This window comes from Lycium barbarum, chromosome 10 (assembly GCF_019175385.1).
Source record: "Lycium barbarum isolate Lr01 chromosome 10, ASM1917538v2, whole genome shotgun sequence".
NCBI lineage: Eukaryota > Viridiplantae > Streptophyta > Magnoliopsida > Solanales > Solanaceae > Lycium > Lycium barbarum.
The window spans coordinates 4,461,720-4,577,855 of NC_083346.1; the positions used below are offsets into that span (position 1 = coordinate 4,461,720).

General features: G+C 32.8%; 8 protein-coding genes and 2 long non-coding RNA genes across 15 annotated transcripts; 7 read left to right on the forward strand and 3 right to left on the reverse strand.

Annotated features, from left to right (window-relative positions):
- Positions 1-11,256: 11,256 nt before the first annotated feature.
- On the reverse strand, positions 11,257-14,011 carry LOC132615260 (HVA22-like protein e). Of its 2 annotated transcripts, none has more exons than XM_060329827.1 (5): positions 13,865-14,011; positions 13,288-13,314; positions 13,051-13,173; positions 12,394-12,643; positions 11,257-11,518 (listed from the first exon to the last, which is right to left on the reverse strand). In XM_060329827.1, exons 1-5 carry the CDS (start codon positions 13,909-13,911, stop codon positions 11,498-11,500), a joined length of 468 nt encoding a protein of 155 aa, XP_060185810.1. In that variant the 5' UTR covers positions 13,912-14,011; the 3' UTR covers positions 11,257-11,497. The 2 variants fall into 2 exon arrangements, with proteins under 2 accessions (XP_060185810.1, XP_060185811.1); XM_060329828.1 differs by lacking the exon at positions 13,865-14,011 and adding an exon at positions 13,675-13,777.
- A 2,408-nt stretch (positions 14,012-16,419) lies between these two features.
- On the reverse strand, positions 16,420-25,001 carry LOC132615360 (kinesin-like protein KIN-14R). Its single transcript, XM_060329958.1, has 19 exons — positions 24,683-25,001; positions 22,814-23,112; positions 22,512-22,683; positions 22,339-22,409; positions 21,487-21,670; positions 20,224-20,333; positions 20,009-20,108; positions 19,846-19,932; positions 19,583-19,759; positions 19,228-19,501; positions 18,971-19,132; positions 18,649-18,864; positions 18,501-18,538; positions 18,222-18,385; positions 17,870-18,121; positions 17,678-17,743; positions 17,499-17,573; positions 17,350-17,421; positions 16,420-17,205 (listed from the first exon to the last, which is right to left on the reverse strand). Exons 1-19 carry the CDS (start codon positions 24,873-24,875, stop codon positions 16,654-16,656), a joined length of 3,264 nt encoding a protein of 1,087 aa, XP_060185941.1. The 5' UTR covers positions 24,876-25,001; the 3' UTR covers positions 16,420-16,653.
- Positions 25,002-28,153: 3,152 nt separating this feature from the next.
- On the forward strand, positions 28,154-37,784 carry LOC132614744 (protein DECREASED SIZE EXCLUSION LIMIT 1). Of its 3 annotated transcripts, XM_060329269.1 has the most exons (15): positions 28,196-28,297; positions 28,781-28,855; positions 29,476-29,587; positions 29,671-29,733; positions 30,211-30,282; positions 30,445-30,501; positions 32,108-32,277; positions 33,350-33,408; positions 33,496-33,586; positions 34,560-34,626; positions 35,630-35,712; positions 35,816-35,907; positions 36,361-36,467; positions 36,951-37,014; positions 37,167-37,784. In XM_060329269.1, exons 3-15 carry the CDS (start codon positions 29,484-29,486, stop codon positions 37,263-37,265), a joined length of 1,128 nt encoding a protein of 375 aa, XP_060185252.1. In that variant the 5' UTR covers positions 28,196-28,297; positions 28,781-28,855; positions 29,476-29,483; the 3' UTR covers positions 37,266-37,784. The 3 variants fall into 3 exon arrangements, with proteins under 3 accessions (XP_060185251.1, XP_060185252.1, XP_060185250.1); XM_060329268.1 differs by lacking the exon at positions 28,781-28,855 and having other exon boundaries at positions 28,154-28,297; XM_060329267.1 differs by lacking the exons at positions 28,196-28,297; positions 28,781-28,855 and having other exon boundaries at positions 29,469-29,587.
- A 1,208-nt stretch (positions 37,785-38,992) lies between these two features.
- Positions 38,993-44,177, forward strand: LOC132614801 (uncharacterized). The gene is made up of 4 exons (XM_060329348.1): positions 38,993-39,367; positions 42,028-42,325; positions 43,056-43,106; positions 43,511-44,177. Exons 1-4 carry the CDS (start codon positions 39,093-39,095, stop codon positions 43,919-43,921), a joined length of 1,035 nt encoding a protein of 344 aa, XP_060185331.1. The 5' UTR covers positions 38,993-39,092; the 3' UTR covers positions 43,922-44,177.
- A 984-nt stretch (positions 44,178-45,161) lies between these two features.
- Positions 45,162-48,482, reverse strand: LOC132615089 (deSI-like protein At4g17486). 2 transcript variants are annotated; one of them, XM_060329645.1, is made up of 4 exons: positions 48,239-48,482; positions 46,816-46,952; positions 46,665-46,706; positions 45,505-45,615 (listed from the first exon to the last, which is right to left on the reverse strand). In XM_060329645.1, the coding sequence occupies exons 1-3, from the start codon at positions 48,366-48,368 to the stop codon at positions 46,683-46,685; spliced, it is 291 nt and encodes a 96-aa protein (XP_060185628.1). In that variant the 5' UTR covers positions 48,369-48,482; the 3' UTR covers positions 45,505-45,615; positions 46,665-46,682. The 2 variants fall into 2 exon arrangements, with proteins under 2 accessions (XP_060185627.1, XP_060185628.1); XM_060329644.1 differs by having other exon boundaries at positions 45,162-45,615; positions 46,665-46,952; positions 48,239-48,480.
- A 4,290-nt stretch (positions 48,483-52,772) lies between these two features.
- Positions 52,773-54,287, forward strand: LOC132613626 (uncharacterized). Its single transcript, XM_060327724.1, has 3 exons — positions 52,773-52,847; positions 53,005-53,058; positions 53,760-54,287. The coding sequence occupies exons 1-3, from the start codon at positions 52,841-52,843 to the stop codon at positions 54,164-54,166; spliced, it is 468 nt and encodes a 155-aa protein (XP_060183707.1). The 5' UTR covers positions 52,773-52,840; the 3' UTR covers positions 54,167-54,287.
- Positions 54,288-62,085: 7,798 nt separating this feature from the next.
- Positions 62,086-67,479, forward strand: LOC132616001 (uncharacterized). Its single transcript, XR_009572930.1, has 2 exons — positions 62,086-62,746; positions 67,217-67,479. It is a non-coding gene; the product is annotated as an uncharacterized LOC132616001 (long non-coding RNA).
- Positions 67,480-68,831: 1,352 nt separating this feature from the next.
- LOC132615327 (uncharacterized) lies at positions 68,832-78,002 on the forward strand. The gene is made up of 5 exons (XM_060329911.1): positions 68,832-69,177; positions 69,673-69,717; positions 69,935-70,266; positions 77,781-77,879; positions 77,997-78,002. The coding sequence occupies exons 1-5, from the start codon at positions 69,171-69,173 to the stop codon at positions 78,000-78,002; spliced, it is 489 nt and encodes a 162-aa protein (XP_060185894.1). The 5' UTR covers positions 68,832-69,170.
- Positions 78,003-78,564: 562 nt separating this feature from the next.
- LOC132615441 (uncharacterized) lies at positions 78,565-81,152 on the forward strand. Its single transcript, XR_009572692.1, has 2 exons — positions 78,565-78,626; positions 80,967-81,152. It is a non-coding gene; the product is annotated as an uncharacterized LOC132615441 (long non-coding RNA).
- A 13,523-nt stretch (positions 81,153-94,675) lies between these two features.
- LOC132613728 (probable glycosyltransferase At5g03795) lies at positions 94,676-102,101 on the forward strand. 2 transcript variants are annotated; one of them, XM_060327924.1, is made up of 7 exons: positions 94,676-94,921; positions 95,744-95,800; positions 96,755-97,036; positions 97,900-98,186; positions 99,881-100,113; positions 101,234-101,391; positions 101,561-102,101. In XM_060327924.1, the coding sequence occupies exons 1-7, from the start codon at positions 94,775-94,777 to the stop codon at positions 101,660-101,662; spliced, it is 1,266 nt and encodes a 421-aa protein (XP_060183907.1). In that variant the 5' UTR covers positions 94,676-94,774; the 3' UTR covers positions 101,663-102,101. The 2 variants fall into 2 exon arrangements, with proteins under 2 accessions (XP_060183907.1, XP_060183908.1); XM_060327925.1 differs by lacking the exon at positions 95,744-95,800 and having other exon boundaries at positions 94,677-94,921.
- The last annotated feature ends 14,035 nt before the right edge of the window (positions 102,102-116,136 follow it).

Consider the following 116,136-nt stretch of genomic DNA (forward strand, 5'->3'; position numbering starts at 1 on the left):
TGTTTTCTTGTCATTTTAAGCTGTTGATCAAAAGTTTTTAGTATCGGACTTATTGTGATTACTTATGATTATGATGATGGGGATTAACTTTTCGATGTCTGTTCTCATGTTCCACTACTTAGTTTGTTTGTTTGTTTGTTTTATTTATATATGTTGCTTTTTTGTCCTAATTACATAATCTCATAGGCAAATTAATCTATTTCTTTGATTTATTTATAACATAAGATTTTGCGATGTTAATTCCACTGTCTAATTGGTATATTTTCTTACTTGAATATATTTTGGGATTGGTGATAGATTTTATGTAGAGTCAGTCAAAAGATGGGAAACTTATTGGCATATCTTTGATTTGTTGTTGTATGTTGAGTCAGTCAGGTCAGAAGTCTCTTATTGTGTCAATGTGTCTCCCTCTATCAGGTAACCTATACTCAGACTTCTTATACAAATGTGTAGTACTACTGCCCCCATCCCAATTTATGTTACAGTATTTAAGCAGGCATGAAATTCAAAAAGAATTGAAATTTATGGTCTAAAACGTACTATAAGTATTTTTGTGACCATAAAATCGTATCAATAATTAAATATGAGAAATTTAAGGCAAAATTGTTTCTAATTGTAAAAAAAGGTATTATTCTTTTAATTGGGACAGACTGACGTAGTGAAGGAGGCGTACTATACGTATACCGATTTAGCAGCTGTGAAATCTATACCAACTATATAAAACTTCAGTGATTATTGAAGTTGCCTATTCTCCATCATTCTCTCTCACACACATAGACACACATTGCATGGAGTTTTTCATAATAATTAGAGTTGCAGTGTGGTATGTGATTTGGTGGTGTCTGAAAAGTGGTGGCTTGAAAGTATAGTAAATGCTTAAGAGACTGTCAACATTTTGAGTGAAAGGGGAAGAGTGGGTGAAAAGGGTCATGAGAAGAGCTTGGGTTCTTACAAGTTTGTTTTTTACCTTAGCTTTTCATGTTCTTGGATAGAGTGCCCTCCCCCTAAGGAAAACTGTATATTTTCATGCTTGAATTTTCGGTTTATTAAGGCTAATACGTATAATCGAAGAATGTGACATATTTTAAGTAGTAATTAACTTATTTACATGATGGCTACTTAAGAATATGCTCAGAATTTTTTTCAAATTTGAGTCAGAAATATCTAATAAAAATACTTTATCATATATTTATTTCTATCGGAACATGCCGTAGTTCGAGAGCCTAAATGAAATTTATTAGCAAATCTAAGCAGTTGCTGATGTATTTAGCTTATATTATTTCATTTGATATATATTACTATACCGATTGTGTAACTTTGTCCACTCACACTTGAGTAATTTAGAAAAAAATATTAAAAGTGTTTTGCTGAAATTTGAATGTTGATCTCTCGTCTTTTCACACAGTACTTCGTTAACCGATAGGCCACATCTTTTGAGTGCAAATTGCGAGCTTGCAAAGGAACTGATCCACTAGTTTGGATTTTGTATATAAACTCCGTGTTAAATCAAATATTTATGGCGAGGTTGAATGATGAAGATCAAATTATTTTCTATATTTTATTTCAACTCATATATGGGGAAGAAAAGAAAATTAGGAAAAAAGACCACCCATTTATCGTGAACTTGAAAAGCACATTTGGAGTTTCTCTCTCTCTCTATATATATATATATATATATATATCCTATTAGTCATTACCCAAAACTCATGAATTTCTCGCAGGTTTCTAAATTTACAGTTGAAGACTTCACTATACATAGACATTTGCAGTTGCAGTTCTCTTCCAGAGTGTCTTTCACGTTATTCACACCCCACCCCTCTCCTTTTTTATTTATTTTTTATTTTTTTAAAACTATTTAGAGTAGTGGTTCTCCGTTATAAAAGTATTTACACAATTAGATAAATGATTAAGATAAGCATTAATTATAAATTGGTAAAAATAGTAATTGACATGCTATCATACTTGAAGCTACATTGATGATGTTACATTACGAATTTAAGTCTGTAGGTAAGTACTCCCCTTAAAGTAGGGGTTTTGAAATCTTAAAATTAAGATATGTCACCCCCTATTAGGCTATATGGTGTAAAAATTAGTGTCAATGTACGTATATTATTTAAACTCTTTAAATTATCGGTATACATACCTTTTTTTATTACTCTTGTTATTTTTTCTCCATAGCAAGGAAATGACAAAAGGAATCCTTTACTTTTTCGAGTCAATGGAGAAAAAAGAAAAGTTCATAGCAGCAAAAAGAGAATATATAGAAATACTAAAGTTCCAACAAAATATATACAGGTATAAAAGCTAGACTTACGTAAGTTTGTCAAGTTTTTTAAGGAGGTTAAGATTTTGTCTCAACTTGTTATATTGATAGGCGTAGGTTGGTTTGGTCGTTGATCTTACTTTTTGCGAGGTGGGAGTATAAATGTTCCATAAAGCTCAAAAAGATTTATGTCACTTTTTTTAAAAAAAAAGGTTGTAAACTCGTAATTTTAAACTCCGCGTCAAATAAAATAAAATGGAGCGGAGGGAATAAACTGCATAAAGTTATGCATGAACCACTATGATTAATTTAAGACTTCACCCAAATTAAAGCTTAGGTGTATAATAAGTAGTCTCTCTTTTGTCCTAATGCAATAGCTATAGAATGCACTAAATGAACTTAAAGTCTAGCGATCATATGTGAATTACAATATATGCATGCATTATATGTGTATTCCAAACTAGATTTCACTAATTTGTAAAGGGATAAGGCATCATTACCCCCCTCACCTAGTAGCGTTTTTGCTACGACACACCTTATCTAATTTTTGGTCCTATCACCCCCTAAACTATTTAAAACCGTAATATTTTACCCCCTTAAGGTTGACGTGGCAAGGAGAGTGTGTTTCACTCTCTTTGAGAGAGTGAGAAACATAAATAACGGAAAAACTTAATTTTTTCTTAAAAATCTGTATTTTCTTAAAATATGAATATAAATCTAGTTTTCCACATTTTAAAAAAATAATTAATTTTTTCAAAATTTTATAAAAAATCAGTTTTTTTTTTTTCAAATTTGACAAGAAAAACACTTTTTCCGGATTTTATGTGAAAAATAGAGGTGTCCTAAGAAAATGAAATCATGAAAATCAAGATCTTTTAAGACATTTTAAAGAAAATAATCAAGTTTTCCATATTTTTAACAAATCCATTTTTCCATATTTTTTTAAAAAAATCATGTTTTCAGTTTTGTTTTTTTTTTTTAAAAAACATATGGGTTTTAAAAAAAATCAAATTTTCAATTTTTTTTTTAAACGGGTTTTAAAAATAAATTTTTTAAAAGAAAAATCAGTTTTTTATTTTTTTTTATTCTTAAAAATTGACACGTAAGCTGAATTTTTTTTTTTTTTTTTTTAAAAAGAAAATAAATAAATGCACATGTGGCAATGAGGGTGTATGTCACTCTCCCATATAAGAGTGGCATCAGCGTTTAGGGGGGTAATTATTCTGTTTTTAATAAGTTTAGGGGGGTAATAGGACCCAAGGAAAGGTAAGGTGTGTCGTAGCAACTTCGAATATAGTTCAGGGGGTGATAGTGTCTTATCCCCTTTGTAAAACTTTAGACTTCATACGGTACTATCATCTGATTTCTTTGAACTCTAAATCTTGATAAATCTTGATACGAAAAGGACGAGAAAAGGACCAAAATCATCCATAATGTTTGGGTTTGGATCAAAATCATACATATTCTTTCACATGGTACACTAATAGTACATTATGTTTGCATAAGTGGTGCACTTTTAGTCACAATCCCAAATAAATTTAACGGAAAAGAACAAAAATGCCCCTGAACTTTTAGAAAAGGTATAAAAATACCCTTTATTCTTCTATTTTGCTAAAACTACCCCTCAATTCAACTTTTTGGCTCATTTATTCTCCTTGACTAACAGACAACACTAATTTTTTTTTTTTTTTTAAAATTAAATTTCACATGACATTTTATTACTGAAAAATTGATTTATTCTTTTAAAAAGAAATCTGAAACCTTGGAATTTTTTTAAATTTGGAAAACTTTTTTTTAACGAGTAAAACCTTGACTAACGGACAACACTAATTTTTTTTCTTTTCAAAATGTGAAAAATTGGATTTTTATAAAAATCTGAAAAAATTAAATTTTTTATGGAAAAACTGTGTTTAAAAAAAAAATCAGAAAACTATCTTTTTTTAAATCTAGAAGAAAATTATGGAGTATTAGTTTTGCACATTTTACTTAAAAAAACAATCAGTTTTTCAGATTTAAAAATTGAATTTTCTAAAAAAAAAAATGGGGTTTCCACCCGTTAAATTATTTTTTCCAAACTTAAAAAAATTCCACATGTTTTAATGAAAATCCAATTCTGTTATATATATATATATATATATATATATATATATATATAAGGCTTACTACATTTGTTTTTTTAAAGAAATGGATGTTGAAAAATTATTTTTCCTTATTCTACAAATAACGATTTTTCAGATTTTTTTTAAAAGAATAAATCAATTTTTCAATAATAAAATGTCATGTGCAATTTAATTTTTTTTTAAAAAAAAATAAATTAGTGTTGTCCGTTAGTCAAGGGGAATAAATGAGCCAAAAAGTTGAATTGAGGGGTAGTTTTAGCAAAATAGATGAATAAAGGGTATTTTTATACCTTTTCTAAAAGTTCAGGGGCATTTTTGTTCTTTTCCGTTAAATTTATTTGGGATTGTGACTAAAAGTGCACCACTTATGCAAACATAATGTACTATTAGTGCACCATGTGAAAGAATATGTATGATTTTGATCCAAACCCAAACATTATGGATGATTTTGGTCCTTTGAACTCTAAATCTTGATAAATCTTGATACGAAAAGGACATTGACTAACTTAACCGTTCTACGGACAAGTGATAATGATTAAATTCTTGAACATTGAAATATTACTTTAAAGGTTTTAAAATTTAAAAGACATCCATAAAAAGGGAAGGAAAAAAGGTGTCCCTATGACTGTCACTTATAATACGAGGCCTTTCTGGATGGTCAATATAATGTATTAATGTGATCCGTATTATCCGGCTATTTCCTCCCTCCATATGTCTAGTCTTTAGCAAATTCTTCTTAGAAAGAAACCTTAACATCTTAATAAAGAAACCTTAACATCTTTTTCATAATTTGATCACTAAGCTTTTCTATTATTTAACATGTTCCCTTTTCCACTATATATTTGAAGAAAAATCAATTGACACATCGGAGCATTTTTTGTTAAAGAAATTGCAGTTTCTATACATTTAACGTCCCAAACAGAACCAAAAGAAAACAAGCAGTTAAGTCTTTTTGTTTTTGTTTTTTTTTTAGGTATAGAAGAATCTTTCTGGTCTATTTGTCCATTTGCTGATGAAACTTCTGTTCAATCAAACGTTTTCTACAATATGGGTTGGTACTTGGTGCAATCATTTTATTTTGTTTCTTTTCACTTATAGCTTTTTGCTACAAAAATGATTAGTGTCTAAAACGAGAAAAATGCATTCAAGATCGTCATGTAATTTGGACACTTGTGGATTTTTTTGGTTAGTTCTGCAAAAACACAGTCAGCGAGTTTTGTGATTCTTTGGAAACCCCACACTATATATGTATATATCCCATCATTACAATATTTGGCCTTTTGCTAATTTGGAAACAAACTGAAAAAAATGTTGTTTGGATTTGGGTTGCTCCATGAAAAAGTTAATTTTTAGTATTAAAGAATGTCGTTTAGTGGTTAATAAGGTGAATTAAATGTAATATAAGAGGCTAGGGTTTAGTTTTAGGAAATAAAAAATAAGTTAATAATTTATTTATTTTCATCAGTTAAAAGTGTCCTTGATCAAAGCTGATGTCATAGCTGGAGTCCATGACACGTATTGTCTGTTTTGGCTCACATGACCTCACGAATTTATCCTTTGAGTTTTGACTATGCTATCACTAAGTCTGAAAGTGTGTGTAGTATGTGAACTTGTCTCCTGTAACTTTCTCTCATTCTGATGTAGAATTTGCTTAAGGTGTAGTATACACTTCTTTTTCGGAATCTTGCTAGCTTAAACGTCCGCTAGTACTTCTCTTCAATCGGCATGCTCTCGATCATGACCTCATGGGCGTCACAGCTAAGATAGCAGGTACCAGCTAAACTACACCTACAAGAAGAATCCATAGTTGTGACGGGATTTTCGTGACGAATTTCGTTATGAATTATCGGTTTTATTCTTCAATCAAAACTTTTTTTTATGCTTAAATTTGTGATGGATTGTGACAGAACAATTCCACACAAATACTATTTCTCTTGTAGCGATAGTCCAAGTACGTGCATACTAAGCCCAAACGTTAATATTACCAAGATTTTTTATTTTTTTTTTGTTATGTATGACAATGAGAAGAAAATAAAAAGAAAAGAAAAGAAAAAAAACTTGTCTTCGAGCCGTGGATTTTTGTCAAACGGTATTTGGATCTTTCTTCTTGTTCTCAACTAAAATTCATGATTTGTATCGTTTTGTTCTTTGCTGACCATTGACCACAGCACTATGAAGAAAGTTAACCAACTTTGTTAATTAAAATCTTCCGGTTTTTACTTTGAGTAAATTCAAGTTAATCAACCTGTTAATTAAACTATATAGGCTTAATACATATGCAGTCCCCTGAACTTATCCATTTGTTTCATTTTGGTACCTCAACTAAGTGTTGTTCCTATTGAATTCCTGAACCAGTCCTCAAGTGTGTCTATCAAACACAATTTGACTTACATAGTATTCTATCTTCAATGTAGCAACATGCTAATATATATTCTAATTTAATTATGCCATTTTTTAGCTAAGATTAACAACAATTGAGAGGGATAAAAAGAGTAAACTTTTAATTAAGCTAGTAGTAAAAGAGCAAAACCAGCAGAAACCGGCATATCCATGACCTAAATAATAGCTTACCATACGTCTAAAATATTACTTTACCTTCATTATCACAATTTATTTTTTGCTTCTAATAAAAATCAGATTTAGAGGGTTTGATAGACACACTTGAGGACGAGTTCAGGAGTTCAATAGGAACAACACTTAGTTGAGGTGCCAAAATAGAAAAAAAGGGACAAGTTTAGGAGGCTGCATATGCATTAAGCCAAATATATATATATATACACGTTTTTATCTTACCTCAATAATCTAGCTAGTCTTTATCATCATTATTATGTCTTTAATTAAATTCACTAGTTAAAATCATGCTTAGGAGGGTCTACGAGTTTGAAAAATGGAAGAGAAATGCATTCAAAAAGTGCGTCAAAATATCAAATGAAATTATACTCCCATCGCTAGCATAGTATGCAGGAAATTTACTTTTACAACTTTCAAACTCGAGCATATTGTGTTGGAACTTCACCCGTAAGAAATTTTGAATTCCAACAAATCGTGTTGATTTTTTTTTCGTGTTTTAGGCACGAATACATTTGTCAGTGCTTTTTTTTTTTTTTTTTTTTTGCATTATATAGAGTGACTAGATGATGACTAGTTTTGAGATGTCGAAATTTTGATCACCAATGTAAAAGTGATTATTTGCTCATTTTGACATTTTTCGTGTAGAAACGACACTAGATAATTTCTTGTAGCACCTCTATTTAAATCATGTCAAGTTCTAAGAATTTTTTTAAAGTTTAGTTTTAGTAAACTTAGAACCTGTTGCCACTGCTACTTATTGAAGGTTTGAAGTGGGACTCTATCAAAATCTAAGTTCATATACAATGGTTAGTCTGAAATGTTAAATACAACATAACAACATTCCTTTGGAAACATTTAAAAAAAAAAAAAAATCTATTTGAGGGGAAGATGAGAAATATTTTGTTCCACCACAGAAAATTATTTGATTCTTGTCTTTCAAAAAAATTCTACGACATATCCGAACAATCATTTATAGGATTTAATGATTCCTAACAACGGATTCATATCTTTCGCTATCTGCATTTGCTATAACCTTTCGATTTCAAACTTTTGGTTCAGAAGATTCATCTCTTTCGCTATCTGCATTTGCTATAACCTTTCAATTTCAAACTTTTGGTTTAAAAATTAGGCATTTATTAGAGCCTAAATTTATGTCTGAATTTGAACTTTCATTCAAAAGGCAGAAGTTTCGCTTTGATAGAGCCCAACTTTAGACCTGACTATTTGAATTTCTCAAACCATAATTTCAAATTTAAAACCCGAACATCTGAAGACGATTCTAGAATATTAAATTTTAAAAATATTATGAATTTTGGCTTTTCTTTAAATAGGAGTCCTAAAAATGGTTATTTGTGTAGTACAACCTTTTTTCCTTCAAGCGTTGAAGCCCAATGCTTCCTTAAAGGGGTGCTTCATCATTTTAGGCCCAACTTTTGAGCTTTTGTGGCCTTGTGTTGAACTTGAGGCCTTAAATTGGTTGGTGCGCTTGAAGTTTAACTTGTAGTCACTGAGTCACCTTGTTTACCAACCACACACTGTCTAACCAAATCCAATTCTCTCTCAATACGTTCCTCAAAAAATCCGATTCGGGCGGATAAAATAACTGTAACTGGATCTTATGTGCCTAACTTTGTAAATTATTTATTCCACATGCTTTACAAGTTGTGTTATTTATGCTATTAACTTTTTGAGAAGGGCATACCGTGTAAATCTCAAATATTATCTAAGGTCTAAGAAAAAGAAATTGTAAATCCATGAACTTAATGGTCAACTAATGTAATTTGAAAATTTTGAGGAATGGGGAAAAGGAAGGGGAATACTTATGATCGCCTTGTTGGCCCTATAGCACAATGCTCGATTTATTTAAGCTATAATGACCATCATTTTTTTTTTTGCGCGGATTGTGCTTCAAAGGCGCTGATCTTTAATATTGTCCCTCAAATTGCTGGTCTTGATTTTTTTTTTTTACTTCGCTTGAAAAAGTGGTCGAAAATATCTCAAGGTTTTGGATTCAAACCCCCACTCAGTAATAATTTCGCAAGACAAAACTTCGCGAAAAGTCTACCTTATAAGGTAGATTTTTTTACCTTATAAGGCAGATTTTTTTTATTTTTTTTGCCTCAAGGCAAAAAAAAAAATTACTCTACTGGAATTCTATAAAAGTTGGGTCTCTACCTTGCAATTTTTTTTTGACAGAGCCAAATTTCGAACCCAGAACCTCGAGGTATTTTAGGCGAAGGTAAAAAATTAAAGACCACTCCCGAATAAGGATGATTGTGCAAATTGCATGACCATTGACCTACTTTGTCCAAGATAAAGAGAAAACATTCTTTCATGAGTATAATTTAAACTTTAAGATGACATGAGTGTCATACTGTGTGTGCGATCATCTCATTTAAACATTCAAATGACAGTATATTTAGTTACTTAATTATATTGTATCTCAAAAAGTCTTTCATGTGAAGATTTGATTCTTATTCATTTGTGAAGCTCATGCGATTTAAAAAAAAAATCAGCGTGAAACTCGAATCCAAAACCTTTATTGGCTCTATTATCATGTTAAAATGTGTCTCGAGAAATGTATTCTAAAGTACAAGCTTCCAAGGCTTGTAAGGCATTTTTTTGTGCGGATTTCCCTTTAAAGGCACTGGTTTTTAATGTTTGTCCCTCAAATTGTTGGTCTTTAATTTTTGGCCTTCACCTAAAAATTCATGGGTTCCGGGGTCGAACCCCGCTCGTTCAAAAATTAAAAAAAATTCGCAAGGCAGGGTTTCGGATTCAAATTGTACCTGCCTTATACCTGAAGGCAAACTTTACCTTAAGGTAGCAAACTCTGCCTTATAAGGTAGCAAAGGTAGAGTTTTGCAGACAAATTTTGCCTTGCGAAATTCAAACTCTGTCTTGCAATTTTTTATTTATTTTTGACTAAGCGGAGGTTCAAATCTGAAATCCATAAATTTTTAGGAGAAGGGCTAAAATTAAAGACAAGCAATCTGAGGGTCAAAAATTAAAGACTACCCCCGAATAAGGGAAGTCGTGCAAATTGTCCCTTGTAAGGTAAACGGTAGAATTGCACAAATAGTCATTTTTTGGGGTGCAATTTAAGTTTTAACTAGGGTATGCAAATTTTTTAAAGTCCATCTTTATTATTATACTAGATGATGAAAGTCCGTGCTAGTACAGGCGTAACACAAAAAAATAGTATCACACTTTTCTTTTTAATCTATCTTAAAAAGAATGATATATTTTTATGTTTAAAAATCATTTAACTTGAAACTTCCCCTTTTACCTTTAATGAAATGATTTAAATCCACACAAATATCTATGACTTGTTTTAGATCACAAGTTTTGAAGGTCTTTCCTTTCTTTTTTAAACTTCATGCCTAGTCAAACTATGTCACATAAATTAGGACAGAGAGAGTACCTTTTAGTAATATAATTATGAAATTTTTATTATAGAAGTATTATAATTCAATTAATTAAAAATATCAATAAATTATTTTACTTAGTCCGCTTCTCCCATATATGACTTTCCTGGTTTGGTTCTCCAATTGAAAGATTTGAAATACACCTTCTCCTACTAACTTTCATGCCACCATCTCTTTCTACTCAACAACATTGAAAAACGTTTTCATGTGTTAGCATCTGTTGTAATCTTAAATTTTTAAGTATAGACCAACTTCATCATTTAAAAAAAATATGTGTATACGTTTCTTGACCGTTTATATTTCGTATTCTTGATGTTATTCCTCATTATTTGTGTGAGACGTATGTGTCTAAACTTCTACCTAAAGGTATAAGTTTTAAATCTTTTAATTTTGTGTGAGACTAATGTGTCTAAACTTTAATTTTATGACTTCTTTAGCAATTTTTGTGTTAATTTAGATTGTTATTTCTTTTTTCATGAATTTCTCTTCTTTAAATTTTTCTCTAAACGTACTTTTATCATTTTCTGAACTTATTATCATTATTTAAATGTCTTTTTTTTTTTTGGCAATTATCTCCTACTTCTTCAGACCCCACCTTAATTTTTTTTTCTTTAAAATTATCTCCTATTTCTTCACGTGAACCCCGCCTTAATTTTTTTTTGACAATTATCTCATACTTCTTCACGTGAACCCCACCTGATTTTTTTATTTCTATTATTATAAAAGAGTAAGCCCCGTCTTAATTTTTTATTTTAACTGTATTAGAAGAGTGGGTGGACGACGATCCAACCCACTCTTATAATATAGTAGAAATATAAGAATACCAATTCAAATTTGAACATATAGTTCAAACTTGAATTGTGGAACTCAAAACTTTAAGACACAATTTCATGTATATAAGCTGTTAAAACATTGACATCACTCACATATATCACTGATCAAAGTAGGTTTGTCTATAGTGCAAAGTTTAATTCATGTTCAAAATTACAAAGAGGGAGCAAATTAAAAATTGCACATCATACATTAAGGTAAAAGCCAACTACTTAATAATATTATCCTTGTTAATTAACATAGTTAGTTAATCCGTGTTGTGGCACTTCATGAGTCGTCACTCTTCAGTAAACTTCATGCTCTTCCTGTTCCACAAAACTATTATTAGTAAATAAACTGATCAAGGCGATTAATATAATGTGATAAATAAGAAATAATTGTTTTTGTGATTCCTATTAACGTAAAATGTTTTAATTAGTTTAGATCATACGAGTTATTATATAATAAGCAAAAAAGAGAAAAACAGGATGAATAAGGGGAGGGAAAAAATCGTGCACGTACATAAACAAATGACTATTCCGTGTTTACTTATTTGGTAATTGATCTATAGTTTAATTATAATGACAACAACATTACCTAACTTTGCTTGATGACTAACCTTCTCTAAGAATCACATGTTCCTACTATTTAACCCCCGACCTCCCTTCACAACATGATTTTATGGGTGTGTTTGGTACTGAGAGTTTTGCAAACATATATTTTGTTGGTCAAAAGTTTTAATTGTTTTTTTAATAAAAGTTCAAGAAATTCAGAAAAGTGACTTCCACAATGAAAGTAGGAAAAACGAGTTTCACAAACATTTCAAACAGATGGTCTCCAAGCACCCACACACCTACCCTACCCCCAAGTCCCTCAACTCACCCACCCTTACCTTCCACCTCTACCTTTATATTGCTCGCCGAAATTATATATAAATGCTCACGGACAATATTTTCTATTTACTAATCAAACACCAGTAAGTGAAACAATTACTTATTTTCCAGTAAAACATTTTCCTCAATAGCATTTTTTTCTTTATACCAAACAAAACCCTATTGTTTAATTTAATTTTCTGTAGCTTCACAAATCAAGTTACTTGTGAACATCAGAAGTTTTTATCCCACATATATTGCTTTGTGAATTAATATTTTTTTGGTAGTAATAGCATATATCAGAACTCAAATCACTTGCTTGGACATACCTTTTTGGGAGTGATGAAGTGCACAAACTTTGTCGTCTTGGATTTGCCTTTAGGAGACTTGTTATGGTGTTGTGATGATTCTGTCTTGGATTTGCCTTTAGGAGACTTGTTATGGTGTTGTGATGGTTCTCTATATCTCTTGATTATCCTTTCCCTTACAAAATTATCATATATAAAAGCAGCTCCTCTGAACTGAGGCAGCACTAGCCATGCCACAAATATCAACTTCACGTCATACCATATTGGTATCCTATAACATTTCCAAATTTTAAAAAATGATGAATCAGTTTTCTCAACAAAAAAATCTCCATATTTCCTATTCTTTTGGTACCAATTCATGTGACGGTGTTTGACCGTGCTTGGAGTTCAAGAAAGAAAAATGTTTTTAAAACTTGTAATCTAAAACAAGTCATAAAGAAATATATAGCTATAAATCATCTCATTAAAGTTAAATGGACAGTCTAAAATCAAATTAATACTAAATATAAAAACAATAATAACATATTTAGTGTAATCCATGGGTGGGATACTAAATATAGTAATATGACATTTTTTAGACCGATTAAAAAGGAATAATGTACATAATAAGTTGAGACGGAAAAATTAGTATTTAATTTTTTTATTTTCCAAAATAGTTAAATAAGCTCACGTACTTACCATACAAGAACATGTTGAAAGGCCATCTCCATAAGTGTAAGAAAAGAATAAAAAATCCAATAAGCAAGCCACTGTTCATCATCCAACTTGTCAGGAGTCTCAATTGCTACTACTGATGCATACCTACTCAATAAATTACCCAAAAAACACAAATGAAAAATCATCCTGAAAAATGATTATATAAGGGGAAAAAAAATAAAACCTTTTAGCATAAACAGAACAACTTAAAACACTTACAGAGGATAGAGCAACATCGTCACTGGCCTGCAATATTTAGTTCAAAATTAAAATAAATCATATCTAAAAATATACCATACTAAACCCTCTGTTCTAATCTATATATCACTGTTGACAACAATTCAACTTTAATCTTTTTCCTTTACAATTAATAAAATATTTTTAAGATCACAAATTTCGATAATTTAACGTCTAGTCAAACACAGCCGTATAACTATATAAAATAAGAATCTAAGTTATATAAGATGTCAATATAAGAAATTTTGTATACTATCAGACCATCCAAAGGGGATATTTACGGATAAACCTTCTAAAATATGAAATACGTAACCTTGAAATAAAATAGATTACATGTTACAATAGATAAAGATAAATGGATGGACTTACGCTCTAACGATGTATGTAACTTAAGTCACAATCCGTTTTATTCTCAAGATTACATATTTTTTTGAGTGAAGTGATAGTATAACTTTCTTTTTGCACTAAAACTATATATAACTTAAACTCTTAAAATGAAACGGAGAAAGCAGTAAAATAGCAAATCAAAGAAATCAAATATATAAACAGTAAAATATACCCGGCAAGAGTATGAAGATGACAAAACAAAGTCCAAAAATGACCCATAATTCCTCTTGAAACTGAATTGCTTCTGATGAAAATGAAACCTTAAGAAGAAGAAGAAAGATGAAAGACAAAATCAAGTTGACAAATACATCGTCATTTATAATTTGATTAAAGGGTCATTATATGTGTGGACAGCAGGTTATACAAGAAAATGACATAGGGACGCGTGTCACTAATGTGTGATGGTAGGTCGGCAATGGGTTAGACTCCCTCCGGAAAAAAAAAAAGTGTCTACTTAATTTTTTTTTAATTAAAAAAATATTCACTTATCAAATCAATTTTTTTTTTTAATATGTTATCCCTATTAAGTGTTATGTAATTAAATATCTATGCCTGTTTAATTAGAGACAGCTGAGTAAATACTCTTTTTTTATCTAGAGGGAGTATTACTTTAACTTAGTGTTCTTTTCTAACCGACAAAAAAAAAAAAAAAAAAACTAGTATTCTAAGTTTAGCACCGGCCAGATCGGTTAAGATTACGGAGGGACCAAAATCTAAAAAGTAAACCACATTTTAATTGATTAATCAATTAAAGCACTTATATTATTTATTCACTTCTACTTTACACATTTCTTAAGAAATAATAAATAAAGTATATAATTTATCAATATATACATATTAATTGATGCATATTTTTATTAAATTTGAAAAATAATTTGAAGTGAGTAATTAATATATGAGTAAAATAGAAAAATAATTATTTTCTCTTGATATGCTAAAAGTGACAAGTAAAAGTAAAAATTTATTTTTAGAATACTTGACAAGTAAAAGCGAACGGAGAAAGTATTTGCAAGGAGAAGGGTGAACGGATTATCAAAAATATTTGATTAGTCACAAGTGTAATAAGTTGAGAATGATAATTAAATTTAAAAAAATCATTTATAAATTAATTTAATTAGCTTATAGTAATTTTATCTCAATACTTTCTAATGTAAGCAGTTTGTAATTTTTAAAATTCTTCACTTGGTGTCTGGTTCTTTTATTAGGACCTGACTAAATTTAAATCTACGTAGAAAAATCTCATTTTTTTTTACGCGGATTGCCCTTTATTTGGGGTGGTCTTTAATTTTTGTCCTTCAAATTAGTGGTCTTTAAGTTTTGCCCTTCGCTTAATATTTCGAGATTGTGGATTCGAACCCCAGCTCAGTAAAAATAAAATAAAATCACAAGACAGATGTTTGGATTCACAACATTCTGTCTTAAGGCAGAATATGCAAATTTTGCCTTATGACCAAAACTCTACTTTAATTCTACCTTAAGGCAGAGTTTTGAACTCTATGTTGTGAATATTATTTTAAAATTTTTAACTGAATGGGATTTGAATTCAAAATCAAATTTTTTTTAACGAAGGATAAAAATTAAAGATCAGTCGGGACAAAAATTAAAGACCACCGAAGGATAGTCCTGCAAATTGCCCGAAAAATCTCACACCACATTTCACTAATGCCGTGAGACTTACGATTAATCGTGTGTGCCCTCATAATCATTGCAATTGTGCTTTACTCCAAGGTCCATACAGAACCTACACATGGTTATGATGAAGTCACATATGGGCCCAAGCCAAAAAAAAAAAGGGGCAAGTTGATAGGAGTGGTTGAATTCTAGTTTAATTCTTTTTTTTGCTTAAAGAATTCTAGTTTAATTGACATTACACTATGTGTTTTGTTTTTATTTTCTATCCAGTGTTCGGCAAATTATATTGGGGCTTCATAATCTGAGCTTATATCAAGTGTAGTATAATAGAAGAGTATCTGTTGCAATTGAATATGTAGTAGGAAGGGCTCGCCTAGGTACCCAGTAAAGAACGAGATTAGTGGTTAAAAGAGCTGGAGATCATAAAAAAAATAAAAATACGGAGATTAGCGATAGTGAAACTTCAATTTTAAAAGGCGAACTAAGTGAGAAAAGATATTATACTGATTGATTATAATTTTTATTGTCGGCTCAATTTATCAAGTAGAAGGAGAGAGAAAAAAGAATATATTCTATGAAACGATATCTTATTTAAAATCGATTGTTACTTAGTTCGATTACCTCATAAACAGAGCCATTAGGCGACCCTTAAAGGTACACTAAGTGCTCTTACATCACATTTCATAGTTGTTTAGATTTTGTAAGATTGTCAATTTAATATTATCAACTCACGATGTATCAACTTTTTCAAACTTAGTCAAGTCGAATTAAGTTATAATTCGTCTAAACTCAATTTGTTTAAATTGGTTCAAACCTAATCAGTCTCACTGTCGCGTTAGGGTGTCTATTTGGACCCATAAATAAAAAGTATAATACGCTAACCATCAAACTTTTGAGATAGAACTTTTGAGATTTCATTCATCTCTCAACACACTTTGATCAAAGAAAATTCTGAATGAGTTGAATTCTATCCCTTTACTTCCTCCAACTCTAAATTTCAACTCAATTTATTTTGACTTATATTTTGAATGAGTTGCGTTATAATTCGCTTATTTCCTCTAACTTTTTCTTTAGGAAGGAGATTATTTGCAAGAATTAGAAGAAACAACATTCATTTTGATCCATCATCATCAACTTCTTTTTTCAATCTTAAAATGAGATACAATATGTAGGTAGATTAGAACATACAGATACAGTAATCTACCAAGCTGCACTAAAATAGCATATACATAATGCACCACAAACCAATCAAACATACACTAAAATTAAGTTGAATTAGCTGTGAAGACAACAGAATGCAAGTTGGCTTCTTTAGTTTCTGTTCAAACACTATCTTGTCCACATCCTTTTCTTTGTGTCCCTCTCTTTAACTCCTTGAACGGGCTCTCTGCTCGTCTTGTTACGAATCAATGGCCTCTGAGCATTGACGGTACTTGTAGTAGGCTTCGTTACTCTTGCAAATGGTCTAGGGGGATCAGATTGCCTGGTCCTTCTATCATTAACCGATATGGCAGAAGCGTTTTTCTCTGCTTCACCGTTTTTAGACAATCGCTTCCTTCTCGCCTCTTGAAGGTAATCCTGTTCAGTCCTGTTGGGTAAAACACCATTGTTCTCTGTCTCACTATTTGTTGACAACCGCTTTCGTCTGACTTGTTGGATGGAGTCCTTTCCCTTCGGCAAATTAGACCCCACCTGACTTGCCTGGTGATTGAAAGTATTTGAGGTCTTCAAAATACGTTGCTCAATGTCTCTTGTTAAATCTTCTCTGCTAGAACTTTTGCTTTCATGTGGGCTCGATCTAAAAGACTTTGCATCAGAATCTGTAACCATGCATGCCAACTGTTGTTCGTGCTCCTTGATCTTGTCTTCAAGTTCCTTAATCTGGAAGTATAAAGAGTACATGACATTGTCATTTTCTCACGGTTTTGGTATTTATTAGGAAAAAATCAAGTCCATCAATGCACTTAAAAAATGTTATGTTTCACTCTTGAAATGTCAGTATTACAGAAGATAAAAGCAACAAACCTTCTGACGGAGTAGAATACACTCCTGTTCATTCTGTTCTTTTGCTTTCAGCTTTTCCTCAAGCTTATCAACCTGAAAAATCAGGAAATAGTCACTTTAGGTTCTTGCTAAATTCTACACGAAACTGCAAGTTGCTTGAGAATAAGAACCTTATGTTGAAGGATATCAGACTGAGACTCAAACTCCTGCTCCCGCTCTTTCAGCTTGTTCTCGAGATCCTTGACCTGTTTTTATGTGCATATAACAAATAACTTGTAATATTCAAAATGTTCAAATATCTCCTATAAAACTTCTGCAAACAAAACTTATATCAGTCAATTGAAAGAACCTTATTGTTGAGGCTTTCAGACTCAACTTGTTGGTGCTGCCTCATCTTGTTCTCTAGCTCCGAGACCTTTATCAGAAGATACAAAAGTAAAATCAGAACTATATGCAAGCATTACGGTATTAACCATAGATCATAGGACAAAGCTCAATCATCATGTGTAAGTAAGTTGAATATGATTCGATTAAAGAAAACCTTTTGTTGCAGAGTAGCACAAGTTTCTTCCCGTCCCTTCAATCTCTCTGAAAGCTGTGAAAGTTGTTTCTCTGATTGTCCATGTAATGATATCTTCAAATTGAGCTGGCTTTCCAGTTCCTTAATCTTGTCCTGTTGAGTTTTGTTAACATGTTCCTTCCCTTTAGCCTTGCTCTCTAAGTTCTGCAGGCTTTCCTCGAGTTTCTTCAAGGATTCATCTTTGGATTTAGCTTCCTGCCTTGCTTTGTCAAGCTGCCACCGAAAAAGAACAAAAACCAAAAAGGAGAGAGGATTATAATAAGTGGTTGAGTAGGCATATAAATGGACAATACTAGGAAAACATTCTACAAACCATTGTTTTCAACTTTTGGAGCTCGCCGGTATCAACTTGTTTTCTTACAGGACCCAACTCAATTCCTCTAACTCTTGTAGCAAAGTTCAATGAACTTATAGTTTCACTCAAGTCCTTATCAGAAGGACTGATCTGTACAAACATCAAGGCTTTTGAATCTCCACCTGCAGGACAGACCCAGCTCAAAGTTCAAACTTAAACATGAACTTTGAAAATCAGATATCTTACGGCTTTGAACACTATGGATATTTGGCCACCAAATTTGAACTATTTGATTACCTAATGAATCTTGGAGTAGATGTGTCAGCTTGGAGTTCCTGGTGACAAAAAATAAAATGTCAAGATGCATATTCAATGACCCAACTGTAACCTACAGACAAATTAAGAAAAAATATGTAAACTACAGACAGCAAAGATCGCGTCTTACCTGTATGGAATATGGCTGCTTCTATTTGCCAAAGCTGATATCACATCTCCTAGAGCTGAAAGTGACCTATTGATATTTTGAGCTTCCTTCAACCTATCACCTTGGACATCAGTCTTTGCAAGCCTCTCACTACCAGCTAAATCCACAAGCCAAAGCTTGCTCTTTGTGCATTCACCGTCGAGCAAGTTCTTGGCTGTTACCATAATACAAAGCATGCTGGAAAATTTTGAAAAAGATTGACCGAAAAAATAGTCATTTTTGGCTGACTAAATCAGTGAGAATTTTGCAATAACTGACCAATTAGAAACTCAATCTAATTTACCAGTGAGAACGGCTACTGTGCTCATTCACATTGTTGGATCCAACAGCCCTTGCACTACTTCCAGTCTGTAGCACATTCCAGACTTCTTCTATGTTCTCTACTTTAGCTTCCACAAGTCCTGGAATGTGATGAAGCCCTTCCGGAGCTTGTTTTATCTCCAACCTAAAATGATTCCACAAAATTAACAGTTCAATTAATTAACAAAATGTCACTCGTAGAACAGAAGCCACAGGCTCCAATATAAGACAAAACTTTACTTTTTTGATGTCGTCGGTGGAGCCAATAGGTCCCTGATCTGTTCATTGTAGACTTCAAGCACACTGACTGATATGTCGTAGGTGAATGTTTCACTCCTCTCCTTTGCAATTTTGAATAATTCTTCGAGCGTCCGATAGTTGACTCCCCTGTTCCCTTTTGTACCCTCCATGGTGAATGTTTTGCCTGTTCCCGTTTGTCCATAAGCAAAAATACACACATTGTAACCATCTAAAACTGAAATAACCATCGGTGAAGCATCGGCATAGACAACACCTGTTAAAAGACGATGAAAAGTATTAGAATGAGAACACCTTTTCTATTTTTTTTTTTTTTTAAGCTTGTATAAGGGAACACCTTGATCATCTTTTGGTGTGTAGACACGGTCAAATTTGAATGTCTTTTTCATGGAGCTTCCATTTAAGATTCCAAGTTCTCCATCCTTGGCGACATCGAAATCTACAACTGTTGAGCATCCATCTGACACTTCAGATTTGCTTAATGGACGGCAGCGGCAAAATACTCTGATATTCCCTGAAAAAGATGGCTTACCGTGAATAAGTAAACAAAAAGGAAATATTATTTGATTTAATGAAATGTTCAATAGAACAACATTGCACCTTTCGCCTCCTGAACTTCATTGAAGAGCTTTCTTCTCTTTGCTTGCTCTTCGTTGTACTTCATCTTAAGATCTTCATATTGCTCAACTGCATATTACAAATAAGATTTGTTCAGTCCACATTCAATGTCAGGTTATTTAATTCGAGAATAATCCAAACTAACCTAATGACTGAACTGCAAAGACCATTTTATTCAGATCAGGGATTGAGTCTGCACACTCATGCGCCTCATGAGAGAGCTGGGCGTGCTCCTGCTTCATAATCTGTATGGTATTTTTCCAGAATATCAGACATGCATTTATACTGTGAGAATACATCGATAACCTCAAAGAAATTACAAAGCTGTTACTGTATTTTCATGAGAAATATTGGAAGTACCTTTACTTTCATCTCGAGATCATTGATCGCCATGTGCCATTTATTCTTGTCGCACTCGTACTTGATTGAGATCTCTGTAATAGTCTTAGCTTGCTTCTCAAATTTCTGATCTGTTAAAGGTTAACGTTGTTTCAAATTGTTCTTCAGAAACTAAATGATAATTTCATAGAGATAGCAAACTCAAATCAGTAGTTTCTCCAATATTCCATCTATGGAAATTGGCATGCAAATGGCTTTCTTTTTCTTTCATCACTAGTTCATGTTGGTACAAAGAGAAGGTAGGAATTATTCTATAACACACCACATAGGAAATCTAACTAAGATGTATTAAAGAGCAGATCTATGTAAAAGTGAAAAAGAATCATAATGTAGGAATTAAAAATCGCTTGAAAAAACCACCCTTTCTGGAAGGCTATAATAGATGTTCAACTCAAGAAATTAAGATCCTACTAGTAAAATTGACATTTAGGGTGTGTTTGGTATGAAGGAAAATGTTTTCTTGGAAAATAAGTTGTTTTCTTACTTATTTTCTAGTGGTTGGTAAGTAAGCAAAAAAAATATTATCCAAGAGCATTTATATGTAATCTAGGAAAACATATGGTGGTGGGATGGGGTGTGGGGGTGTTAGGGGTGGGGAGGAGATAATGAACTTGGAATGCTACTTATGGCTAAGTTACTCGGACTCTCCTAAAATGTCATCGGGTGCGTGTCGGCAAAAGTAGTGTATTTTTGGAGGATCCGACACGGGTGCAGCAACACTTTCGAAGAGTCCGAGTAACTTAGACTTATGGAACTTGTTTTACCTACTCCCATTAGGAAAGTCATTTTCCTTATTTTTGAGGAGATTTTTTTTATATGCTTTACTTGAGCAGAGGGTCTATCGGAAACAACCTCTCTATCTTCACAAGGTAGGGGTAAGGCTGCGTACACACAACCCTCACCAGACCTCGCTTGTGGGATTACACTGGGTATGATGTTGTTATTGTTATTTTCCTAGAGAAAATGTCTTTGAAAACATTTTGACCAACCAAATAAGGAAAATTGGAAAACATTTTCTGTTTTCCTCCATACCAAACATGCCCTTAAAGAAATGTTTTTGTACAACCACTTCAAACGCCAGCATACATATTTCTGGTAATATTTTCAAGATCTACAACAGAATCCCTGAATTAGTTCTCGGAATCATATACGATCCTATTTCCCACTAAAAATATCTGAACAAAATAGAAGTTAGTATTGCTGTTTCATAGTTACAACCCTTACCAAGTGAATAGGTATGAAATGTCTTATTGTCCAGCTCCATCCTAACCTTCTCTAGTTGCTGGTTAGCTGCAGTGTAAGACATCCAAGATTGATAACATTCATCTGTCTTGCGTTCCAACAATTCACCAAGCTCCTGTATCTTTTTCTCATACTTGGCTATTGATTGCAATCGTGCCACCTTTTTCTGCATTCATCCAAGTGGTCAAGAAAAAGACATTAAATTTTCAATAGTCTTAGGGTGTGTTAGGTAAGGAGGAAAATATTTCTGGAAAATACTTTTCAGTTTCCCATGTTTGGTTAGTCAAAATATTTTGGAAAATATTTTTTCTAGGAAAGCAAATTCCTTAAGAATGAGGAAAATGACTTCCACAATGGAAGTAGGGAAAACAAGCTCAACAACTGACATTCCAAGTTCATTGGCTCCTCCCCACCCACCCAAACATCCCACCCCCCGCCACACCCCCCAGTCCCCAGTCCCCACTCCATTCAGGGGCGGATGGAGCATTATGATTTGGGGTTCAAAACTTTTGATGCGATGTACAAATTTATATGTAAAAATTTACAATAAATAGTAGATATGAACCCATAACTTTAGAAATATAATGGTTCAATGCTAAAAAATTTAAAAGGTTGAACCCCAAAAGTTTAAATCCTAGATCCGCCTCTGACCCCATTCCATCCTAACAGTGTTTTGCTAGATCATATATAAATACTTTTGGGATAATATTTTGTTGCTTACATACCAAACACTAGAAATAAGTAAGAAAACCACTTGTTTTCCGAGAAAACATTTTCCTTCATACCAAAACACACCCTTAGTGGTAAAGGATATCTGCACCTATTATGTCATACCTGTGCTGATGGAATATCTATCTCGGCTGCACAGTTTTTGCATGTAAGACGGTCATGTTCTGCTTGAGAAGCTGAAGTTCAATCAAAGATAGTTACAGAAATTAGCTCTTCGTAAACGCTTTTAATTCCATTCAACAAATTACTCAAATAGTTAGAGGCAAATAGCGAAATACCTGACGCTTTCGGAGCTTTTCTTATGCAGATCCCACTAACCACGGGACTACCAATAATTCCTTCAAATTTTATCTCAAGTATCCCATTCTCTTTGATGGAAACTCTTGAGTCAACTAATTGTAGTGGTTTATTGGCTCCAACAACAGAGAAGATGTCGAAATCAGACAAAACCTGCATATTGTTACAACTTTACAATTCAAAATTTAAGAGATAATTACAGGCGATCTAATTAACAAAATAGCCAGCAAATGTATACGTTTTGTACACATAAATATGCATATAATATACATAATCAACTTGCCTTTTCATCTTGTAGAAAGACATTGAACACTCTCATTCCTTTAGGCCCATTTACATTTATTATCTCGACAAAATGAAGATCAACAAAGTAATTTCCTGGTGTAAAATTGTCGATCCGATAACAGAAATTTCCTAATCTTGCTGTCTGGTAAACGAAAGCATGTTCGCCGCCTTCCTTTATGAACTCCTCCGTTTGAAATGGTTCTCCACCTTGGTAAAAGTTATCAGCCTGAAAGCTCAGACTGGAATCCAACTCTACTGAAGCCTCCGATCCAGCATTAACAAAAAGCACAACGTCCTCTAATTTCAACAAACAACGTACAAATGTGAGCGAATAGGTTAATGATAGTTGCCTCAAAGGACAAAAGAAAATGTGAATGACACATTGAATTATTTCATTACAATTTATAATATCTCCTTTGGTTGTTTTTTTGAAGAACAGAAGAACAATTTTTAGTAGTTAAGCTAAGTTCTGAAGGGCCAGGAAGGAAAAAGACATACGCAGGATGATCAACCTATATCGAGTCGTATTCCCAAAAGAATATACTCCCTCCGTCCCAACTTATGTGAATGTGTTCGACTGGGAACGGAGTTTAAGAAAGAAAGGAACACTTTGAAACTTGTAGTCTAAAATAAGCCATAGGTATAACTCATCTGATTAAGGGTAAAATGAGAAAATTTAGCTTCCTTCTTAAAGATAGGTTCCGTCCAACAAAAGAGCAAAAGCTATCTTTTTTCATACAAATTGTCCCGAATAATTACAGATCAAGTTCCTTTGTTTACAAATTATAGACTAAGCTGCAAGCCCAAATCATACAACTATGACTGACTAAACTCCTTTATCAATAAATTAGTTAATTGTAAGTTGTAAAAGGACGTATCCGCAGGGGCGGCTCAACCCCTAGGCCACTAAGGCCATTGCCTTAGGCCCCAAAATATATGAGGCCCCATATAGTATACTCCCCCTGTCACAAAATAAGTATCACCTTAGCAATAAGAATTCGTCCCAAAATAAGTGTCACCTTAGAAATTCAAGACAAAATTTGGCAAGTGTCTCGAACTATGCCCTTAGCATTAAAGAAGCAGTCCTCTTTAATATTGCTCAATTCTCAAAAAACATCTAATAAATAGGGTAATTTAGTAAACTCCACATTATATTTATTGATTTCTTAATTGGCATGATTTTTGCTAAGGTGACACTTATTTTGGGTCGGAGGGAGTATACATTTGAGATTCTATCTTAAATATTCTATAATTTATTAAAATCAAATTTGACTTTAATTGATGACTTAACTATGGTAAATTACTATAGTTTGGTATAAACACCATGGAAGTTTTACCCTTGAAACTATTTCATGTTTCATTAATCATATTCACTTTTCAAATTGAATTGATTTTCACTTTACATCGGATTTTATACCTGCTTTAGCTAATTAGCTCCATATTGATGTTTTAGACTCAATTTAGAATGAAAAGTTCCAGAAGATATTGTATAATTAGAAAATAATACTCTACTAAGTATATTCTATCAAATAAAAATACTATAAGAAGTTGATTATAATAAAATCTTAATTAAAATCTGTGCATCAATAAGCAGGGGCAGAGCCAGGTAGAGCCCATGGTAAAAATTATTTTTATATATATACTTTTTTATAATTTAAACCCCCGGTGAAAATCCTTGCTCCGCCACTGTCTATAAAGCTAAAAGAAAAAAAATTCAAATATATAATATTAAGGCCTCAAACTAAGATTTCGCTAATGGGCAAGTTCATTTTCAGCAAAAAAATTGAACATAAAATTAAACTGAAAATCCCCATTTTTCCCATGATAGATGTAATTTTGCATTTAGTAAGATCTCATTTTGACAAACCTGTACAGCTAGATCTAGTAAACCCACTTGGGATTAATCTTGAACCCGAGTCACAGACCATCGAATCGGCTAAAAATTGAAAATTTTCATCATCTTGATCCATGACAGATGCTGTCATTTCTTGATTTAAGGGTGTTTCCCATTCGAAATTTATGGGTAAATCTGGAAAAGGGTTTGATTGAATGCTATCCATGGAAATATGTTGTAAATGGGTGTCTGAAAATCCAAGAATCTTGAAAAAAAAAACTTAAAGAGTGTTGTTTTGGGTAATTCTGGCGGAAATGTGTTATTCAAATTTCAATGTTGTGACCGTTCAAAAAAGGAAAGGAAAATGATGATTACCGTTACTTTTGAAGTCTGGGTCAACTTTTGGGTTTAGCTAAATTGGGCTGGGAAAGTCCAATGTGATTTGAGTTTTGGGCTTGAATGTATCCTTGCTGCAGGCTTAAATTGGGCCAGGAAAGTCCTTGGCTAAATTTGGTCCGGGAAAGACCTTCGCTAAAATACCCTTGCCTGGAGAAGGTAGCAAAACTCTGTCTGACCAGGGAGAGTTTGAGGCAAATTCTGTTTTGCGATTTTTTTTTTTTAATTATTGACTAAGCAGAGGTTCGAATCCGGAACCAAGGGGTTTCTAGCGAAGGACAAAAATTAAAGACCACCAATTTGAGGGGCAAAATTAAAGACCAGTGCCTTTGAAGGGCATTCCGCACGAAAAAATGCTTATTTTTGGCTTTACATATTGGGTATTTGGTACCCGCATTAGGGCTTCGACTGATTCGAATTCAGTTTTTTGCAAGGATTGACCTTCATACGGACTGGTATTTAATTGCCTTTATATCTGTGGCCTTTAATTTTTTCCTCTGCTGCTTATTTAATGAAAATATTCAGTTATGCTTCGGTCGGCACAAGTTCTGTAGGACTTAAGTTATGCGACATAAGTTGTATCGTGTTTTTCATATTGTGTTGAGTGTTGAAATTTTCGACTTTTTCGGCATAACTTGTGTGGATGTGATGATAGATATGCTGAATCTAAACACTAACTATGTCGAACGAAATCTAAACTTATCCATTTTTTCAGATTAAAGGGAAAAGGGTCAAATGTACCCCTCTACTTTAGTTTATTGGCTAACTTTGCCTTCTGTTAGCCAAAGTAGTCAAATATACGCCTCTGTTAGCCAAAGTACACAAATATATCCCTCGATGGATGGAAAATCCCAAATCAATCAAAATTACCCATTTAACTAAAAACAAAAACCATGCCCCTCACTTAGACCCGATCCGACCCACAAAATTATTTCCACCCACCCTAGTATACCCTCGATTGTTTGGTATTTTACGGAAGAACAGTTGTATTAATTACTTAGAAACTAACTTTACGGATAAAATAAACAAGAAGTTGACTGAAGTTAATTCGCTGAAAAGGGATCAAACGGGATCATCAATTATTGGTCATCAGGGATCCTTTATAAAATACCAAACAAGTTTCTCCATTTGGATGATGAAAATGGAACCCAGGACATATAAAAGTTCCCAGCAAATGAAAACAAATTAGTGGAAAGAACCTGATCATAAATGTGATGCTCTATAAATGGGTGGAAATAATTTTGTGGGTCAGACCGAGTCTAAGTGATGGGCATGGTTTTTTTCTAGTTAAAAGGGTAATTTTGATTGATTTGGGATTTTCCATCCATTGCGGGTTATATTTGTGTACTTTGGCTAACAGAGGGGTATATTTGACTACTTTGGCTAACGGAGGGCAAAGTTAGCCAATAAAATAAAGTAGAAGGGTAGATTTGACCCTTTTCCCTATGTTAAATGTTGGAAATTTTGCGTTTTCCAGCATAACTTATGGGATATTATAATCCATATGCCAAAGATAAAAGGTAATTATGCCGGATGAAATCCAGTTTATCCCATGCCAAAAGCGCTGAAGGTCAAAAATTAAAGACCACAATGAGGAGAAAATATTAAAGACCACCCCGAAATAGAGGCATTTGTGCGAATAACCCATTGGGATTCGCTTTACGTAAGACCCAATAAGAAAAATATGTTTCCTATAAGATTTTTTCTCATTTTGAGGCTCGACCCCGAGAAATTACATCTAATGACCTTGAAAATGGATAGTCTTAAACTTTTGATCTTTGTCAAATCTTAAAGGTCAAAGGTCAAAAGTCAAAACTTATTGAGCTTGAAGTTTTATCCACAGGACAAGTGAGGTCAAAAGTCAATATCAGTCTCCTCCGAGGTCATTTTTATAAATCACTCCCTCCACAGGAAAATCTTAAAGGTCAAAAGTCTAAACTTGATGAGCTTGAAGTTTTGCCCACAGGGCAAGTGAGGTCAAAAGTTCAAGATCAGTCTCCTTCAAGGTCATTTTTATAAATCACTCGCTTGAACTAGAATTTGGTTAAGGATTTAGGAATTCTATTCATCCACCTCACCCTTTGGTGGTGGATTAAATACTTCAATCCCAAAGAATGATTTTTGTAATTCTTTCTAAGGTTTTTTCTTTTGTTAATGTTATAAGTAGGGATATGATATCAGTGCCACTAGTAAATTGGATCAAGTTGTCAATTTTATTGAGCCATAGTCATATTTCCTATTTCAAACCTCTTATGCTTGGGAACTTTAAATGAAAATATTAGGGTTGATTCAGTGTTGTAATATAGTTGGATGTAATCTAAACCAAATCACACATAGATTGTATTGGATGATTTTGTTTGACCAAGATTGAGTGTTATTTAAGATTCCAAGCAATGTTAACTAGGAAAAACTATACTCCAATTTTTATAAACACGAGACATAAATTATTTAATATTTTTAAGAAATCTTAAAAAATTATTGACAAAGGGAGTATACGTGAAGTAGAGACAATCCAACATCAATAGCAATATCATATAAGGATTTGCGAGATGAGTAAAATTATCTCTTATGAGATATTCAATAAATTTGCACGATACATAAATATAAATAACACTTTTAAAAAAAAAATTAAATAACACTAAAATAATATATAAATGATATATGAAAAAGTTGGCCATTGAAACTTTAGTAATACTCTATTTCTTGTGTAAAATCAATAATTAACTAGTGGTGAGCACGAAGTTTATAGTCCTTTAAGTATCACATGAGCAGTTTTAGTTCTTTAAATTTGTCAAAAATGAGCACTTTCAGTGTCCATTAAACATTTATCAATTTTAATTATTAAATTTAACCGAAATTATAAAAATAGAAAATATTTAATGTGAACTGGCATTTGAAAATATAATTGTTGCAGAAATTCTTGGTATCATTTAAGAGTCTGATGCAGTTTTTTGAGGTGCAATTTATATTATATTATCAGTTGTAGTTTTTGACAAAAATTTATGGTGGTTTTGGTTAAATTTTCTTTTTTCACAGCCCCGGTTAAACTTAACCATCAAAGAATGTATTATTAATATCCGATATGGACCAATCGGATTCACTTTTGGCAAAGTTAAAGGACTAAAACTGTTCAAAAAATACTTAAGGGGCCATTTTAAACCTACTATATAAAAGAGTATAATAATTCTTTAGACCATAACAGTGAAATCGCCATTCCCCAATTCCTCTGCAAACTCACTCTTCATACTTCAGGTAATTCTATAAATGAAACTATTGCCATATGTGTTTTTTTGAGTATATATATAGAATTATATATATCTATATTTTCCCTTTTTATTTTTTTATTTTTAAAGTAAGGATTTTGCTCAATTGGAGTTGAAAAGTAACCTAAATAGCCACTCACTCAACCGCTTATACTAAAAATAGTTAATGGATGTATAATATATGCACAATTCATGTATAATATGTGTATAATGGTATATAGTGAGTGACTGTATAATATATGTACTTGCTCTATTTCAATTTTTCTTGTTTTACTTTTACTTTTCAGTCCGTTTAAAAGAATGTCTTTTTCTTTTCTGGAAACTCTTTAATTTTTACTTTTCACGTAATATGTTTAAGACCACAAGATTAAAGTATATTTTAGTACATTCTATATATTTTTAGTTTAATTTAAGACCACACGATTCAAAAGTCTTTCTTTACTTTCTTAAACTCCGTGCCAAATCAAAACAGGGCAAACAAATTGAAACGGAGGGAGGTAGTATATCGGCTACGATAAGTAAACAGTGAATCCGGCTGGCTATTTGTGTAAAAATCCTTTTTTCTTTTTGCTGTTACTTGCGGCAGTTTTGCTGCTGTGTTGGTGCACTCCCTTGTTTATTGTGCAACAATGCTTGTCATGTCATGTCTTGTCTTGTCTCGTGGCATATTGTACAAGCTCTAGCATATGTGCTGATTTGAGTTGATTTCATATGTGCTGGTCATTTCTGACGATCATATAATACATTTGTTATTTTATGTTTGTGATTTATCAGTAAACATGTGCACAATATTTATTTTTATGACTTTAATACAACTTAAGCAGATCATGATGACACGTTTAAGAGAAATACATACAGTGTTATGCTCTCTTTTACTTCAATGTATTAGAAATCAGAAGGTATGATGTGAAATGATGATTTAAAAGATTAGACTTATAATGTGCATACACTAACACAACATTCAAATATGCTTAGCTCATCAAACTTCATAATAGTTACACCAAGTGATTTAAAACGTATAGGCATAGAGATGGGCGTTTTCTCTTTTCATGAAGCAAGGCTTAAGCTCCAGAACACGATATTAGTCCCACGAACTTTTAAAATGATATTTAAAATAGTTTTAAGCATTATGCCAAACTATTTTTTGACAAAATGGTTCAATGGCAGGACAAGGCATGAGTGGAAGACCAGCGCCAGACCCGGTATCAGTGCTACGAGGTCACCGCGCTTCTGTAGCTGACATTTGTTTTCATCCTTCTAACAGCATATTATTTTCGGGGTATGAAATTTTCTTGTTATTTAAGGCCTTTTACATTGATCATTAGTCAAGCTGATTAGTTACATACTTCAGTTACATTTCAGGTCTACTGATGGAGAATTGCGGATTTGGAATACGGTCCAACATCGTACAGTTTCTTCTGCTTGGTATAGTTTATAATTCCTCTATTCCATTTAATCTGACACACTTTCCTTTTCACGCAAGAATCTACGGATTGTTTTAGACCGCAATTTTCAAAAGTCTTTACTCATGCCCAGTCAAACACGGCCACATAAATTGGGACGGTGTAATGTTTTGGCTAGCTCCCGATTTTCATTATTTTTTCTGAATTTATTCTTTGCCCACTCTGATTAATTCGGATTGAGGCGTAGTAACTGTTATATTATGAATTTATGCAATCCAATTAGTTTAAGACTGTGGCCTAGTTGTTGTTGTTGTTGTTGTTGTATTGAGAACTTATTCTTAGCGGAACCCAATTAGTTGGGGATTGAGGCTTACCTGTGGAACTTGGAACTTCTTTTTAACCAACTAGTTTGGGATTGAGGTGTACTCGTAGTACTCTGTATTTATGCTTGGAATCATAACACAGTTGGAATTTAATAGTTGATTATTGTTACCTGCAGGGTGCATAGTGCAGCACATGGGGTTATATGTGTTGCTGCAAGTCCTGTTCTTGGAGATAACAAAGTTATCAGGTGTCTCTCTCTCTCTTTCTAATCGTTGTTAATTTATTTGATATTTCAGTCAGTAATATCGTCACAATGCCTTTGAGTTTGAATGGAGGATCTTTTATTCCCTCTCCTCTTCTGGGTAGGTGGGTTAATTTGATTGAACGTTTGACTTTTCTATTTCCACAGCCAGGGCAGAGATGGTACTGTCAAATGTTGGGATTTTGGAGGAGGAGGTTTGTCCAGGTATTCAGGTTTACATATTTTAAATTATACATAAATATTGGTATCTTCTGATGTTTAGTTACTACCGGATACTTTACATAGAGCGCATTAGTTTGCATCTTGATTCATTTGCTTTTTGCATAGCATGTGGTGGGGTTCTGTGGAATGGTCACACGAAACCGTTATTTGGTGTGATTATGCAAGATAGCTTATTTTGTTCCGTGGATTCTTGCTTCAAAGTTAATCACAACCTCTTTACCATCATCACTTCTAAGAAACTGAACGCATTACGCCCCCTTTTCTTTCTCTTTCTGTAAGTTAAAACATATGCATAGAAAATATTTGGAACCCCAGACTTGGTGTCAGATCCTACATCATCCGCACTATGATCGTATTGAATTTCAAGACTATGCAGAGATTGGTATATTAGTCGTATCAAGAAACTGAACCTTCCAAAAGTCAGACTTATATCTCTGATCATAGCAGAGTTGATGTAAAAACTGGAGACTCTTATGATCTAAAACATTTTCATGATACAACAAGATGTCATTGGTAGTGGAAGTCACCTTTGCTTTTTAGAGAGTTTAGACTTGTTCTCTCCCTTGGGGCTGAGCATGGGGAAGTTTTGCGGTACCACTTCCTACCAATTTCTTTTTTAAACTTTATTTACAAAACCATCTAAAAGTCTTTGCAACCTGATGGTTTTATACTAATAAATAGACTTGTAATATCTCAGTGTATCAGCAGAAAGGGTATTCCCAACCAATGCATCAGTTTTAATCAAAATCAATTTGCATGAAATGCAAGGACAAATGCCGAAATTCCAAAACTTTTGACAACTAGATCATTGTGCTTATTATGAAAAGTCGCTTCAGGAATAAGACATTTAGAGCCCGTTTGGATTGGCTTATAAGTTGCTTATAAGCTGTTTTCAGCTTTTTTGAGTGTTTGGCTGGCCAGCTTACAGTCATTTTGTGCTTAAAATAAGCTCAAAAAAAACTAATTGGGCCCGTTTGACTTAGCTTATCTAAAGCAGCTTATAAGCTGTAAAACAGCTTATAAGCTGCTTAAAATAATAAGCCCATCCAAACAGGCTCTTAGAGTTTTATATATTGTGTGAGACAAACATGTTCAACTTCTTCCTCTTCTTTGTTTTTGTCTTTGTGGGTGGGCCAGGGGGGTGGACTTCCTTCTTTTTCCATTATTTTTAGTCCACTATTTTGTTTTTAGGAAGTTATACTTAAATGTAGCTTGTGCTGCAGGGTTTCAAAGTTTCCTAGGCCTTCACATTGCACAATCACGCATCACATTTTGTGACTTAAAAATCTTTTTAGCGAAATCTGTATCAACAAAAAAAGAAAAAAAAAATCCTAATTCAATTCATGACAACGACTGTTAAATCATATTACAGTTCTGTTATAAGCAATGGATTCTAGGTGCTGCAGATCTTGCATATCAACTTTGCTGGACAAATAGTTGCAGCATTATCTTTTCAATACTCATTCCTGTACTTTCTTTTACTAGTTGTCTTACTATTTGCTGGCATGTTAGTTTGACTTTCTTTACCCTTTGATGGTGTTCAATCTCCGTTTACCTTATGATTAGGAACGTGGTTTGTTTTCAACAGGACACCATTGCTTACAATAAAGACAAACGCTTATCACTTCTGCAAACTCTCAATTGCAAAGTCACCAAGTGAGGCATTGAAGATTGATGATCCGGAGATAAACGAAATTGTTGATGACATGCAAAGAGAAGAACAAGGAGATCAACCCACTGATTCCACCAAATCCAAAGGTTTTCTATATCTTGCTTGCCTTTTCTTCACTTTTCAGTTCATCATTTTTAATTAAGCTCTGTCAGTAACTTCTGGAATTTGAATGATTTGAGTTAAATTGCACACTCACCTAGATTACTACAGATTGTGAAATTTTGGTCAACTAAATGATATATTAAAGGATTATTTGAATTGACTTCAATATGCTCTCAATATAGGTGTTAAAGGAAAAATATCAGATCCAGGTCAAGTGTTTTGGATTTTATATTTATTTTAAAGCGTCCCCATCTAATCCGAAACTGTCGGAGTTTGAATAATGAGAACAACTGAATACAACCTTAGTGAAAGTTGCAGAATTAGATCATCTTTACCCTGGCTGACTTGTCCTTCAGATTTGGGGTATGATTTACATATTATTAGTGAAAGTTCCAAGTCAGTTTTGAAAGTCTTGCCTCCTTTGCTTAAGAAATAGACTAATACTTCTGTTCTGTAAAACATGCTACTTATTACTGTCATTTCTCTAGAAAAATCAAATCCTCAAATGTTTATAATAAGTTCTCCAATTTGAAGTGTCAAATTTGGTAACATCTATAGGCAACATGGGGTGACTAGGTCTGAAGAAAGCTTCCCAAACACTTAAATCATCCAAATTTCCCTGTAATGACAGAACTTCCATCAAGAATGCTTTTAGTCAAAGGTCTTTCACGTGGAGCTTTGGCAAAGGCCTCTTGGTAGTTAGTACCTTTGCAGTCATAATACAGTACCATACTGTTAGGTCTTACGTGTTGTATATAAGATCAAGACTTAATATCAAGGAATGGAATCAATATACTCAAGAAAAACAGTTTGTTGTGGTTTTTGTTGTATATAAAGACTCGGTGATCAGTGTTTCTTACACGCGCTTATATATTGCTTGAAATCTTTGATCTACTCCTTTTCTTTATATTGATGTGGTTGTCAACTAAAGTATGCTCCTTTTTTACCTGGATTTGATTGGTTTCTGCATTGCTTTAATAATGTTTGAGTGATATAATAAGATTGTTAACATATTCTTTACCAAAAATAAGATTGTTAACATATTGAAATTTTCAGGTAAGGAGCTCAGTGAAGGACCAAAATATGTTGCTATAGCAGGGGAACAATCTTCTGTGGTTGGTTGACGGTTATTTCTGATACTTTATCTTTTCTTGAGTTTCTCTTATGGAATTTACTGAACTCTAACCAATCCATGTGCAAAGGTTGAGATTTGGGATGTCAATACTGCAGAAAGAATTGCACAGCTGCCTCATAGCTCTGGTAGCCTCTCAAATCAGACTCCGATCCAAAGAGGTCTGTCTTTTTTTTACTTTTGTAGGCTATTTTTGGAAACTAGTTTTGTACTTCTGTGAGATCTTATTGTGCTCTGGCTAACTTTGAATGATAGTTTACTTCTTAGAAGGTATGTTGAACTTTAGGATCTTATTTACTTCATTTCCATCTTGTGATATCTCTGGATGCTGGTGGATCTAAAGTAGCGGTGAGAAGGTACTAGAAAATATTAGGCCACTGGGGTGTGACACCTAATTGTGATCATAGTCAATGTAGGAGCTTGTAGAGATAGCAGTGTCAATATTAATAATTTCATTAGGAGACTTCCTAGGCTTGGCAATTAAATAATAGAAATTTAGGTGTTACTTCTTGGAAGCATACATCTAATACTAACAAATCCCAATTTGCATGATTAATGAAAATAGCCATGTAATAGTGCTTAAACAGTAAGATAAATTAAGGTGCACCTAAAACTTCTACTATTTTCTTTCAGTAGCTTTTGGAACACCTTCTATGGGTACTTTAGAATGGCACAATTTTCCAAAAGGAAATTGAATCTTCTGAAAGCTTATTTTGGGCTTGTACAAGTTAAACATACAAAATGCACAACCACGTGTGATTTTCTACAGAAAGAATGTGTTGGTACAACAAAATGTACTACTGCTTTTCCCATCTCCAAAAAAAAAAAAGTTCTAGTCCTTTCCACAAATAGGAACTTCCAAACTACCGGTTCCAAGACCTGGGAGAGGGTTGGAGGTAGAAATAATTTTAAAGACGCAATGATATACTACCTCATTGAGAGTTTACTTTAATTTGCTTATTTATATAATTTCAATTTCTCTTCCTCTAGCTTGTAGCACATACTTTGGTATCGGCTTGTAAAACTATGATATCTGCTTGGGTTTTTCTATATCTCCGTCAGGATACTCATTGTCGTTTCGCCTTTTAATTTGATTTAAAATATCTGTTTGCATCATAAAGTAAGTACTTGCAGGAATGTGCATGGCAGTTCAAGCGTTTTTACCTTCTGAATCTCAGGGGCTCCTAAGTGTTATGGCAGGGTGTGTTCTCATATCTCTAATAATAACCTAATTTACATTTTTTTTAATCTACGTGTCTTTACATTCGTATTCAACTGTGCTTCCCTGTATACTTGTATTTGCTTTTGTGTACATATAAGGAGTAGATTTTTCAACATTGTCAATACTCAAAATTCCCTGAATGCTTACTTCCTCTCGATATGACTGCAGAAAAAATTTCTAAACTACAGTGGAGCATTTAAAATGCTTGTATGGTAAAAGCTATAATCATGCTTCTTTGATCATTATGTGAAGTGATTCTGGGGCACACATGTTGATATAACTTACAATTAACAATTTAACATGTCCTGCAAGCTAAGGAATTCTCTTTCCACTTCGAGCTGACTCACTGGACTTCATTTTTTCTGGGGTTTTGTATCTAAACCCTCATAGAGCCTCTTTCTGCTCTCAGCCAAAAACAATATTGCTGTTTGACTCAGATTCCTAAACCATCAGTCTCACTTCCTCTTTTACTAGCATTCACAACTGCACTCCAGAACATTACCGAGAGAATGTATTCCATACTAGCTGTTGGATATCATGTGCATTGGAACCAAATAGCCCTTAACACTAGTAAAATTGTAAAATAGCCAGAAAGCAAACTGCTATCTCTAAATTTATTTTCACATTGAATGTTTTATATTCAATCAATTCATTATAATAAATCATGTACAGAGAGTTGTCCCTGTTGCCAAAGAATTGTGAACTGGAATGAAAAATGATACAAAAATCTTCAGTTCTTAATAGCAAGATAATTTAAATTTTCAGAGTGAGATTACTATGCAACATTTGAAAAATGATTATTCATCACATTAAAAGTGTGATCATGCTACTCTTTTCGTCTCCTGACGGAGTAGGGACGTGACATAACTGGGTTCTTTCTTCGATAGAATTTCTGTTAAAAAAATGATAGACGTGTATTTCCTCAGTTGGTGCTTGACTTACCAAACAAGATTCAAATACATATATATATATATGCCTCCAGGTACGAGGATGGATCCATTGCTTGGTGGGACTTACGTAATCCCGGAGTCCCATTGACTTCAGTGAAGTTTCATTCAGAACCAGGTACATTATTCTACCATACATAAAACGCTTCATAATGCACCTTTCCTAGTTCTATTTTCATTCTTACAACAGGCATAAAAGTCATCTTGTCTTCTCCCTACAGTTTTAAGTTTATGCATAGATGGATCATGCAAAGGTGGTCTTTCTGGAGCTGCTGATGAGAAAATTTTGATGTTTGCATTGGACCATTCTAGGGTAACTCCAACTTAATCTCTAATTGCAAGATATGCTATTGATATGCATGTATTTTTCACATAAACTCATCTTATAGCAAGATACTATTACTAGACGTCTTGGTTGATGACTGATTTGAAACTGATTTTGAAATGTGCATGCCTTAATGCCCTGAGGAAAATTTGATTCTGATGTTTGATCTTCATTATCCACATGCATTAACAAGTTGGTCATTCTTTTGAAGCTGATCATCCTTTGTGATATTGTGTTAAATCTGTAGCTGAATCAAGCCAAGGAAAAAATTGTCCACACTTAATAAATATATATCTGCAGTTTGCAGCTGTTAATAGTTATTAGTTGTGGACCTTGCAAATGGTGGCTTCATTTGTCTAAAACTTTCTTATATATTTTATTTATTTATTTGCAGGTCTATAATCCGGTGAATGTAATTTTTCTACTTTTTCTGTAAACTAGGGTTCTTGTTTGATCAGAAAAGAAATTGTTTTGGAGAGACCTGGCATAGCTGGAACCTCAATCCGCCCAGACGGGAAAATCGCCGCAACTGCTGGTTGGGATCAGCGGTAGGGATCTCAGAGACTTTCAAACTGTCAATTTTGTATATTGTGGCTGGTTAGGGTGTCCTTGCATGCCCTTCTGTCAATGAAAGAACATTCTTTTATAAGCATGTGTATCGTATTCTGTCAATGAAAGAAAACATGATGCGATCTTTGTATTAAAAGTTATATCTTCATTTAAAGCGCAAGGAAACATGAATCTAGTGTTTATGTTTATTAAGGTCAGACAGTGTTAAATGTTTAATGTACTCTCCTGGAAGCATCACACCTTTTTTGTCAAAGTAGAAAATTCACTTTTTTGATCTTGTTCGGAAGTATAGATGTTTTTTAACTAATACAGTTGGCACATTCCTTTAAGATAGCTGCTTGTGAGATATTCTACAAGTTGTTGCTTTATTTGTGTTCTTTTAGCATTGTATTTACGCATGTTGCTCATGTATTTAAATGTCACTCTTAACATTAGCTAATTCACTTATCTTCTATTGTCAGGGTGAGGATTTACAATTATCGCAAGGGAAAACCTTTGGCTATTTTGAAATATCATCACGCTACGGTATGCAGTTCCCTTTTCTTTCTGTTGACTGTTCTTTTCCCTTAAACAATTATCGAACTGAATTCATTCGATTCTTTTGCCCGTACTTTCATGAATCCTGGATATATCCACTTAATTTCTCTATGACACTCCTGCACCATATGTTTTTGCAGTGCAATGCGGTTTCATTCTCTGCTGACAATAAATTATTGGCCTCTGCATCTGAAGACACGACAGTTGCTCTTTGGGAACTTTATCCTCCTAGAACATGATGTTGTATAGTTGTTAATCTCCCCTAAATTAGTACTTTAGACAACGATGTACCTCTATACAAACAGTGCGGTCATGATGGGCAATATAAATACTGCTACGGTATTTACTTGTCTCAACCGTAGTGGAGAATTTCCAGAAAGGATAGAAGATCTAACGGGGTCAGTGTGTAAAGTTTTTGCACGAGGCATGGTTCCCAGTTGAGCAGATGGAGTTGCTGGAAATATATATTATTGATCATCAAGAAGAGAAGGTGACTAGAACTATCTCTTGGACATAATTTTTATGTGTGCTTTTAGCCTTGTAGGGGTCGTGATTGTTATGGCTCATAGATCGATATGAAAAGGTACTTATTTATAACTTTCACTCTTCTATATTCGATACATCTCTCGTGAGAGCATAATAATCTGCTCTACGAATATTTTTCAGTGGTGTATGAATGATCTTCATAATATGGTGTCGATGTAGCTGCTGTAAAATGGAGTAGATAATATTTTCAATATTATGATATCATTGTAAGATTTTGAATATCCTTTTTAACAATTCTAAGAGCAAGTTAGTCCAAGTTAGGAATACCTTAGCTAACTTTTGGTTGCAAACTGCACATAAATTACTATTATAAGGAATTGAGAACAAAGATAAATTATGTCTTGTTAAAGTTTAGTCACCTCTTTCATAAATCATCCTTACAAACAAGGTTTCATCAACCCCACTACATTGTGCAATTTCACTCTCCACTTGTGCCATTTGTTAATTTTGGAACATCAGCTAGTAATTGGAAAAAATGAAAAGGGGAAATTGCTAAACTTGTCCAGCTAAAAAAGTAACACCTTTGTAATACTCAAATCACATAATTTTCCGCATTTGTACAAAAATTGATGTTGATAACCTTTGGCTTACGTAATTCATAAGATTTGGAATGATAAAAATTTACTTGCACGGAATGTTTACGCACTTAAAATGGATTATTTACACGGTGATTTATGCCAATATCCTTTTTAGGTTCCTATTTAAATTTTATCCCTACCTCTAGAAGTTGATAAAAATATAATCCTTTAAAAATTACCCTTTCGGATAACGTTAGACTCGAGTCAATGTTTACTTATATATATTTCTCAATCTTACCATTAAAAACATCAAATTGTCGTTTAACGGTGATAATAATTTATAAAATTTTAAACTGATCTAACATATTCTCATAAAATTATCAAATTACTCAAAAGAAATTCTTAGATCTTAATCTAAACTATCCATAAGTTGCAAATAAAATAATCTTTTTTTTTTGGTTTTCTGCAACAAAAAAGGATCAACAGCAATATTAAACCTTAATATAAGGAAATCTCGGTAGCTCAGTTGTAGGCTACATGAACTTTTACTTAGTCGGTGAGGGTTCGATTCCGTGTAATCCCCCACCGCAATTTTATTTTTTATTTTTTTAATAAAAGCCATAATGTAAGGACCCGTTCGTCTATAAGAATTTTCACTTTTTTTCGAAAAATATTTTTACTTTATTTGGAAAATAAAATCAATGTTTGGCCATGGAAATTTCAAACGCAACTTGAAGTTGTATTTGAAATTTGAAAAACACCAAAAACCTGTTTTCACTTTCAGCATATTCAAACAAACAAATATTCTTTGAAAAAACTATAACTAAACACAACTCCATCTTCAACTCCAACTTCAAAATTCCAAATAAAGTGAAAAATATTTAGTTTTACTGTAATTTTCGAAAAAGAGAAAAAAAAAAAAAAAAAAAACGAAAAAAGGAACATTCTAAATAGATATTGTGAGAGTACTCACTTATAAGCAAATGAAGTAGTAAATCAAGAATGCAAATTTCCATTACCATGAACACTCAGTGGATATCTCCTTCCCATATATATTTCCCACAAACTTTAAGACCCACAACCAAAATTCAACCATTTAGCTCAAAACCAAATTCTACAACTCATATCTCTCAAAAAATTGAATCTTTACCTTTTCATGTGAATTCCATAACTAGTACTTCAAACCCTTTTATCAAACACTGCCTTAAACTTCGTCAAAGCTCTTCTTATCGCCACTCTCATGCTTCTGTTCTTGTTGTCGGTTCTACCCCTATTAGGTAACTTTGGTTTTTTAGTATTCCCTCCTCCGTCCTAATTTAAGTGTCTTGGTTTGACTAGACACGACGTTTTAACAATAAAGAGAAATCTTGAATCTTGTGGTCCTAAATTAAAATATATATAATGTACTAAAATATCTTTGAATCTTTTGATTGTTAACTTGTTAGTGTTGAATTATCAACTTACTAAATATAGAAAAGGCATAATACATAAACATGCCCTCAAACTTGGCCTCACGTAGCAAGTATGCCGATGTGACATGTCACATTAAATTTTAGGTGTCTAGATGATCATTTTGTAAGTTGGAGTGTTCAATTGACAAAGTAGAGATAAGTTGAGGTGTCTACTTGTGCACACCCAAAGTTGGAGGGCATACTTGCCAGCTGAGGCCAAGTTTGAGGATCTATTTATGTATTATGCCTATAGAAAAAGATAGTCTTTTTGGAACAGAACAAAAAGGAAAGTAAGACACTTAAAAATGTGAAAATTTTGATGACTAATATCTCTTTTTATCATTTAGATATCCTAGAGGAATACTATTTTATGTTCTTTAAGCTTTGAATTTGAGTAAGCATTTTTCAATTTTGGAAACAATTGAGGGGCTCTTTGTCTTTTGGTTTGGATTATTTCATCTGATTTAGGGTGTGTTTGGTATGAAGGAAAAAGTTTCCTAGAAAATATTTTCTTGGATGGCAAGTGGTTCTCTTACTTTATTTTCTAGTGTTTGGTAAGTAAGCAAAGAAATATTATCCAAAGAGCAATTATATGTAATCTAGTAAAACCCTCAGGGGTTGGCTTGGTGGCAATTGACTTGAGCCTTGGGGTGCTCCCTTTCAAGGTCTCAAGTTCGAAACCCGCTGGGTGCAAACAATTTCTGAGGGCCATCGGGCTGGGGAAACCCTGAATTACCCGTGGTGCACTTGCGGGAAACTCCTTGCCGAGGACCTGTGCACCCCCGGGATTAGTCGGGGCTCAAAGAGACTCGGACACCCGGCGCTAATAAAAAAAAACACTATGGGGGAACACTTTCTTTTGACATGGCAGAATATCGAAATACTTGAGCTAGTAATAGCGCAGTGATTAAAATACGTAGTGCAATAGCGAGAAATGACAGAGTTACTGATCTCAAAACACTTGCCTCTTGGGAGCAATCATGATTTTCCTTGTGCTTTTCACGTTTCCAATTGAATGCTTATAATGGACTATCATTCCAGCTATTAGTTGTCTGTGCTTATATCAACTGGAAAAACGAGAGGATGGGAAACTCCTTGCCGAGGACCTGTGCACCCCCGGGATTAGTCGGGGCTCAAAGAGACTCGGACACCCGGCGCTAATAAAAAAAAACACTATGGGGGAACACTTTCTTTTGACATGGCAGAATATCGAAATACTTGAGCTAGTAATAGCGCAGTGATTAAAATACGTAGTGCAATAGCGAGAAATGACAGAGTTACTGATCTCAAAACACTTGCCTCTTGGGAGCAATCATGATTTTCCTTGTGCTTTTCACGTTTCCAATTGAATGCTTATAATGGACTATCATTCCAGCTATTAGTTGTCTGTGCTTATATCAACTGGAAAAACGAGAGGATGGGAAACTCCTTGCCGAGGACCTGTGCACCCCCGGGATTAGTCGGGGCTCAAAGAGACTCGGACACCCGGCGCTAATAAAAAAAAACACTATGGGGGAACACTTTCTTTTGACATGGCAGAATATCGAAATACTTGAGCTAGTAATAGCGCAGTGATTAAAATACGTAGTGCAATAGCGAGAAATGACAGAGTTACTGATCTCAAAACACTTGCCTCTTGGGAGCAATCATGATTTTCCTTGTGCTTTTCACGTTTCCAATTGAATGCTTATAATGGACTATCATTCTAGCTATTAGTTGTCTGTGCTTATATCAACTGGAAAAACGAGAGGATGCCGACAGCATTGGGTCTTGAAGGGACAGCCTTATCTCTGTTTCTTTTAGTTAAAGAAGCTCATTTTCATCTTCTATAGTTATGATATATGGATCGGGTAACTTCCTGCTGAGCTGTGTCCGCTTATTTAAAATTTGGAGCAACATGGCTCTAGATATTCCTTTTGGTTTGTCATTTGACAGTTTTAATCTTTGATGAGGCAAGCGTCTTCCTGTAAAAGTTTGACCACCCTCCCCCCCACCCCCCACCCGCCCCTCCTCCCCCAAAAAAGATGAAAAGGAAAAAGAGAAGAGAGATTGACAGAAGTAGCCGCCCACCAAAATAATAGCCAACAAATGTATATTTTTTGTATATTAATATATAATATACATAAATATACATTTTTTTGTACATAATAATGTATATTTTTTGTGCATTTGGCTAGCGAATGTAATTATTTTCGGCCGACCAGCCAAATGTGTAACTTGCCTCAAAAAAAGGGGCAGCCCAATGCACAAAGTATCCCCCTTCACGCAGTGTCCAGGGAAGAGCCGCACCCCAAGGGGGTGCGATGTAGGCAGTATACCCCTGATGCAGGCATCAGTGGCTGATTCTATGGCTCGAACGCATGACCTATAGGTCATATGAAGACAACTTTAGTGTTGACAAAGTAGAATGAAAATCTCATGATTTAGTTTGGATTAGACAATGTTGTCTTGGTACTGATTTAACCGATCTATGCGACTTTTCTCAGGGAAATATATAGTTTTCAAGAAAGAGTACAAGAGAGACCTATTACATTAGACTGCTTACTGGTGCTTGATGAAGCTCATATACCCGAAGACCTAAATCTTCAATTAGTTCGCCTTGTCCGCATCAGTTCAGCGGTGATGAAAAAACTCTCTGGTTTACAGTCAATTGATTCTATTGAAATGATTGCATTAATGAAAATTCCCTCAACATTTCACAGTGTTGATGATGAGTTTCTAGAAGAAGACTGCATTAGGTGGTTCCAAAATGCTCATCGAGTTCTAGTTCTTGATGGAATCCAGGTAATTTATTTAGACCCTGATCTTTGTTAGCTTAAAATCTTTTGTTTTTCTTCCTACTCAGAAGAATCAACTGTAACTAGGACTGTAATTTCAAGAATGAATGCTACTTGATTCTTTTTTAAACTTTTGTTCTGTACTAATGTGAAAACTTTTCTCCTTGTCTTCACCTAGTTCAAATTCAAGATAAGAAAAAATAGAAATTGACAAATTGTGCTAAAGAACCAGATTTTTTTACAACCCAATAAATGACGGTAATTATGCTTTCCTTAAGGCTGTCTTGATTTCCTTAGGGGTTGTTTGGTTGCTGGTTAGGAAGAGTTATTCATGGATTAAAACTAGCATAGTTAATGCCATATTTGGTAGCTTTCTAGTTGCTTTGTGTAGAATTTATCATACCAAGTACGGTGTTCGGTCACTATTTTACAATCCAACATAACGAAAACATGTACTCATTAGGTATGAGCCAATTTATGTATTATTTTATACAAGGTAAAAGATGGAATAACTAATACATGAATAACTAATTTCTGCATTATTAATGCCTGCATAGGTCTAACCAACAACCAAACGATCCCTTACTGTGTGAAAGAAGAATTCTTTGTAGCTGTTAGATACAGTGAAGGAATAATATATCACTATATCAAATACTATAACTAGTGATACTGTCTCTTTTAGGCAGGCATTGTAAAATATCAGATATCATTGGACTAATGACTACTGGTTGATGCAGGACCCTGGTAATCTTGGCACATTACTTAGATCAGCGATGGCATTTGGATGGGTAAGAAGATAGTTTTAATTTTGATACTCGGGGATATTATCATTTATTTCTCAGCTATTCCCTTGACGGTCAAATTTTCTTTGTACTTTCTAGTTTTTATACTGCATCATATGCTGAAGCAAGTTGGTGCTTTCACATTCTCATTATGGTTACAGATTTATCATACGTTTTTGTCCGCAGACGACAAACTTTAATTCATTACGTTCTCTAGCCAAATATACAAAAAAAATATACACTATTATGTACCAAAAATGCATATTTTATGCATATCATACAGTAATGTATAAAAAAATGTACATTTGCTGGCTATTATTTTGGTGGGCGGCTAATTATGTAAATTTCTCTTTATTTATTTGAATTGAGAAAAGCTGAAAGAAACTAGCAAAGGTTCAATCTTTTTACAGGGTGGCGCCTTTCTGCTTCCTGGCTGTTGCGATCCATTCAATGATAAGGCGCTTAGAGCTAGTCGAGGAGCTTCCTTTCAACTCACGTTAGTCTCCGGTGGTTGGCCCCATTTGCATACTCTAAGAAACCATTTTAACATGAAGATGCTGGCGGGTCACCCTGCAAACGATGAAAGCCCGGGCAGAATTTCTGGGCTCACCCGAGACTTTGCAGATTCTTTAGCAGATAAGAATTTGTGTTTGGTTTTGGGCAGCGAAGGAGGTGGCCTTTCCGAGAAATCTAAGGATGCAAGTGAGCTTGTGAGTATTCCGATGGCGGGAGAATTCGAGTCTCTCAACGTTTCAGTAGCTGGTGGAATATTCTTGTACATGTTACAACCTGAAAACCATAAATCTTTAAGCTCTGCTTGAAGCTTTTTCTCGTCTTATTTCAACCAGCAAGGATTTTTAAGAAAGTGAATTCAAATATAATCACCAAATGACCCAAAGCTGTGGACACTTCACATATGGATTCAAACTGTGATCTGCATTGTCTGTGCAGGCAGAGGCGGATCCAAAATTTAAGCTTGACGGCTTCAACCTTTATAGTTTTTAGCACTAACCTATTGTACCGTTGAGATTATGGATTCGGAATATAATAATTGTTAATTTTTTGGTTTTTCTTGTCCCTTGAGTTTCCTGTGTTCTCTGTTTATAATTTTTTGGTGTTTCAGATTTCAAAATCTTTTCACTTAGAGACCATTATACGAGAACAAATTACAAGAGCTTATAGAGAACATCCTTACAACCCAAAAGAACTGGACTAAGATCCACATTGAATTCCAATCAGTATAAAAATTATGTGTCACACTTTACCTTTCAGCACCCTACTTCTGCATTAATTCAGGTATTCTTCATTACGTACTCTTGTAACGAAGAGGTCGAACAATGGTAATACAACAAATAGTACTGTCAAAGAAGTTAAGAGAATCATATCTAAAGCAATTTAAATAATTGACTAAAGCTGGCTGTCATTGAACTTAAAACTAGTTGCTGCCATTGAAAAATAAGTGAGCTCCATAACTTTCGGGCTTAGTTCTTTTTTGGTGTAGATGAATAAACCGATAGTTTCTTTTAACTTCAACCTTTTCTCTCCACTTGTGAAGTTTGTTTTTTCTACTATTAACAAGGAAATCATTTTCTTGATTTATAAGGAACTTGTTCTCCACACCAAACGCCTTAAGGTAGATCTCTTCACAGTTTTCCCTTCTTTTTTTTTTCCTAGTAGAATTGTGCCACAAGTGCGGCAATATTGAGGAGTCCGAATAAATAATTTATTACAAACACATCGGGCACTCCAAACAAATCCCTCTTCAACAAGCCAGCTTCTCTATTCTCCAGAACTACTAAAATATAATATCACTATTTTTTTTTTAGAAAAAAAGTGCATTTTAAAAGTTCACACGTTACTCAATGAAGAATTGAACTGAGACCTGTTCTAGATGCAAGTGCCTTTCCAACTTACTAGGCTAGTTTAGTAAGGCAAAATCCTAAATCATCAGTAGCTTTGTTTAAAGTCATATAACAGCTTTTGTGATGTGCTCATTCAACTAGAAACCCATCTAGAACCCGTGGCTTAGGTTTACAATGAGCTGACTACCAGTTCTACCACAAAAAACAAAGGAACGCTTTACAATTATCAGAAAATCGATCATATGTTTCGTCTAATTTACAGATACACAAATGCTGCACATATTTTTCCAAGCAGCTTCCTTTTTAATGTAAACAGCGATATCAAGAAAAACAATCAGACTTTTCTTTTTCACCTCCCCTGTTTAGTTCTATGAAAGCCTATCGCGCGATGAAAGAAAGCCATCGCTAAAGCTTCAATACTGATGGTGAGGTTGAACGAATCAAGGGAACAGCTGGAGGATGACGACTTCGTTGTCTACTACTTGATGCGGATCCTGAAGGACGAGTGGGCAAACTAGGTGCATTAGACGAGGCTATAAACCTACTTGAATGGCTTCGTAGTTTTTTCTTCTCGATGGTCGTATCTTCTGCCTTAATATGCCGGACTTTTGTTTCATTCAAACTGGCTGGGAGAACACAATTGCACAGAAAGCCTTGAATCGAGTAATAAACAACAAATTAGTCCTGGTACTTAAAAAAGATAGATACTGATAATTTATTCTGTAATGGAAAGCAAAGTTGTTTCAAGTGTGAGATTAGGGAATATTGCAAATGGGCTTATGTCCAAAATGCAACTTAAAAAAAAAAAAAAAAAAAAAAACAACAACAACAAGAAGTTTGGTCCTTGGCACATTTGAGGTAGTGAAACTTTTACATGCTGGTCACAGGCTGGCTAGAAAAACATGTGATTTATCAAACTAGATCCATCATTTATGTTTCCACAAATCATAAGACTTCAATAATTAACTTGATCCACAAGGGACAACTAATTATTTAAGACTCCAAAGGCCACCATGTAAAAATACTAAGTATTGCAAGCAAGGTCAATATAGAGAAAAGTGTCCAGGTTGTCCCATTCCCTATCAGTAGTTGGATACAGGAAGGACATAAGATGTTCAAAGTACTCAATGAAGCTTAAGTTAGTCTAACCTTTTTCAACCTTAATAAAAAAATAGATTAAAGAAAACAAAAGGGGAACATTTTAACAAAATAATAATAATGGCTTCTCAACAACCTGCTGAATTGAATATCAGCACATTAAACCGGACAAGCTGATAGATGCTCATTCAAAAAAACTTAGGGCTGGGTTGGTACAAGGGATAAGGATAAACAATCCCAGGATTATATTTGAGACAAATTTATCCCACGTTTGGTTGGGATAAAATGGTGGTATAACTAATCCCGGGATTAGATATGCCGGGATTGTAGTGTTATTTTATCCGTGTGGGAGGGTGGAGTAACTAATCCCGGGATAAGTTATCTTGGGATAACTTGTTTCCAACCAAACGACCCCTTACTGTTTACTTTTCTTTTCTTATGCAATATGTCATTAAAAGAGGAGCTCAACCGCCTTGAAGCAATCCAAACAATCAGAGCATAATTTCAAAGGCGGTGATCGTGTGCTTCAAATAACATGGGCAGTGAAAAAATGAGACCCAAAGAAACGGAAGAGGGTAAAAACATGGAAGATAGAAGTAATTACCAAGTCGGGCGAGTCGATTCACCCATCGAGGGATTGGCTTCCCTGTTAAACGAACGCATACATCAGTGCAGAAATGGTTGCAGTTCTTTGTGATTAGATTGTAGGAGTTGCCAACATACTCCTCTGCCAGTTTCTCCATAAATGCACGTACCTCTTTTGAACCCAAGTCTGTTCTCCCTATAAGAATCGATTTTCTAAACATGAAACCAGGGCATTGCTTCGGTTCCACTTCAAATATCCCAGTAGTCGGATGCTCATGAGCACCAAATGCATATTCAACTCCATGAACTGCAAAATGAGGAACAACTCTTCATTCACAAAAATATTCCACATTTTTCTAGTCAACTATTTCAAAGAGTAGCATGAAAAGGAAGGCCAACAAGTTTCAACAGTTTCCCTATTTTCTCTAAGAACCAACAAGTTCCAAGCAAATCTCCATAGCCCAAACCAAACGCCTTCCTGAAGGGTAGACTCTTGAAATGAAAAAAAGCTATCTCCAGTTAAATATTTGAGAATATAAAAGCCGACAAATGGCCAAATTTTCTACCAAAAACTGACTCAGGCATTCACATTCATTACACAGAAAGCTATAGCGAAACGATTCATTTTCATGGTAAAATGAAACATACTCCCCCCGTTTCTAAATAAATGGTGCTTTTTGACTTTTCATTTAAAAAAAAAAAAGAAGTTGTGCCTTACGATTTCAAGAAGAATCATTAAGTAGCTTTTCTTTTTTTTAGGCATTTAATTAGGGCCTTTCGGAAACAGTCTCTCTACCTCGCAAGGTAGAGGTAAGGTCTGCGTACACTTTACCCTTCCCGGATCCCACTTGTGGGAATACACTGGGTATGTTGTTGTTGTTAATTAGGGCTAATTTTAGTAAAAACACTCCTAGTTTTCTAGGAATAAGCACTTTCTTAAGGGGTATGCATAAACAACAACATACCCAGTGTAATCCCACAAGTGGAGTCTGGGGAGGGTAGGATGTACGCAGACCTTACCTCTACTTTTATGGGGGTAGAGAGGATGTTTCCGATACAACCTCAACTCAAAAGAAACATAGTCAATACAGAATTACAAGAGAAATAAGACAGCAAAATATTCAAGATACCAAACAAATGGAGCAAACACATAGTAATACACAAATAAGACATGTTGCCATGGTAAAATGAAACATTTACATTATTAGGTTTTAAGATCCAAATGAAGCATGTCAAAGGTGAAAGAAACCAAACAGAAAAAATCCCACAACAACAACAACATACCCAGTGTAATCCCACAATTAGGGTCTAGCCGTCTGGGGAGGGTAGGATATACGCAGAACTTAACTCAGGGGGGTAAAGAGCCTGTTTCCGATAGACCCTCGGCTCAAAAGAAACGTAAGAGAAATAAGACAGCAAAACATCAAGATACCAAACAAATGGAGCTAACACACATATAAGACATGTTGTCATGGTAAAATGAAACATTTATGTTATCAGGGTTAAAGATCCAAATGAAACATGTCAAAGATGAAAGCAGACCAATACCCAAAATGAAAGAATTTTGCATAAATTGAAAGGAATCAAACAAACCTTGAACCCCAGAATGATAAACACCAAGGCCAAACCAGTAAGCATATCCATTGATGGGTGTCAGATCATATACATTCAGGTATACAGGAACAACCCCACTCTTCCTCTTCCTCTTCATTCGACACAACATCTTTTCTTTTCTTTTCTCTTCAAATCTAATCTAAGTTATGGGGTTCAAGAGGAATTGTGCACTTCCCTAAGCTAATAATGGCAAATTCCAATTACCAATATTTTAATACCAAACCCCACACCTTTCCAATATTATATAATATAAGTGGTAACTAGGGGTGTTAGACAACTGTTAGATGGTTTCGTTAAAAACTGATCCAATTCGAAATTCGAACCAAATCAATTAAATAAATAGAGCAGATACAATCTTAAATTCGAATTAAATCGATTAAATAAACAGATATTTTTTTGGGTTTGATTTTAAATTTAAAAAGATCGATATTATTTGGTTTGGTTTTAATTTTATTAAAATAAAATTGAGAAAAAAATCGAACCGAACCGAACAAATAAATTATGTACATAATTTTTATAACTATATATATAATATTAAATTAGATCGAAATTACTATGAAATTCAAGAAGTTGAATCTCATTTTTTTTCTTTCATAAGAATTATCTAATCTTTTCTTTTGTCATAAAAAGATAAAGTTTTAAGAATCTTTAGTTTTTAAATATCCTAAGTTACATAGAATATATCATAAGACACTGTATAGCTTAATTTAATATACTTGACTTGTTCTAAGTATATTTTAACGAAACGATATTACATTTACCTAATAAAAATTTTGTCACTTTATTTGTTTGTTTAATGTGAAGAAATAATAGTAGAAATAAATAAGGAAAGAACATATATTTATATATTGTAAAACCAATAACAATCAAACTAATAGATTTATATAATATTTGGTTTGATTTAATTTTTAATATTTTAAAAATCAACTAGGTTGATTTGACTTTGATCGATCCAAACCGACCGTGAACACTAGGGGTGTACATGGACCGGATTGGTTCGGATTTTTTAAAGACCAAATCAAATCAATTGCATCGGGTTTTTAAATTCATACACCAAACCAAACCAACAAAATTCGGGTTTTTCAACCTCGGGTTTTCTCGATTTTTTCGAGTTGCTCGGGTTTTTCGGGTTTTTTCCGGTAAAGTCTTCATACAAAACATATAACTTGTACTTCAAATATTTCTTTAGTCCTAGTAAGATACGACTATCTAATTAAGATATTTATTAAGAAAATAACACAAAACGTGATGAGAGATGACATTGTACTAAAATATTCAACGAAAAAAATTAATGAAATTGCATAAAATAAAATTGTCATAATCTAAAAGTACTAAGTCATGCTACAATAAATACAACTAATTTATAAGGCATGTAGAAAATGATCATAATCTTAAAGTACTAAGTCATGCTAAAATAAGTACGACTAATAAGTATTAATTACATGACTAGATATTAAAGAAAAAAATAAAATTAAGTTATGTATTTTCACTTTCTAAACTAATATAAAACTAAAGAATAGCTATCAAAATTATTATCATTCCAGTGCTATATATGAATTTCTTCTGTTAGCATTAGTTTGATTTGATTTTTGTTGAGTTTTATTTGAGTTACTAATATTATTGAGCTATAAAACTTATTAAACCATTCAAAATTTTAATTCCAAGCTTGAAATAATATATTAAAAGACAAAAAACTAAGAAAATTTAAAGAAACATTTATAAATTACATTATAAATAAATATTTCTATGTATAAAATATGTTTGAAATTTTATAAATGTAATGTCGGGTTAGTTTGATTCGGTTTGACTTTTTTTAGCTAAAACCAAACCAAACCAATAGTGTTCGGAATTTTCTTTTTAAAACCAAACCAAGTCAAACCAAATTACTAGTCGGATTTTTTCCTCGATTTGATTTGAATTATCGATTTGGTGCGGTTTGTCGGTTTGATTTGTATAGCCGAGTGAACACCCTAGTGGTAACAATTATGGAACTGCCATGCGATACTTGCTTTTGCTCTTGGGCTTCCCGGTTACTTAGGAATGGAAAGTGCACATGTACTCTTGGGACCCAATTTAAATCATAATCATAGTGAACAAAATTATTTAAGTTTAATCCATCTTTTCAACTTTTGACATGCGTGAATCGAAATTTTTAAAATTCACGTCCGAAAATAAAAAAAAATCTAGAATTTTTTCATATTACTTGTGTAGCAAACTTTGAATATTTTAGATTATGGTTCAGACATACGTGACTGAAATTTAATTTCTCTCCCCATTCAAAATTAAGAGATATTGTTCATTGATTTTCTTCAACTTTTGCTCCCTTATTTTGTCCATTTTTCTCTCCCCATTCAAAATAAAGAGACATTATTCCCTAATTTTCTCCAACTTTTGCTCGAAAAGTCAATTCTAATCGGTAATTCTCTCATTCAATATTCATACACAATTAATTTCTCTGTATGAATAAGATTCCATACAAAGTTCGTTATAATTTTTGTAATTGATACAAATCAGAATTCATACAAAGTTCATACACCAGAAAACAAATATGTACAAATTTTGTATGCAATATGTATATAAAAAATACAAAAACTATACATATGAAATATGCAATATGTATAGTTTGTATATATATTGCAAAAATATATTAAAAAAAAGTATACATTATTATGTTAAAAAAATATTTTGATGTATATTATACATTAATATACAAAAACTATACATTTGCTGGCTAGTAGTTTGGTGGGCGGTCATTTATGTCAGTTTCTCTTTAATTATCTGGATTGAGAAGCTGAGAAACTAGTAGAGGTTTAATCTTTTGGCTGGGTGGCGGCTTTCTGCTTTCTGGCTGTTGCGATTCATTCAATGATAAGGCGCTTAGAGCAAGTCGAGGAGCTTCCTTTCAACTCCCGCTAGTCGAGGAGAATATCTAGGATCTCTCGAGACTTTGCAGATTCGTTAGCAAATAAGAATTTGTGTTTTCAACCTTTAACCTATTGTACCGTTGAGATTATGGATTCAGAATATAATAATTGTTAAATTTTTGGTGTTTCAAATGGCAGGTAGGTCAGGATTTAGAGAGTTCAAAATGGACTGAGTTAATAAGTGGAGGGGTTATTTACCCGTTTAAAAGTTAATTGGCTAAAATTTTTAAAAAGCGGGTCACAACTCAACGCACGCAGTTCTAACTGAGTTTTAATTTCTTTATTTGCTCTTTTAAAATTTTTGGTACCTAATAAAATTATGTTTTTTTCTTTGTTATAGCTATATGTAACATATCAATTTTTTTTTTAAAAAAAGATTTCTATAGATCAATTTGAGCTACATATCATCTCAATTTTTTGATGGATCGAAATAGGTTGAGTTAATAAATGTGTGGGTCGACCAACCCAAATTTGGGTGGATCATATTTTTATGGGTTAATTTTGTCATCCTTATACATATTCATGTTTCATGCCTAAAGTACCGGTTTCATTGAACCCGTAGCTAATAAGCTTTAGGTGTGTGCCTATGTGACTAATATTATATTTTGTTAGGACCAAAAACAGAGAAATTTAATTTGTTTGATTGTCTGTTTTTTTTTTTTTAAAAAGATTTTTATATTTTTTATAGAGATAAGGGTCAAAAACAAACTCTAACTATCACTTTTTTTTTTAGTTTCATACCTAAATTATCATAAGGTTGAGAAAACTATCTAAACTATCACTATCTAGTTTGCAAAACACACCTGAACTAAATGTGTGAAGATGAAATTTTCTCAAAAAAATATGTCCACATGGCATAAGTAATCTATGGTGGCACCTACATGAAAATTAAAAAGTAATATTTTTTTAATAAAATAATGTATATTGTTTAAAAAAAAAACTGCATTATTTTTTTTAAAAAAAAAATCAGCATTTTTTTAAAAAACAAATCTGGATTTAAAAAAAAAAAATCTGAAAAAAAAAATTTGTAAAAAAATATCAAAGAATTAAAAAATCAGAAAAAAAAATGATTTAAAAAAATGGAAAATTTGATTTTTTTTTTAAATGTGAAAAGTAAATAATCAGTTTTCTTATTTATTTATTTTAAAAAATAACTTTTCCATTTTTAAACTATTTTTTTATTTTCTATAATTTTTGATATTTTTTTACAAAAATTATTATTTTTCAGTTTGCTTTTAAAACAAATAGTTTTTTTTTTCAAATTTCCATGTAGGTGCCATGGTGACATTATTTATCCACGTGGACAACACTTGGCAACATCTTTATATAAAATGGAGAGTGTAGATCACATGCCATTCAAGAATAATTTGAAGTGTGTTTTGCAAATTAGATAGTGATATTTTAGATAGTTTTTTCAACCTTCTGATAGTTTAGATATGAAATTCAAAAAACAGTGATAGTTGGAATGTGTTTTTCATCCTTATCTCTTTTTTATATTATTCATCAAGATTTTTGTTTCAACTAAAACACAAGAGAGAATTTCTTGGAGTATAGTCCAACCCACACACGCACATGTGATGCCTATAAAAGGAGGTTCAGATATATTTTGATGACACATTGATACAACTTCCAACCTAATAATATACATACGGAAGACATGGCTGGTTAGTATTCAATAAATTTCTTTCTTTCTATTACTCAAATTATATTCTTTATTCTTTCATCTTTTTTACGATAAATTATAGTTGTTAAAGTTCATAAATCCTGAAGCAAGACCTGAAATCTACTATTATTAACATTAATATTCAACAATTTGTGCAGAAGATGATTCAAATTCATCAAACTATTCTTCAGGACGTAACACTATTTTATGGGGTACGTCACAGTATCATTGTTTTTCAGTTTACCCTATGCTTTTTTTGATATTGCTAATATTGTTTTGTGTGCTATAACATTGTAGAATTGAATTATTTTGTGTTTTTGGTTCCTCAATGGTAAAAATCCCACAATTTGTATCCCAAATTCCTTTAAATTAAATTACTTTCCCCAAAGTTGGAAAATTCCTCTTACTCTTGAAGTGAGGGAGTATAAAACATGAAAGAAAATAAACTATTTACATGCCGAGTGAATTCTTAAACACAAATACAAAGCTCGGATCAAAGTTAACCCGAACCCGTATGTAGGCTTGTAGCTTCGCCCGTGACCCTATCTATATGTTAATCACCAATTAGAAAATTCAAAATTAAATTGTTCAGTAGTTGGAGTAGATTTTTAGATTTGAAGAGCTTAATTTTGAGCGATAATTTGTGAGACTCGATTTTCGTACTCATATGAACATATTAACTTTTGTATTTCCTTTGGTATATTTCTTGATTCACAGTATATATTTATCAGATATTTAGAGCTTTGACTTGATTTTCGTACTCATATAACGTATAAAATTTTGTATCTCCTTTGGTATATTTCTCGATTCACAGTATATTTTCTCAGCTATTTAGAGCTTTGACTCAATTTTCGTACTCATATGAACGATATGAAATTTTATATCTCCTCTGATATAAATTGAATTTTATCAGGTTTATCATTTGGAGTAGCCTCAGCAATAGCATTCAAAGCCGTTGGAGCTATATTTCCTCAAAGAAGTGCTGCAGAAAAATCTTCCAATGGAAATGAGAAGGAAAAAATTAATCCATCTCAAGTTATTATACCTGCAATTAATATTAATATGCCTCCCAACGAAGTTGAGAATATTTCACAAAATTCTCAAAATATACCTTCTCAACCTAAGCCGAAGGTCCCAGGTCACGCTGTGCCATGTGGTGAAGTGCTAGACTTATATAAAGATGTAAGTATATTACGTTCCATTTTTTTCCCTTTACAGTATAAGCTATGTTGCTCGAATTTTTCAATAATGTCGTCCGATGCATGCTGGCTCATTCAATACATATTTAGAGAATTCGACTCGAATGCAGCAACATTATAAGCAAATTAAATTAATGATTTCATAAATTCTTGTTTCAGAAAAGTGTTTTATACTTTTGATCTCATTATCAACATATAATGTAGCACACAAAATGAGTTGTCAAAAGTAAAAATTCTTTATATTGTCCGTATATACAAGTTAAATGTTATTTTTTTTTACTCGTACTAATTAGTGGATAAATGTTTCTCTTAAACTAACTTTAACGTTCTCGTGCATGTATGCAGTGCATGATCAACTAATAAATGTGACTCCTATCCTAAGATTATGGAGCAATTTTGCTCGGGATCAGGTATTTATATTTTAATGTTCTTCCTATTTGTACTTATACTCGTGTTATATTCCAAATTTTGACCTCTCAAGATATAAATTAAAAGCAATTATATTTTAATTGCAACTTTTTATCTTTTAGTGACTGCAGCCACAGCTTATGCTGACTCAACGCTTCTGCTCAAGTCTTACCAAGGAGTGAGTTCTTCTCTTAATTTAGTAGATAATACTATTGATTTTGTTCCGTCAAATGAGTTTTTCTTTGACCGTGATTTTTTCAAATGCTTTTAAATATGTTAATTTTAATTATTGTGAATTATAATAATTTTTATGTAATTTTCAAATATGTAAATTTTATTTTCAAGAAATTAAAGATTCTATGTCCGAATGCACACAAAAAATTAGATAGTTTGACCTTAGTGTTCCGAATTGTATATATGACCCCGCCCATATTTGGGTGTGGTAAAGTTTCACGGTGTACCCTATTGGACACCACTATTTAATTTGCACCAATTTTTTTTTTTTAAAATTGCACATCTACCTATTCGGAACTACTTCAAACATGCGCTATTTGAAGTTACGCTCAGACGTTACAAAAATGTCTGACATTAGATATGGATGAAGTTCAAACATTACTATCTGAGAAATGGGAATAAGCACACAGCTGGGCGTCAACATGCCTGCTTGTGCTGTGTGCTTATTCAAAAGCAATTTTGATATTTGCCAATAAGGAGATTTTGGTAATTCCAGCTGAATTTGTTATTCTCATTGGCCCATATAAAATGTTATTGTAGCTGCTTTGATTTTGTTTTACTGTGTAGCCGATTTTGCCCTTTAAAGCCCTAAGATTGTTGGCTCTTTAGAATAAGTGAGGCCCAGTTTCTATCATATCTACTGCCTCTGTTTACTACAGGTCTAAATTGAGTAGACGTGTGTGTGGTCTTTCTAGGTATCATTGGGAATTAATTAGCTTTTTACACTTCTTTTTTGGTCATAGCACACTTGCTTAATTTGAAATTTTAGAATAGGAAAAACACATTATGTGGGTATTTTATCTATTTTTAAATTTGATAAACAGATATTGAAGTAGGTGTGCATATATTAACGTTTTTTTTTTTTTTTGCAATGAAAAACTGACATGACATGTCATGATTTTCTTGCAAATACCTCATTTTTTAGACATTAGAATATCTAAGATAATTGTAAATATTAAAGTGTATAAAATACATTATTGAAGGAATGGAAAAGTTTTCATTGTGAATAAATAAATATACAAAATTTAACATACACTGTTGGAATTGGACCCGTGCTATTCTTTACTAGTTTCTCTAGAAATGACTAAATTTTAGTCATGTGTGTCTGAACTTCTTCTTCAAATATTTTGTCTAAAGTTAAGCTTTGTCAAACCTAACTTTACATACCACATCACTGAAGTTGTTTTGAAGTGAATAGACGTGTACAATGAATTGACTTAAATGATGATAACGGAATTAAATATATGTGCACTTTGGCATGTTAATGATCTGCCCATTTATTCTCTAGATGATCAAAATTAGTTTTATTACATAAATACAGTTACGTGTTGTACGCAACGTTAGCTAGTTTTGATGATTTAAACTTAATGATTTTCACTATTAGTAGAAGTTAAAAAATCAAAGAAACAAAATTATATTGGATTCAATTTTTTTTTTCCTGAAACTTTCATGTGATCTATTTATATTTGTTTACTAGTATATAATATGCAGGATGATATTTCAACAGTTATTTAATTATTTGCCTTACATTTCTTTCTTACCAAGAAAATGTTTCTCCCAAACGCAGTGCACAATGCTTAACAGGTATTCAGATTTTGGCGGCGAAGCTTGCAAGAGAAAATACAACAAATTAATGGGTGTACGACAACAGAAGATAGGGCTATTTTTTTAAAGTAGAATAGATTTATATATGTTACTTTAACATAATTATAAGTTTTGGGTATTGTAATAATCTTGTTCACGATCGACTGCCTATTTTCAGATTTCGTTTGGAACGAAAGACACAAATAATATTTAATTTTCTTGGTTTTATATGGATTTAGTCTATGATATATTTTGTTCTGAGGGTGTTTGGATAAGCTTGTTAGCTAGTCAAACTAATTTGTAAGCGTCTTTTTTGGGCTTATATACGTGTTTGATATTCATTAAAAGTGCTAATAAGTCAAGATACACCAAAATATATAAGTCGGTTACGCCCAACTTATGTCTTTTCAGCTAAGACTGCTTATCGGTTTGTGAAGTTTGCTTTTGAATGTTATCGATTTTCGGTTTATAAATATGATAAATCGATAATTGAAGAACCATTAAGATATTGGTTAGGGTCGTCAAAAATTCATTTATCGGTTTAATCAGTATGGCTGACACCTTATATTTTTCAAACGCGTACAATAGAATGTAGGTGTAAAGTTTGAGTCCTCCAGGTCTGAAGTAATTGACAACATAGGGAAGAAAGAATGTACTAGTTGTGGATAATAGTGGAAAACTGGAACCAAAAGAAGAACCTAACACATTATTAGATAGTGTATTGGAAACTCGCAAAACATCTTGAAACTGCTAGTGTGAAGAAGGTGATAAAGAATTAGCTACTTTTGGGGAAAAAGGATAAATTTAACAAACTTTATTTAGGTTATCGATTAAACCGTTAAGGAAATTCAGAAAGCGATCGATAAATCAATAGTATAAAATACAAAATTATTTTTAAATCGTTAAACTGATAACTCGATACCAATACATTAATAACACTTTTTCGTTTCGATTTATCGGTTAAATTCAGATTTGGTCACCCCTATTTTCAGCTTATAAGCGTTTCTTATTTGATTTGGGTTTTCACTATTTTATATCTTGAATCGTTTTTAATTTCATATTTATAATTTTTATAAATACCTTTAAGGGCGTTGAAATATTTTATGGAAAAAATGTTCATACACTACTTTTCCTAAACACATCAGATATGATTTCACAATGATCTTAAACTTCGTTGTTTGGGGTATGATGATTTTTGTCTAATTTCTTGCAGAAAATCTCTTTGTTTTTTAAAAAATATATATTTATAATGATACTTGAAAAATGAAAAACAGCAAAGAGTGTAACAATCCGATATTTTTCAAGTGTTTATAATTACTTTCTTATTTATAGTTTGTCTAAATTTTTATAATTTACATGGTGACGCGGGTAAACTTTTAGAATATATTTGCATAATTTATAAGAGATGATGAATAGAGTGAAGTAATTAGAGGACTAATTATATATTACTTTTGGTGAAAGGGTAATTAATGTCTGAAGAAGACATTAGAAATGTAAAGAACGTGGGCCAGCCCACCATTTGGTCATTCCACGTAACCCAAAGAGAGATTGGACAATTAAATGTACTCTTGAGACAATCCCGCGATTTGCAAGTTTCAAAAGAATCTTTGAAATGTATGAGGTTTTACCTAAGAAGGTAGCAGAATTATAACTTGATATACCGAAGCAGTTTTTTTTTTTTAGACATAATGAGGTCGACTACCAATGTTTTGGGAAAATCTTTGATGTAGATGACTTGTGGTCAATCTTATGGGCTTAAGGAATCCGAGGGTTCAAATCAGTATTGGTGTTACTACTTTAGCAGGGAGAATATGATAACGGTTTCTGTAGATACCGAGGGTACTATATGTGTCGATTACTGAGAGAACAAAAATCTATCAGGATACCATATCAGGTGGGTGTGAGTCGAGCTAAATATGAGATCTAGAAGGATTCTGAAGAGATTGAGAAAAGTCAAGCAGTGAAAGTATATCATTTTATGTATGTAGCAAGAATATAACGGTTTTCATGTAGCATAATTGACTATCACAACACTACTGACTTAATTGACTCAGAAGACAGTTCATTTTTTATGATGAGATGAGTGAGAGTTGGACTTTAGATGTTTAAGACTAATGAAAATAGTCTTATGTATGACTTGCCTACGGGTACATAAAAGTAAAATGTGGTATAAACTTCTAAATAGATGAGGAGAACTAATGCACCTAGACTTGGGAATTAACAACGACAATTTGGTATCTAAAGTCTGAAATACCTATTTGTACCAAGAAGTCATGCGGGTTCTACATTGATTCCTAAAGTTTTCAGTAGGTCCTCAAGATAACAGGGCCATCTCAGATATAACAACAAAGATTCCAGTTGATATACAAAGTTCTTACCACTATCCTTACGATATTTTCAGCAAAAGTGCGATACATGAGATTTATATTCAGCAGTCGATGACTTAGTATGCTCATTGGAAGCATTTTGTTATTATTTGGGTAATGTTTCTGATGCACCGCACAAGACGGGTCAGGCAAGGGTCAATTCACCACAGATGGGGTAAGACATATGGATCAGATATCCCATGTCCCGTAAGATTATATTTTGCAGTACCATTAGGTAAGTCGAACAATCTATGGACCACGACAGGTGGGTAGCCATGAGATAACGCTATGAAAATGGGGTAAGACATGTGAATCAGATATTTCATGTCCCGTAAGCAACTTATGATTGGTGATAGGAGTAACAGTTACAGAATTAGCAGTTTTTCAGTAATAACAGAGGTTTACTTATAGCCAGTAATAGTCGGGACATCAACGAGACAATTAATTCATGTAAAATGCAGGATGATACACCTTCTGTCATAGATGAGATGGTGGCTCCAAAAATTCTGTACCAAGGATAATCGGGAATTTGTGTAATATCTTAAGAGAGAGAGGTACTTCATAAGACCCTATTTGGTCTCTAGAAGTTGAGGATGTTAAGTAAGATAGTGGAATGATTTCTTTTGTTTCAAGCTCTATGGATCTTCCGTTTTGACTTTATGGTTTGATTACCATGTAACTTAGAAGAAATTAGGTCAGTTGAGTGACTTTTGATAGGCTCATTGAATCCTTGTACTTTATAATGGATTAGATTTCTAATGCAGCACATGTAGTTTCACAGATGCAATGCCAAAAAGGTTTTACAATCTCACGAGTTACCTTTGAGAAACAAATCGGAGGGGTAGCTTACATATTGGTTTTACCACAAGCTTGATCAAGTGTTCATTCGGTTTTTCATGTTTCCATGCTTCAGAAATACTCCCGAAACCTGAGCCATATTGATCAAGTTATTGACCACGAGACGGTTCAGTTCGATAGAAATTAGCCTATGAGGAGGTTCCGATAGCTATTTTGGACAGGCATATTCGCCAGCTGTGATCCGACAGTATTCCGTTTGTAAAAGTTTCTTGGAGGAACCATCCAAGTAGGAGGTTACTTAGGAGGCAAAGTAGGACATTCGGGACAGATACTCGCGTATTTTTCTTGAAGTCAAGTCAAAGAAATCAAACTCTCACCAACAAGGTAAAACTTCAAGTAACCAACAGACTAGACTATTTGAACACTAAAATATTTTCATTAGATGTTTTTGAAGATAATTTAGGTCTTTTACATACAAATCACCACTAGTATACATATAAAACCCAAGGTATATTAACACATAAGCTATTGGTCCAAAAATTTGAAGGTTTTGGCTCAAAGGTGCAGAAGCAAATTCATATGATGTTTTCATAATCTTTGATGGAAATCTAGATAACATAAAGAGGTATGCATCATGAGACTTTTGGGTGGCTATTATCAGATTTTTTAAAAAAAAAGCTGATTCCGACCATATTGTCGATAGGATGAAGGATACACCAGTTCAGAGAAGTGGAAATGAGTGATTACACAGATCTATATAAGAGCCCTAATAGGATAACTGAAGTTCAAGAATATAAAGGCAGACTTTATGTTGGGTCTTGGGACCAGAACTTCGTTGGCGTTTGTTCTCTGGTTATTCCAATATAAGCTTTAAGTAGTATCTTACACTAAATAAAAATGTTGCAGGTCTTTCTACAGCATCGCATATGTACTGCCTTGTCTTTCAATAAAATTTATTAGATCCTTAATAATATCCTTACATCTCTTTGATGAGAGGACAAAAAAATATTCCATTTGGAATCGCATATGTACTACGTACCTTATAATAACATTTATTTAGATCCTTATAATATCCTTATTATTATCTTTACCCCCATTTTGAAGATATCCATAGTGTTTGCACACTTTCCCTCTAGCGTGACTCGAATCCTGGACTTATTTATCGTGGGTGGAAGTGCTTTACCAACTGAGCAACCCTCACTTGTCAAAAGATATCAGTCAAACCTCTATATAATGGCATCGTTTGTCCGAAAATTTCATGACTGCTATAATGAGATGTTGTATTGTATATTGCATATTTGATATGATATACATGACACTTATATAAAGTTGAGAGACTTGTTTGTTACCAAAATAGTTTAATGGCCTTGGTGCAAAAAGCTTATATCCATATGTGCATTAGTTACAGGTATACTCTTACTGCGATCTCACGAGGATTTTGAACTAGTCGATCATAGATTTACGTTTTCATATATGTATGTTGACTCGTTTGAGTTGCATTAGTGTTTATTCTCTTTATTTGTAATTTTTGCATGTTGGTATAGGCTCGCCCGGTACCCCATTTGCATGTGATTGATGGTATGGAGTCGCCCGGAACTCCCTAGTAAATGTTGGTTTATAAATTATGATTGTTGGGTCTTGTTGTTCGTTGTTTTGAGACAGGTATATAAATGACATTAGTCCTAATTATGAGGGAAATTCTGCCGAAATTTTGATAAGCCTAAGAGACTTGTTAAGACGATTAAGATTGGCCAATGCGTCCCTCTCTGACCACAGGTAAAGCCTGTTGTATGTTCGAGGACGAACATTATTTTAAGGGAGGGAGAATGTAACAACCCTATATTTTTCAAGTATTTATAATTACTTCCTTATTTATAGTTTGTCTAAATTTTCATAGTTTACATGGTGAAGCGGGTAAACTTTTAGGGCTCGTTTGGTTAGAAAACAAGTTATTCCGGGATAACTAATCTCGGGATTAGTTATCCCGGTAATCCCGGGATTGTTATTCCATCCTTAATGTGGGATAGAAAAATATTATAACCCCGGGATAATTAATCCCGGAATAATTAATCCCTGAATTAGTTATTCCGAATTTTTATTCCAATCAAACGTGGAATAAAACGGCATTAAATTTTTATCTCAGAACTATTTTTGCTTATCAATCATACCAAACGAGCCCTTAAGAGTATATTTGCATAATTTATATGAGATAATGAATAGAGTGAAGTAATTAGAGGACTAATTGTATACTCCATTACTTTTGGTGAAAGGGTAATTAATGTTTTAGGAAGACATTTGAAATGTAAAGAAAGTGGGCCAGCCCACCATTTGACCCAAAGAGAGATTAGTCAATCAGATGTAGTCAATTAGAAATAAATGAAGTGCCAGGTGTCAGTGACTTAAAAGAGGAATTAAGTGCAAGGTTTTTGGTCTACACGGAAAGAGGGCAAAAGAAAGTCAAAGTGGGGCTTTGGGAAGCATATAACCGGCAGTTTTCAAAGGGAAAAAAGAAAAACTATTTCAGTTTCTAGTTTAGTGGCATAATTAGGAATAGGGATGAGAAAAGACATGTTTTGGCCTCTGAACTTGGTAGCAAAATTCACTTTAACAATTAAACTTAAGTTATATTTATTTACCCCCTTAACAACTTTCAAGTTAATTAAATATCCCCCTTAACGATTGACGTGACAAAAAAGTGTACTCAATTTATTAAAAGCGCGTGGGATGAAAAAAAAAAAACTAAAACTAATCCCAACTTTACAGATGCCATCTTCTAATTGGATGATATATTAAGATTTTCTTAATATTTTATTTTCCATTTTAAATTAACTTTTTTCTTTTCTTTCTTATGCTTTTCCCTTTCCCTTTCTTTCTTATTCTTTTCCCTTTCCCTTTCTTTTCTATCCTCTCGCTTCTCCTCTCAATCCGCATCTTCTTTCTTCTTCTTTTAATTTTTTTTCCTTTCTTTTTCTAGATAAATTGAAGAGAGCAGATATGCTTGAAACGATAAATTGAAGAGAGTAGATATTCGTTTTCTAGATATCCTTGTTGTTCAAACCCAATTTAAACAATACTCACTTATCTAAATCACTTATTTCTCCACTTTTTGTTACAATTTCGTCCTTTGAAGCTTCATATCTTCGGTTACAAAGCACACAAAGCAAAAAACTCACTTGAATTGTTGTGGGGAATAAGGAGATGGGGGCAGCAGCAACAGCTGAAACGATGGGGAATAAGGAGAGGGAGAGGAGGGGTGAGTGGGGGCGGAGGGATGGGGGCAGCAGCAACAGCACAAAAATGAAGAATTCTTGGTATACTTTATTTCGTGGTATTCTTTGACAGTGTCAATTTATTTTATACAAAATTATTATATTTATAGTCGTTAATTTATTAATTTATTTCTCTCCAACATTTAATCCATGAAAGAAGAATAGGGTGGGTTAGTGATGAATTGTGCTATGAATTAGGGAACGGGTGGAGTTTTGTTAATTTTATACAATTAGTTTTTTTTTTTTTTTGATTTGGGATGGTGTTGAAGAAATGAATGTATTTCAATTTGGTGTTGATTCTGGGTGTTGCTCATACGTGAATGTTTTTGAAGAAAGAAGAAGGAGAGGGAACGGGTGAAGTTTTGTTAATTTTATACAATTAGTTTTTTTTTTTTTTTTGGTTTGGGATTGATAACGTCCAAATACACTCCTCAAAGAGAAAGTACACGGTCGTATGCAATATATTTACCCAACTATGAGTCGGGGTCGATCCCACAGGGAACAATATGCTAGGCGATTAAGAAAGTAAGGAACTTTCACCAACTAAGCTAAAGCCAAACGATAAATGGTATTTTGGTTTTTGTTTGAGAAAAATATGACTAAAGCGGAAATATAAACTAACCTAGAAAGCAAGTAAAATGATCAATGGCCACAAGTTTGGATATAAAGGAAATTACACTCAAGTAACGATCCAATGTATTTCACGATTTTACAACTAAGAACGGGTTTATGTCAATAGATAATGATATCTAAAATCTCATTGAAAGTCTTCCAACCAAATCAATGAATTTCACTCTAAGCTTTTCCAAGCCTTAGAGTGTGATATTAGGCACAATCAATTTAACCTCAAGTAACTATCCTCTTCCGAGCTCAAGTTATTAGATGAGTTTAATGACCCAAATTCTTGTTAATTAATCTTTCCCAACCTAGATTTCCTTTTCCAAGCTCAATCTAAGTAAATGGGTGAGTCCTAGGGTTAGCTAATCCCTTTGGAAACATTCAAGAACGAGATTAATTAAATTAACAAAGACCCACTTCAATAGCAATAAGAATCATTCAATACATAAGCAAAACAAGAGTTTCAATCCAAACTTTAATCAAGAATATTTTCATAAACAAGATTCAAGTCTAGAAATGAAATACTACACACTAAAATATTCAATACAAAACAAGGAATTGAAAAAATGTTTAAGAATTATCTCATTAAAGTGCTCCAATCTTCTCCTCCAATGGTGTAGGTGAAAACCCTAGCCTCCAAAACTTGCAAAATGGCAAAAGATGATATGTTTTTCCCTAAGCCTCTCTTTTGTAGCTCCTCTAATTCTTCCAAGTTTAAAAGAATGTCAAAATCTGCCCCCATATTTCTGTTTTTGCAATTCTGCCCGTTTTTGCAAAACTGTCCACTTTTGACAGTTTTGCAAATCTGTCCCGTTTTTGCAAAACTGTCCAGTTTTGACAGTTTTGCAAAAATGTCCAGTTTGGCCTCTTTTTTGACTTTCTTTTCACTTGGTTTCTTCCGATCACTCATTTCAGCTACTTGGCTTGTTTTGCTCTATTTTGTTTCATTTTGGTCCATTTTGATCCATTTTGCTCTTTTATGCTCTCCGGGTATCTTTTCCTACAAAACAACATAAAAACATAAAAAGTAACAACAAAAGTGCTTAAAGAGTCACAAAAACTTAAGGAATTAGCATCGAATATCGCGTAGGTTCACGACTCATCAGGGATGGTGTTGAAGAAATGAATGTATTTCAATTTGGTGTTGATTCTGGGTGTTGCTCATACGTGAATGTTGTTGAAGAAAGAAGAAGGAGAGGGAACGGGTGGAGTTTTGTTAATTTTATACAATTAGTTTTTTTTTTTTTTTTTTTTTGGTTTGGGATGGTGTTGAAGAAATGAATGTATTTCAATTTGGTGTTGATTCTGGGTGTTGCTCATACGTGAATGTTGTTGAAGAAAGAAGAAGATAGCAGCAGCGAGTTGGGGGAAGAAGGAGAGGGAGCGGGGGTTGGGGGTTAGAAGGAGAAGGGATGAAGAAGAAAGAGAAAAATTAAATAAATAAAAATAATTAAAAATATATTTAATGACGTGGACCAATCACCAGGCGAGTGGTGAACAACACCAAGATCTCATCTGGTTTAGGCCGTTAAGGGGGGTATTTAATTAACTTGAAAGTTGTTAAGGGGGGTAAATAAATATAACTTAAGTTTAGTTGTTAAAGTGAGTTTTGCTGCCAAGTTCAGGGGCCAAAACATGTCTTTTCTCAATAGGGATTCTAAAATGTGGAATCCTACTAACGAGAATAGGGAAGAAGAACTTGATTGAAGCGTTGGCTTATCAGTGTCAAACGCACTCAAAGTTTAGGGCCTGTTTAGAAAGCCACCCAGGTAATTGAAATTGGGAGTAATTACACAGTTTGATCTGTTTGTTTGATCAAGTAATTACACAATATTTGGGAATTTGGTATAATTGAGAGGGTGTAATTACACTTTCTAATTCTCAAGGAGAGGGGGGGGGGGGGGGGTTGAGAATTGAGTGTAATTTATTTTTCATCTCCCTTCTTCTCATTCCCAACCTTTACTTCTTGTGGTTCCGTGTAATTGCTCGTATTTTTTATTTTTTTATTTTGTTAGAATAACCGTGTTATTATTCTAATTTAAGAAACTACACCTCTTAATATTGGAAAGAATGAGTCATTAACAAACTTGGCATAAAACGAGTGATGTTATTAAAATAGAATTTCGTTGTGAATGAGGTTATAAACTTATATCTTCCGTTTCTTTTTGAATTATTTACTTAAGTTACGTTGGAACTTACTTATGTAATGTTGGAATTTGACATGACACTATTATGTTAAACTTTTTCTTTTTCTTTTGAATTTAGGTTATATTTTCAACTTTAAGTTATTTGTTTTCACATTGCATATTGTTTGTTTTTTCACTTACATTTGATGGATTTTTTATGTCAAACATTTGAATAATGTTATGGCATTATATTTATAAATATTTTTTTTTTTTGTCAAACACCCAATCCATGACGTTCTCAAAAAAAAAAGTCCTCTTTTAAGTTTTTATAATTAATTAAAATTAAATATAATTAATTTAAAAAATATATATCAATTTTTTTTTACAATATTAGTTACAAATATATGATTATTAATTAATATATTTTCAAGAAACAATGTGTTATTAAATAACTAATTTAATATCATTTATAAAGGCAAGTATTTTTTTAAATATTAATTTTAAATTTTTTATAATTAAATTTCATTTTTAAATTAAGCTAACTGTGTAATTACACTTGTGCAACCAAATAACACGCTTATAATTACACTATAATTCCGTTATGACAAACAAACAGGTCGTTGCAATTAAACTACTTTGTAATTAATAGACTGTATAATTACTACCCTACACCAACTCCAATTACCAGGTGGCTTTCCAAACAGGCCCGTTTAAGGTACTGAGACTTTATGTATATTAGTTCCTTTACTGTCACCTTTATAGAGAAAAAAAATAGTAGTAGTACATATGAATTATATTCTATCGATATTAAGTTAGATTGTGACATTGGTATTCTGTATCAAATTTATAAATTCAGTATTTGGGTATAGAATGTTGAGATTTAGTTCTAAATCTAAAATTATAGGATTAGTTTCCCTAGATTAATTTGGACCATTTATTTATGTCGTTGAATAGATTGAGGCTATTGGATATTGTTGGAAGAGAATTTGGCACTTCAAGAGAGGTTGTGTTCCGGTTATAAGGCAAGTGAGACTTAAACTCCTAGTTTACTTGTTTTCATAAAAAATATATAGTTTGTGTTGTATGTATGCATTTAAACCATTTAGTTTGTATGGGTGAGCAAACATGATCTAAATTGAGAAATTTTCAAGTGTCTAAAGTAATGACCGTATGAGTCCTGTAGCGTAATTTCGCTTAAGTAGATGCTTGCTATAGATGTAAAGTTTAGAATTGGTATTGATTGGATGTTTGTTCCACCTTATCATATCTTCAGAGGGGCATACTCCGACAGGCCCTATTGGGTTCTGTTGGAGGTAGATACCAAAATTATAAGTGACCCGGGTAAGATGTGGGTAAATAATGCCCACTTCGGAAGACGGGGTAAGACATGGACAAATACATACCGTGTCCCGTGAGGATAGATTCAGATTCAGTGTATTTCGAGGTAGATGTCAGAATTATAAGTGACCCATGTAAGATGTGGGTAAATAATGTTCACTCCGGAAGACGGGGTAAGACATGGACAAATAGGTACTGTGTCCCGTGAGAATAGATTCAGATTCAATATATTTCATGTCTTGCTTGTTTATGCTTCATGATTTCAGCTTCAGCTTCAGTGTTTGTATATATTTAATATACTTGTACTGTTTAATTGCTATTATGCACTATTAGGGATTTCTAAGACTTGCCACAGGGGTAAGTTGAGAGTGTGTCAATGATCTTGCTGGGTTTTTTAGACTCATGCTAGTTAATATTTGTATGTGTGCAGGTGTGGTTAATGGCGACCAGGTAGCAGTTACTTGATCATTCCAGCTTACGTCAGTTCAGTTCAGTCGAGGTGAGCCACCATTAGATCATGGCTGCCTCTTCTTCTTTAGTTGACTTAGTAGTATTCTGAGCTACGTCTCGTACTTTTGTATTCAGATTAGTAGTTTCATGACTTAGCCATTTTATGGGGTTTATGGGCAGACTTAGTATTTGTATTTCGCTTCCGCACTTTTCTTTATATTGTGAGACAAGTAGTATTATTCATTTTATTTGTTAATTTTCGCATGATTAGCTCAGAGGGTTCGTTTTATGGGTAGAAGCTCGTCAGGTGTCCTGTCACGACCTGAGTGTTCAACTTTGGGTCATGACAAAGAGAGAAGCGAAAATGTAAAAGAGAGGACTTTTTTTTAGTTGGATGTAGTGGTAGAATTCAACTCAAAAAGGGAAAAAATTGTGAAAAGATCTATCTTAAGGGTGTGTCGTATATGACGAACAAGTTGTTTAAAAGTCAAGAAAATGTAAGGGTGTGTTGTCACGGCCTGAGTGTTCAACTTTGGGTCATGACAAAGAGAGAAGCGAAAATTTAAAAGAGAGGACTTTTTTTTAGTTGGGTGTAGTGGTAGAATTCAACTCAAAAAGGGAAAAATTTGTGAAAAGATCTACCTTAAGGGTGTGTTGTATATGGCGAACAAGTTGTTTAAAAATTAAGAAAATAATTTTCTTATTAAAAGTAGGGAACACAAATTTTATAAGTGATATTTTATATTGATTAACTAATAAAAAAAATGGAAATTTTCAACAAACATTCGATCAGAAATTAAATCCGTCAGAATTTAGCTCGTCGCTAACGTGTCTGAGAATTTTCAACTAATTCCGTCAAAATTTCTGTCTTTTTTGGTAGTGATTGTTTCTTCCCCATGTACCCCAACCCCCCACATGCCCCCAAAACCACCACCCACCACCGTTATAGATTTGTCCAAACCACCTCCACCAACAACCACCCCCAATCACCCTAATCCCATTGTGTTTATCTAAATTATACATTAGTGTTTTTGGACCAATATCTTATGCTTAACTGCTTCTAAACACCGGAATATATAAGAGATCATTTCTTTTTGAGGAAAATATATTCTTTCGTACCAAAAGCACCCAAATATGCTAGGCAAAACCTACAAAATAAATCATTATGGGAAACCCACACTCTATGTAAGTTAAGTGGTTGTTTGGGTCATTCAATGCTTATATTTTGTTGTATGATATATACTATGATGCTATTATTGATAGAGCAATATCTTCTACCCTTTGTGAAACTAATTGTATTCAAGAACGGAAGAATCCTCCCAACCTAGGCAAGTAGTTTTCGATCAATTGGCTATAAAAAATGTTTTGCTCTACTAATTTGCAATAAATTTTTAGGTATGAACCGACGTTTTAACGATATAAGGAATTCAATGCTAAAAAATTTAAATGTTGAATTCATAAAATTTCAACATTTAAATTATGAATTTGCTTCTCGGATCTTTAGACGTAATTTGAAAGGTCCATAAATAGTAAGAGAAATAAAAAGAAGATTATTTACTAAATAACTGTTCCAAAAGAGGACGACATACGGAAAAGTTTCCCTCCTTCTATGATACTTATTTTGTTTATTTCAATTTATAATTTTCTGAATATTTTGTTCATTGTCTTATTAAACAAGAATTGTACCTAAAATAAACACTCTGTACCTTTTTTGTTTTCTACTTGCCTTTCGGATGGTGGACATTTTCTTCTTTTGCATTTTTCATTCTTTAATTTTTGTCATTTTTTATTTATTATTTTGCATCAAGATGGTTTTTTCAACCAAAACTCTTGAGAGAATTTCTTGGAGTATACTCCAACACATACCTATGAAAGGAGGTTCAAATATCTTTTGATGACACATTGATACAACTTCTAAGTTCTAACGAAAAATCATGGCTGGTTAGTATTTATTTATCTTTTCTCTTTACCACTCAAATTTTCTTCTTTATTCTTTTATCTTCTTCCATGTAAATGTCTGGTTAGCATTTTTTAAACTATACTTATTTCTGCTATTGGATTTTTCCCTCTCTATATTCTACTGATATCTTCTCTTTAAATTTTCTTTTTATTGTTAAATATTTATTATGTGATCATGCTTCATGATTAAAATTTAGCTATTAAAAGACCCCATCAACAAATATATAGGATTTTTTTTTAATTACAAATCTAGTAGTTAAAGAGCTGAGTAATTAATAGAAGTGTAACTTACAAATTAAACTCAATGGGGAATCCAGAAAAAAAATAAAAAAATAAACTGTGCATCGGGATATTGGACGCATGCATCATGATCGGGCAATGGCTCCTTTACATACGTTTAATATTGTTTGATCTAACATTATTCACTAATTAATTTTATGCTGACAATAATCTAATTTTTTATTTATTTATATGCAGACGATAATCAGCATTCTGGAGATCAATGTAAGGGTATTTTATGGGGTATGTTAAGTTTATTGAAAGTCGACTTCACTTATCGTTGTTCAATTTGTTCATTGTGCTCTTAATAAATTGTCAGCCACAAAACGTTTCCGACATAGTCGATCAAAAACCGTTGAAACGTTACGACGAAAAATAAATTTTGGTAGATTTTCGATATTTTTGGTAGTTATTCATGGTTTCTTGCTAATGGTACATATATTTTTTTTTCCTAAATTAGGTTTGTCTTTTGGAGCAGCTTCAGCAATAGCTTTGAAAACCATTAGTGCTTTATTTCCTCAACGAACTACTGAAGATAATACAGAGAAAGTTACTCAAGTTATTATACCTGCTATTACTATTAATATACCTCAAAATTTAAGCAATCAAGTGAAACTCCAGCGTAATGTGTCTGCAAATCCTTCTGTCACTATTAATACGCCGCTCAACTTAACCGATCAAGTGAAACTCCAGCACAATGCGTCGGCAAATCAAATTACTTCTCAACCCAAGCCTAAGGCTGTAGGTCATCCTGTGTCATGTGAGCAATTGAAAGGCGGTTTATTAAATGATGTGAGTATTTTCCTCCTTCTTTTTTTTTTGTTTGTTTGTGAAATTGATTGTATTATAGTGTTCTTCGGAATTCTTGGTTAGAAGGTGCCGAATTCAGGATTTAAAATTTTTAGATTTCGGTTTTCACCTTTTATTTGAAACTTTAGAGAGCCTAAGAGAAACGTATAAACCAATGCTTCCACAGATTCAGTCGTGGTTGACAATTATAGCTTTTATGATGAGATCTATATTGATAATAGTGACAATATTGATGATAGTTACAATTTTGATGCTAGTGACTTTGATACAGAACTGGAACTCCTAACTATAAGATGAATGGCTAGGCTAACTTTGGATGTGATTGCAGAGATAGATTGATTTTATATCCCCTTTTTTATTGATGGAAAATCTGTTCGGAAAGAGATATTTATTAAATAATAAAAGCGGCAATCGTTAGGTACCTACTTACTATGAGATTTATGGACACTATCTAATGTTAAAGCTAGTTAATGATTGAAGCTAGCTAAGTTGGTGTGAATGAGAAATGGAGGGAAAAAGATAATGGAAGGAAAATGAAGTTCAAAGCAAAGTTCTGTTGAAAAAGGAGTCTTGTACCACATTGGTGGTAGAAAGGGAAAGTTATGTGCTTATATTAGAAAGCACTTCCTCTAGCTCTTAAAGGGTCAAGAAGAGGGGCTCCCCTCGCGCCGTCGTCGTCGCTCGGCTTCGGCTTCGGCTTCGGATTTGGTCAAATGATCTGATTGATTGATAATCTGAAGAGGCATGTTCAAGGCTATATAAACTGAGGCAATGCCTCAGTTTTCGACTACTGAATTTTTCACTGCATCTGCATTCTTTCACAAAATAAACAATCGAGTCTTCGTGTGTTTTCGTTGCCATATTTGAGTTCGCCGAAGTCGTAGGCGTTTGAGGTACCGCCACTCCTGCGACAGGTACATCCGTTTTATCCTGGGAGGAAATAATCTGCAACCTCGGGTACAGTGAGGGGGTTAAATTCCTTAAGGACACACAGTGTATTTTGTGGTCTCGGATGCTTCTACATTATTTTGTTTTTCCAACAGTTTCTGTTTTCCATCCTCGACCTACTGGTTTTTCCAGTTTCTGATTTTTTTTTTCTTCTGTTTTTTAACACGGGAGACAACAAGCTTAAGGAATTTAAACAAATTATTTATATGTTCATTAGTTGTTGTTTAGCGATTACAGAACGTTATACGGGAAAGAAAAGAAAGAAAAAAAAAATGTTTCTTTATCATAAAACAGTGCTGTCCACAAAATAAAATAAACCTGTTTCTTTCTTGTTTGCATGTAACGAACTTGTATGTTGTTTGGAGACTAAAATCTTCGGATTTCTACTCCGCTTGAGATTAAAGTTTCAGAACTTTCTACTCATTTGGATACTTGATTTGAAGATATAAAAACTTCATCAAGTGTACAACATACAGTTTTCTACATTCTGTTTGAATTTTTTTATTTTTTTTTGTGTAAACTTGATTCGGTTTGAAGAAATCAAATCTTCACCGTTGTGTATTATGCAGTCAAAACAGATTCAGTTCTAAGTATTTGTTCTCTACAGTAAACTGGTGTTTATTAAATTTTTCTGTTGTTCCTGCGACAGAAATGGGAGAACAAACTCCAAATTTGAATGTTAATGCTACTGCTACTGTCACACCAGCCCCCGTGGTTGGTTCTACGAGCAATGTCGCGTCCTCCAGTCGTACTGCACCAGCACCGGCTCCGGCAGAGAAGCCCGGAAAATTCACCGGGATTGATTTCAAACGATGGCAACAAAAGATGTTCTTCTATTTAACTACTTTAAGCCTTCAAAAGTTTATTAAGGAGGACGTTCCGGTTCTGCCAGAATCAACTCCTGAGAATGAACGTTTTCTTGTAACTGAGGCATGGAAGCACTCAGATTTTTTATGTAAGAATTATATTCTTAGCGGACTGGAGGATGATCTTTACAACGTCTATAGCAATGTGGGAACATCAAAAGAGCTATGGGATGCGTTGGAAAAGAAATATAAAACAGAAGATGCAGGACTAAAGAAGTTTATCGCTGCCAAGTTTCTGGATTACAAAATGATAGATGGCAAGTCTGTTGTTACTCAAATTCAAGAGTTGCAGGTTATCATCCACGATCTCCTCGCTGAAGGTATAAATTTGCTTAATACCTTTATCGAAAGTATTCAGTACACTATTACTTACATATTGTTTGGTGTAGGTTTGGTAATTAGTGGGGCGTTTCAAGTTGCGGCAGTGATAGAGAAGTTGCCTCCTTCATGGAAGGACTTCAAAAATTACTTGAAACACAAGCGAAAGGAGATGACACTGGAAGATCTCATCGTCCGGTTGAGAATCGAGGAAGATAACAAGGCAGCGGAGAAGAAGGCAAATGGGAGATCAACCATAGGGGGAGCACATATTGTTGAAACTGCCTCAACTGGACCAAGGAACTATCCCAACAAGAAGAAATTCAAGGGAAACTGCCACAATTGTGGAAAAACCGGACACAAAGCTGCAGACTGTCGTGCTCCAAAAAAGGAAAAGAAGAAGGGTCAGGCTAATATGGTTGAAACAAACGATGAAGTTGAAGACTTGTGCGCTATGTTGTCTGAGTGCAACCTAGTGGGAAATCCGAAGGAATGGTGGATTGACTCTGGCGCCACTCGCCACATTTGTGTTGTTAGAGAAGCCTTTGCTTCATATGCTCCCGCCGGGCCCGACGATACCATTTACATGGGAAATTCTGCAACAGCCAAGATTGAAGGTTATGGAAAGATCCTGTTGAAGATGACCTCTGGCAAGGTGGTGACTCTCAATAATGTTTGTCATGTTCCTGAAATTAGGAAAAATCTAGTATCTACCGGACTTCTAGTGAAGAATGGTTTTAAGTGTGTCTATGTTTCTGACAAGGTTGTAATAAGTAAGAATGAGATGTACATAGGAAAAGGTTACCTTACAGAGGGCCTTTTCAAACTGAATGTAATGGTTGTTGCTAATAATAATAAAGTTTCTGCTTCGTCTTACTTGATTGAGTCAAATGATTTATGGCATTCACGTTTAGGACATGTCAATTATAAAACCTTGCGAAAAATGATTAGTTTGGAAGTATTGCCTAAGTTTGAATGCAATCAATCAAAATGTCAAATCTGTGTTGAATCTAAGTATGTAAAACATCCTTATAAGTCAATTGAAAGGAATTCAAGTCCTTTAGACTTAATCCATACAGATATTTGTGACATGAAGTCAATCCCATCTCGCGGTGGAAAGAAGTACTTCATAACTTTTATTGACGATAGTACGCGGTATTGCTACGTCTATTTACTTAATAGTAAAGATGAAGCAATTGAAGCATTCAGGCAGTACAAAACTGAAGTTGAGACTCAACTTAACAAAAAGATTAAAATGATAAGGAGTGATAGGGGCGGTGAATATGAATCTCCTTTTGAACAAATATGTTTGGAATATGGTATTATTCATCAAACGACTGCCCCTTACTCGCCACAATCAAACGGAATTGCAGAAAGAAAGAATAGAACACTAAAGGAAATGATGAATGCCCTGTTAATAAGTTCTGGGTTACCCCAGAACTTGTGGGGGGAAGCTATTCTAACAGCTAGCCGAATACTCAATCGAGTGCCCCATAGCAAAACAAAATCAATTCCATACGAAAAATGGAAAGGAAGGAAGCCCAATTTGGAATACTTCAAAGTGTGGGGGTGTTTGGCGAAGGTGCAAGTTCCTAAACCCAAAAGGGTAAAAATAGGACCTAAAACCGTTGATTGTGTTTTTATAGGATATGCCACTAATAGTAAAGCATATCGGTTTCTGGTTCACAAATCTGAAAATCCCGACATTCAGGTGAATACAGTAATTGAATCAGATAATGCTGACTTCTTTGAAACCATATATCCGTATAAAAAGGAATGTGAGTCATCTAGCAAAGAATCTAAACGACCTCGGGAAGAAACAAAGGAAAATATTCCTGATAAGGAAAATCCAAGACGCAGCAAACGTCAAAGGACGTCTACTTCCTTTGGACCAGAGTTTCTAACATTTTTGTTGGAAAATGAGCCTCGAACTTTCAATGAAGCTATGTCTTCATCGGAAGCTCAATTTTGGAAAGAGGCAATCAATAGTGAGATAGAATCCATATTGGACAATCATACTTGGGAATTGGTTGATCTTCCTCCAGGGAATAAACCTTTAGGTTCCAAATGGATCTTCAAGCGGAAAATGAGAGCTGATGGTAGTATTGATAAATATAAGGCAAGACTAGTTGTTAAAGGTTTTAGACAACGAGAAGGTCTTGATTACTTTGATACATACTCGCCGGTAACGAGGATTACATCTATTCGGGTGTTAGTAGCGTTAGCCGCCGTGTACGGTCTTGAAATCCATCAAATGGATGTGAAAACAGCCTTCCTAAATGGAGAGTTAGAGGAAGAAATTTACATGGAACAACCTGAAGGGTTTGTAGTTCCAGGGAAAGAGTAGAAGGTGTGTCGACTTGTTAAGTCTCTTTACGGACTTAAACAAGCACCTAAACAGTGGCATGCAAAATTTGACCATACGATGCTGTCAAATGGATTCAAGATAAATGAATGTGATAAATGTGTTTACATTAAGAACACTCCGAACCACGTCATCATTGTTTGTTTGTACGTGGATGATATGCTGATAATGAGTAACGACATTGCTAACATAAATGCTACTAAGCGCATGCTTGCTAGTAAGTTTGATATGAAAGACTTAGGAGTTGCCGATTTAATTTTGGGAATTAAAATCCATAAGACTCCTCAAGGTCTAGCACTGTCTCAATCTCATTATATTGAAAAGGTACTTGATAAGTTCAAGTACTTGGACTTTAAAGTTGCAAAAACACCAATTGATATGAACCTTGCTCTTGCAAAGAATAAAGGTGAAAGTCACTCTCAATTGGATTATGCCAGAGTGTTGGGATGTTTGATGTATATCATGAACTGTACGCGACCTGATATTGCATGTGCTATAAGTAAACTAAGTCGCTACACTAGTAATCCCGACCAAACACATTGGCTGGCAATGAAACGAGTTTTGGGGTATTTGAAACATACTCAAAACTTTGCTTTGCATTATAATAGGTATCCTGCAGTTATTGAAGGATACAGTGATGCAAATTGGATCACCGGTTCAACTGAAACGAAATCCACAAGTGGATATGTTTTTACCATAGGTGGAGGAGCAGTGTCTTGGAAGTCATCCAAACAGACATGTATCGCCCGCTCTACAATGGAATCTGAGTTCATAGCTTTAGACAAAGCCGGTGAAGAAGCTGAATGGCTCCGGAATTTCTTAGAAGATATTCCATTTTGGCCCAAACCGTTGGCTCCTATATGCATACATTGTGATAGTCAAGCGGCAATAGGAAGAGCCGGGAGCGCTATGTACAACGGAAAGTCTCGTCACATACGACGAAGACATAATACCGTTAGACAACTACTCTCTAGTGGAATTATCACAATTGACTATATTAAGTCAAGAGATAATGTGTCGGATCCGCTAACTAAAGGCCTAACTAGAGAGGTGGTTGAAAGATCATCGAGGGGAATGGGACTTTGGCCAAGGACAAGTCATCGTGGCGGTAACTCCACCTAGAAGACTGGAGATCCCAAGATCTAGGTTCAAAGAGATCAAACAAAGTCATTGATGACGGTTCAACATTGTCACAATAACTTTTGTGGTCCATTCTCGTGATGAGACAATGTTCAGTACCAGGATAAAGCATTACGGTTTTTTTAATGGTTTCCAAGTTTGATACAGGGTATATCAAATAGTGTATCTACGGGATGACACATTTGGAAATCACCTATGTAAGTGTGAAGTGTAAGCCGCTTCAAGGAGAATTCTGTGAGGCCAATTCTCTACACACTTATGAACCAGGAGTGTTCATGGCTGAAACGAACAAAACAATGAGAACCAAAGATGGTTAAAGGGTTAATTGTGTGACATGTGGTTGTCTAGGTATACACCAAAGCTCGACGGTTCAAAGATATCAAATCTACCGATTGACCGAGTATATCCGACATATGTTCACTACGGAAAGTTCAAAGAGAAATCTACTTATCCAGATGCGATTAATCCTTGCTTACGAATCACACAGTATTTTTGTCATGCATGTTTTTCCATCATATAGCCATTCCCCATTCATGTGGGGGATTGTTAAAGCTAGTTAATGATTGAAGCTAGCTAAGTTGGTGTGAATGAGAAATGGAGGGAAAAAGATAATGGAAGGAAAATGAAGTTCAAAGCAAAGTTCTGTTGAAAAAGGAGTCTTGTACCACATTGGTGGTAGAAAGGGAAAGTTATGTGCTTATATTAGAAAGCACTTCCTCTAGCTCTTAAAGGGTCAAGAAGAGGGCTCCCCTCGCGCCGTCGTCGTCGCTCGGCTCGGCTTCGGCTTCGGATTTGGATTTGGATTTGGATTTGGTCAATTGATTGATAATCTTTTTGGACCAAATTTATTTAAATTCAATTTTCATTTTCTGAAAATATTTTGTTATTTCCGCCGTTAATTAATAAATAATTAAATTTTCGCGGAATAAAAAGGCATGGCCTTTCCGAACAGCCACCAAGCCTAATCTGAAGAGGCATGTTCAAGGCTATATAAACTGAGGCAATGCCTCAGTTTTCGACTACTGAATTTTTCACTGCATCTGCATTCTTTCACAAAATAAACAATCGAGTCTTCGTGTGTTTTCGTTGCCATATTTGAGTTCGCCGAAGTCGTAGGCGTTTGAGGTACCGCCACTCCTGCGACAGGTACATCCGTTTTATCCTTGGAGGAAATAATCTGCAACCTCGGGTACAGTGAGGGGGTTAAATTCCTTAAGGACACACAGTGTATTCTGTGGTCTCGGATGCTTCTACATTATTTTGTTTTTCCAACAGTTTCTGTTTTCCATCCTCGACCTACTGGTTTTTCCAGTTTCTGATTATTATTTTTTTCTGTTTTTGAACACGGGAGACAACATCTAATAGTGAGGGTGGGGCAAGCTCTTCTATTATATTCTTGTTCATGGTTTCTCTTGGCTATATAGTTCATCCGGGTAAGAGATTGAGCTTCAACAATCTTTAAAGTTTTTAGTATTGAACATTTGAACTCATTATATACTTTCAAAATTACGGATTCAGTAATTAATATTATTTGTTGATATTTTAATGGGTTTTCTCACATACTCATGTATATTTCGTGTAAAAAAATATACTGAATAATATGATTCAATAAATAAGAGAAATCGTTTTGTTTTAATTTAGTGAATATATGTTCCAGTGTCTTCATTTTTTGGTACTTTGATAGTTCGTAGAAGCTAAAACTACAAAAAAAAAAAAAAATACAAATGAAAACAAAAACAAAGGATTAATGAAACTCTTTTATGCTCATTGATTAATGTTTCAAATATTTTTTCCTTGAATCACCCTATTCTTAATTTCTCACTAATCATATCTTAATTTCTCACTAATCATATTTGCAGTGCAAAGGACACCACAGCAATCAATGTGACTCCTATTCTAAGATATATAAGCAATTTTGCTCTGGATCAGGTATTTTTCATTTCATGCCCCTATTTATGGTTTTATTTTAATTATTTATGTATTATTTTGAACTCTTTCGTGGGAAAAAGTCATGTAAGCTCTGTTATATTGTCAAGTATGATTTTTCTGTGTCTATGTTTTCTTACCAATAACAGTGGTAGCTAAATTAGCTTGCGTTCAATTCGACAATTTTATCGATATCTGTACAAGTAATTGATATACATTGGGTAAGCATATAAGTAGAAATCACACATCTAATGTATAAATATTTGCAATTGTAAATACTTGGATTGTTAACTTCTTTACTTTTAATGTGAGACTTTTCTAATATAATCGGGCCTCAATGCGAGTATCGAATACCACGTACAAAAGAAAAAAGTAAAAAGAGTATCATTTAGGGCTAACATTGAATTTACAAACTAGATATGGTTAATAATACAAAAACTGCAAAATTTAAAAAGGGATAGAAAGAGTCAAGATTATGACCTTAATAGCACAGCATATGTCACTCTATGTTACCCAATATAATTGGTGCATTAGTTAATTTAAAACACTTTGCTTTACAATTGCTTACCAACGTTGGACCAACAAGTACGGTAAGATGAACCAGATTCCCCGCTCTTAATTAGCGATAGCGATTTTGTATTTGAATAATGGGAATGAAGAAATTTTTAGTCAGTAAATTTCGAATATCGAATAATTAAATTTTGGTGCATGCTGATGCAGATGCTGCCGTTTCCACGGCAGATATTGGCTCACGTCTTCTGCTTGATTCCTTCTATGGCGTAAGTTTTTCAACTATTATCTGTTTGAGGAAAATAATTTTTATTTTTTCATGTTTGATTGATAAAAATGTTTTGAAAAATATTCTTTTTTAGGAAAATAAGGTTCTTAAAAATTAGAAAAATGACTTCCCAAATGGAGTAGAAAAAACAAGTTCTATTAGTGACAAATAAACAAAATATAATCTTACAACATTAATGAGAAACAATTCATTTTGATTTTTATTAAGAAACCAATTCATTTCGATTCTATTATGAAATTCCTATGTACTTCTCAGCGATATGAACTTTTACAAAGTTCCACTTGTTCGTGTGCATATCTGTTCCGATCGTTTAGCCTCACATTCTAAAAGATGGGAATGTAAATAGAATAAGACATCTCCTAGGAAAGCCTCACGACTTGATAATCGGCCTTTTTAAAAAAATAAAATAATAAAAAAAAAAATTGTCCATCTGTGCTCATTGAGCATGGACCTGCATATATTTATTGAAACTTCATACAAAAGAGAGGAGTTAAGGTTTCCCCATACTCCTTTTCCTACAGAAGGTGGAACAGCGTCCAATGAAAGGGGGATATGTTAATTATACACAAACTCCCAGTAGAAAATATACACTTCCCTAAGGGACATCAAAAAGATAAAGTCTTTGTAGTTGTCTATCTATGCTAAAAGAGTTTTTGATCTGTTTAGTCCGAAAAGAGGGGAGGCCGAGTTTATCCAAGTTGAACTCCCCCTTAGCTTGTCTCGGCAACTGTGTGAAATCAGTATACCAGATATTCTGATTGCATTCGAGTCCTGTATTGGCAAGAGTGTCTGCTACTTTATTTGCCTCACGAAAACAATGTTGAATCTTGAAATCTTCAAAGCTTTCCAAGCTAGTTCTGATATCCTTCACCACCATCTGAAGATTCCAAGGCATAGAAGCAGTGTTTTGAATCCATTTAATCAGCATAAGAGAATCACTTTCCACTTCGATTTTCCTGATAGCATTGTCTATGCACCACTTCAAACCAGTTTGTAATGCTGTAGCTTCTGAGAGATTATTAGTCATGTAGCCCAAAGGAGAGGAGAAGGCACTCATAAGCTTTCCTTGATGATTTCTGATAACACCACCACCACCACTGAGGCCTGGATTCCCTTTAGAACATCCATCTGTATTCAATTTCAGCCATCCATCTCTAGGGGGAAACCATTTGACAGGGGTAACCGATATATCGGGCTTTGCTTTGTCTATAAGATCATAAAGGTGGTACCATTTCATAAAAGGTGGTACTCTGGGAAATTGATTGTGTGTCACTAAGTTCAATTGCTGGTTAATCATCAAGATTATGCCATTATATGATTTCCATATTTGCCAAATGATGATACTAGGAGCAACTCGCAGGATCAATTTCTGAATAGGATTATCAGCTCTTGTCATCCACCAAGTGAGAATCACTTGCCTTAATTCATGTTGCCCAGTTTTGATGCCCATCAACCTGTTAAAATGAAGCCAAACCATTCTGCTAATTCTGCTCTTACAAAATAAATGTTCCTCGTCTTCAACATCAGGCAGCAAACAACAATTACATTTAGAGGGACCGTGACAGCCAACCCTCTTAAGATTATTATCCACCGCCACTTTGTGTTTAAGAAGTCTCCACAAAAAGAAAGAGATTTTAAAAGGGGATTTCTGGTGCCAAATCATTCTATTAACAAAAGTGTTACTTCTGCATTCCCTTATGTTATTCCAAGCTGAGCTACATCGGCCTAACAATAGTGACATGCAAGGGCGGAGCCAGCCCTTCGTGTGTGAGTTTGGCTGAACCCAGTAGCTTTTGTCCGAACCATATATTTGTATTAAATTTTTTGTCAAATATGTACAAATTATTAATTAAGAACCCAGTAACTTTAAAGAATTAGAACCTCGAACCCACAAGCTTCGAATCCTGGCTCCGCCTCTGATGACATGGTCGATATGCTACCGTTTCTTAAGAAGATCATCATAGATTATTAATGTGTGCATTCCTTTATCGGGAATATTCCACACTGATGTCTCCTTCCCTTCCCTACACTCCACCTTCCTCACCGCCGAATTCCCTGTGCCCCACACCTCCACCTCGACCCCCTCCCTATCACCACCCATCCAACCCGACCGCTCACCACCCAACACCGAACCCCCAACTCGTCCTCACCATCCTCATTATATATGAATGCTCTTATGACAAAATTTTCTGTTAATTGTTTATTAAACATAAAAAAAAATTCACTTATTTTTAGCGACTTTGGTTTTGTATGCTATTTATTTGCCTTTATTTATTTAGTTATTTATCTATCAAGTGAATTAATGTTTGTGTCAACGCAGTGCATGCAATGGGACTATAGCTCAGTTAGCCGGAAAGCCTGCCGAGAAAAATACAGCAAATTGATGCAAATTAAATCTATTTGAGAGAAGTTGAATATTAGTGCGTACAAACGTACAATGATACAAAATAAACCTCTGAAATTAGTTTATTCTTCCTTATCATATATTTTTAGCCGTTGTTTTGGTATTTGAAAGGTAGTTAAACTCCTATAGGTTTATATTTTTATCACGCTTTACTTTGGAGTAAATATCTTAAAAGATCACTCAATTTTGAGAAATTATTTAGCAAAGTCATTAAACTTTGCTACATATCAATAAAATCATTCAATTTTAGCCTTTATTCTCATAAAATCACTCAACTAAATATGTCATCAAAAAAATATGACATGAAATTATTAATTAATTTTTTTATGTCATGTAGACATGGACCCCACAAATTAAAAAATATATATATATCATATTTTAATACCTCAACATCCACCCATCAACCCTTCATTTAAAACTCATTTTCTTTGTTGTTTCTACCTTATTTTTATGTGTGCTTGTTTACCCCGAATTTGGATAATCAATTAATTTTGTTGGTGAGGTATAGGATATGTGACTTTATCTCGAGTTTATGTGTTGGAGAAAAGAAATATGTGACTATGCTACGAGGAGCAGTTGATGACCAATGACTTGCTCTAAACTCGCGTATCAACTAGCAGATAAGTGTTGTTTGATCTAAGAAATATATGGAATGAACACAACAAATATGGAACGAATCTGATGTATGTGAGTAATTTCATATATATTTTGCTTTTACAAGAATGCTTGATAAGAAGGAGCCAACCCCCTAAAAGGAGGACAATGCCCCTTATTTATAGTGTTGCCCCATGGGCTTCATACAACATAAAAAATAATAGAATAAAGAAAAAGTTCTGAGTTAGATTAGGTTGGGTTAGGTTGGCCGTACGATCTGACACCCGTACGGTTAGCAGTTGAGCATGACAAGACGTTATCGACGCGTGGCAGACACGCAACGGATCTCCCGGACCAACGGCCTCAATCATCCGGACTAACGGCCACGTCCAACCCGGCCATGGAGAAAACCGGACCAAATGATGCCCTACCTTGGTTCCGGTCTAGGCGTTCCTCCGGTTCAAAACGAAAGCCTCCGTGCACGTCCCTGTGCCTCTCTCCCCTCGGTTCCTCGTCTCACCGGTTTAACACTTATCCGGTTTTTACCGTATACAGTGCTCTTACTCTTTTTCTTGAAATTATTTTCTTATTTATTTATTGCACTGTCCTTCTTTTTAGCTTCTACAATTTTTCTTTTCGTCTCTATTTTCTTATCTTTCTACTTTGTTTACGTATATCTATTTAATAGATAAGATTTACTCATACAAGATATTTACACCAAATCAATATGTATGAATTTTATTATAATTAAGAAATAAATAAAATAAAAATACATATTAATTAATCATAATTAAAGAATATATAGAAACACGTGAATGTTATTATTGGTCTGGCTGAAAGGAAGAGGCCACATAGGACCGGTTGGACCCTTTCCTTTTGTAAGCAACAACAATTTTTTTTTTTTTGGTTAATATACGCTGGAACTAAGGTTAAAAATAAATCTGTTGGCATTAGTGTTTTCAATAAGTCAATTGAAATTTAACAACTTAGCTCTCACGTAAAGTGTTTACAGTAGTAGATTAATTTTTATACATTAAATTTTAGAAAAAACTGAAATGTATATTCAAAATTAAAATATGAATTTATTTTATTTTATTTGTGGGGTCCATGTCTACATGGCATAAAAAAATTGATTAATATTGCCATGTCAAATTTCTTTGATGACACATTTAGTTGAGTGATTTTATGAGAGTAAAGGCTAAGTTGAGTGATTTTATTGATATGTAGCAAAGTTTAGTGATTTTGTCACATAATAACTCAAAGTTGAGTGACCTTTTGAGATATTTACTCCTTTACTTTGTGTTACGATTTCATTAGATATTGCAATTTCTTGGTTTTTGTTATTTATTGTGTTCGAAACAAATAATAAGTATGAACAAAACTTTAATTTTTAGCTCATAAAATTCATTGTGTGTCCGTAAAGAATATAATCTCTCATAGTACACAAAGTATTAGGTTATTTCCTCCCATAATAGAATGGGATTTGTCTTTGTTAGAATAGAGGTACTTCAAAATCCAACAACTTTTCGACACCGAGACCAAAGCACTTTACCGGTGAAGTCTGGTCCCTTCACGAAAAAGTCAGGAATGGAAAAAGTAATTTAAAAATAAAAAGAATTTGTTAGTCCAAAAATCAATCAATCAAATCATTTGCTAATTTTTATTTTACTAGATGAAAGCACGGGCTTAACACTTTGAATTATAGTGTATCTATGTGTATGTAGTTGTGTTTAGATAGTGATAATATATATATATATATATATATATATATATATATATATATATATATATATATATATATATATACTATGTTCAAAACGCGATTAATATAACATTGTAGTTTGTGCTCCGTATCTAAAACTTTATAAAATACTTATTATTTTTTATCAAATTTTGATTTGGATAATTCTAATTCAAATTATTAAATTAATTTTACATGTTTAAAACGAAACAAAGTAGAAATTGATTTTCTATTTAAACGAAGAAATACTATTTTTTAATTTTTGGTAAATATTCTCGGTTTAGTTCATTTTACTTGTCATGTTGTCTTTTGCATGGTTTTTTAAGGAAACGTGAATTAGAATTAGAATTTGACTAATTTATCTTATTCATTATTTGATCTCCATTTGATATTAATCTGTCACGACCCAATTCGCGAGTCGTGGTGGCACCTACACTATCCCTCCGAGTAGACGAACCACATTACTAATAACAAGTTAAATAAGCGGAAAATTAAATAAGAATAAGTTATCAAGTCTTAAATACTTATCATAACCAGAAATGTCACAACAACCCCCAAAATCTGGTCAAAGGGTACAAGAGCGCTAACATAGTACAAAATATAAGTCTGAAAATACCCGAAGGCTACATAGTCTGTCGAATACAAAAACAGAAATAAATAGAGGAGGTCCTTCAGGGGCCACGGATGACCAAGTAGCTCACCCTGAATGACTGAAAGATGTCACCCTCGCGTATCAGCCACGGGGTGTAGAAATGGAGCCTGGATCGTACTCTGCACTCAACAGAAGTGCAGCAAGAGTAGTATCAGTACAACACTAGTACCGGTAAGCATCATAGGCCGACAATGATTAGATAACGCATGAAGAAGTGGAAACTAACAAGTAGCACATAGAGCAAACAGGTATGGTCACATATAATATACAAATAAGTGTAAAGGAATCATGAAATCAACCAAGGCAAATATAGTTCACCAGATGATCAGTCAAATGTATGAGTGAAAGAATGCAATGCAATGCAACAATCACCTCTCTCACTCCACTCTCGTACACATACGCTAAGGGAAGTGCCTCAAAGCCATAACCCATGGGGGACCCGCAAAGTCCATGTACCACTCGTGCTCTCCGGCAGAAACCTCGGAGGCTATCAATCACTCTCAATCTCCAGCAAGGACCTCGGAGTCTCTCTGTCACTCTCAATCTCCGGCAAGGACCTCGGAGTCTCTCAATCACTCACCTCACCATCATCACAAAAATAATATGGAAAGTATGTCATACATGATATCAGACTCAACATATATCACCAATATACAATCGACAAGTACACGTCATATCACTCACTGTCCACTGCTCAATTATCAATATTACAATTCCTCTTCATGTGATGAGTGAGCTACTATGTGACGGAGGTACAACCATTTCACAGAAAATAACACATATGGCGACAAGCCCACATAACAACTGACGAAACCAACTTAATTGGAATTCATCTCCACTTCATGCCCGAAGGCCTATCATGCTAGCCCTGTCACTTTCTACAACTACATACGATCCTCTAATCAGAGTCTAACTAAAGTAGACCGTAACTTACCTCAATGCCGAGCGGGTGCCACGAACAATCAAACTAATGTCTTCCCTTTGCGTAGAGCCTCTGAACGATCAAAATCTATAAAATATACGATCTACGTTAGAATACGAATCGAAGGACACTCATATTGCTATATTTATATTTGAAACCCAAAAACGCACCCCAAAAAGTGGCCTTGGGCCCACAAGGGCAAGATTGGAATTTTATTGAAAAATAATTTCACCCATTATCTAAGGATCATATATTTTTAAAATTGGTCAATTTCATCCATAAATAGACTCTCAAATCATTAATTCTCCTTTCTTAGGACTACGACTCGAAACCTCTAATTTTCCCAAAATCTTAATTATCAATTTCATATACCTAATATAATAAACCGTCATACCAAAATCCCAAAATAATGATAATAATGTTGGTAGAGTATAAATAACAAAAAGAAAGAAAACAAAAAAAAAAAAAATCCAAAAGTAGTCATTATTGCCGTATCTTACAATCTCTATCATCATGCGGTCCCCCTCTAGTTATTAGGATAATCCTTGACTTCCAATAACTTCTTGCCAACACTACCATACTAAACTAAACTTTCTGCAACATACTTTGTAGGAGTATATAAAAGTTAATTGTACTATACCTGATTGCCTTTGTATTTGGTCGAAATAAAATAGAACTTCATTGCTCCTTCAACATTAACTGACAATGCTTCTTCTGTTCGTCCTTTTTCTCCCCTCTAGGTTAGCAATAAGTGAATAGTTTTCCCTTCTATTTTTTCCCCTTTCTTTTGGAATATAACGTGCACAGATAAAAAGGGTAGTGGGCTTAGCCCACTTACTTACTTAATTAATTCATGCACCATTTCATATATTAAAATCATATAAATAAATACAATATAGTCCCATACCATTTTCGTAGTTTTAAAGTGCTAAACGACCAAACGGGTCGTTACATAATCTCTTTTCACATTTATTAGAGTAAGAATAAAAATGAAAAAGTAATTAAATTTCATCTTATTTTAAAATATAAATATTTTAAGTATATTTATTTTAGTAAACATAACAAATAAATGACATGGCGGAATAACAAATACAACAATTAAATATCTAGATTAGATCTCAGGCTAATATAAGAAAAGAAATGAAATTGTATGTATTTGCCTACTTAATCTTTTGAAGAAAAGTAATAATATGGGGTCCATATTTTTTGCTGTGCAATAATTTCATTTGCTCCCACTAATGGGTTGATACGCATATGACAATGAATCCACTATTATTGACTTGATGATGATACTTTGAGAATTACATGAATATTGTTTAATTTTTTAATATATGGGGTGCACGTTTTTTTTTTTTTTTTTGACATTGCTTTTTTTTTTTAATATGGGATCCACTTTTTTTTTCATGAGTTTGGAGAGGGTAGGTCCACTTTTTTTTCATGAGTTTGGTGAGGGTGGGGTCCACTTTTTTTTTTTTTTTTAATATTGCTTGGCGTTTTTAGTATGAGGTCCACCTTATTTTTTTTTAAAGAGTGACTGACGACGAAGCATGGGTAAACCGATGCTTCTATATAGTAGAAAAATAGAATTATAATAAAGTATTTCTATCTACTTTTTAGAAGAGTTGGTAATATAAAGTATAAAATGTCATTTTTTTGCCCTTAAATAAAAAAGTTGGTGGGACCACAAATGATTCTTTTGCCCTTAAATAAAAAAGTGGGACCGAAGGACGAACGACGATCTTGCTTATAAACCGGCTCTTCTATATAGTAGTAAAGTAATATATATATATATATATATATATATATATATATAATATTGTAGTTTATGTTCTGTATCCAAAACTTTATTATATTGGTGTTTAATACAAATACAAAGTTAGCAAAAATTTATTAATACTTTTTAAAAGAGAAGACTTATTTAAAAGGAAACTATTTTCCTCTTTTTGAGAGAAAATAATAGCAATATTTAAGCATCAATTGCTACTTTGAATTTTAATTCGATTAATTTAAAGGTGTAAAATACTCTATTGTTAATGTATGTAGATTGGGCCTAAACAATACCTATTATTTTTTATCAAATTTTGATTTGGATAATTCTAATTCTAATTATTATATTAATTTTACATGTTTAAAATGAAACAAAGTAGAAATTTGATTTTCTATTTAAATGAAGAACTACTATTTTTTAATTTTTGGTAAATATTTTTGGTTTAACTCATTTTACTTGTCATGTTATCTTTTGCACTGTTTTTTAAGGAAACGTCAATTAGAATTATAATTTCACTAATTTACCTTATTAATCATTTGATCTCCATTTAATATTATTTTTTTCTTTTATGACATTAATCTCTTTTCACGTTTCTTAGAGTAAGGAAAAAAATGAAAAAGTAATTAAATTCTATCTTCTTTTAAAATATAAGTATTTTAAGTATATTTATTTTAGTAAACATAACAAATAAATAACATGGCGGAATAGCAAATACAACAGTTCAATATCTAGATTACATCTCAGGCTAATATAAAAAAAAATTGTATGGTTTGACTACTTAACCTTTTGAAGAAAAGCAATAATATGAGGTCCATGTTTTTTGTTGTACAATAATTTCATTTGCTCCCACTAATGGGTTGATACGCATGCGGCAATGAATCCATCATTATTGATTTAATGAAAAACTTTGGAAATTACATGAATATTGATTATTTTTTTAATATGGGATTCACTTTTTTTTTTATATTGCTTGATTTTGTTAATATGAGGTCTACTTTTTTTTTCCGTGAGTTTGGAGATGATGAATTCCATTTTTTTTTTTTAATATTGATTGGTGTTTAGTATGGGGCCCACACTTTTTTTTTTAAATGATGGACGGACGACGAAGCATGAGTCCAAAAAACATGCTTCTATATAGTTACTAGATGGCGTATGCCCGTGCTGGGCACGGGCCCAACATCTTAGATTATAGTGTATTTATGTGTATAGTTATTTTTTGATATTGCTTGATTTTTTAATATGGGGTCTATTTTTTTTTTATTGCTTTTTTTTAATATGAGGTCCACTTTTTAGTTTTATTTTTTAACATGAGTTGGAGGTGCACGACGATACCACCTCCAATGCCCGTGCTGGGCACGGGCCTAACACTTTGGATTATAGTGTATCTATGTGTATGGAGTTTTGTTTGGGTAGTGATAATATATATATATATATATATATACATACTATGTTCAAAACACGATTAATATAACATTGTATTTTGTACTCCGTATCCAAAACTTTATTATATTAGTGTTTGTAACGGATACAAAGTTTGCAAAAATTTATTAATACTTTTTAAAAGAGAAGAATTGTTTAAAACGAAACTATTTTTCTCCCTTTCAGACAAAATAATAGCAATATTTAAGCATCAGTTGATACTTTAAATTTTAATTCGATTAATTTAAAGGTGTAAAATATTCTATTGTTAATGTATGTAGATTGGACCTAAACAATACTTATTATTTTTTATCAAATTTTGATTTGGATAATTTTAATTCAAATTATTAAATTAATTTTACATGTTTAAAACGAAACAAAGTAGAAATTTGATTTTCTATTTAAACGAACAACTACTATTTTTTAATTTTTGGTGAATATTCTTGGTTTATCTCATTTTACTTGTCATGTTGTCCTTTGCACTTTTTTTTTTTGAGGAAACGTCAATTAGAATTATAATTTGACTAATTTACCTTATTTATTATTTGATCTCCATTTAATATTATTTTTTATTTTACGACATTAATCTCTTTTCATATTTATTAGAGTAAGAATAAAAATTAAAATATAAATATTTTAAGTATATTTATTTTAGTAAACATAACAAATAAATGACATGGCAGAATAGCAAATACAACAGTTAAAAATCTAGCTTGGATCTCAGGCTAATATAAGAAAAGAAAGGAAATTGTATGGTTTGACTACTTAATCTTTTGAAGAAAAGCAATAATATGGGGTCCACATGTTTTGATGTACAATAATTTCATTTGCTCCCACTAATGGTTTGATATGCATGTGATAATAAATCCATCATTATTGACTTAATGAGAATACTTTGGGAATTACATGAATATTGTTTGATTTTTAATATGGGGTGCACGTTTTTTTTATTTTTTTTTCTGATATTGCTTTTTTTTTTTTAATATAGGGTCCACTTTTTTTTTTTTTTTGATATTGCTTAATTTTTTTAATATGAGATCCAATTTTTTTTTTTAACATGAGTTTGGAGGATTTTTTTATATATTTTTTAATTTTTTTAACATTGGGTCCACTCTTTTTTTGTTTAAAAAAAATAAAAATAAACATGAGTTGGGGATGGACGACGATCCATCCCCCAACCCATGCTTATATATAGTGTAAATAATTATAATATAAGTGTGGTGGGAGGACAAACATACTTGTGACAGCTTGTACCAAAAGCTTTATAAATTGTACACGCAATGAATGCTTATACTAAAAGCTATATAACTTGTACACTTTAATCAACTACTTTTTTATCTCACGTGGATATATGTCATAGCACTTACTATTTATTCTCTTCTCATGTATACACGTATGCTCTTATTTATTTCCTCCGTGTACTTTTACTTGTTCATTTTTTACTTTTCACGTTCTTGCTGAATATTTATTTTCTTCTCATGTATACATGTATGCACTTCAATATTAATTCTTCGACACATATTTATTTCCTCCATGCACTTTTACTTATTCACTTTTGACTTTTCACGATCTTTAAGAATTAATAAATGTAGTACTCCCTCCGTCCCATATTACTTGACCACATTACTTGACCTTTCACGTTCTTTAAGAATTAATAAATGAAGTACTCCCTTCGTCCTATATTACTTAGCCACATTACTATACTTGACTTTTCACATTTTTTAAGAATTAATAAATAAAGTACTCGCTTCGTCTCATATTACTTAGTCACATTACTATACTTGACTTTTCGCATTCTTTAAGAATTAATAAATGAAGTACTCCCTTCGTCATATTACTTGACTACATTGCTAAAAATATATGTCTATTTTTATATTCTATATTTTTCTTATCATATATAAACGCCCAAGGTGGACAAACACAGCAACAATAAGTTGTACAAAAAGCAATTGAAATTGTACTCTAAGCAGGGACTAACATGTGTACATTTCAGAAGTTGAACATTAATTATAACTCTTGTGTTTTTACTTTTTAAGTCCACAGGGGTCCGCAGTGTCTTAATTGTCCTTTATTTCCTTCATTTGACATATACTCCCTCTGTCTCAATTTAAGTGTCTACGTTTGACTAGACACGACGTTTAAGAAATAAAGATAGACTTTCAAATCTTGTGGTTCTAAATTAAAAATGTGTGTAATATAAATATAATAAAATATCCTTTGAATCTTGTGATTATAAACTTGACATGTAGGATATTTGAATTGTCAACTTACTAAATAGAAAAAGAGGCGGACATAACCAAAATAAGACAAATTTTAACAACAATTAAGAAATTAAGGGGAAAAATAATAGGAAAGGAAAAAAAAAATATAGAGACTCACCAAGAAGAATCGCAGTATCATTTGCAAAATATACAAACCATAAAGATAACTAAAGTGAGTAACTAAATTAATCATATTAGACCCCGTACATCGCACGAGCATAGTTTGCTAGTCTGAATCTAAGCAACGATGACGTTGTCTTGTCTTCTACCCAACTAGTATAGAAGTGCCTTTCTAATATAAAACCAACAAATTTGAGAATGACATCCCTCACATAAATGAGTTTTTTTATTTCCCATTCACACCACACGACAAAACTCCACAGTTTTGACGACAAAAATTCTTTGACACTTCTTGCATGAACTTATTCGATGTCACTCCATTATAATTTTAACCTACCTTTGCACTCGATAGAATTAGTGATGAGTACTACAAATTCTGGAGGAGATGAACACAAATAGTATCTTTGGTGGTCGTTTAAAATTTTTACTCCATTTTAAAAAACAATTGCAAAATAAATATGTGGCGAGCATTAAGTCACAAAATTCCAATGAGCCACTAGAATTTCAAATTGATGGGTAAAAATTGTCTTGTCACAAATTCTAACGCATTCGCTAGAATTTATGACAAAATTCTAATGATTCAATAGGATTCGCCCACAAATTCTGGCGAATGTGAAAAGGATGGGCAAAAATTGTCTTGTCACGTATTCTGACGGTTCTCCAGATTTGAGCCAAATCCTAGTAGATCGCCATAAATATGTGTTAACTTTTTAGACGCGGTAAAATTACAGCTTGTTTAATTACTAGTATTATTGTTTAATTAAGAGGATCAGTTTTTCATTTCAATATTTTTAAGGGAAAGTTACGACTATATACCAACCAATTAAAGAGTTTGCAGTTCGCTTAGCCTATAAAATATTTTCACACGTAAGAAAGATGGATCCTCGCCAAACAAATACGCCAGCATGATTAAGTCAAAACTCTCTGCACTCTCTTTGTAAAAAAAAAAAGAGGAAAAATATCCTCACCAAAGAAAAAGCTAGCTAGCTTCTCATCTAAAAATAAATAAATGAGCAAATTTAATTTCTAAAGGACTCAACTTTCTATTTCGTCGATCTAAAGTTGATTTGGTAGCTGAAAACAAGAAGAAATTAAAAAAATTATAGAGATTGGTAGCTTATACACGCGTAGCTTATACACGTCATATACATTCTTATACATAGTGATGCACATAATATACACGTCATTTTTTCCCTTTGTCAATATATTTTAGACTTTTAAGAGTTTTTCCTAGTAAAGGTTTTTACTTTTTATCGATGTCCATTGCATATTTACTTCATTAGGATTGTTTTTCCGAATGAGTGTCTTCATAGAGAAGTTTTAAGAAGACAAATACGATGCATATCAAATGGATTATGAATTATGAATTATGAATTAATTGAATAAGTGAACGCGTCCATGTAGTACTTTCATTTATTTTTATGCTTAGAACCATTTGATTACATGTATTTGTTTAATCATTTATAACTTATAGGGTAAAAATTGTACTTATTTAACTCCTAGCTCTATAAAACAAAGCACTTGGATACTTGGGGGTCAAGTAATTGTGTAATCTTTTATAAATTAGTTTTATATACTTCCTCCGTCTCAATTTATGTGGCATAACTCGCATTTCGAGAGTTAAATTATTTAATTTTAAATGTGAATTGGGGCATGGAACCTTTACATTTTTTTTTTGAATAAAATTTATATATTTGGAAACTACATAAAAATTATTATAAGTCAAAATAATTGATAATTCAAAATAATTAAATCATATATGAAAAAATTACAGTAAAAATAAAATTGTTTTGAATCTCTAAATACCAAAGGTAGGGGTGTGCATGAATCCGGTTGGTTCGGGTTTTTCAAATACCAAATCAAATCAATAAATGTCGGGCTTTTAAATCGATAAACCAAACCAAACCAACAAAAGTCAGGTTTTTTTACTTCGGGTTTTTTGGGTTCTTCTGTTTTCTCGGGTTTTCGGGTTTCTTTTCCCGGAAAAATCTTCATACAAAATATAACTTTTACTTCAAATAATTATGTAGTTCTAGTATGATACAACTATACAATTAGGGCGTTTCTTAAGGAAATAACAAAAACGTGAAAATGACTGATTACATTGTAATAAAATTTTCAACAAAAAAATAATGAAATAGCATAAAATAAATATTGCTAATTAATAAAGCATAGCACAAATGATCATCATCTATAAATACTAAGTCATGCTAAAATAAGTACGACTAATAAGTATTAATTACATAGAAAAAAACAAAAAATTAAGTTATATATTTGTATTGTCTAAATTAACAATGCAAAACTAAAGAATAGATATCCAACATTATTGTCATTCCTAGTGTTAAGATTGAATTACTTTTGTTGTAAGCATTAGTATTGATCTGGTTTTGATTTCGACTTTATTTGAGTTACTAACATCTATGAGCTCTAAAACTTATTGGAATATTCAAAATTCTAGTTCCAAGTTTGAAATAAAATGTTAAAAGACAAAAACTATGAAAAACTTAAGAAAGATGTATAAATTACAATACAAGTAAATCTTTTATGTATAAAAATATATTAAAAATTTGTGCACATGTAATGTCGGGTTGGTTTGGTTCGGTTTGACCTTTTTTAGTTAAAACCAAACCAAACCACTAGTCGAATTTTTTGCTCGATTTGATTCGGATTATCGGTTTCATGCGGTTTGTTGATTTTCTTTGTACACGCCTAACAAAAGGTGCCACATAAATTAGGACGAAAGGAGTATTATTTATGAAAATAACATATAAAGAAACGCCTTCATACTCACAATCCTTATTAGTTAATAATCCCAGTAGTTGAATTTCTATATTTAGTCTGATAGGAAATAAGATGTTCAAATAAATATTTTTATAGGGAATGACTATTCATTATTTGCATTTCTTTAGACAAAGACTCAGATTTTCTTCTTTTTAGATAAATAGGTCAGGTCTACTTACTTTTTCTTTTGTCGAGTTGCTCCCTCCGTCCCATGTTATACGGGGGTGTTTGATTGGGTACGAAATTTAAGAAATAAAGATTTTTTTTGAAATTTGTGGTCTAAACAAACTATAGATATTTGTATGGCTAAAAATTATTTCATTAAAGATAAAAAGGTAAATTTAGAGTTGAATTATTACTAAATATTGAAAGATATTGTTTGCAACAAATTTTGAACACGGAAATAAACTGCAACCACAAACAAAGTATGAAGAAACAACGATTTTATTGATGAATATTTGCGGGTATAAATCTGTTTATTCCCTTGATTCTTCTCTCCTAGATTTTCTCCGTACTTCGAGGGTCGTCAGTAGTGTATTTCTCGAACGTAGGATAACCTCCTTGAAATGTATAGATGACCTACTTGAAATGTATTCAAACACTGTATCTATGGGATAGGGATCGAGGAAGGGGAAAAATCGAAGATTTAATCTACAGGAACATCGGGCAGCATTTCAGTATTTGGATTTGAAAGACAATATTTGGTGTCTTGATCTCTTTATGAATCCCAGAGATTTACGAAATTTTTGAGATGTCTTTTCAAGGGAATATGTGTCCCTATATATAGGTGTGAGTTAGGGTTTAGGATAGAGTAGCGTCCAATAAACCTTAATGAACCTTTGAGTTTAAAGATGGATTTGACTTATTTTTTAGAGTTCCACATAATTTTGATGTCTACGGATGTCATTCTTTTTCTGACTGACTAAAAAAGAAAGTGTCACGTAAATTGAGACGGAGGCAGGATAACATAAGACATTTTAGCGAAGCTGTTTTTTTATTTTTTTTAAATTAACATTAGAAAGAGTTATATTTACCCATAATAATAAACGTGGAAATAGGAATCATGAATTATTTAACAATTTTTGAATAGTAGTTCCTTCGTCCCAATTTATGTGATGTAATCTGATTTGATTGGGCACATACTTTAAGAAATAATAGAAGACTATTTGATCTTATGGCCTAAAATAAATCAAAAATATTTTTGTGATCATAGATAATACCGTTAAGTATAAAAGATAAAATTTAAAATTAAATTATTATCAAATAAAAAAATATGTCATTCTTTTTGGGATTGATAGCGAGTACCATTTTTTTCACTAATATTTCTAAAAGTAGAAGTGTTTATGAGTGTATATTTAAGCTTCAAATCTACTTAGAAAGCCCAGATCTCTTCAAAATTACACTTCCGACCCCAAACTTCTTCACTTAACCGGAAATCCCACCGGAATCCACCGTATACGTCGGAAATGTGGCCGGCGAAATCACCGGCATCGAGTTATTGCAGTCTCCAAAGCTCTCTCTTATCTCTCGCTATCTTTACCTTACTTTCCTTCACATATCTAACTCTTAATTCCTTCCATAACCCTAATTCTCACGTACAATCATCTCAACAGGTACGTACACGTACTACTACTAATCCTTTTCTTCTAGAACATTCTGATTTATGCTAAGAACAAAAATATTGCGATTTTAAGTTGTTTAGGTGTTATCAGATGTGTAGAATTCAATAGTATCTCAGTTACTACTAATCCTTTCTTATAGAATATTCTGATTTATGCTAAGAACAAAAATATTGCGATTTTAAGTTGTTTAGGTGTTATCAGATGTGTAGAATCCAATAGCATCTCAGTTACTACTAATCCTTTCTTATAGAATCTTCTAGAATATGCTGATTTTTTTTTGTGTGATTTTAGGTTGTTAGGTGTTATCAGATGTGTATAATTTGATAACATCTCAGTTACTGCTAATCCTTTTTTGTAGAATCTCCTGGAATATGCCGATTTATGGTTTTTTTTTTTTTTTTTTTTTGTGATTTTAGGTTGTTAGGTCTAATCCTTTTTTGTAGAATCTTCTAGAATATGCTGATTTATGTTTTTTTTTTTTTTTTTTTTTTTTTTTTGTGATTGTGTAGGCATTAACAGTATATTGGAGGTAATCATTATAATTTGTGAAAAAAAATTGAATTATATGTTTAGATAAGTAATTTTTCGTGATTTGTGATTGTGTAGGCATCAACAGTATATTGGACTGGTATATTTTGCAATTTCAATCACTATACTAAGCAAAAAAAAAAAAAATGCAATTATATATTTAGGTTGTTAGAGCGGATAAGGAGATCGGATGTGTATAATTCGATAACATCTCTGTTACTACTGATACTTTCTTCTAGAATCTTCTAGAACACGCTGATTTATGTTTTTTTCGGGTGATTTTAGGTTGTTAGAGCAGATGAGGAGGTGTTATTGGATGTGTATAATTCGATAACATCTCAGGTAATACTGATCCAACGTTTGTGATAACTGATAAGTATAGGCTGTTTGGATTCATTTGTGAAATTTAATGGCCTGTAATAAGTAGTTTGAATTGTTAGCAGTAATACAACATCCAAAGTTTGTAATAACTTCTTTGTTTTTTTAGTAGTTAATAATCCCCTTCGCTTTTTCTTTGTGCATCAGTTTTTTTCGTGAGACATATTTGAATCGGGTATAGTTTAGTTTTATTTTTAGGGAATAATTTTTTATTTTATTTTTAGGACATAAACCATAGAATGGAAGGAAAATGATGAATTGTAACTGTTAGGATTTTATTGACTTGGTTGACTCTAAAAGATTGATGCCTAAGTTTTGAGCGATAACTTTCCTGTGAGTGCTTGATGGCAGGCATTCTGACACCTATGCTCATGGTAGTGGCTCTTTTATACTCCTTCCATCCCAATTTATGTGATATAGTTTGACTGGGCACAAAGTTTAAGAAAAAAGGAAGATTTTTTAATCTTGTGGTCTAAAACAAGCCAAAGATATTTGTGTGGTTATAGATAATCTCGTTAAGCGTAAAAGGTAAAGTTTAAAGTTGAATTGTTCCCAAATAAGGAAATGTATCATTCTTTTTGGGACGGATTAAAGAGGAAAGTGTATCAGATAAATTGGGACAGAGGGAGTAGCTTTCGTATTCTATAGTTCGCAATGACCCTGTCTGACATAGAGTATTTTTATTTGTCTTTAGTGAGACTTGTGCCAATGAGAGGTGAGATTCTTTTGCATATATTTCATGTTTTGCATCTTAGTGTAGAACTTGCCCTGCATGTTACTAGAGCGAAATCAAAGTATTGTTCCTTTAAGAAGATCATTATAGACTTTCTTTGTTGTCTCTTGTATATTTTAGCTTTTCTTCTGGAATCTTCTAGAACATTGTGATTGATTTTTTTTTTTTTTTGGTTGCGATTTTAGGTTGTTAGAGCAAAGGAGGAGGAGGAGGTGTTAACGGATGTGTATAATTCGCCTGAAGTGTTTAGGTTGAATTATGAGGAAATGGAGAGGAAATTTAAGGTGTATATATATAAAGATGGAGATCCAAAGACCTTTTATCAAACACCAAGGAAACTGACGGGGAAGTATTCTAGTGAGGGATATTTCTTCCAGAATATTCGAGAGAGTAAGTTTGTTACTGAGGATCCGGATGAGGCTCACTTGTTCTTCATTCCGATCTCTTGTCACAAGATGAGAGGAAAGGTATGAACCGTTATGGAGTATCCAAAATCTGATTTTGATTTGTTTAATGTGTTAGATTCGGTTTTGTTTGATTTTTATGAACTGAATTTTGATCAAAATAGTCAGAGTTTGGATTACAATACTGCGATCAGTTTAATGCCTGATAAATCCTAATGGAGAGTGGCAATAAACACCTTATACAATGGCATCAGGTGGCTTCTTTTTTAATCCCTTTGATTGGTACTAAAATCACTAAGTTCATTCATATGAGTCGATTGGTTTAACAAGATTGAAAGGCACTTGCTTTTGTCTTAGCGGAGGATGTTAAGTGGGACTGGCAGTCCATTTACAAGGAGTGAGAAGTGATGGTTAATTTTTGTCTATTTTAGTTAGATCTTATTCTAGAGGGGTGCAGGAATGAGAAATACAATTACTTTGGATTGCTCTTTACTGTTGGCTATGGTATAAATCTTCTTCTTAGGAATCTGAAGTAGGATTCCAGCATCTATTAATACGGGGTTATTAGCTGAATGTGTTAGTTTTTCCTATCCAAGTGTTTATGGCAAACCAGAATTCTCTTAAAAGAACTCTTTTCTCTCAGAGGAGTAGCTGATAATTCATAAGCTGGAAATGCAGCAACAAATGCTGAGAACAGATTTTCATTTTATAAGGAAATTGGAAGTTGTGGTGTGTGGAAGAATGTCACTTCTCTCTCTTTCTGCACTTATTGTGGAAATATTTTCTCTTTCTTATTGTTTCTATATACACCAGCTCTTGGTTTATAAAGATTATCATTCTGCGCCAACATTGCAAAGTCTCGTACTTCTTAGTGGACATATACTTTTTGCTCATAATATAAGAAGATATTCTTTGATGGGATGCAGGGCACATCATATGAGAACATGACCATAATTGTACAGGCCTATGTTGATAGTTTGATTGCCAAATACCCATACTGGAATAGAACCATGGGTGCAGATCACTTCTTTGTTACCTGTCATGATGTTGGTGTCAGGGCAACTGAAGGGCATCCCTTTCTTGTAAAGAATGCAATCCGCGTCGTGTGCTCCCCTAGCTATGATGTTGGATATATTCCACACAAGGATGTCGCTCTTCCACAAGTTCTACAGCCATTTGCTCTTCCAGCTGGAGGAAATGACGTTGAGAACAGGTAAGTTGAGGTAACGAATGCGCTACAGATGAAATCATTCTCTTTTCATACAAATGCCTTTCTACATTTTTTATTCTTTAATCCTTTTTTTTTTTTTTTTACTGTTGACACATCGACATGGTAATCTCTATGTGAGTAGTAGAATTCGGCATTTCACTGAGCCAAGGATGATGGAAATAAACCTCTGCACCAGTGTAGTGATAGTTTATACAGTAGAGACTGCAGCTATAGCATTTGCATACTCTTCCTCTCAAGCTGGGCCCTAATGTTATCGCCATCATACGTAGTTTTTTTCCCATAACATTTGAATTATGCATTTAAAAATGGAAAAATTAGTTGAAAAAGTGACCAGTATATGCCCTTTTCTCCAAGCTGAATATCTATTCTTTTCCTTTTACTCGTCCCAAATCTCAATGCAGTGTTTAAAAGGATAATTTCTGTCCTTACCTTTCAATTATTTATATTATCTTGCTATTATAGTCCACGTACTCAGCCCCTTCCTAAGTGTAATTCCACATATTCGGTGCTTTTGAATAACCGACTTTTTCAGACCTTGTCTGAAGAACCTTTCTTTAAAAGTTTTCAATTCAAGCAATGATCTCTCTGTTACAGATGTTTGTTGCAGTGATTTTCAATTGCATCTTTTGTGTACCTTCCCTTGACAATTATGCTTCTCAGTTGCATCTAGCATGCCCTTGGCTTCCCATCATGTATGCCTTCTTGTTTACTATCTTTTATGTAAATTTTCCTTTTTGTGGGCTCTTGTACTTGAGAAATTTCATGCCTTTTTTAATGAAAAGGCAGAGATTTTATCAAGCAGTACCAAGAAGGTACTGAAAATTTACAACTGAAAAGAGAGCATCCTTAGATTGAAGGACTGCAGAAGATTTAATACTGATTCTAAGTCGTAAACAATACTCTTCGTATTTCACAGATAGAGACTTTTTAAACAATTTTCATGGCCATCTGTCTTAGACTACACTGGATATCATACAATAGTAGATTGATCAGGTAGTTCTATCTTATTCTTGGAGTCCCAATGCAATTAGCCTCTGTCCCTCTGTATTCAGGGTAGTGAGAGACTAAAAAAAAAAAAAAAAGATGCTGGTGACCTATATGTCATAAAAGCTTTTACTGGTAGATCTCCAGATGTGTGAGGTTGTACAAATCCACGGACCTCCCACCAAATGATAGGTGGTTTGTCTGTGCTCACTTTCCCTGTAGTACTGTAGATACATTGTAGGAGAAATGTCAATCAGAATGCTGTGAGAGGATTTTTCAAAAAAGTTTTAACTGAAAAGGGATGAATGGTTATCACCAATCCAAAAAAAAAAGAAGAAGGGATGAATGGTTATCTTATGCTGGCGTATTGGTCTTCTGCCCTCGAAAGCTCATTCTGTAAAGTTAATAATTAATATCTAAAAGTATGCACTCCTCCTTCCTTTAGAGGTGGAGGCTTTAGAAGGAATTAATGGTCATTCTTTGCCCTCCCGAGTCACGAGTCTCTCTCATGAACTATTTTTCGTATTAATGGATCTAGTAGTTGGAGTAAAAATTCTTAGTCTAGTTTGTCACTTATGAATTGTCACCTCTCACCATACATTTGCATAGCCTATCACTATATATGTGTAGCTGGTTAGAAGTTATTATAATCAAGGGAGCATGTTACTGAACAGAAATCCTAAATTGTACAGGACAACTTTGGGTTTCTGGGCAGGTCATAGGAACTCTAAAATCAGGGTTATCCTGGCACGCCAATGGGAAAATGACACTGAACTGGATATTTCCAACAACCGGATAAACAGGGCTACAGGACCTCTTGTTTATCAAAAGAGATTTTACAGGACAAAGTTTTGCATATGTCCGGGTGGTTCTCAGGTTAACAGTGCTCGTATAACAGACTCAATACATTATGGATGTGTTCCTGGTAAGTGTTTGAGCTATTTAGGTAGCTTGAAACAGTATTGAGATGGCTCTATTATGTTGTCTTATCTTCATTGAAGCACCTCATGGTACACACCAAGTTGAGCGATGGTAGAATTTCTTTTAGAATGACTACCATTTTGTAGCTTCTCAGTTCTTGTGGAAATTTTAGCTGAAATCATAATAAGCTTTAAAATAGTAGGAAAGGTTTGTAGGAGAGTGTAAAACCAAGTACTCGATTCTGTAACTGCTTGCACATCTTGCTGTAGCTATTGCTTTTTATCCAAGTTATAAGTGGGGAGAGGGTAAGCTGTTATGATGTTATGCTGTCATTTTTTTTTATATTTTTTGTCATTATGGGTGCCAGGGTACATAGAAACTGAATTTAGTGAAAGGGAAAAGATTGTTTGCACACTCAATTTGTTTTACCCAATCTCCGCTTCATTATTTTAATGAGTTTAATGACAAATTTGTCTGCCTTCTTTGTCTTGCCTTAGCTGTTCTCCTTTCTCTCTTCAACTTGTCAGTTCACTGCTCTATGTATCACTTTGGCTTGGAAGGAGCTTATGTAAATTAAGCAGAACTGTCATGTCTCAAAAACTGAAATTACAACAACAACGACAACCTAGTGAAATCCCACAATGTGGGGTCTGGGGAGGGTAGAGTCTACGCAGACCTTACTCCTACCAAGATAGGACGGCTTACAAAACAAAACAAAGAAATATATATTGAAAAGAAAGAAGGGTGAGGCTCAATGTTAAGAGATGATGTTCTACTTGTTTTTACAAGGAAACAAAAACTTGCAATTGCAATTGTTATTGAGATCACCTTAATTGTTCGGTCACATGTTTTTAGTCATCTCTCTCCTTTTCTCTTTTTTTAACGGCAAAAGACAAGGGATCATTATAGGTGAGGCACTAGAGGTCATGAGGGGATAGAGGGCCGGGGAGAGAGAAGACAAAGTAATTTGGTCATAAGTTTCAAAACAAGCTGGTTTGAATGAATTCATGGTGCAATGCTGTTCAAGAGACCTTTTCATCTTTTTTTCCTAAAATTTTCTGTTTGTTTGAGTTTCACCATGCTTGCTGCCTAAATGTCCATTACTTTTTGGGTCATATTTGCAGTGATACTCTCTGATTACTATGACTTGCCATTCAACGACATTCTCGATTGGCATAAATTTGCGGTCGTACTGAGGGAGAAGGATGTATATGACCTAAAGCAAATTCTCAAGAACATCACACAAGATGAATTTGTGACTTTGCACAACAATTTAGTGAAGGTGGGTGGCATCATTGGAACTTGGCCTCGAGTACTTAGTGTATTTATGCCAGAAATGGGAAAACTTTCTCATGTCATTGCATATAATAATGTATCAGCGAAGATGTAAGACGCAAACTGAGAAGAGACTATATCAGTAACTTTCTAATGTTTAATCTTCTTTTTATCAGGTTCAGAAGCACTTCCAGTGGAATACACCTCCTATAAGACATGATGCTTTTCATATGGTCATGTACGAACTCTGGCTACGTCATCATGTGATCAAGTACTAAACTGGAAATTAGGTATACGATAAATCAGGTATAGAACGCGCTTAAAGTTGTATATAACTGCTTAAGCATTGTGCCATCTTCTTCCTACGTGTTTCCGGGCACTGCAGACAGTTCCTAATGGAGGCAAAGCCGTTGAGGCTGAGATCGCGAAAGAGCTGTTTCTTCTGTAATTTATGTGACCTTTGTGTACCTATCAAGGAACAAGCCTGTAGCACTTGTTAGTTGTTACCTCTCAAGAGGGTGAAGATTGATGTTTGTTTGTGCAACTACAAAGGATAATATAGGTGTTATTTTCATGTAATTTATTCATTCATTCTTCCATTTCCATTGAGGAACTACTGTCACCTTCTGTAGATGCAATTGGATTTAATCCAAAATGACTATATTTTTTGTTCTATTGGTTTTTCTATTTAATCTAAAATGACTATATTTTCTGTTCTATTGGTTTTTCTTTGTTGTGATCCATTTAATTTTTACTTTTTTTGCTCATGAATTTCATTTTCAGCTATAATACAAAGAAGGAAGTGAAAATGAAATGGGCCTTGTGAAACGGGCCGTGTAGCTTTTTTGATGGACTGATCCTATCTCGGTCCAAACATTGGGCCATGCCCTGACCAGAGATCTTCAAGTTCTTAATTTCGAATTTCCTTTAGGCACATAGCATGAGATCGATAAACTTCATGGAGTATCACAAAAGGGAATACCAAAAATAAAACGAACCATCCTAAGATATTTTAGTTGAAACACAATATTATATAATGGGGCATTTACTCTATGTCTGCTGGGAAAAGATATTTACACCATGTAGCTCATATTTTGATTTTGTTACCCGGTTTAGCTCATGTTTGTGTATAAACACCTTTTATACACTATTACACACTTTTACATAAGGTTGATGTGTTATGTATAATGCTTTCCCAGGTATAATGTTGTGTAATATTATATATTGGGCTATGTGGCGTAATATTTTATGTTGGGCGTATACTTTTTAAAATTTTCCTGGTATAATGTGTAGCTGATAATTTGGACTCAAAGCTGTTTGACCTCTTTCGCTTTCTCAATCAATCTATATATAATATAAAGCTATGCATAGACAATCCTATGTGACACCTTTCTATGACCTCCATTGACATTTATCTTTTTCTCCTTTTTTTGAATTTTTTTCATCAACTTCTCCCTTCAAATTTTATTTAAATTAAAGGCTTATTAATTCAAAATTAACTGCAATCATAGGATAAGGCTTATAAACCATCGTTATTACTACTATTGAGTTAGAGGTTCTCGATTCATAACTTTCTTTTTATTTTTTTGCAGGACAAAATTATCATAAAGCATAAAAGCAAAGCATAGAATAGATCCTAAAAGAAAATTAAATCCCTGAAGAGGTACCTTTTTATTGATTTCTTCAAAAAAATTCCTCAACATATTCTACATAGATATGTAATTAAATAAAAAATCTTCTTTAATAAAGACAATCAGGAATCTATTATGTCTCATAGATTTACTGTAAATTTCATTACCAATGGCTTATTAAGTGCAAAAATTATGTTCTAAGACTAAACAGGTCGGTCAAGGAGATTGACTTATCAATGGATTATGAGGAACGATCTCCGGTGGCTTTTGTTAGATGCATTTAAGTTGATGTAATGTTTGTAATTCTTTTAATTTACTTTCATTGTTGTTCTTAAATCTTATTATGTGTTGTGGCATGTATCATGCAGTTATATATATGTAGATCGTTTTTTTTTTTTTGCGCCTACCTACCGAATTTTAAATATTTGTAGTGACAATATATAAAGAATGACTATGTATTGTTTACCTCGAACGGTGGAATAATATATTGCGACACATTTAATTGAGCAAAAAAAGATAAAAAGAAGTACGGGTAAAGTTTCTTTTATCCAAATTTTAAGTCGGATAATGTATAACATAATATTGAATAGAACTTTGGTTGAGAAAGTTGATTCATGTTACTTATTATTGGTAAAAAAATGGTCTATATTTTCTTTTGTTTTTTTGCATGTTCATTGATAGCTTTACTACATCCAGTTATTGTTATTGTATGTAACTATTTGCATAGAGTTGCATATAAAAAGATATTCTTAACACTACTTCTATTTTAAGGCATTTGAGAAAGCTATGTTTATAGACGACGAGTCAGTAATTTGTGCACTTTCCATAACATATCATCAATATATTTAGTGTACTTGAAATGTAGATAGCTAATTTATGATCTTCTTATGAGATTCCACAAAGAATTATAATGAACATATTGGTATTTGTGACTTAATTCAATTATAGAGAATTCAGTTTTATGTGTGTAACAAGATTTTTCTTTTTACCTTTTCTATAAATTTATAACATTATTATTTCGTTAGTTTACTCATATCTTTTATACTAAGATTATTGAAAAAGTTTTTTTTTTTTTAAAAAAAATTCCTTTCAAATATAAAGCATGAATCATGAAAATATAAGTAAAAGTAATCAAGAGTGAGAAAAATCTAGAAATCTTTCATAATCTAGAATTTTTTCATGAAATTAGTGGAAGGAAAAATGAAAATTTGCTTGATTTAGCTGAAATTGTGTAAAATTTGAGGAAAAGAAGTTAACTTAAAAACAGTTTTTGATCTAAACATTTAGATGAAATAAATGAAATAGATGTAATTAAATTGTCAGTGTTATTTTCAATCTTTAGAAAAAGGACCAAAGATTATGTTACTAATATTACCGCGCGAAGTGCGAATAAATTCACTAGTAAGCATTATATATCAGAGACAATATATTAAATGTGAGAAAGCCCTACATTGCTGTCAAACTCATACCAGTATTCCAAGTGATACATAGTGAACACATCAAATCTAATAAATAAATTTCACATTTTAAGTCACCCAACTTTGACTATATAGGTCTAGCTTATCTATCAAATCAGAATAATTTCAAGTTGATATTAATCCACATGGAATATAACTTTTCATCAAGCTGCTCTTTGGTACATCTGGCATAAGTAATTACAAATGTTACGGTGGGGTGGTAAGTATGGTAAGTACTCCTCCATTCTTAGTTAGATATTTTGTGTTCGAGCTATAGCTTGGGAATGATGCGGCCTTTAGTAGAAAGCACTTTACTACTATAAGTGGGACTTCTCGGCGGAAATCCAAATTAATCGGAGCAAGTACCGAACACCAGGTGAGAAACAAAAATAATAATTTGCAAGGAGTCAAACATTACTCGCATTACACTATAATTTTGAATTGTTCTTCCATGGTTCACTTTGGCGTGCAAGTTGCAACTATGTGAGTTCTTTCTTTTGATGTAGTCCTCCCCCTAACTCCTTTATTCCAATTAATTTTTGTTGAATAGACAAGGGAGGTATCTGGTACCATATTCAAGTCAAAGGAACGAGACATCGGGCCGAAACAAAGATCAATTTGTCATAGAAAAAAACAACTTTTCTTTGTTTTCCATATGGTATCCTGCATCCCTAATGGTATCCAACTAATTTCGATTCGCGGCAGAAAATCTCATACTGAGGATAAATCGCTTCTTCACAAAGATAATAACGTATTCAAGGCTCAAACTCAAGACCTCTCATTAAGGATGAAGCACTACTTACCGCTCCATCATAATCTTTGTTTATTAACTGGCTAAGAAATTATGATTTTACTAAACGTCAAGCATAAAACAACAAAATATCATAAAATGAGAATCAATTAAACCAATCCAATTAGAGTAAGCCTAAAACTCAACCCACACAGCCACGCCACTCACCCCGAATCCTCACCACCCCATATTTACTTTCCCAGTATTTGCTTAAATTATAGTATATAAATACTTTTGAAATAATATTTTCTTAATTACTATCAAATATAAAAAATTAATTATTTAAAGACATTTTCCCCGAAATCGGTACACTTGTTCAAACAGTTTTACCAATCCAAAAGTTGAATGGAGAAAAAGTGGATTGTTGTGTTCATTATATCATATTACATAATTTCGTACATGGAATATAAGCGAAAGGTACTTCTCATCCATAAACCATAGACAAAACTAGAAGGAAACAATTCTACTAATATAATATAGATAAAAGAATTTTCAAAAGAAAATAATGTTTTTTTATGCAAAAGGTGACAAATAAAGATGAGTTCAAGACTTGAGGTATCTGGACATAACTTGCCGGCTTATTGATGCTTTCAGTTAGAATACTGAACTATTATTATTATTATTATTATTATTATTATTATGTGGATAATTTTTCATTAATTATTCACTTTTATTGTCTTTGTGCAGGGGCAAATTCTCAAATCAAACAACTATGTTAAGCCAAAGGGAATCAAATCTCAGCTGGTTACTTGATTGATGTTCTCAATGGAAGTAGATACTACCAATGGTGTACTTCTATGTTTTAGTGAGTGCAAACAAATAAGTAAGTAAATTAAATGTGATTCTTGTTTAACAGATTGAGTTAATTTAAGATCACACGGATCCACACACGCCAACATGACATAAGAATAAGTCGATATTATGAGTTGGGCAATTTGCACGATTGTCCTTCTTTGGGGGTGGTCTTTAATTTTTGTCCCAAAATTGCTGATATTTAATTTTTGGCCTTCATCTAAAATATCCCGAGATTTTGGGTTCGAATTCGGATTTAGTCATAAAAATAAATAAAAAATCGCAAGGTAAGGCTTCGCGACGCAGACTTTTTCTTAAGGCATAACTAAAAATATACCAGATACGGCAGACTTTTAGTTATGCCTTAAGGCAACGTCTACCGTATAAGACATATTTTAGTTATGCCTTAAGACAAACTCTATCGCATAAGGCAAACTTTTTGCAAAGTCCTGCCTTGCGATTTTTTTTTTGTTGATTAAGCGGGGTTCGAATCTAGAATTTCGAGATATTTTAGGCCACCTTTTTAAGCGAAGAGAAAAAATTAAAGACCAATGCCTTTGAAGAACAACCGCCGAAAAAATTGTCGAGTTTAAATCTCACCGTTTTCTATAAAAAAAAAAAAAATGGTTTCACGTGCTCATGTTAAAAAACAAGAATTCTCACTACATAACCTCTTTATTAAGGCATGATATTTAAATCTCTGGAATACACCAGAACTTCACCTCTTCTTCTCCTTCTTCATCATTCTCTGTCGTTTTGCAATGAATTATGAGCACAAAATCCTAACAGTTTAAGCATTTTGAGGAGAGAGTTTACGAAAGGTCACTAAACATTTATTTTACTTCACTAACGTAACGAAACTAATTTTTGTAATAGAAAAATCATTGGATTTTACCTAAGTACCATAGAAAATTATTAAACTATTTTGTAAAATAAACTCAATTTTACCTAAGTATCACAAAAAATCTCTAAATAATTTTTTCATAACAAAAATTAATTCGACAATATTTGTTACCAAAAAATTGTGAAATAGTATGTGTTGCTAGATCTTGAGAAAATATTCCTTATAAATTTCAGTATAAGTTCATGTTTGATCTCCGTCAAATTTTTGATAAATTCATAGTTTGATTTAACGGAGCTGTGCAAAAATTATAGGATTTAACATGAACTCTAATTTAAATATGTGATTTTTGTAATTTTTGTTCTTTTAGTCCATGTTTATAGCTTAGTGCATCTTTTTGAAGTTCAATTATTGATACTCCCTCCGTTTTAATTGAAATATCTTACTTTTCGTTTTACTTTATTTGAAAAAGAATTATATCTATCAACTCTTTAATTTCAACATTCTACCTGACATGTTTAAGTAAAATTTTTGTTAATCTATTGCAAGTACATCTAGTGTAATTTTTTACGTTACTATTTTTGAGATTTGACTGAACATAATATTCTAGTTAAACATGTTTTATAGTTCTAATTAAATCTAATAATAAGAATTTATTAAACATTTTACGAACCAAAATACTCTCTTCTGACCAATTTTGAGATACACGTTTATCAGGCAAATGTTAGGTACGCAGTACTTGTTCTGGACCTGAAATAAATAAATTGAATTGTACGATCTGTAATGAGAGTCTTCATTCTAGTCCCCACACTTAGAACGAACACAATGTACCGGTATTTCACGTTTTTAACTTCATCGTTTCCGGTTTATGTTTTTGTGCTTTTAGGAAAAAAAAACAAAAGAAACAACAGCCAAAATGACAACAACCAAAAATGACTCAGACGACAGAACTGAGAATCCAACACATATTTGATGGGACGGGACAAACAAAACAGGAAAATAATTTAGGGTTATAGTAAATACGGGCCGATTTACTATATTTACCCATAGTTTGGAGACGCATGCAGGGACGGATCTACTTGTTGTCGAGGGTATTCAGATTGGTAAAAAATTACAGTGTATATATAGAGTAAATTTTCTGTGTTTATGTGTATATATTAACTTTTGAACACCCTGAATAAAGTATATTTCACTTTTTTTTTTCTTTTCCGAACACCCTGAATGAAAATCCTGAATCTGCTACTGAACGCATGTACAAAAAAAATGAGTTGGTGAACTTTGGTGGCCATAAATACTTGTTGATGTGAGTGATACACAGTTAATTCTCCAAATAAGGCCATGAGAATGTTGGTGTGCGAAAAAAATATCGCATTAGTAACTAAAAAAGAAAGTGCTACATATAAAATAGTAAGGCGTTTTGACTGCACAAGTTTGGTCCAAGAATAATACCACACTATATTAGGAGTATTATTTTTAGATTATTTTAACCAAACATCTGTCTCTGCAAAAATTAAATTTTATTCAGTAAAATCTAATTATATTTATTGTCAATAAGTAAAATGTGTTGGCAATGTGCGGTTAGATCTTGCTTTGAAAAGTTATATACAATAATACATGCAACTAAAAACACGTTTCAAAACTGTAGTTCTTTGTTTTGAAAAGTTAAAGTATGTACTATTTTGTTGTTTTCTAATTCATGTAAATACAATTTTTTATGGACCCAAAAAAACAGCTAAAAACACGTTAAAATTGAGTAAATTTCTCAAATAATTACTCTAATCAGTTTTAAAAAATTACAAAACAAAGTCATTTTTACCTTATTTTGTATCAATAAAATCATTCAAGTTATATGTTATATCTTAGAAAATTATTATTGTCAAATTATGAATTAGACTCGTCAAAAATCCTTATTGACATTTTAAATTCTAAGTTATATTCTGTATAAGACCCAACTAGTAGCCTAATAATAAAATTTACTGAAAATATTTACTTGAACTATTTTCGGTCCCATCTAAACTAGAAAGTATTTGTCCACCGATAAAGCTACTAATAAAAAAATCACAACTCAGAACACATTATTGTAGTTAAAAACGTAATTATGTTTTTTTTTTTTCTCATTCAATAATGATGTTAGAAGACAGAACATTTAAATACATTTTCAATGAAAGTCTTGTTCACACTACGTACAGTTTTTATCCTTTTACATCACTGTTAAATAGAAAAAAAAGGAGAAACTTAATTACGTTTTTAAATACAATATTATGTTTTGAGTTCTGATTTTCTAATTAACTTAATTACGTTTTCAAATACAACACTATGTTTTGAGTTGTAATATGTGATTAGTGACTTCCCGGTGGACAAGCACTTTTTAGTTTTGATGAGACCGAAAATGATCTCAAGTAAATGTTTTCAATAAATTTCATTACTAGTCTACTAGTTGAGTTCCACGTGGAATATAAATTAGAATTTAAAATGTCAATAAAGATTTTCGGCAAATCTAGTTCATAATCGAGCAATAATAATTTTTTAAGATATAACAATAAGTTGAGTGACTTTATTAATACAAAATAAAATAATACTTTGTTACATAATTTTCACCAGTTAAGCGATTTACTTGTTAAAATTACTTCTTAGTTCTTCCGTGATAAGGAAACAACTTCCCAATCCATAAAATGGTATTTTACTTTAACATCTTATTATTCGTTATAGGCTTTATTAGTCATAAAAGTGTATCGTTAGTCCAAAATCCAAAGACTGAAAACAAACGGCGAATGTATAAAAGATAAACGTAAAATTGACCTAGGACTTGAGCTAAAATAATTGAATTTCGTTGAATTAGTAATTGATACTGCATCTCTACCCCTGCTCAGCAAGTGCATCTCAATTATCTCTTTACTCAACTTATTCAAGTAAAAAGCTTCACTAATTAATTGTTAATACCAACTGACCCCTCTAAATCCTTCAAGAATGTCCAAATTATTATTCACACGAAAGCAAAAAGAAAAAAAGGCCTACTATAAACATCAAACGACACAACACACTGTTTTAGCTTAAAAAAAAGATAGTAATAAAATGCAAATCATTTGTCCCTTTTGATCAAGAGATTATAGTGATATAAATAATAATTTGGTAATGGTTCATTTTCTGCTGTGCTTTGAAGATGGGCACGTGGAATTACAGTATATGATTTATGATTCATAACTAAGAATCGTGGAAGGACAAAACTTAATTTATTAAATGCTTCTAATATTTAAATTATGTTAGGTCTCCAATAACATTAATTACGCTAGGCTCTTTATCGGGTCAAAAAAAAAAAAAAAGAAGAAAAAAACTTGTAAGTCTATAGTCAATATAATGGCGGTCTTTCACTGTAATACATCAAATTGGACTTTGAATAATGACTCACATAGCTAACACGATTCTTTTAATGAAAAAGACAAAGAAACCAACAAAAACAAAGATTCAAAAAACAAAAAAGATAGAGAAAAGATAAAAGTCAAGAAATTTGATTAAAGATGAAGGGATCTTATCGATCTCATCATACCTGAATGATTTTATTGACTTGATTTTCTCCTCTAATCAATTAATTTTTTCCAACAAATTAGGTTGATGTACTATCAATCAATTTTTCTAGTGTATCTATCATAGATAGCTTTATACTACTATTCAGAAGAGTGAGTTGAGCTCACTTTCTCGTCGTTCGTCTGGACCCCATTTAGACAACAATTAATATTAAAAAAAATGTGGGCCCCATATTTTTAATATATATATATATCCGTTCCAATTTAATAAAAAAAATTGTGGGTCCCATATATATTAAACAACAACTAATATTAAAAAAATAATGCAAATTAATAATGTAAAAAAAAAAAGTGTTCCCATATTAAAAAATCAAACAATATTCATGTAATTTCCAAAATATCTCATTAAGTCAATAATGATGGATTCATTGCCACTTGCGTATTCGTAGCAAACACTAATATAATAAAGTTTTAAATACGGAGCACAAACTACAATATTATATTAATCGTGTTTTGAACATAGTATCTCATATTGACAAAATCAAGCAATATAAAAAAAAAAGTGAATCCCATATTAAAAAAATAAACAATGTCAAAAAAAAAAAAGTGCAAACTTTGTATTCGTAGCAAACACTAATATAATAAAGTTTTAGATACGGAGCACAAATTACAATATTATATCAATCGTGTTTTGAACATAGTATATATATATATATTATATGCATAAAATAGTGCAAACTAATAATGTCCAAAAGGGTGAGCCCCATACTAAACAATACCAAGAAATATAAAAAAAAAAAAAAAACAAAACTATATAAAGCCTAGACCCATGCTTCGTCGTCCGTTGTCCCTTAAAAAAAAGGGTGGGCCCCATACTAAATAACACCGAGCAATTAAAAAAAAAGGAAAAAAAAAGTGGAACTCACCATCTCCAAACTCATGGGAAAAAAAAAAGTGGACCCTATATCATCAAAATCAAGCAATATATAAAAAAAAAAGTGCTGGCTTTGTATTCGTAGCAAACACTAATATAATAAAGTTTTAGATACGGAGCACAAACTACAATGTTATATTAATCGTGTTTTGAACATAGTATATGTATATATATTATATGCATAAAAATAGTACAAACTAATAAAAAAAAAGTGCACCCCATAAAGGGTGGACCTCATGCTAAACAACATCAAGCAATATATATAAAAAAAAAAAAAAAAAAAAACTCACTGTAAAAAAAGTGGATCCCATATTAACAAAATCAAGCAATATAAAAAAAAAAAAAGTGAACCCCATATTATAAAAAAAATAATGTCAAAAAAAAGTGTAGACTTTATATTCGTAGTAAACACTAATATACTAAAGTTTTAGATACGGAGTAGAAACTACAATGTTATAGTAATCGTGTTTTGAACATAGTATATATATATATATATATGCATAAAAATAGTGCAAATTAATAATGTCAAAAAAAAAAGGTGCACTCCATATTAAAAAATCAAATAATATTCATGTAATTTCCAAAGTATCTCATTAAGTCAATAATGATGAATTCATTGCCACGTGCGTATCAATCCATTAGTGGGAGCAAATGAAATTGTTTTTCTTCAAAAAGTTAAGTAGTCAAACCATACAGTTTTATTTTTATTTTTTATATATTAGCCTGAGATCTAATCTAGATATTAAACTGTTGTATTTGCTATTCCGTCATGTCATTTATTTGTTATGTTCACTAAAATAAATATATTTAAAATATTTATATTTTAAAATAAGATAGAATTTAATTACTTTTTTATTTTTATTCTTACTCTAATAAATGTGAAAAGAGATTAATGTCGTAAAAAAAATATATCAAATGGAGATCAAATAATGAATAAGGTAAATTACTCAAATTATAATTCTAATCGACGTTTCTTAAAAAACCATGCAAAAGACAACATGACAAGTAAAATGAGCTAAACCGAGAATATTTACCAAAAATTAAAAAATAGTATTTCTTCGTTTAAATAGAAAATCAATTTCTAATTTGTTTCGTTTTAAACATGTAAAATTAATTTAATAATTTGAATTACAATTATCCAAATCAAAATTCGATAAAAAATAATAAGTATTTTACACCTTTAAATTAATCAAATTAAAATTGAAAGTATCAACTGATGCTTAAATATTGCTATTGTTTTATCTCAAAGAGAGGAAAATAGTTTCCTTTTAAACAAGTCTTCTCTTTTAAAAAATATTAATAAATTTGCCGATTTTGTGTTCGTAGCAAACATTAATATAATAAAATTTTACATACGGAGCACAAACTACAATGTTATATTAATCGTGTTTTAAACATAATATATAATCACTATTTAAAGACAACTACATACACATAGGTGCATTATAATCTAAAGTGTTGGGCCCGTGCTGGCTGTCTAGTATATAAATAATGGTTTGTAATAATCTTAATACGTAAAAGTTCTTTATTATCATTATTTATTTCATGTTCCTTCGTTTGCGGGCATTGACTGCTGAAATATAAGTCTGTCTACATGTTCGGCAGAACTCAATAATATTCACTTATATCCTGTATTTTGTATTTAATAATTCATTTAGTATCAATAAATAATTTATTTAGAACTGGATAAGCTATCTTTTTAGAATCTAGAATTTATAAATTCAAAATCCTAACTCCCCTTATTGAGTTGTGAAGCTTAATAAACTAACAAATTGGTTATGTATTAGGTACACAAGAATATATCGCTACAAAATGAGGAATACAATCGAAATCTTCAGCCTCTTTCTCCTACCAACTTGATTCTTCATCACAAAATTTCATAATTTCATCTCATGCAGAAGTATTTATGAAACTATCCTTCAATTGCAAAATTCTTTGGGCTACTTTTTTAAAAAGTCAAATTAAGTGGTAGCACGACGGCCTTTTCAACTTTTTTCTTCTTCTGTTTGGATAGCATGCCAACATGTACTGGAATATAAATTAATGATGTATGTTCTTGATTTTATTAAATTGAATATTAAACATGCCGTAGAGGGCAAAGTGTAATTTCTTTTTCTTGTTTTATTGTGCAAAAGATACCTTGATTTACGAAGTATAAGTTCAAGTTGTTTACAAACATATACTCCTTGCAACGGTTAGAAAAAAAAATTAGAATAACAGAATTGAAGAAAAAAAGGCTTTAATGTTATATTACTGTTCTTAAACAAATATTCCTCGCATAGTTTTTGAAGGGTTGCAAGCAATTCCCCTCAAGATCCAACGAAGCCTAGTATACTATAGATTTTCTCTACTTCATGGGAATTTATATATTTATATATAAAATTGTAGAAAATATCTGTTCAATTTAAGACCCTCAAGATAACTACAAACTAATTCAACAATGACAACACTAGTATGTCGTTTCACATAATTAATTATTAGCTCATTACCTTTTCTTTATTTGCCATCTAATGTAAATAAAAAATATTTATAGACTTTGAAACTTCTCGTAACTAGGAAAGGCAACGCCAAAATTACTACTACTCGCTTATCTAATGTCGTAGACAGATAAATGCAAATCCACCTTTTTGAAAATAAAATAAAAAAATCTTTTAGTGCGAGATATCCTTGGTGGTGTAATTCTAAATTGTTTCAAAAAGTGTAAGATAATCGACCAATCTTGTCCCTCATGTTAAATGCACTGAATCACATTAAAAGAATTTCAATAATAGATAAGGACCCAATCCTCCTTTAAGTATACATTTTTCATTATTCCTCCTTTTTTTTTCTTCCCACGATCTACAATGATTTAAATATGGAATCGAAATTGCACAGTGAAGTGGAAAAATTGGACGTTTGCTTTTTTACATTGGGACAAATGCGCACCATCCTATCATATGAACTACAAGAGAAAACCCTTTTTAAAAAAAAATAAAAAATCTCGTCCAGTATTTGATATCCGTATCGGGAGCTTGACTAACTTGCATTTGTACCGCCAGTATCCATTACAGGAGGAATCACTTCCTACAAACTTTGCATATATCAAGATTCGAAACTGAAACTTCTAATTATGAAAGATCCTACCATTTCCGACAATCGAAACCCTTAACAGTACTGCAAGACAAAGCTCATATATATATATATATATATATATATATATATATATATATACTTGCCTCTATTTACCTTATTACTATACATACATGCATGATACAACATTACGTATAAAATACAACAAATTAAGTTAAGGCGGTTCAACGGTTTATATGTGATAAAAAATTTGTTGCCCTATTTCTTTGGTGCTTGCACCTCTTGTCAATTTTTTTTTTTTCCAATAACTTTGTTCGAGAACTGAGAGAGATTTCCCGTGACGCAACTACTTCTTTCGTACCAATTTAGTTGTCGAGCTCTAACTGATTATAACATTGCAACCGATGCTATCATAAGTTAGTCCAAAAGGAAATAGGACGACTGCAACTGCTCTTGTTGTATAAGGTTACATCAATCACCATTTGTTAGAGATATATAACTTGAAATCAAGTTAGGCAAGTTCCAAGAACGCCTATGATGCTAAATAATTGTGGAGTTTGTACCAACGGCACCACTTAGCATCCAAGTTGATGAAAGAAGTAATGTCGTAAATAATTGTGGAGTGAATGTACATTCCTCTCACTATTTCACAACAGTAATTTTCCCCTCTTTTATGTCTATTAAAGGCTGTGTAAATTAGAAAGGTAAAATGCACTCGAAAAGAAGGAAGTAAAAGTTACCTTACCTTGCTTTTATATTAGCACTCTCTTTATATTATAAGATCTTGTCAATTATTTAATACTTGCTATCTTACTCTTATTTTATAACACGTTATCCATAATATAAACAATCTACACTATTTTAAAATCAATTAGTTATAGTACATTATTATTTTATTTCCTAAGTTATCATAGAAAACTATTACGAAGAGTTAATTAGCTATTGTAACAATTCAACAAAATCTAATTATGAGAACTATTTTAAGCTGTAGGTTTGAATAATTAATTTATACAGAAGACAGAAGTTTGTCCATTGAAAGAACTCTTATTTATATATTATTTTCGTTTGATCCAATGACTCAACAATCATATGATACAGTATCAGTACAGTAAAAAAGGATTCCGAGTGAAAAAGGTTGTTTTATCCTATTGATTATTACTTAATTGTCCTAATCGAAGTGTTAGAAAAAGTCTGAAAAGCAATGTATAAGTTGATTCCATTTAGTAAATCCCATATTCCCAATTATGGCACTAACATATTATTTGTCCACAGGTGAAAATAAATTATAACTGAGTTCAAGTTTTTTAGACGGATAAAGTAAAATTACATATACAATTAAATCACTTACTAATTACACATAAATATTTATGATGAACAATAATTAATACTTTTTGTGTTTTATTTTATATCACTTTCCTTTTAATTTAAAAAAAAATCACATTTTTTGTATTTAGAAAAGCTTTTTATTTTGCACTTAATGAGATTATTGTAGCCCCAATTGTTCGATTTGTTTTCGACCATTATTCTCACATGTATTAATTTCTTTCTTAAACTTCGTCCTGATTAAACACTATCACAGAAAACGAGATGGAGCGAGCAGTAATAGAGCCAGATCTTTTATTCATGTGAGTCAAAATATAAAAAAGTAAGCACACAAGAATATCAAATAATTCAACATATATAAAAAAGGGTAACCCAGTGCACATAGCATCCCACA

Coding starts and splice junctions, on each gene's coding strand:
- LOC132615260 (XM_060329827.1), bottom strand. CDS start 13,911: ATGGGTCATTTTTGGACTTTGTTTTGTCATCTTCATACTCTTGCCGG. Junction 13,315..13,864: donor CATCTTCATACTCTTGCCGG/GTATATTTTACT, acceptor TAAATATTGCAG/GCCAGTGACGATGTTGCTCT. Junction 11,519..12,393: donor ACTTCATCACTCCCAAAAAG/GTATGTCCAAGC, acceptor TTTGTGGAACAG/GAAGAGCATGAAGTTTACTG.
- LOC132615360 (XM_060329958.1), bottom strand. CDS start 24,875: ATGGATAGCATTCAATCAAACCCTTTTCCAGATTTACCCATAAATTTC. Junction 21,671..22,338: donor TAGATATTCCATCAGCACAG/GTATGACATAAT, acceptor GGATGAATGCAG/AAAAAGGTGGCACGATTGCA. Junction 17,206..17,349: donor GTATTCTACTCCGTCAGAAG/GTTTGTTGCTTT, acceptor TTATACTTCCAG/ATTAAGGAACTTGAAGACAA.
- LOC132614744 (XM_060329267.1), top strand. CDS start 29,469: ATGGCAGGACAAGGCATGAGTGGAAGACCAGCGCCAGACCCGGTATCA. Junction 29,734..30,210: donor CGTACAGTTTCTTCTGCTTG/GTATAGTTTATA, acceptor TGTTACCTGCAG/GGTGCATAGTGCAGCACATG. Junction 30,502..32,107: donor GGAGGAGGAGGTTTGTCCAG/GTATTCAGGTTT, acceptor TGTTTTCAACAG/GACACCATTGCTTACAATAA.
- LOC132614801 (XM_060329348.1), top strand. CDS start 39,093: ATGCAAATTTCCATTACCATGAACACTCAGTGGATATCTCCTTCCCAT. Junction 39,368..42,027: donor GTCGGTTCTACCCCTATTAG/GTAACTTTGGTT, acceptor GACTTTTCTCAG/GGAAATATATAGTTTTCAAG. Junction 43,107..43,510: donor CAGCGATGGCATTTGGATGG/GTAAGAAGATAG, acceptor ATCTTTTTACAG/GGTGGCGCCTTTCTGCTTCC.
- LOC132615089 (XM_060329644.1), bottom strand. CDS start 48,368: ATGTTGTGTCGAATGAAGAGGAAGAGGAAGAGTGGGGTTGTTCCTGTA. Junction 46,953..48,238: donor TTATCATTCTGGGGTTCAAG/GTTTGTTTGATT, acceptor CTCATTTTGCAG/TTCATGGAGTTGAATATGCA. Junction 45,616..46,664: donor GAATCGACTCGCCCGACTTG/GTAATTACTTCT, acceptor ACTCGATTCAAG/GCTTTCTGTGCAATTGTGTT.
- LOC132613626 (XM_060327724.1), top strand. Junction 53,059..53,759: donor ACGTAACACTATTTTATGGG/GTACGTCACAGT, acceptor GAATTTTATCAG/GTTTATCATTTGGAGTAGCC.
- LOC132615327 (XM_060329911.1), top strand. Junction 69,718..69,934: donor ATGTAAGGGTATTTTATGGG/GTATGTTAAGTT, acceptor TTCCTAAATTAG/GTTTGTCTTTTGGAGCAGCT. Junction 70,267..77,780: donor AAGGCGGTTTATTAAATGAT/GTGAGTATTTTC, acceptor TCATATTTGCAG/TGCAAAGGACACCACAGCAA.
- LOC132613728 (XM_060327924.1), top strand. CDS start 94,775: ATGTGGCCGGCGAAATCACCGGCATCGAGTTATTGCAGTCTCCAAAGC. Junction 100,114..101,233: donor ACATTATGGATGTGTTCCTG/GTAAGTGTTTGA, acceptor TCATATTTGCAG/TGATACTCTCTGATTACTAT. Junction 101,392..101,560: donor TGCACAACAATTTAGTGAAG/GTGGGTGGCATC, acceptor TCTTTTTATCAG/GTTCAGAAGCACTTCCAGTG.